The sequence below is a fragment of the Euleptes europaea genome, chromosome 1, assembly GCF_029931775.1.
Source record: "Euleptes europaea isolate rEulEur1 chromosome 1, rEulEur1.hap1, whole genome shotgun sequence".
Lineage (NCBI taxonomy): Eukaryota > Metazoa > Chordata > Lepidosauria > Squamata > Sphaerodactylidae > Euleptes > Euleptes europaea.
Window position 1 is genome coordinate 161,306,642 of NC_079312.1, and position 144,179 is coordinate 161,450,820.

Consider the following 144,179-nt stretch of genomic DNA (forward strand, 5'->3'; position numbering starts at 1 on the left):
GGGAAGCTATGAAAAGGAAGAACGCATAAGTGGCCAGAGATATGTGGGTTGGGCTTTGACGGAGAGGCTGGGTGGGAGGAGAGATTCAAATTAGCCCTAGGGTAAGGGAGTGGAACTGGGTGACATAACCTCCCATTCCTCTTCCCAATTCTGAGGCCACAGGGAGCCTGCAACATGGCAGAAGAAGGTATCCTACTGCAGGGTAGGGAGATCCTCACAGAATCCATCTTCTCATTCAATAAATTTGTTCACATTGGTTAAAAATAATCTATGTATGGTTTTGTGTTGTGCATTGCCAGGTCCCCCCAGCCACTGGTAGGGGATGGAGGGGTTGGGTTGCCAGATCCAGGCTGGGAAACCCCTGGAGATTTGGGGATGGAGCCTGAGGAGGCCAGGGCCCTCAGTGGGGTACAATGCCACAGAGTCTACCCTCCAAAGAATCCATTTTCTCCTGAGGAACTGGTCTCTGTAGTCTGAAGATTAGCTGTAATTCCAGGGGGTCCCGAGGTCCCACCTGGAGGCTGGCATCCCTAGTTGTGTGGTTTTCTATTGGTGATTATGATTCTTTGAGAATTGGAATTGTGTCTGTTCCTTCTGTTCCTTCTGTTGAAATTAAATTTCCAGCCCTGTTACCAGTCTACAGCTTTGCTATCTCCATGGGCACACACCCCACCCCCCCCACTTTGGCATCCCACTTGGCCTCCAATTCATCTCAGGAATTAGTACCTCCTGGCCCAATAGAACTCTTTGTCTCTAAAAGGAGGACTCCCCTCTCCTTGCCCACTGAGACAAAAAAAGCCTCTAACTCCCGTAGATGTTGTTTCTGCCGAAGCCCAGCCTAAATCTCTACTGAAGCTAGGGTTGCCAGCTCCAGGTTGGGAAATACCTGGAGATTTATCACTGGTTGATGGTATACACATCCATACAATGTTAGAAATACATTACAAGACTTCTGTGTGAGCCAATTCCAATGGCGAAATATCCATGATATACAACATAAAGTGACAACAGGCCACACAATATATAAAGTTATTGCTTTATAGCACACATTTTACATGTATTTCTGGATGTGTCTTTATAATATTTGTAATTGTATATATGACCACTGAAGAAGGCCATACAGGCCAAAACGCGTCTGGTTAATTACTGGTCATTAACAATGGTTTTTATCATCAACAATGTTGGAAAGTTAGTAACTATACATATCTATTCTTTTTAATTATTAGGCTTTAAATAAGGCCATATGTTTTTTATTTCTGTGTACACCGTGTAATAAACATTATATCATATGTTGTTATAATTTTAGCTCAACTTTAAGGTTCTTCCTCTTGATTTTGGAGGTGGAGCCTAAGGAGGGCAGGGTTTGGAGAGGGGAGGGAATGCAATGCCATAGAGTCCAATTGTCAAAGCGGCCATTTTCTCCAGGGGAACTGTTCCTGTCACCTGGAGATCAGTTGTAATAGTAGGAGATCTCAAGCTACCACCTGGAGGTTGGTGACCCTAACTGAGGCCCACCTAAAAAATCACCACACTCATTGCTTTACCGCCAGCCACTTGGCTACGCATGCAATTTCCGACTATCCGCGGTTGTCTCGCTCTCCCCCTGCGTTTCCCTGCGTTTTGCCCAAGTTTTAAAATTTGAGATAAAACAGGCCCCTGATAATGCGGGCAAAATGCGGGGAAATGCAGGGGGAGAGTGAGACGACCTCTGACGGTCAGAAATGGCATGCATATTCAAAACAAAGACCCTAAGTTGTCGGAGGGCTGACAGCAAGGGAAACAGCCATGCAAAAAAAGGCCTTGGATGCACTCCATATATGGAAGAGCCCATGCTTGTTCTGGAAGATAGATAAAATTGACCAACAGGGCATTCCTAAGACTTCAGTGGACTTACAAGGGTGTAATTCTGTTTAGGATTACACTGCAACTTGCACCAATGTGCAAATGGACCCTTTCCCTCAAGTAGCATGATTCTGAATGATTTTCTTAAGCTCCGCTGCGAGACTTCCATATACATTGACATAACAATCTGTTGACTGAGATCTTGGGCTGAAGTACAGATCAGGGCAGTCTCTACATCACCCTGTAGCTTGCCTAATGCTTTTACAATCTGTTTGTGATCACTCGCCTGTACTTGTTCCCACACTGATAGGATCTCAGCTTTTGCCTTTTGACCAGCAGCCAATTGTGCAAGAGGGAAGTTACTAGGAGTGCCCAATCATTGCCTTTTGGGCACTGGCAGAACTTAATTTGTTGGCCAAAACTTCATTATCAATGGAGCTGATATACCCCTCCCCAATTCTTATGCCCCCCCACCCCCGTGCCATTTCCAATGATTGTGCCTTTCAGAGGCGGATTGTTTAACCTCCCATAAATTAAACAACTCCTCCAGCTGGGGTGGCTCATCTGCATAGACTGGAAGTGCTTGTGACAAACTAAGCTCCCCGCTCTCAAATCAAGGCTGATTTATTTCAGGAGTCTAACAGAGGGGGTCAGCATTACCTGTTCACTTTGAGTTTATTACATGCCATCAGACAAATAGGTCTTCTGGGGTTTTGTGTCTGTGGCTAGCATGCTAAAACGCATGTGGTTCTTGGGTTGCTGAAGAAAATAAAATCTGCAAAGAGAGGAGACTCTGAGTAGGGAATCTCCAACATAAACTACTTCCCACTATGGAGGCTCTATTCTTCTTCATTCATGGCTGGCATGGCTCCTGGGTTCTCCAAGAAATTTATTTTTTCCCCAAAGCTATTTCCAAGGGAACCCAGAGACTGATGTTGCTGGGAGTGCTTCTCTTGGTATGCATGGAGCAACCCAGACAGCTGTCTCATTTGCTACTAGAACCTTGGAAAGACATGAGAAGTAAAGTGTACCCTTGTGTGATCTTTCATCCCTTGCCTGAACCCCATTGTCAGGGGACATCAGAACTTCTGCTGCCAAGGTGGCAGAATTGATTTTAAAAAATATATATTTACATTTATTAGCTGTCTTTCTACCTTCCAGAACTCAAGGCAGCCTACAATATAAATAGAATTAAAAAAAACATAGAAATACATAAAATACATTAAAACCCCTGAATTAAAATCATGGAACAGCCGTGGTTCAGTGGTAGAGGATCTGCTTGGCATGCAGAAGGTCCCAGGTTCAATCCCTGGCACATCCAGTTAAAGGGACTAGGCAAGTAGGTGATGTGAAAGAAAGGGAAGGGCCTGAGAACCTGGAGATCCGCCGCCAGTCTGAGTAGACAATACTGATCTTGATGGACCAATTGTCTGATTCAGTATAAGACAGCTTCATGTGTGTTCAATAAATAAGGTGGGGAAACTAAACTAATCAAATGCTGTCCTGAATAAAACCGTAATCAGCTGTCTCCATTCGAAAGTGAGGAGGCGCACCTCCCTGGGGAGATTATTTCATGACTGAGGGGCTGCCACCAGAAAGGGACTCTCTCATATGCCCACTAGATTATCTTTTTTTTGGTCAATGGAACCGTCACAAGGGCCTCTGATCTGAATACCCAGGCAGGAACATATGGGAGAAGATGGTTCTTCAAATACCCTGGTCACAAGCTACGAAGGGGTTTGACCTGGCGTGAACACTGAATGTAGCTTCCAAAGATAGGTCAGTGATGAACTACTGAAGATCTTTACCTTGGTGTTGGCTCCCTTGCTATAGCGGGCACCGAATTATACGGTGCCTTGTGTCAATAATTTTAGAAACGATATTTTATGGTTTTAATGTATTTTATTGTTATAGTGCGGTTTTAATGTTACCCACCCTGAACCTGGCCTTGGCCAGGGAGGGTGGATTATAAATCTGCAAAATAAATAAATGAAACAATTTTTATATTGAAACTAAAGGTGGTCCTTTTCTTCTTCTACTGTATTCATGAGCTTTAGTTTAGTTTAGTTTATTAGATATTTAACCCACGCTTTCCCAACCAAGGTCAGGCTCAGGGTGGCTTGCATCAGTTAAAATACAGCATTACAAATAAATAAATAATATTAAAATCGGTAACACGTTTTAACAATTCAACTCAGCCATAAATTTATAGTAATTTGCTGAAAGTCCATCTGGGCCTGGTGCTTTATCTGGTTTTAGTCTTCTAATCGCATCTGAGATTTCTTGTATGGTTACCTTCTGATTTAATAGATTTTGATCATGTTCAGAAAACTTGTTCAAACATGCCATGTGAATATAATTATCTAGACCCGTTTGTAAAGTGTCTCTGTTCTGATATAGCTTGTTTATTGTTTGTTTATTTGCTACGGCCAATGGCCAGCATAAAATTACAAAACAATACAGATATATATACACACACACACACACACACACTGATAACTGAAGTGATAGAAAGTAGAATAAAATATCCTAAAATGGACAAGTTAAAATACATTTGACAGCTTATTAAAATACAAAAAGAGAGAGAGAGAAATACATTATACCATGCTTCACCCATCACTCATCATCTGGTGCATCGCAAAAAGTACAACCCTTTTTATTTTGAGTGTTCCTTTTAGTAATGGCCTTCCAACAAAATTTAGCTACATCGTAAGATATAGCGGGATTTTTATCCTCGAGCAGAAATTGGATGATTGAACTCTCATTGGTTATAGATTGATGTAAAAGCCCAAATTGTTGTAACCAGGGGTTGATTATAGTTCTTCTAAATTCCAGGTAAAATTCACAGTGTATTAAAATGTGTGCCAGGGATTCTTCCTCTCCCACTGTACATAAACATTTTCTCAGCTCTCTAGGTTGATTTAGAAATCTACCTAGGAGAACAGCCAAGGGAAGGGCATCAAATCGTGCTCTGGAGAATGCCCATCTCAGTTGAGGTGATATAATGTTGAATAGATATGGGCCATGGCTTTGCCACCACACAATAATAAATCCCTATACACCCCAGAAAGTTGTGCAATCTCCGATTGGAACTCCATATCACTCAAGCTTTGGTGGACTATAGCTTTTGCTCTGTCCAACCTTAAATTCATTAAATGCACAGGATCGATGCCAATTGAAGAAAGTTTATGGATTATCTGATATAGCTTTTTATAGTAATCCATAAAAACTTCTTGAATGTCTTCCTCTTTATTCATCATCTGGCCATTTTTATGAACTGCCAAAATCCTTCTTTTCTCCGACCCCCTCTTTAGCATATTGGATAACACTCTTCCTGGTTTATTTGACTGTTCAAAATACTTTTGCTTTACAAACTGTAATTTTTTCTGCATTTCTTCTACTTCCAGTCCATTAATTTTGTGCTTTATCTCTTGGAGTTTGGTCAAGATTTGTTTTTCGAGGATTTCTTATGCTCTTCTTCTAGTTGTTGCAATTGTAAGTAGAGTTGCTTCACTTGTTGCTTTTGATCTTTTTAAATTTTAGACGTTATAGCAATCAGTCTTCCTCTCCCATACGCTTTACTAGCATCCCATACTGAGTTCACTTCGACTTCAGAGGTTGAATTCCACATGAAAAAGTCTTTAATTTCTTCTTGGCACTGCTTAATTATGTCTTTTCTCATCAGAATGTTGTCATTCATACGCCAACTTCTAAGTGCCACCGACACCAATTACATCTTTAACATTAGTATCGGTGGCATCGTAGCCAGGTGGAAAGTGCCTTTAATGGACTAATACACAAAGATTCCTAAGGGAATCGTTAAGATTACAGTAAATGGAAAAACTGGCGTTTTATTACTGAGACAGGAACCACTGACTTGGTTATAAGAGATTTTGGGAATTACTCTGTCCTTAACTACTGAATAAACAATTTCTAAAGACTAATAAATCTATTTGGAGCTATAAATCAGATAATGACTTCTGGTTCCCCCCCTTTATGTATTAACTCTGATCCTTACAATACACACTATCCTACCACTCCATGTCTGAAGAAGACTTCAGACCTGGCTGAGTAAAGTAGCAGGATACAAGCCATACACTGGAATAACTGGTGAAATCAATAATAAGCATTCTTAGTATTAAGACCTTTATTATGATCTCAGGAGAAAATTAGTAAATCTAAAATTATTATTTTTTATTTTTATTAATTTTTATTAACATATATAAATACAATCACAATTCACAAACATATAAACAAACAATATAAGACTGTCAAACAGACAAGACAAAAACAATTTAAAAAAAGGAAAGCTATCTTTGCCGCACTTATGGTCGGTGGCTTAGTATTCTTGTAAACAAATAGATAAATATACAAGTATAAAAGGAGTACAATTACGAATTAGAAGGTTAATACGGTTAAGAGTGGGGAAAAATAAAGAAAAAAAAGAGTAGAGGAAGGGTCGTTATAACTTTTATTCATTTCCCATAATCTTTGAAATGGTTTGGATATATGTTGAATTTCTTTCTGGTTTGTATATGAGATGAAGTCATGCCATGTTTCATAAAAATTCAGTATATTGGCCTTTGATAACTCTAAGTTGGTGTGTTAATTTTTCTGCCATGGCTATTTGCCACAGTTCAGAATACCAAAAGCATAACGTTAAGAGTTCTGCTGTTTTCCGATTTCTTGCTATAACCTTTCAAGCAGCCATTAACATGAACTCTATTAATCCTTAAGATTTTGCTCTTTGGTTATGCTCCCTCCATATTGATAGTAAGGCCAATGCATATGTAACACATATGTTTTGATGTGTGATTTTTGAAATTTCTGCAAAGATTTCCCTCCAAAACTGAGATACTAATGGGAATGTTCACCACATATGTATATAATCACCTGGTTGTTTACACTTTCTCCAGCATTCCTGACTGTGAACATTTCTTATTCTTGCTAGACGTATCAGAGTGATATACCATCTTTGTAGTAATTTCAAGGAATTCTCTTTAAGAGACACTGATATGGTTTCCCTAGTTTGTGTCTTCCATAATTTTTCCCATATAATCTGTTCCTTTTTTATCCCTACATCTTTTCCCCAGATTGTTTTTAATCTATTGGATGTATCGGTTTTATTCAAGTGTAGATATATTTTAGAAGCTAACCCTTTAGGTTTGTTCATATGCTCCATTATGGTTTGTTCGAATTCTCCCAATTTCCTAGTCATACTATGTTTTACTGAAAAATTCGAGATTAAATAATATAATTGATGAAATTGCATCCAAGTTGTTGAGCCTCCTAGTTTTTCTTTTAATTCTGCTACCATATAAGGGGTTTTATTGTTATAAAAATCTCTCATTCTATACATCCCTTTTTCTTTCCATATTTGATATTTCTCTGGTTTGTCAATATATGAAAAGTTAGGGTGTAGTCTAAATGGAATTAATGGAGATATTTCTGGGATTAATTTATTTTTCCATTTGTTCCAAATTTTTAACGTGATGTGTAGAAGGGGATTGTCAACCCATTTTATGTCTCTCACATTCCTTCCACCATATATAAGCATTTCAATTGTATCTGTTTCTCTGTTGTTTCCAAGCCAATCCACATTTTTTCTGATGAGCCTCCTAAATATGATATTATGGTTCTCAGTTGACTTGCCTTGTAGTATTTACTTATATTTGGTTCTCCCCATCCCCTTTGGTTCAGACTCTTTTGTCTTAATGTATTCATGAATCGTGGCTTCTTGCCTGGATGTATAAAATTTGTAAATATGTTTTGCCACTTTGCTTATTCCCTTGGTTCAATTCCTATGGGTAGAGTGTGGAAAAGATAGTTCAGTTTAGGGAGTGCTGTCATTTTTATGGCTCTGGTTCTTCCCATGTTCGTCAATTGTGTCTTGGTCCATTTTTTAACATCTTTCTTTATTTGTCGAATCACTGGGTGAAAATTTGTTTGTTGTAACTTACTTAAATTTTTTGTAATAGTTACTCCCAAGTATTTAAATGATTTGGGAAATGTTGAAATACCTGTTTCATTTTGAATTCCATATTGTATTCCGGGTTTGACATTTATATACATTACCCCAGATTTCTTATAATTAATCCGTAACCCTGCTACTACTCCATAGTTATTAATTTCTCTCATTAGCTCCGGTACGGCTTCTTTGGGGTTCACTGTAAGTATTGCTATGTCATCTGCAAGCATGTTGATTTTATGTATTTGGTTGTTTACTTCTAATCCTTTAACCCTTTCATTAATTTTAATAGCCATTGCTAAGGGTTCTAATGAAAGAGCAAAAAGCAAAGGAGATAAGGGGCAACCTTGTTTTGTTCCTCTACTTAGAGGAAAACTTCTAGAGTCAAAATTATTAACTCTAATTCTAGCTTTTGACTTTTGGTAGATCGATTCTATTGCATTCATAAAAGAATGTCCAATATTTACTTTTTTTAGGAGTCCAAGAATAAAGCTCTAAATAAATCTAAAATTATTGAATTGAGGTTGGAGCACCTTTCCTATGAGGAGTCTGGGACCTTTCAGTTTAGAAAAGGGACAACTAAGGGGGAACAAGATAGAGGTTTATAAAATATGCACTGGGTAGAGGGAGTGGACAGAGAGAACTTTTTCACCCTCTCCCAGATTACTAGATCCCGAGGGCATCAAACGAAGTCAATGGACAGTAGATTCAGGACCATAAAAAAGAAATACTTCTTTGCATGAATGATTAAAATGTGGAATTTGCTCCCAGAGGATGAAGTGATGGACATAGGCATTGACAATTTTAAAGGGATTAGACAGATTCTTGGAGTACAGGTCTAGTAGCCATTGTGACTAAAAGGAACCTCCACATTCCGAGGCAGTAAACTCTGAAAGCCAGTGCCAGTAAACTCTGAATACCAGGAGAAGGCCTCTGCCTCTGTACCCTGTTGTTGGGCCTCCAACATAACTAGTTGGTCACTGCGTGAGATAGGAGACTAAGCTAGATGGACAACTGGTCTGATCCAGCAGGCCTCTTCTTATGTTCTGAAATATTATTACAGCAGGTCAACAATGAATTAATTTTTTGTAATGGCATAAATAGGGTTGCCAGCAGGGTTGCCAGGTCCCCCCTCTACTCTGGCAGGAGATTTTGGGGATGGGGATCGCATGAACTCAGCCACAAGCAACGCAATCCCATCACTTCCAGTTTATTTCCAAAAGCACCGCAGCAAAGAACGATTTACCTCTCAAACCCCCATTTGAGTGGTAAACTGTCCCATCATGCTGCAGCTTTCCAGAAGTAAACCAGAAGTGACGGGATTGCGTTGCTCGCAGCAGCGCGTGCACACAATCCTTGCCGTCGGCCAGCAGATGGATTGGCGGGCAATTGCCTGCCATTCAAAACCACCTGGCAACCCTAGTTGGCAGGCAATTAACAGGCCTGCCCACCACCCTCAGCTGGCCGGCAGGGGAAAACAGGCCAGCTGAAGGGGGGCCGACCTCCCCACATGTGTGGTGGCATGCAGCAAAACAATGTCCCTTCAGGGTTTACCCTGGAAGTGTTGGGGATGCTCTAGCACAGGCTTGTCCAAACTGCGGCCCCCAGGCCGCATGTGGCCCAGGACAGCTATGAATGTGGCCCAACACAAAATTGTAAACTTACTTAAAACATTATGTATCAGCTATCGTTAGTGTTAGTGTATTTTATGTGCGGCCCAAGACAATTCTTCTTCTTCCAATGTGGCTCAGAGAAGCCAAAAGATTGGACACCCCTGCTCTAGCATGTCCCTTTAAAAAATTCTATGGAAACCATAGTTTTTGGAGGAATGTGCTAGAGCATCACAATCACTTCCGAGATAAACCAGTAAGTGATAGGGACACTCTAGCACATTTCTCCAAAACTTCTATGATTTCCATAGAGGTTTTTTTAGGGATATGCTAGAGTGTCCCCTTAGCTTCTAGTGGAAACCTGGAGGAGGAGTTTGATTTACTGTGGCCTAGTTGTGGCATGTTAGTTAGTTGGTTGTTGTGTTACAATAAACACAATTCTAATAACCACTACTAACGCCAGCACTGATCCTAAAGGCATAACAGTCAGAGAACTGGCCTATCCAAATCTTTAAGATGTTACAAAACTACACAAATCCAACAGGCTACTATGTCTCAAGAAAAAGATAGCTTGAGAGAGATTTATAGCAACAACACATTTTTGTACCTTTGGGGTTTTTACCCTGGATGGCCCAGGCTAGCCTGATCTCGTCAGATCTCAGAAGCTAAGCAGGGTCAGCCCTGGTTAGTATTTGGATGAGAGATCACCAAGGAATACCAGGGTTGCTGTGCAGAGGAAGGCACTGGCAAACCACCTCTGTTAGTCTCTTGCCATGAAACCACCCCCCAAAAAGGGGTCACCATAAGTCGGCTGCGACTTGACGCACTTTATACACACAGGGTTTTTACCATGAAAGGAGTACATTCAGGAATTATTCTGTGTAAGGTGACATCAAGCTGCAGACAATTTATGGGGACCCCATTGGGTTTTCAAGGCAAGAGACGAACAGAGATGGTTTGCTGTTGTCTGCCTCTGCATGGAGATCCTGAACTTCCCTGGCAGTGTCCCAGGGAGTGGGGAGAGGAATCTGGCCTTGGAAACAGCTGTTGGTTGGGAAGACAGACACTAACCAACAGATGATGGTCAGATAGGCCTGGCCTCTGTCTGAGGAGGCAAAAGAAAACAGTCTCCTCTGTTAACACTGCATAACATTCAGGACCCAAATACATTCATCCATCTCTTTCCCAAACATGCCTACTACATAAGGATACACTTTACTGTCCCCATACAAAAAAGAATGTGCAAGTTTCTCTTTTGAAACTTCTAAAGAACAAGATGTAGTCTGATATTCCAAGAACATGGTGCATGACCCATCATAGGACAATTTTACATGAACTGGGTCAGCAAGGTTTTCTCCTGGGTCAGCACACAAATACTGATTTCTCACAACCATAGATAGAAGATGTGGTTGCATTACATCTGTGTTCCAAGTACATTCCATCATCTGCGGAAGGTCTTTTAATTTTGTTCTAATCTTGGAAGAATTTCCCCCTAGAGATCTTCCCACTATACCCTCCCTCTTGTTGATGAGACCTTTTCCATCTGTTTTGTCCATATTAACTGCAGGATGACAACGTAAAAATGTCGTTTCCCACCGACACCCTGCAGGGTCAATACCTAAAACTCCACGAAAACATGGGCCCCCTCCCACAAATTTGTATGTGGTTTCCCCTGCAGGGAAACTAATGTGGCATATGGCCTCCTCTGCTCTCCAAACGATCGAACATGTGCTTGTAGATATAAAAGAAAGTTCCACCTGTTGCGGAAGGTCATTCCAAGATACTTTACCACGCTTCCCACAGTCAAAAGGGTCAGTCAACTGAAAGGAACTACGCTCGTTGTAGCCCTCCTTGGTCCATTTGCAGACCCATGGGTCTGATATGCATTGTTGTGGGAGAAAGAAAACTTGTGCCTGGTCTTCATTCTGTTCCTTTAGCTGGCAGACTTTCAAATCACTTTGGTCAATGCCTGGAAGGTCTATGGCACTCCTTTTATCTAGTATGGAGAGATGACCCGTAACAGCAAGGTTATGGTAGTCAAAAAGTCCATAATTCAACAGCAGCAGCATTTTCCACGTCAGCAAGAAGTTCCCACTATGAAAGCCATGCACAGAAGAGGGGAAGGGAGAGAGAGAGAGAATGCAGCAATAACCTCTCATTTGTAATTATCATTTAAATCCTACATCTTTCCTCCCCTTTTATTCCTTAGCCCCACAGTATAACAGGCAATGATTTCATCCCCAGTTCTGAACCACTAGGCTCTGGTATTTGGTGGCCTTCACGTTTCTGGTCCTGAGTGTGTCCTGCTACTATACACTGGTTCCTGCCCATCGGTTTCCATATCAAGACTTCCTCCTGGTCTATGTCAATGCACCCAGAGTCTTCCCACTGTGGCCGGCAGCAGCTATAGCAGAAGCCAGTTCCTGTAGAGACTGTGGAGCATTTATGTGGTCTCATCCCCATTCTAATGGCTGGTAGGTTTATCAGGGATCCTTGCATAAGACTGTAAACATTCCTCCATGAGGTTCATACCATCTTCTGCCTCGCACAAACAAAATTTTGCTAGGGAGTTAGCTATTTTGGTTGTTCTTAAACATAGTCCCCCTGTAAGCACTCAGCATATTCCCAACTGTGACAGTTTGTGTGGGATTAGTTTATCATCACGTGGAATAAGATGTATTTCAGGCTGACTTGAGTTTCAATCTCAGAGAGCTCTCAGGGTGCTAGAAAACTCTTCTTCCAACAAAAACATTTTTCCCTGAGAATCCTACTAATTAAAGAATCATAGAGTTGGAAGGGGCCATACAGGCCACCTAGTCCAACCCCCTACTTAATGCAGGATCAGCTAGACCAGCCGCTGCTTAAAGACTGCCAGTGAGGGGGAGCTCACCTAGGTAGCTGATTCCACTGTTGAACAACTTACTGTAAAAAATAATAATCCTAATATCCAGCTGGTACCTTTCCGCCTGTCATTTAAACCTATTATTATTGTGACTCCTATCCTCTGCTGCCAACATCTCCCTGCCCTCCTCTAAGTGACATCCCTTAAAATACTTAAAGAGTCCAATAATGTCCCACCTCAACCTCCTCTTCTCTTATTAAACACTATACAAGGGATAGATTTGGAGGGGAAACTGTAGTCAGGAAAAGCATAGAACCAGAGCTATTTTTATAAGTTTCACTTCAGAGAAGGCATAGGTCTTAGAAGGCTTAGCTGGTACACAATTTCACTTCTTAAGTTCATTATTTCAGTTCAGTTCCCAGAACTTCTTATAGTTATTTCTAGTCTGCTGCCTAGCTAACAGGGAAGCTGGAGACCACGCAATCTCTCTTCCCCAGAGAAACACAGAAGTATGGAGATTTCTCCTCAAATCTCTTATCCAGTTTTCACTATAGATATACCCCGCTGCTGTGGCAGTAATCCCTTAACCACGCCCTGTATTTTGGAATATCTCCTTCCCAGAGCCTACTCCCTTCCATTGACCTAAGAAAGGGCTCTTTTCCTCCCAATCTCTGTCTGTCACTCCACAGGATTTGTTTTACACCAGCTTAGGCAAATCTGAACCCTCAGGTCCTCAGAGTCAAACACAGCTTCTGAACACACAGGTTACCAATAACAGAATTCAATTCCTTTCTTCAGAACTGAGAGAGTTCCCTAGCTCCGCCCACTACCTTTCTCTGAGCTTCTTTCAAAGATTGACTCTTTGTTGGGTTACTTCCGGTAAGGACACTGACCAAAGCGCTGTGTCTCCCCGGGGGCTCCCGGTGGAGAACCAAGAAACGTCTTCAAATGGGGCGCAACCCCCCCCCCCCCGATTCCTAAATAGTGGAACGGGTGCCAGGAATTCTCCTGCTGCCAAGAAGAGCGGTGTTGACTCCTGAAGTCTCCGAGAGTGCTTTCTTAAGACTCCCGGAGATTCAGATGCTGTCCCGCCGGCTGAGGGGATTTACTTCGCCACAGACGTCTCTTCGGATTTAGGCTTCGCTCTCCCTTATCCATCACTATCTATATATCTACATTAAAGGAAGAAAGCCTCACCCTCCGACATCTGAGTAAGTTTCAATGAACCCCTCTGTTTTTTCTTCGATAAAAATACGGCTGAGAGTTAAGAAATAAACAGCAAGGGAATCCAAGCCTCCCACCCCAATGTATGATTAAATTGGACTTTATAAAAACAACCGGTATAAATGGCAGGACGCTTATCAATTCCATCAAGAGATAGACTAAACAACCGAGACTTTGAATTGACATTCTAACCTCAAATGAAATGTTGAGATGACTGAGAGAGAAGGAGGAAGATGAAGAAGTCCCTCCTTTATCTTCAATGGCCCCCGAGTAAAGATTTCTCAGCCACGTCACCCAAGATAGAGGCACCTTGTACTTGGAGAGGGCAGAGAAGACCAGCAAAGAGTCGACATCGTAGGACCAGAAGCGCGTTTCCCTGTGTTGCGGGTAAATTCGTCCTACTTCTCCCGATCATAGAAAGGAAGCGATAGACGGTCCGCGATACTTTCTACTTCCTGCCCAAAATGCCGAGCTAGAGCGTCCTTGCTTTCTATGGTACCTCAAAATTAAAAACTTGTTTTTTGTATTAATTGGGAGGCCAAATCTTAAATAAACAAGGCGAATTAGCTGGGAGGCTGTATTGGAACCAATATATTCAAGGACTAATAGATTTGATCCTGCCTATTGTTCAAGGACAACTGCCAGATTATATGTCTACTCCACATCATCATTCCAGATCACTGCAAAATCCTGCAATACCTAAATTTAAGGACCCTTCTACAGACACAACTATGGAGAAATCAGACAAAAAGATGCAAGATCTTTTAGCTAAACAAACGGACATTTTTACTAAACAAATGGAACAGATGTCTAAACAGCAATAAAAGCAGATGGCTCAGCTGAGATGCTAGCTGAAAAACTGGACACCGTGACAAAAGAAGTGGAGGTGAAGATCCAAGTTACCTCACTGCAATCAGACATGAAGACAATGGATACTTCTGTTAAGAAAATGACTGAAGAACATAAAGAAGTAAAGAGGAAAGTTGAAAGCCATGAAAAACAACTGGAAAAAAATACAAACACAGGAAGAACTTGCTATGATGGACCTGAAAGTCAGAGAATCTAATCTACGCCTGCGTAATTTGCCAGAAGACTGTGGTGAAACAAGAGAATCTCTGGTGAAGACTCTGGCCAACTTATTCCACATAAAAGAACAAGATCTAGAACATGCAAAACAGAATTTACAGGATGCCTTTGCCTTCTAAATTAAAGAGGGCAAAGGTGAGAGATGTTATGATATCCTTTTATGATGTCAGAATGAAAGACATAATCATGCAACAACATTACCGGGATCCAATTGTTTTGGAAGGCAACTCATTAATACTTCTTAAGGATCTACCAAGACATTTGATGACTAAAAGGAATACTTTTAAAGATTTTACATCATTACTGAGGAAAAATGGAATAAGATACAGATACTATTACCGCAAGGACTTACATTCACCTACCAAGAAGTAAAATATACTATCACCACAATGGAAGATGTTGGGAAATTTTTGAGGAAATACAGGAAGGAATTGACAGGCATCACACCAGATCAGAGACAGGATTCAAGCCAAGAAGAAGAAGACGACTCTGCAAAAGGAGCAGTGGGTGGACTATAAAACTTATATTTTAACATCTCATTAATATGGCCAAAGTAATTTCGTGGAATGTAAACAGCTTAAATGAAAAGGTAAAAAGAGGACGGATTTTTAAATTTTTACAAAAACAAAAATATTCTTTGTTTGCAAGAAACTCACATTTCTAGGAAAGATAAAAAGTACCTAGAAAGAAACTCATTGGGACAAACTTTTATTTCCTCAGCTAACACAAAAACTAAAGGTGTAGCCATTTATGCACATGCATCATATGCCCCTGAACTTGTATATAAAGATGAAGAGGGCAGAATACTTATGATCAGAGCAAAAATATTAGGCCAAAAGACACTGGTGGTAGGGATCTATGCACCAAATGAAGGCAAAACACAATTCTATAAACAACTCTATGAAATTTTACTACAACATGCTGAAGAACAAATACTGATAATGGGTGATTTTAATGGAGTTATAGACTGTGCTAGAGATACTTTGAACATGCAAATCGACCTGGTAAACTATTGGCCGGCCAACTAAGAGACTCTGTGCAGAAGAAGATTATCAGTAAAATACAGACTGAAAGAGGATCGGTGTACTCATCAGCAGATATACAGAAAGAATTTGTATCTTTTTATTCTAAACTGTACCAAAAAGATCATATCTCTGAGAAGAAAATAGACAAGTATTTGAAAACAGTAAATGTCACTAAATTATCCGATGAACAACAAAGATCCATGGATGTTCCAATAACAATAATAGAAATAGAGGAGGCAATATCAAGACAGAAAATTGATAAAACACCGGGCCCTGATGGAATCACTGCTTTGTTTTTCAGGCTATTTAAAGATGATTTAAAAAATCCATTTATGATGGTATGCAATACTATATTGGATACGGGACTCTCTCCTGAGATGTGGTCACATGCCTTTATATCATTAATTCATAAAACTGGAAGAGACCCAGAAACAGTAACTAATTATAGACCCATCTCTTTGTTAAATGTGGATTACAAAATTTATGCTTCTATATTATCAAATCGTATTAAAAAATTATTACAACCTTGATACATGAAGATCAAGCTGGTTTTGTTCCTGGAAGACAAATTAAAGACAACCTGAGGGTCTTATTAGATGCAATGGAATACTATGATCATAATAATCAACATAAAGCTGCCTTTATTTTTTGGATGCAGAAAAAGCTTTTGATATGGTTTCATGAGATTATATGAAAAAAGTTCTGCAAAAAATGAACTTTGGTGACAGATTTTGGACTGGAATTACGGTAATGCTATTTACAATACCCAAAAAGCTAAAATATTAGTGAACGAATCAATATCGGATAATTGTGAAATACACAAGGATGTCCGCTTTCTCCATTGCTTTTCATTTTAGTCTTAGAAACTTTGTGTTGTAAGATATGGGACACAGATGTAATTTCTGGCCTGAAAACAAACAAACATGAATTTAAATTGAGAGCTTTTGCAGGCGATCTATTACTTATTTTGAATAACTCGAATCAATCTTTGTTGGATGTATTGAAGCATTATGGAGATCTTTCAGGATTTAAGATTAATCAAGACAAGACTCAGATATTGTTTAAAAACTTTGCAAATGAAGAACAAAAGGACTTTATACAAACTTCAAAATGGGAGAAAACAAATAAAGTAAAGTACTTAGGTACATGGATTACAAACAAAAGTAAGGACCTAATAGCCAATAATTATGTTAAACTGTGGGAAACAGGTTAAAAAGATATGATATCTTGGTCTAACAAAAATATCTCCTTTTTGGGACGTATTTCAGTAGTTCAAATAAATATTTTACCAAGACTGTTGTTTTTATTCCAGAATTTTCCAATAATTACACAGACTAAATATTTTGATTTGTGGAGAAAGGATCTGTTGAACTTTATTTGGCAAGGGAAAAAACCTAGAATTGCCCACAAATACTTGGTTGATTCAACGGAAAGGGGAGGATTTGCTTTACCAAACTCTAAACTATATGCTGAAGCATCAACTTTTGTATGGCTAAAGGACTGGATTCAACTGAAGAATACTCACTTATTGGATTTAGAAGGTTCTGACAATAGATTTGGGTGGCATGGTTATCTGTGGTATGATAAACTTAAAACACATAAGGATTTCAACATCATACTGTTAAATCTTCTTTAATAAAAGTTTGGCTAAGATACAAACATCTTTTAGAAAATAGAACACCATTATGGATCTCATCCCTTCCCAATTTGTAACATACCAGGACCTTTTAACATTGGATAATAAATGTGCCCTAAAGGAACAGGAAGAATTAAAGGAACATTTGACTTGGTTTCAATATCATCAAATAAACTCTGTATATAAAGAGGATCTGAAGATAGGTTTTACTAAAGATAAATCAATTCTACAACGAACGTTAATAACGACCACTTAATCTCAAAGATGTACAAATTACTGTTGACAATGTATACAGAACAAGATCAAATTAAACCTACAATGATCATCTGGGCACAAACATTAGGTCACAATATCCCTTTGAACAGATGGGAAAGACTTTGGTCAAAAGACATGAAATCTATACTTTCACAATCACTACAAGAGAACATATATAAGATGATCTACCGATGGTATTTAACACCAAAAAAATTAGCTAAAATGTATAAAACAATGTCACCATACTGATGGAAATGTAAAGACAAGATTGGCTCTTTTCATCATATATGGTGGTTATGTGAAAAAGCAAAAAACCTTTGGGATATGATCTATAGTGAAATAAGACTGATATTACAACAGAATATTCCTAAAACACCTGAAATGATGTTGTTAAGTATTATACCGGAATCTATTTTAACCCACAGAACATTTTTGATATATGCCACTACAGCTGCAAGATTGGTATATGCAGCAAAATGGAAAATGTCGGAGATACCAGATAAAAGTGACTGGATACATAAAATATTGGAACTGGCAGAAATGGCTAAACTAACTGCATTAGTAAATCATAAGGAAAATACGGAATTTGTGGGAGAATGGGAGGCCTGGACGACATACTGTGTAAATGAATTTAACATGGGAGAAGTTAAAGGATATGAATTGCTATAATTCAGTTAATGATGTAATTTAAGACTTAAGATAGCTGAAAGTTTATTTAAAATTAACCTTTAACATGCTATTATGAATTAGAATATAAATACAAAGGGGAGAATAGGTAATCAAACAGACAGAGGGGGGGAGAGGGGAAGTTTAAAATGTTAGCATTATGTATCAAGATTGGAAATATATTGTTTATATTACAAAGCTATGAAATCAAAATGATTATGTACTTAGAAAACAATAAAAAATATTTTTTTAAAAAGATTGACTCTGTTCATCACACCCCACATTCCTCAGGCTCCACCCCAAAAACCTCCCACCGATGGCAAAGAGGGATCTGGCAACTACCTTCTCATTCAGCAACAAACTAGACCCATGACCATTTTGTATTGTCGCATGTCCAATTTGCCTGTTCATTCCTCCAGCACCTAGTCTTTCCTTAAAACATGGGTCAAAGTACTAGTATCTATTAGCTACTGAAGACATTACCCCCCTTCTCCTGAGATTTGTCTTCATTGTGGGTCTCCTCCAGAGTCATAATACAAAATAGGGGTTTTCTGGGCAACCCCAGAGGAGCTAACCATGATGGCCCTCAGCAGCCCTTATTGTTTGTAATAAGTCCCAAAGATCCTGCTTATCAGTATAAAATATTATAGATATAGTCTGGATGTTCCACAAATCCTGTCACGCTGTAGTCCACTTGTTACGAACTGTTGTCCATTCTCTGCTGGCCACTGAAATGGCAAAGTGTGGGGAAACCCATCAGTTGGAGGCTCCGTTATCACAGAGGCAATGAGAGGGATTTTGCCATGTGGAAGAAGCCTAGTCTGGAAAATTGTATCAGAAGTTTCAGGGCTAGATTAATACAACATCTTCTATTCCATCATCAAATCCTCTAGGATTTACACTACAGCCTTTTCCTGTTATACGTATCAATGATAAATGCTCCTTACCCAAATTCATCAATGATCTGCCTGCTGACAGGAACTAAAGTTGCAACAAAGAGTCCCAAAAATGTTACGTTTCTCATCTCTTCTTCTGTACCAACACACAACTCGCACAACCAGTCTGAACAGTCGCTCTTCAAAATGCGGGTTCCCCACCAGTGTCGGCTTCTGCCCTGAAATAGTGAGACTTCTGACACCTCTACCAAGGGTTGTCAGCTCCAGACTGGGAAATACCTAGAGATTTTGGGGGTGGAGCCTGAGGAGGACGGGGTTTGGGGAAGGGAAGGACTTCAATTGGGTAAAATGCCATAGAGTCCACCTAGCAGCCAGTTTCTCCAGGTGAACTGTCACCTGTATTCCCAGGAGATCTCCAGCCGCCACCTGGAGGCTGGCCACTCTAGCCTCCACCTTGGCTTTGCCCCCTCACCTGCACTAGCCCCCTCCCTCTTTCTCCACCACAGTTCTGTCCATCACGCCCTCATGCCAATGCTTTATTCTCCTTGCAAGGAGAATGTTTCCTGCTGCACACCTCAAAGCATAAAAGGTTCAATATTGCTACCTCATTCCAAGGAACGTAGAGTAGCACACATGGGCTTAGATCCACAAGAGAGTTTTTCCATGGATGGGAGGATTTTTCAGCTCACCACCCCCTCTGGATGCTACCTCAAATGTCCCCAAAATGCTACTCCTGGGGTGAGGGGGGGGGGAAACACAGAATTGGAAGCACTGCAGATCAGGAGGCATTCCTGTCTGCAGTAGGAGCAGGGGGTGCTAGACTACTGTGTTGCCACAGGCAGAAATCCTGTGACCCACAGAAATACTCTGGTGGATCCAAGCCACGACCATCCCCTTTCTGTTCTTATACATGTCAATATCTTACAGCAGCACCATCTTCCAGATAAAAAGAACCCTTTCATGCATCACCCATTCAAAAAAAAAAAAAAACACCCCATAAAAGGACAAGATCTGGCTTTCATGGAGATTCAGTGTAATCTATGCTCCCAAACCTCTGATGATACACTTGGAACATAACTATTGCATTTAGTTCTCCCAAAGGTGTCTATTATTCAATGTATCACATGCAAACAACTTGTCAACGCCTACATATTTGATATTCAAGCAAAACCAACAAGGAAACAGGAGCTAAAACCCGGCCTAAAAGAGGATACTAGTTAAAATGGATACTAATGATGCATACCTATTCTCTCCATTATATTAGGTGCTGAGGAACACAGCATGCCCATTATATTAGGTGCTGAGGAACACAGGCAGGATAATGCTGCTGCAGTCGTCTTGGTTGGGGGCTTCCTAGAGGCACCTGGTTGATGGACCTTGGTCTGATCCAGCAGGGCTTTTCTTAAAATGTAGGATATGCACCAATGATAGGTACAGATGAGACAAGCACGCATCGTCAAACAGCACAGAGACTGCAAGACGAGGAGATGTACCTATTGAATGGGTACAGTTCGAGAGCATTCAGTGGCATGAGTACACATCAGTTTCTGCATGAAAACCTGGGGCATTATTTGTCTCAAGAGAATGAGGCAACAGGAATGTAAAAAGCTGGAATGGACAGTTTGCTTGCCTGGGAATACATGAAGGCTTGGATGCTCAAATCTAGTTGAGGAACTTTGGGTCATAACCAGGCCCTTATCTATCATAGGTATAGGATGGAACAGGGAAGGGAACAGTGGGCTATGACCAGGGCACCAAGACTGCTGAACCGGACACATACTTCCTCAGTGCCGTCATTAGAAGGAATATCTGTGGGTGTAGAGAGCATGTCACCGGGTTTCTGAGCATTTGAGGCTGTCTTCAGTGGTATAATTTAGGCTAAGAATGTATAAAGAGGAGAAGCTCTGAGCGTGTGCTAGTGAGGGACCACAACCCATCCCCATGTACCTGGGAATAAATATTGTATCATAACGGTACAATTCCTTGGTTAATAGTAACTGGCTAATAGTCATTTCTAGCCTAGGTAAAACTGAATGGTATATCAAGGGCATACTTGGTAGGGTTGCCAGGTCCCTCTTCGCTACCAGTGGGAGGTTTTTGGGGCGGAGCCTGAGGAGGGCGGGGTTTGGGGAGCGACTTCAATGCCACAGAGTCCAATTGCCAAAGCGGCCATTTTCTCCAGGTGAACTGATCTCTATCGGCTGGAGATCGGTTGAAATAGCAGGAGATCTCCAGCTAATACCTGGAGGTTGGCAACCCTAATACTTGGATTATGGCAACTTAAAGAACATTTTAAAAACCATGCTGGCTCAGACCAAGGCCTTTCAAGTCCAGAAGTCTGTTCACACAGTGGTCAACCAAATGCCTTTAGGAAGCCCACAAGCAAGACAACTGCAGCAGCATTAGCTTCCCTGTCTTCCACAGTACCTAATATAATAGGAATGCTCCTCTGATACTGGAGAGAACTGGTCTGCATCACGACTAGTATCCATTTTGACTGGTAGCCATGGATAGCCCTATCCTTGATGAACATGTCCACTCCTCTCTTAAAGCCATCCAAGTTGGCAGCCATTGCTACATGCTGGGGCAGGGAGCACTACATGCTGGAGCAGGGAGTTCCACAATTTAACTATTTGTTGGTGAAGAAATACTTCCTCCACTCCTCCACGTGAAGCCTGCTGAGTGACCTTGGGCCAGTCACTGTTCTCTCAGAACTCTCTCAGCCTCACCTACCTCACAAAGGGCCTGGTGTGAGGAGAGGAGAGGATTGTGATTGTGAGCTGATTTGAGACTCCTTAGAGAAAAGCAGGGTATAAAAATCAACTCTTCTTCTTTCTTCTTCTAGCACGTCCCCATGTTGTTGGTGCAAATGTGCACCATGACCACTGGCTCCTTCCCAGCACTATCTACCAAACTATCTAAATGACGGGTTATGTCTGCAACCATTGCAGCAGGCAGGCAAGTCATCATGTGGTCCATCCACCCATCACAAACTCAGCTGTCTACATTGCTAAGGATTGAAGAAGCCCTAGTCCCCTCAGAGGCATATCCACATCCACTTACCTCAGAGAGATGACTTCCTTCAGCAAGGGCTCCATCAACTCCCTGGTTGCTGGGAAACAGCTGAGGAATCTGAATAAGATGCACTTGGTGCATCAAAAAGAATGAGATGAAGGCCATTTTTGCATGGTCAATTTTGATGCTCTCTCAAAGCTCTTTTTTAAAATGTGACTTAAAAAATGGCTATTCACGGGCCCGCCGCAAAAGGAGAAATTTCAACCCCCCCCAACTCGCCTGCTCCTTTGTTCCTGTTTGCATAGCCATTACCATGCGCATAGCTAACATAGCTAACCTGCGGAAAACACCAAAGGTCACATTAAATGGGCCGGGGAGGCCAGGCTATAAATTTGAAAAATAAATAAATAAATAAAAATAAAGGATTCTTCCATGTTTCCTTCATTGCTGTTGTAAACACAGAGACATTCACAGCAGCAATGGAATATATGCATGATCTGTTGAGCAGTGACCTCCCACCCAGCTCCGGCTGCCTTGCAGCATCTCCTCCCTATTCCTTTCTAAGCAATCTGCACAAAAGCTGCTTGTCCCTTTCTCCTTATATCTCTGCAAGGGAATGGGCTAGAGACTAACTTTTCTTTTAAAAAAATTAAAGCTGGGAATTCAGAGGAATTCATGACAATAGACCGCTGTAACATTATTGTGCTGTAGTACATTAGCAATTACTGTTGTATTTTTTCAAGCCCTCAAAAAGCCCTCTTGTGGTGCAGCATGGAAAAACCCAGCTGCGGAAGGCTGACAGAAAGAAATGGTGCAGCTATATCCCATCCTCCTTATAATTCCCAAAATTGGCTTAAATGGGGGAAGGAGGTGCACACTGGACATGAAGGCCAAGGATGGATTTCAGAGGGCACAGCAGGCTGCAGCAGGAAGGAGGGCAGCAAAATCCATGTCCATTAGTGCCTGCACCAGATAGAACCCTTCCTGTGGCATTTTGCCTTGCCGTCCTGCCTTTTTACTTAATGCTGCAGCGAAAGCTGACAAGAGATGCTGGGGGGTGGGGGAGCCAGACAAGGATTGGAACTTTTTACATTTATTGCAGATGCAACTAAAGGTATGTTGAAAGGCCTTTTGCAAGAAGTGTGAATCACTGATGGAATCCTTTCCTCTTAAGTGGGCAACTCAGCATCATATGGGGGCTTGCTCCAAAGTGCAGAGACACGAGGCAGGGGCAGTTCCGCATCACATTTTAAAAAACAAAACAAGCAGATCCAGAAACAAACAAGTGAATTAAATATCAGTTATCGATCAATCGATCAAACTTTATTGGCATATACTCAGAAACATGACATAAGCAATACACAAAATTCACTGTCCATACATTTTCGATTTAAATGTGGTTTAGACTTTAGTCCTTGTATTGACAACTTCCATCAAAAATTCTGCCAACTTTACAGTGACTTCAGGAATAGTATCATTCAACAAAAACCAGCATACAGAGAATTCTTGGCTATATTTCATTTTATCAATCAAGGGTAGAATTGGTTTTTTTACGAGGACCGTCGTGCAGGGGACCATTTATGATTGTATGCTGTAGCATGTCGTGTTGACTCAAGCCACCTACAAATAATCTTTTCTCAAAAGGAATATTTTTAAACCTGCTGTTTAGTAGCACCGAAGGGAGGGCATTCAGCCTGGTGAGCATAAATGCCCTTCGTTGAAGGGGTTCCTCAAGTATATCAAAGTACTGCTGTAATTTCCCATAAATTAAATTAAATATATATTTAATATATTAAATTAAATATATATTAAATAAATTAAACAAAGTCTGCCTAGTAAACATCGAGATGTGACGTCACTCCATGGGTCAGTAATGACCAGGTGCCTGCACTGGGGACCTTTACCTTTTTTAAATAGAGGTTGTACAGGAGTTCAGGGTTACTCTGCTTCCCTGGCAGGGTGAGGATCTGAACTTGGGTCTCACAGATCTTAGTCTGACACTAACCACACCACACCATGCTGACTGTTTTATGCCGACCAAGCTCTGCCAGTTCTCAGGACAGCTGACAGAGGGAAGGGGAGGCAGGAACAGAAGCCCCCTCAAAGCCCCAACTCACTCTCATGCACAACCCCCACCCCCAACTCCTGGTGTTCAGGTGAGCCAGGGGGAAAAAAAACATACAAGGGAGGGTGATTCTCTTGATGGTAGTAGCTTAACTCTTGAAGGACCAACCACAGGAAAAGGGGCTAGGGAAGGGGAAAGGCTTTCAAACACAGCCAGATCCTCTTGGCAAACCTCGGTGCGGGGAGGTTGAGGATCAAATCAGGCATTTCATGAATGGAGTTGCAGAGAGGATTTCAGAAGCAATGGCGGTTTATTGGCCACTGACAGAAGCTGCCATTATTGGAGGCAGCTAGGAAGTATATCATCTGTGTGTCTGCAGTGAGATCCCATTCACATATATTTTTCATATAGAGCTTAGATTAAATGAACTTTTCAGGGAGAAAAATTGAAGGGTTGAAGAAGACTTTCAGGTAATAATGTAATTGCCTTACCTTCACAATAGTGGCTTTAGGCACCTTTCACATGACTATGCTGTTCCAATGTATCTCTGTAGCAGCTGTGGTTACTGCTGAAGTGCAGTGACAATGGAGCCTTCATACAGCATCCCTTACTCAACTGTTTCCTCATTTGTGGCTGTTCCTTTACACATGGTACCACATTTCCCAATGATGCAAGAATGGGTACCACCACTGAAAATGGCAGAGGAAATGTGGGCATCCCTTTTTGAAGTGCAGCATATCTTTCACATGAAAGGCAAAAGTGATTCAGCAGCATGCCAGAAGGAAACATTGGATCAAAGGTGGTTTCAGAAACCAGAGAAAGCACAAGAAAACTGCAAGAGGGAAGCAAGCGGACCACAAAGGCTTGGGAAAGTGATCAAATAACCCACTGTGGTTCTAATCCTAATAGGGAACAATAAGGTTTAGGAAAGCGATCAAATAATCCATTGTGGTTCTAATCCTAATAGGGAACAATAAGCCTGTGTAAAAGGCGACTCGGTTCTCATCTACAAGTCTTGGATGGGATGGAGGACTCTGATGGGGGATACAGTTGAAAGGCCATAAAGCTGTGTACAATGGATTTTATTGAATGTGTGCACAAAAGGCATTAGTCTGGATGTTGTGATACTAAGAGGGTGGGGTGGGTTTCCCTGGCTGGGGGTATAAATCCTCCATTCTTCTCCTCCTCCTCTTTCCTGGCTCTTCTCATTTATAGTTCTCATAGGAAGAGTCCCTGTCATAGAATCATAGAGTTGGAAGGTACCACCAGGGTCATCTAGTCCAACCCCCAGCACAATGCAGGAAACTAACAACTACATCCCCCCACATCCCCAGTGACCCCAACCATCCCCCTGTCCATTTTCTTCTTGCTAGTGGTGGAGTATTTTCAAGCAAATGCTCCCCTCAATGAAGACAAACAGGGACATAACCCTTTCAACTGGGTGTACTGCAGGAGGACTTCATGGGAAGCAGCTGAAGCTTGGATTGACCACCATAGCTGCTTCATTTCCCACAGCTTCTAGCATACTGTAATCCATCTGAGAAGTGGCAGAACAGAGATACAAGAGAAAGAACATGAACAGAGAAAGGAGAGGGAAGGAATGTGAATGATGACAAAAGAGAGAGATGGATGGAGTATGGATGGGGTGAAGGAAGACAGAATTTTAAAAGGGACAAGGAAAGAGTGCGAATCATGAAACAGGACACCAGGGGAGGAAAGCAGGTAGCAGGAAACACATAGTCCAGTGATGGCGAACCTTTTAGAGATCGAGTGCCCAAACTGCAACCCCAAACCAACTTATTTATCGCAAAGTGCCAACACGGCAATTTAACCTGAATACTGAGGTTTTAGTTTAGAAAAAACAACACATACATTATTAACATCTTTTGCCTTAAAAGAAAAACACAATAACAGAGCTTTCAATTATACAAACAACTTTTTATTGAAAGGTAAAAGATTGCATTTGGCATGCTTCTGAACAATTAATGTTTGTTCAAAGCCCCTAAGCTGGGCGACGGGGAGTCCAGGGAAGGGGGGGGCTTTGAACTGCTCCGCCCTGGGAGTCCAGGGAAGGCAGACGCGACGGCTGCTCAACTTACCCACGTGTGCCCACAGAGAGGGCTCAGCGTGCCAAGTCCGGCAAGCGTGCCATAGGTTCGCCAACACGGACATAGGCAGTAGCCATGGTGCCCACAGGAATCATCTTGGGGATCACTGGGTTAGTTTGCTGGTCTAGGACTGGGGAAACTTCGTTTTAAATCCTCACAGAGACATGAAAGGACAGGAAATAACCTAGGTCCACTTTGTATCTCAGTCTAACCCATCTCTCAGGGTTATTGTGAGGATAAAACAGAGCTCCTTACAGACCAGTTGGGATACAAATCTGATTGATAGTAAGTGATGATAGAACAGCTAAGCCCCAGTTCTACAACCCAGTAACAAGACTCCCTAAGTGGTGTTCCACTATACAGATCTCTATGTGACATTGCTCTGCTGTATATACCCTGTCTCTGGTGTGATGCAATCATCCTCTCATCTGGAAGACATGTTCCTTATTTCCCAGGTACATGAGGATGAGTTATATAGTCTCTCAGTAGCACGTGCTCACAGGTCCTGTCCTTCACTTATCCCTCACGTAAACACTACTTTAAGAGAGGAGTGGACATGTTCATGGAGAATAGGGCTATTCATGGCTACTAGTAAAAATGGGTGCTAGTCATGAAGCATACCTATTCTCCACAGTATGAGAGGAGCATGCCTATTATATTAGGTGCTGTGGAACACAGGCAGGACAATGCTGCTGCAGCTGTCTTGTTTGTGGGCTTCCTGGTTGGCCACTGTGTGAACAGACTGCTAGACTTGATGGGCCTTGGTCTGATCCAACATGGCTTATGTTTTTAACATTCTGGCTGGGCAATCTGGTGATCCCATCGCCAAATCAAGCCCTAGTTGCACTTACAGATATTCCTGGCAATGCAGAGTACTTGGCAGTGCTCATAGCTCAGCTTTTTCATCCCCACTTACCTCTTTTCACTGTGAAAATAAAGGTCTGACTTGGATATTGCATTGCATTTAAGATTAGCAATTTGTCTTCATGAAACAGTTAATGTGCACTCATGCCATTTCAAACCCTCTCACTGGACCGTTTTGTAGGTACAGTACCTGTTCTCATAGTCTGTACACCAATTGTCAATGTGTGTATCTGTTACTGGAGCATATCCTCTCTTGGATGGATTAAATGTTTATTTCCTTGTTTTGCTTTAGTATCTAATTTGTCATATCTGCCAAGAAGCTATTTGCTTATGATAAACTGGGGGGAAATACTGCTTTGGGGTAGCTCATTACATAAATGTCTATGTTCCAAATATAGAGGGAGATTGGGGTAGGGTGGGGGTCAGCTACTATATTCCATGGAAATAACTACAATTGTATGATCACTCCTCTGTTTTCACTCCACCTATATTCCAGTAATGCACTGATTGATTTAGCACACATATTTTGGTGGTGGCAATGGCAAAGGTAATCTTCATTCCTCCTTAACTCTGTATGGATAGCAGAAGCTTTTTAACTCAGGGCAGAACATACCAGGTGAAAGGTGGAAAGTTTAGCTTGGAGGTGGACACCTAGAGACTATTTCTTTTTAAAAGTCCCCACTACATGAAGACAACAAAACGTTGTTTAGAATATCAACCTCCCCCGTCCTGATGTCTGTCCGAGTGCTTTGTCTTCCATTAAGAGGGATTCTAGTGTCATGTTGAAGAGGGGACCACAAGAGAACACACCACAGTTGGTGCAAATGATCCATTTCTAGACACATCTTGCCAATATTCTACCGACTAAAAATATACACTTGTAGAGAATATAATATACTACTGTTCATTTTGTTGGAAAGTCCTTAAAAAGTCCAGAATGTGGTGATAGCTGCCAACTTGGAAGGCTTTAAGAGGGGAGTGGACATGTTCATGGAGGAGAGGGGTATTCATGGCTACTAGTTAAAATGGATACTAGTCGTGATGCACACTTATTCTCTCCACTATCAGATGGGAATGCCGAATATATTAGGTGCTGTAAAACACAGGCAGGATGGTGCTGCTGCAGTCGTCTTGCTTGTGGGCTTCCTAGAGGCACCTGGTTGGCCACTGTGTGAACAGACTGCTGGACTTGATGGGCCTTGGTCTGATTCAGCATGGCTTTTATGTTCTTATGTCCCTGTAAAGCATTGTTTTTAATTATCTCTACCCAACATGCAGGATAACCACCTGAAAAGACACAACAGAGAGCACCTTTAGATAAATATGGGCTGTTTTTATTTTTCCTTGTTGATTTTGGTGAACAACATGATGCAGATAGATTCACGACAGACACAATTCCAATTGTCAAAGAATCAATAATCACGAACAGACATTTCACAGACGCAAATGGTGAGGCAGGACTGACAATGTCCGTTACTGTGAAATGGAGTAAAACCATACGTCTTGACAGCCTATCGCTGACCTAATTTGAGCAACATTACTTCAGTGTGTACATGATGAATAGATAAGAGTCGTTCTTCCCGTTTTTATATTTATTTACAATGTGGATGTTTTTTCGAAATTACATCTCTTACAACAAAATAAATATTTTCTTCTGTTATTTCTAAAACGAAAATAATCTATCTCTACATGTAGCAGCTGTAGGAGGAAGAAAATACACTAGAAAAAATGTGCCAGCACCTTTTCGTTATTTTATTCCCTTCCTTCCTCAGTTACAGTTATGAAGCTCCATTTGGATTGAGAATTTCAGAAAAGACTGAAGTGCCTTAAACATTTACACAGGTTCAAAGGTTCTCAGAAACTGGGCCCCTAAAAAGACAGTTCTGGACCCTGGAGTTGACTTTACAGCACCACACACACACACACATACACAAGCAATAGTGGTCCCTCGACCATGGCTAGATAATTGTGGCGTGGTCCTTACTTCTCTTCTACCAAATAGTCTCAATGAGCCCATTAACTCCTCAAATCGTGCCAGCCTCATTCTCAGCCTTTGATGAGCCTGGGCTGACTTCAGCCCACTAGCATTCTTTGAATTGAGAAATGTGAGTAACTTAAGCATTTATTCTATTATCTAAATATAAGGTTGCAAGCTGTGTGCCAGCAACGTCCGGGGACTTTTGGGGGGAGGAGCATGGGGAGGGGGACCGTCACTGAAATGGCAGGATCACTTCCAGCCAATCATCTGGATGTGAAGTCACTGGGTCAGCAATGCTCTAAGAATTCCCCCACAAATTGGGGAAGACATGGCTGTGGAGACAGGAAGTGATGTCACCACATCTACAACATTAAACTCCCTCCCTTCTCCTTTGTTGAAAACAAATTCCAAATAGGAAAAATGTTCTGCTCCTAGACCCCTGAGCTTCCTGTTAGCCCCATTCCCTCCAGATCCACCATGCAACACCTTAATGTTAGTTGAGGAAAAAGAGATTGGACTACCTCTTTCACTTCCTTCACTACCAAGCACTCCATTATTTGGTAATCTGGAAGATTATGTCCTTCACACAATGCATGTCCCTTCCATATCTTAACCATCAATGTTCCTAGACCTACAAATATACTCTGTCTGAATAGGAGGCACACAATTTTAAGCCTCAAGTTCATTTCTCCAGTCATGCTTTGAAATCTGATTTCCTCAATTTGCTTTTGTTCTGACCACAGTCACCTTTATTGACACTTCCTCTGTAATATACATTTCCCAAAAATGCTGTGTGCTACGTCAAGAATAGTTCATTATAAAACCTCAGCTCCACTGAAAGAGTATTAGAAAGAGTCTTGCTAAACCTGAGGTCTGAGATCAATGAGTTCCTTTCATGATCACAATGACCTTGAAACTTCATTCAGATGAACTTTGCTAAACCTGAACTGCTACATAACGTATCTGTCGTCTTGCAAGGAGACTTAGCCGTTTCTACTTTGCTTTTGTACTAAACAACTAAATTTCTTTGTGCCCAGCTGAGCTCCTGTTTGGCAGTTGGTTTCCGCCTTGAAACAGCCAACACAAAAGGAACAGGTAAGCCACAAGTCTCCCTGAGGTGCAGGCCTCATGCCAGAGTTAAAACTAAAGGGGGTTCTTTTGGTTGATCATATTTGTGAACGTGGCTCTCGGTGAGCCACAAAGTGAGTACTACTGTGATAAATGTGTTATAGATTATGATGCACTGTGCTTATTGGTGCTCCATTGGGAGAAAGGTTCCCCATTAACAAACAGCAGACTTTGCTGTGCAAGATTAATCCTCAGAAGGTGCAGATTTACCTTCCTTAGAGGTTTCTCAGGGAAGATTTTGCAGACAGAGGTCTTTTATGCATGGCTGTTTCACTCGCCATCACCCCTTCGACGACTTCCGGTCTTTGTTTGGAGTATGCATGCCGTTTCCGACCGTCAGAGGTCACCTTGCTCTCCCCCTGTGTTTCCCCGCGTTTTCAAATTTGAGATAAAACAGGTTCCTGAAAACAAGGGCAAAATGTGGGGAAACTGAGGGGGAGAGTAGGGTTGCCAGGCCCCTCTTTGCCACCGGCGGGAGGTTTTTGGGGCAGAGCCTGAGGAGGGCGGGGTTTGGGGAGGGGAGGGACTTCAGTGCCATAAAGTCCAATTGCCAAAGCAACCATTTTCTCCAGATGAACTGATCTCTATTGATCTCTATTGGCTGGAGATCAGTTGTCATAGCAGCAGATCTCCAGCTACTACCTGGAGGATGGCAACCCTAGGAGAGAGCGAGGTGACCTCTGACGATCGGAAATGGCATGCATAATCCAAACAAAGACCAAAAATCATTGGAGGTGTGACGCCGAGTGAAACAGCCATGCATAAAAAACCATATAATGAAAATGGCTTTGCAAATGTTTCTTATCCATTTTTCTGTATTGGAGGAAGAGGGGAGATAAAAGACAGTTTGGTTTTCAAATCTGACTTCAGAATTATTTCACCCACTTACTGTGGCATTTACAAATTTGCTGGGCTGTGAAGGCTGCCAAGTTGCACTGTCCGTTTCTTTGCAAGCCTCTGGTTATGAAACTACAAATACAGCCTCTGAATTCTTTTTGCTTTGTGTTGCAGCTTTTGTTGCTTCCAGGATACCCTTATCGCCATACAAGTTTATATAGAAGCCTGCATTCTGACAGTGCTTGTATTTCCTTGTGAGGTAGCAGCGTGTCTCACAACCCCTCGGGTTTCTTATGCCAGGTTGTAGCCTAAGCTCATGTGAACAATGTTGTAATGATGTGAAAGTATACTTTAAAAAAATCACTGTTCCTGGGAAACTTTTAATTTTCTCTGTTCTGAAAGGCAGACAAGAACAGAAACCATAGCTTAACAGATCTTGCCCCCTCCCCCAATCTTTTTAAGATGGCATAATAATGCAACCCATTCTGAGCCCTCAGGGATTGTGGAGTTGAGTCCAATGATGAAATGTCCCTTTGATCTTCTGCCAATCTCAAAGTTTACTGATGGTTGTGAAGGAAGGATGGAACTCACATTGTTCAACATCCCATCCTATACGTGGCTTGGTATAGGCTTTGTCAGTATTTCAAACCATATCCAGTGGCCTCAAAGTGATTTGAAATGTACCGAGAGGCATCTAAGGCTGCTGGCATCGCAGTCCAAAACAGTTGAGGTCTTGGACTAACTGTGACGACATGAGGTAATTTCAACAGAAATCCCTTGATGAATTTGGTCTACACTTCACACCCTCTGTTTCAAGGAAGAGATTTACAAATGTCCTATTTTTAGATTTTTCTATTCATTAGGACATCTTGGATGAAGCATGTAGCAGATTCCATATTTCTCGTGGAGGTATTGTAACAATTTTGATGCCTTCATGAGTCAGTGAGTGAATTAGTCAGTCCCCCTCCCCGTGCCTGTGTGCCTATGTAACTATATCTATCTATACGAGGCATGCTGTTCCATTTCACATCAGTTTCAGAATGAGAATAACAGTTTCAGAACGAGAATAACCAAAGCGGGCAAGATAGGGAATGTCTGGCCAATAATACTGTAACTCTTCTTTCACTGGTTTCAACAGAATCATTCCATGGTGAGGATGCTGCATGCTTTAAAATATTACAATTCAAAGCCCATCTAGTCTAAGCCCACTGAAATAAAATTAGTCTGGAATAACTCTGCATGGGGTTGCGCTGGCAGGTATGTACACATAGGGCTGGGGGGAGAAGTATGGATGAGCCAATGAAAGAGGAGACTTGATGAGCTTAAATGTGTATTTCTTTCTTGGATCGCAGTCAGTTGTTAATGCCAAAGGAAATGGTAAACAAGCAGATAAGACAAACAGGACCTGTGAGAACTCAAGGGGAAGGGGAAAGCTCATCCTTCCCCTGCTGGCCCCAGCTCAATCTCCTCTTGCTCTGCACCCACACCCCAGCCTCCTGCACATGTGCTACCCCTGGCCAAAAATGTTTTCTGCATAAGGCCTTTTTTCAATATCTGCATTATTAGGTGGGGGGCAGGGGGTTAACTCACTATGTATATATATTTTAACATTTTCAGATTTTCCTGAATCATCTCCCCTGTCTTTGTATGGCCCCCATTGTACAGATTATTTTAAAATCACACAGTGAGCCCATCTTGGGAATTTGATATATGATTGTGTAAGAACAGGTCTTAAGAACTGAAGTGGTTTCCTGAGTACAAACGTGAACTAATGGACCACCTTATGAGTAAAACTAAAAAAAAAAAAAGAACAGCAGGTTCTATTCCTGTGCTCATTCCTAAAACAGTTTCTAAACCAATCTGACATATCTTTTCCTACAAGATGCTTTAAAAAGATTAACTGTTCCCAAGGCACCAAACATTATATCACATTGTCAGACCGACGCTGTCCACTACTGTCCTCAACAAGACATTGGCTGCAGGCACCCTGTTTTAGGATGATACCAAGTATGGCATCAGGCAGCCATTGGACCTATTACCCTTCTCTCTCCGACTAGTTCATTTCCATGGCCAATGCTTTTGTTTTTGCTGGATTTAACTTGTTGCTGAACATATACTGACAACACAATGCACAAATGTTTGATCCAGGTTTGTATTGTGCTGGGAATCATTTTACATGTTTTGATTAATTAAAGTCTTGTCTTCAGAACAGCTGCAAACCCAGAAATAAATAAATTAATTAATTAAAATTAAGAAGCTAAACAGAATTTAAACAACTTTTCTAAAAAAATTAAAATGTACATTCAGAAAGGACTGCCATCTAAGAGGGGCTTTTTCCCAGCCCTGCTTGAAAACATTTATATTATATATTTATCAATTTAATTGCTCCTGTGATACGCAGTCAAAACCATTAACTGAACCCGTAGCAAGTCAATATGGAGATTACAAAAACAACAACCCTAAACTAATTCTTCTTGCTGTTGTTATACATTCAAGGTTATATTGATAAGAAACTGATAACTTGAAAAATAAAGTACGCAGCGGTAGCAGTCCCTCTACAACTAAGAAACTGCAACACAGCAAACGTATACACGCACACGCACACACACACATACGGAGGCTTTAACACTGAACTTTCAATGACTGCGTGTGCGTCTTGATTTGCTGGTCTGAAGATATTTAGAATGCCCACTGAAGCACACAATCAAAAAAAACTTTTGAATGGCTTTAATATGAACCCCAGTTACTTGTATGAAGAAAGCGCCCGGGGCAGTTTTTTAGCTTGTGCCTTTCTCCATTCCAAAAGTATCTTTCTCCCTTGTCCGCACATTCTGCTCTTCCCTGAGACATCTCTTCATCTGCTGCTGCTCCTCCTTGCCCAAAGCCAAGAGGCTTGAATAAGCAAAGCTGTGGACCAAGAAAACAGTGGTGCATTAGTTCTGAAAGAGCTCCATGGTGCAGAGTGGTAAGATGCAGTCATACGGTCAAAGCTCTGCTCATGACCTGAGTTCAATCCCGAAGGAAGTCGGGTTCAGGTAGCCGGCTCAAGGTCAACTCAGCCTTCCATCCTTCCGAGGTTGGTAAAATGAGTATCCAGCTTGCTGGGGGTAAAGTGTAGACAATTGGGGAAGGCAATGGCAAACTACCCCGTGAACACTGTCTGCCTAGTAAACGTCGTGATGTGACGTCACCTCATGGGTCAGTAATAACCTGGTGCTTGCACAGGGGACTACCTTTACTTTTTTAATTAGTTCTGAAGGCATGAATAAAAATCCCTTGCCCCACCATTACTGATCTCCCACTACTCCTTAGAATGTTATGGGGCGGGGGGGGGGGAGCTGTGAACCATTCCCAGCGAGTTAAGGTCCATGTTCCCATAAATGGTGGGAATTCAAGAAAGAAACAGATCTGGCCCTACCTTCCCGTTACAGCCCCAAACCCCTCCTGTGACTTCCATTAAGTGGTTGTGGATGATCTGGGGACCCTCCCAAACAGTACGCCATGCAACCCAGGGGACTGCTGGAAGAAATGGGAACCTGACAAAATGGCTCCACCTCACTCTTGGATGGGTGGGAAAAGCTCTGTGAATGGAGCAAAACTTGCACCAGAATAAAAGTGGGTGGAGATTCCACATAACTCTAGGCCAAAGCTTCTTAAACTGTGGGTCGCGACCCCATATGGGGCTACGTAACTGAATGTGGGGGTCGTGAAAAATTTGGCAACAGTAAATGGTAAAATTATATGTATAACAAAGAATCGTTTTAAAATAAATTTCTTTATGATTTATTATCAGTAAATGTTTGATTTGTATACCTATTTTATATACCAATATACCCGGGGTCGCGTAAAATATTCTTGGGCGAAAAGGGGTCGCAAGTGGAAAAAAGTTTAAGAAGTCCAGCTCTAGACTGTTCCCCTCTGGGATACTTCACTGAAGAGTTAAAACAGAAATCTCATTAAGAATGTGGCTCACAGCAGCAAAAATAATGTTAGCGCAACACTGGAAATAAAACCTGTTACCTAATGAAGAGATTTATTATGCTTATGTACAAAACTGCTGAATACGTAGCTATGTGTGAAATGAAACAATCTGATTAAGGCAGATTTCTTAAGAACTAGCATCCTTTTGTATTAGATGAGGAGCATGCTGGATGAGAATGTAAAGGGAAAAAATCTTGCAATATTATAGAACGTACATAACGTAATGTAAGCCAGCGTGGTGTGGTGGTTAAGAGCGGCAGACTCTAATCTGGAGAACCGGGTTCGATCCCCCACTCCTCCACATGAAGCCTGCTGGGTGTCCTTGGCCTAGTCACAGTTCTCTCAGAACTCTCTCAGCCCACATGGAGGCAGGCAATGGCAAACCACCTCCCAACGACTCTTGCCTTGAAAACCCTACAGGGTCACCATGAGTCAGCTGTGACTTGACGGCACTTTCCACCACCACCACCACATAACGAAATTGGTCTGCTTTAGGTACTAATGAGATCATTATATTCTTATTGTGTATGTGTATTTGTATAAAGAATAAAAGGGGATGATTTTGTCCAACTCCCCATTCTTGCTGCAGCTTTCCCATGCTATATGGTATGCCACTCTGGAAGGTCCCACAAACCTTAGCAATGGTTTTTCAAGGGGGCAAAGCACTGCTGGGCACAGAGAAGGCAGGAAAGACCCATACTGTCAACTCCCGGGATGTGGGGAAGCTCAGCTCCATTGCAACATTTGAAGAAGAAGAGTTGGTTTTTATATGCCGACTTTCTCTTCCACTTAAGGAAGAATCAAACTGGCTTACAGTCACCTTCCCTTCTCCTCCCCACAACAGACACTCTGGGAGGTAGGTGGGGCTGAGAGAGCCGTGACTAGACCAAGGTCACCCAGCTGGCTTCGTGTGTAGGAGTGGGGAAACAAATCTAGTTCACCAGATTGTCCTCTGCCACTCATGTGGAGGAGTGGGGTATCACACCCGGTTCTCCAGATCAGAGTCCACCACTCCAAACTACTGCTGTTAACCACTACACCATGCTTGCATGTCAGAGGTTGCCAAACAGTTACATAATCAATGTATCAGCTGAGAAATAATACATCATGTAGACCATAATCATGCAGAAGGAAGCTCTGTGTTAGCAAGGACTTCGCTGTGAAAGCATGGCTGCTGGGAACAAACCCAGATCTTCAAGTGCTCACAAGACTAGGTCTGTTACCTGACACCATCCGCCACCAGTTAGCCTACACATGGGATTTAGAAATGGTGGCCACAGATGCATCCACTTCATGTCAACAGAGCAGTCTTAGAATCATCGGTAGCTTTGTGCAGTCTTGCGGACTAGGAATGTCTCAGGACGCCTGTGTAATCCAGAAGTGATGCACAACCTTCCCATCAACCTTTTCAACCAGCATCTAAAATAACCAAATCTAATGGGTTGATTAGGGGATTCAGGGTAGGGGATTGCGTGTGGAAGTGCAAATCCGGGGCTCTCCTACTGAGAATTGCCATACCTCTTCTCTTTGGATTTAGAGTGTTTCTGTATTCATGGAGATAGTCTTCCACACAGTTGTTTTAGACATCTCATCTGAAATGTTAATTTCCGCAGGATCTGCCCTGAAATAAACATTTTAGTTCAAAATTCAGTACAGTGAACGTTTCAAAAGGACTGCAATGTGTTATGCATTGAGATACCCCAATGATGTCTTTTTAAATTATTTCTGATAATTAACAATGTCTTAAGCATTTGCTGGAGTTTTTAATTAAATACCAATCTTAATTGATGAAATACCAGTTAACCTCAAAAGATACCACACTGCATGGATACATGGAATAATTCCACATAGACAGCTCTGAACTCCCTTCAAAGAAGGCTAGGATGCAGTTGTGAAAGAGAGTTTCAGAGGGCAGCCGTGTTGGTCTGCGGTAGAACAGTTAGATTCGAGTCCAGCAGCACCTTAGAGACCAATGAGATTTTGGGGGTGTATGATTTCAAAAGCTCTCTGGTATCCAACAAAAGGAGCTTCAGCTCTCAAAATCTTACACTACAAAAATCTTGTTGGTCTCTAAGGTGCTACTGACTCAAATCTAGTCGTGAAAGAGAGAAAGAAGAATGCATCCTGGCTCAGCATTTTTGGCGTTGCGTCTTCAAAAGCATGATGCTGGGGCAGGCTGGAGGGATTACACTGCCACACCCAGGGTGTACAAGTGGGCACAAATGCCTGCAATCAAGGCAGAAAAAGTAGAAACCGAATTTTCAGAAACGCCTGAATTTTCAGCATGGTCATAAAGCCACCCAAGTTTCCACAGTGGTCCTCACAACAGATCAGGAAATTCTAGGATAGCACTGGTAAAATCTCACCGTGAGTGAGCATAAAGGGAAGCAGTGGCTTGGTAATGTAAAACCATGGTTTATTTAACTATGATCAGTTCGTGAAACCAGGATTCAGCTTGCCAATGATCACTCAGATCCTGGTCTGGGAAACCCACAGTCTTCCAGTGAACAAACCTATTGTGTATTTTGGCCCTTAAGTCTTAATTATACTTTCACATAATGTGTGAATGCAAACAGCCTGGCTTGTTCCCCGACCCCACCCTCCACAGCTACAGAACGAAGGTGTTGAAACCAGCATCTGTTGAGGCAAACTAGATTTAGGCCAGAATGTCTGCCTTCTCCCATCATGTGAAACTACAGTTAAGACTAAAGCCCAAAATACATGAAATGTTTGTTCACCAGAAGTCTCTTGGTTTCCCGAGCCCAACCAATTTCCCTTCAGTCACACATCAGTTGCAAGGACATCAATTTAAAGATCAGAGAGGGTTTTTTCAGCTGAAGCTTAAACTTGGGGTGGAGGAGCAGTTCCTGCCTTCCCCCCATCCCATTTTCAGATACTGACCACCCTCCCAGAGTTATTTCCATAAATGTGGAGCATCACATGCTCAGAATACTCCATATGCTGCTCCAAATTTTTGTAAATAATTCGGGGGGGGGGGGCTTAACAGGGCCGGTTGGAGAGGCAGTTCTGCAGCCCTCTCTGCATGCCACAGGCGTGGCAGCTGCCCTCCTGCCCCCGCCCAGTTACAGCCCGGGGGGGACACATTTCAGTACCTAAAAACAGCCTGGAGGGACGTAGGAGCTCCTCCCTCCAGCAACACTTCCTCTGATCTTTAAAATAACTCATGCAGCTAACGTGTGATTGAAGGGAAAACAAGTTGGATTTAGGAAATCCACAGTCTTCTAGTGAACAATTATACTGTGTATTTTGTCCATAGCTATGGACAATAGTTAAATATGGATAAACTAACTTCAAACTATGGTTTCAAGTTCTGGTTTGATACACCTTAACTAACGACAGTTAATGCCATGGCCTCAAACAACTAACCATAGTTGGTTGAACTGCTATGTCTGAACTTAAGACATGAAACTTGCTGCTCTATCATCCATCAAAAATTTACACCAGTCCTTGATTACCTGCATGTCTACGTTGTTGGAGGCACCGCTGTTAGTTTCTTACCTGTTGTTATTTCTTGATGATATATTGCGTGTCATTGCTTCAGTTCCTGGCACCGCCAGATAACTTGTATTCACTACCGGTATTTCAATCACTGTTTGTTGACCGTTTTCCATCATCTGCTCTGACTCCTGTTTGACACGTAACAGGAAATTCTCACAGACACTTGTTGAAATAAGGTGAAAGTCATATACCATACTCCTATTCTCTGCATGCATTCAGCAAAAGTTAGCCCCATTAAGTTCCCATGACTTCAGTGAAATGTGACTCAGTTGGACATCTTTTCGCACAAAGCTCATTGAAACTTGGCCATGGCTAACCTCTGCAAGACTGTGCTCCTTATGTTCATTAAAAGTTACAGTCTTCAGTAGGTTTCCTGTTCACCAAGAAATGAGTAAAGAAATATAGCCTGAACTGTGTTAAGTATCTAATTATCATCTAGATCCCTGAAATTCTATTATTATTGCAATTATTTTGTCTCATTTAGCATCAACTTGGTCCCCACCCAAAGGAGGCCACAGTCTATATAACAGAAAGTCAGGATGGTGTAGTGGTTAGAGTATCATACTAGGATATGGGAGACCCAGGTTTGAATCTCCACTCTGCTAGGGAAGCTTACTGGGTAACCTTGAACCAGTAAATCTCTCTCAGTCTAACCTACCTCACAGGGATGTTGTGAGATAAAATGGAGGATAGGAGAACAACATAAGCTGCTTTGGGTCCCCCAATGGGGAACGAGACTAAGTATAAATGAAATAAACAAACAAACAAATAGTAAGACAAGATGGAGAAAAATCAGAGACTGGTAAATTAGTAAAAAGAAGCCTCAGAAAGATTTACGTGGCAGTATCACTATAAGGAAGTCACCCCTTTGACAGTCTACTTGTAGAAGATGGTCCAGTATAGTTCAAAGCAGCCACCTTATGAAGAAGAAATGCCATCTTTGCAGAAAGACTGAACAGAAGCTAATTTCCTGAGACCAGTATGACAAGGACATGACATCAGGACAAGGACATGACGCCACAAAATGGTTCCAGTGTGATGCAGGAAACCATAATATGCAAGGACAGTCTCTCATAATATGTCCATAACACCCTCTCCAGAAGTTACCCCAGCTTAGGAAAGCTAGCTTTATTTGTTAGCTGCTGTCCTGAGAGGAAAATCCATGGTGTGAGGGTAGGCCTCCTCCTACACACATCACACATTTAAGTGTTACATTAGCAAGCTTTTGTGTTCATCCATCTGATGTGAAGATACTTCAGCAGACATGAGCATCTCCAGGCTGGTTCTCACAGCCCTCTCCAACTGCTTTTGCTGGTGTGTAGCACACGATGTCTAGATGTCTCCATCAGCAGGTCTGATTGCTAATATCTTTGTGAACTGTTCTCTCAATAGATCTAGATCTTAGTTGACCAACGTGCCGCTGTACTCATATGCATTTAATTGTTCTGCTCATTCTCACCCCTTATCTGGGCAATTAGAAGCAAAGACTTGAATGAGGAGTCTTGGGTTGATGAATACACAACAAGAGAATTTTAGGATTGGCACTTAAGTCTGCTAAGATATCTTCAAGTTCCAACAAACTGAAATATAAATGTACATATAAATATATATTTACCTCATCAGCTTTTTCTTTGTTTTTGGCATCCTCCAGTTTTTTCTTCTTGCTCTCTGGCATGAGATCGTCAAGCCAGCTTAGTTCCCTCTTTGAAAAACAGAAATCCATGACCTGCCGGACGAAGACCAATGCCAAAACCTTGTGTGTACAGGAGAGGGGGGAGAATAAGAAGAAAAAGAAAAGCTCACATCATGAGAGCATTGACCAGCAGAGACTGACACTGAAGGGTTTGAGTATTTCTTTCAAAGAAATAAAAAAGCAGAATCAATACTGCAACAGTGAGTCACACCGGTTCCTAAGGAGCTTCAGCCCCCCCCCCCTTCAGGAATGGGCTCGAATACTGAAATCCTACTGGAATCTCTAGGGAAAGGGCAGAAGGCTCAGCAGCAGCACTGGAGGTTGGGAAAACAGAGTTTCACTTACCTGTAACTGTTGTTCATCAGGTGGTCTTCTATGCAGGCACACATTGGGGACTGCACAGGCGCAGGCCAGCTACGGATAAGATTTGTCAGCTTCTAGCAAAAACGAAAGTGAGAGTGCTCCCCCTCCCCTCGGGGCATGTAGCCTTCCCACCCAACGGTCACATGACCCAGGGGGAGGGAGCACTCTCCCCTCCAGTTCTCCAACCTGCCACCACGGAACCACCCACGTGTATTGCGGAGAGGTCCCACAGCGGGGAAGGAGGGAGGGATGTGTGCCTGCATAGAAGACCACCAGATGAACAACAGTTACAGGTAAGTGAAACTCTGTTTTCATCTGCGTGGCTTCTGTGCAGTCCCACATTGGGAGAGTAGCAAGCTCGGTTGCCCGGATGGTGGGTGTGGGACAGTCACCGAAACAATGACTACAAGACTGCACGTCCCACTGCCACCTCTCTAGATGAATCCACGTTGACCGCATAGTGCTTCATGAAAGTAGAGGGGGTCGACGATGTCGCCGCTTGACAGATGTCTCGGACAGCCACATAAGGGTGTTGCTATTCCGCCATGAGCGCTGAGAGGCCGTTGGCGCCGAGAAGTTCGTTGAGAGGCCGTGGGCGCCAAGATTCCGTAGCCTCTGAAAGGCAGAGGGTGCCGAGAGGGTCGCCGAGAGGCCGTGGGTGCCGAGAGGCAGTAGGCTCTGAGGGGCCGTGAGCGCTGAGAGGGTCTCCGAGAGACTGTGGACGCTGAGAGGCCATGAGCGCTGAGAAGCCGTTGGCGCCGAGAAGTTCGTCGAGAGGCCGTGGGCGCCGAGAAGGTCGTGGGTGCCGAGAGGCCGTAGGCTCCGAGAGGCCATGGGCGTCGAGAGGCCGCGGGCTCTGAGAGGCCATAGGCAACGAGAGGCCGTAGGCGCCGCTTGTCCAGAGTCAGAATAGCAACACCCTTATGTGGCTGCAAAAGGAATTGAGTGCAGAGCTGTTGCTCATCCTGGGACCCGCTCTGAACAGGAGCAGAGGGGCTACCAGGGCATCCTGGGACCAGGGCATCCTGGGACCCACTCTGAACAGGCAGAGGAGTTAACCAGGGAATCATGAGACGTATCCTCAAGTTCCGTAGATGTCGTCGCTCGGCGCCAAGAGACATCGACAACGATGGGAGATGCCGAGGTGAGTTAGATGCCGATCGGTACCGAGATGGTGCCGGTGCGGGTTGGCGACGAGGCAACTCCGCGTTCCGAGTGACGGGGGGGGGGGGGGAAAGAAAACTTGTCCGGTTTAATGAGGGTTTTCACCGATTAGAGGTCCAAAGGGAGGATTTGTCTCACCCAGACGTACCTCAGATGTCTTGCCGAGTTTCCGAACGGGGAATTTTCCTCAAGGTGGAGGTAACCTCGCCAAGGACTCCATGTAAAAATGATCAGTCTGAGTCTTCAATGCCCTCTGAGTGATCTAGCACAGCTCTTACATGAGGAAGGCAGTTTCTCTGTGACAATCGGACTTAATTATTTCTTGAAGAGAGGAGCCTTCATAGACTCCATAATGAAGAGAAGCTAAAAATAAGTTCTCCGTGGCGGCAGAAAGAGAACCGGAGGGGAGAGTGCTCCCTCCCCCGGGTCATGTGACCGTTGGGCGGGAAGGCTACATGCCCCGAGGGGAGGGGGAGCTCTCTCACTTTCGTTTTTGCTAGAAGCTGACAAATCTTATCCGTGGCTGGCCTGCACCTGCGCAGTCCCCAATGTGGGACTGCATAGAAGCCACACAGATGAAAAGATGGATTCAGACAACCTGGAGCTACCTGATAAGTGCTTAAAACCCTTATCAAATGGTCTGATTTGGAACTGCTTGGGGAATGAGGTAGTCTGAATCAACATGATAGAACAGAGGTAGCCCATTCCTGAAGGGGGCGGTGGATCCGCGGTGGCCAGGAGCAGCACAGCCATGCTGACTCCTTAGAGGCTTCCCAGTTGCCACAGAGGGGGAAAAAACACTTTTACAAATAAAATTAAGGAAAAAAGGGGGAAATGCCGCACAGCGAACAGCAAGACTGCACCACCAAAAAAGGAGGCGCAGCCCCACTGCCACTCAAGGGAGCGTTCCCGGGGCAAAACCGTTTAGGCAGCTCTACCCCTGGGAACACCCCAGGAACACTCCACGCTGGTGCAGTCTTTCCCTTCTACGAAAGCCCTGTCGGTGTGGCTGCGCTTGCAGGGGGGGGAGGCAGCGCAGAGACACCTGCGTTTTTGCGCCGGCATAGGTATCACCTTATTCTGTGGTTTACTATTTTTTTTCTTAAAGGCCAGACATTCTTTAAAAGGAATTGGGGAAAGTCTGGATATAACCTTCCTCCTCTGGGCACCAGCAGTGCTACTTTCAATTACTATTACCTTCTGCCTGATAGACCATTCTGAGGACTGCTGAAGGAAAGGTGTAACAGATTTGGTAGGCTTTTAAAACTCTTTTCCTCTTGTTTATGAAACACAGCCACCTGTAACCAGCTAGGCAATGCACCTGTTTAGAAGCAAGTGTGCACTCACCTATCCCAGGATGGATAAGGAGCTGCATGTGTACATGGGTGCTGTACTAGGGAAGCATACATACCGTCCTAGTTTGCAGATTGATAACAGTGTCAATCAGTTGATCACCAGGGAGAGTGGGAAAACCGTGTTGCTTACCTGTAACTGTTGTTCATCGAGTGGTCCTCCTTGCAGTCCTACATGGGATCCGCGAATGCGCAGGTCAGCTGTGTGGCTGGCCTGCACATGCGCAGATCCCATGTGGGACTGCAAGGAGGCCATGAAGATGAAAACAGTGTTGCTTACCTGTAACTATTGTTCATTGAGTGGTCCTCCTTGCAGGCACAGATGGGATCTGCGCATGTACAGATCCCATGTGTGCCTGCAAGGAGGCCATGAAGGTGACTATATATTCCCCACCCCACTCCTGCACAGTCTTCCCCACACACAGCTGACTGGCACTGCCTATTAGCTGACTGATGCTACCCTCACACTGGAGCAAGGTCCATGTTCATTTCTCAGGTAAAGTTGCCGCTGTCATTCAGCCCCACCCCCCACCCCCAAATAAATTATGAACTTTTGGAGAACAACTCTGGTCTGATTATATAACTGCCACCAATATAAAACGTTTAGCATGTCTGGCCTTCAGGTTGGGTTTGGTTTTTTTTTTACCATCATAGGAAAGATGATGGCTGCAGGAGATGCCTTGATAACCCAGAGCAGGATGAGGCAAGTCAGCTGTATTACGGTGAAGAGATGCACTTTTCGCAAGGGGACGTGCCGCAGGTAGATGAAGTCCGGCTGGTGTTTAGGAGGCATGCCAAACAGCTTCAGGCGATCGAAGAACTGGGAACAGTATATGACACAAGACAGCGCGCATTTGAAATAAGGCACTAATTACTGAGGACAACGCCATAAATAAATAGCCTCTGCAAATCCCTATAATTTAGCTACAAGCACTTCCACGCATGATACAAAGGTAATTGGCAGGGTTGGTTTTGGGAGGTTTTTTTTGGTGGGGGCATTTCCCCTGGTTATAGCTTGATATCAATATTGATGTTGGCTAGAATGTGTGTGTGTGTGTGTGTGTGTTTTAATGGGTCTCTTCCATGTCCTGTCCAACATAACAACAGTCAGGACCTTTCCACACTTTACAACAGGGGGCTGCAGCCAATCCTGGCGCTTTGACAAGTGTGTCTGTACAATACACATATCTAAAGGTGGGTTCTACACGCATTTCATTTTCAGGCAAACACTTAAAAACTTAGGTGTACGCCTACAAAACACTGGGTTGGATACAGCACAGTGTTTCCTTGGACAGAAAGACTTCTGCCCGTGGAGTGTGATTTTCGTGGCTCTCCCCTCCCATAGCACACACACACCCCCAATGCTCCTGAAATCCTGCTCCTGGGGAGCAATGAATCCAAAATTACTGAAAACCTTCTAAAGGCTTAGCTCTTATACAGATGATTTATTTTCAAAGACTTAGAAGAGTTCTTGTTATCCTCTTCTTATACAGGATACACACGGCACTATCATCAGTAGCAAATTAGGGTTTTATTGTAGCACCACCATAGGTAGCTATTAAATTGTGAAACTCCATCCCAGAAATGCAACCTGCAGTACAGTGCTGGAAGCACATACATTATTGCACATTGAGATACACCACCAGCATGTGCTATTTTAAGATAATCCTGATTGTATGTTGAGTTCAGTAAAATGTGAATGCCCATCCACTTTACCACGCAAGCAAAAATTAAGGGAGCAATCCCATCTCTGATAACAATTCCCTGCCATTTTAAGAACTTTCTTTCCTTTCCAGACCACTTTGTGTGAAATATGCATACTTTCCCAACAGTTCGCTGCAATGTCAAGTATTAAAAAACCTCTCCTGTAAAAGCCAGTTCCACAATACTCTATCCCACACTCTCAAAATTCAATTATACTCTAGTATTACCAGCAAACAGAACCCATTATGTGGCTATGTGTGTGTGTGTGTAAAGTACCTTCAAGTAGCTTATGGCTTATGGCGACCCCTTTTGGGGTTTTCATGGCAAGAGACTAACAGAGGTGGTTTGCCAGTGCTTTCCTCTGCACAGCAACCCTGTATTCCTTGGTGGTTTCCCATCCAAATACTAACCAGGGCTGACCCTGCTTAGCTTCTGAGATCTGACAAGATCAGGCTAGCCTGGGCCAACCAGGTCAGGGTATTATGTGGCTATACAGGAATAAAAAGCCTTTATGAATGGGTTCACCAAGTGCAAGGAACAAGTGCTTCCTGCTTCGTGGGTGGTGTCCATACGGGGACAGGCTTGTGTGGTTTCTGTGTTGCTGGGGTGGCTGCCGATACAACACACTGGCAGTGGTGCTTCCATGTGGCAGTTTCCTGTAGTTTCTCTGCTCCAGTATGCTGGCACTAGCCATTCTCCGTTCCTGTGCCAATAGTCCTTTTTCATTTTTTTAAATGGCAACTGATTATCATTATATTGGCATACCTTTAAAATATGGGCCAGTATTTCTGAATTGTCAGCTTTCATTTTTAAAGTCTCTAGTCTCTTCTGTTGCAGAGATATGCCTTTCCCCTTATATCTCTGTAATAAAAAGAGCTAGAGGCTTACTTTTAAAAAAATTAGAAAAAAAAAGCTGGGGATGCAGGGAACCGGTTATGGTGTCAGGGGAAATTGCTGCCATGTGGGCATGAAAAACATGTGGAAATGGCTATGGTATCCCCAAGAACCCATTGTCTTCTTCCATATAAATGAATGGGTGCCTTTCACTCCTCTGGGGAAAAGTTAAGCAAGCAATCAGGACACTGTGCTATGATGAAGGCATAGCCTCAATCACGGGGACACGTTAGTGGTGGGGTAATGTGCCTCTCTGCCCCTTTGAGAGATCCTTGGAATTTACAATGTCTCTCTCTACAGACTTGTTGCTTATTGCAATAATGGCCCTTTTTGCTTGTTACAAAATTAAAAAGTGTGACGGAAAAGGAAAGGATGGATGGAAAAGGGAGATGAGGCAAGGAAGACTGAGATAGTTAGAACGAAAACTGGAGGCGAGAGGTGAAGGAAAAGAACCTCCCATGATGGAACCTTTCTAAGGAATTGCATCCCAGAGCTTGACATTCTTTGATCTAGGTCTCTCTTGCCCTGCTACAAGTTTACACTCCCTGCCCCGAAGCCTATAAAAATGCATACCTGAATTCCTCTCAGGGAAGAAACACCCATGTACAGGAACACTCCATACAGGACAGGCATGGGTATGAACTGGAAAGAAACAAAACACATTTCAAGAGATATAAAGCGTATACTTTATATGCAGCGACAAGACCTATCAGTAACATTGTTTTAAAATGTTGTTCTTCTTGGTGGCAGGTTTCTGTGCTACACACTTTGTTTGCATTGGCAGTATTTGCCTTAATGGTCTGTGCTGCAGGACAAAGATTCGATTTTGCCCATTTGTAAGGACAGACCGGTACCCTGTGCATTGTAACACAAAACAAACTATGAACAAAAGCCTTGAGAAAGTATGATCACACAAAAGATGGGAGTCACGGCTGCAAGAATCACACAAAGACTGCTGCACATGGCTAGCTCCAGTATTATTATCACACAAAGAATTGCGGGCAAGTATTCAGGAAAGGGCTCCGGATGTCTTCCTCATTCTAGGGAGGAGGCATGGGTTCAGTGCCAGTCCATTCTGTAAAGTGGGTGCCATTGGGGAGAAATCACTACGGCCAAGATATGGTCTGAAGGTCCATTGTACACCACCATCACCAAATAACTTTGTATGCTCTAAAGCTTCCAAAAAAGGACTTTTAAGCTGCCTTCATAGCCTTGTACTTTTGTATCTTGCACAGGAATTTAAAGATGTTACAGGTTTATTAAATCAAAGGAGCTGCTGTTTAGAGAATAACTGGGATTGTGCGTGCGCATTAGGGGAAATCGTGCCCCTGCAATTGTCTCAGTACTGCAACGTTTCATGCTTCTTGTGCAAGACTCTGAATCTGCAATCGCAGTGAATTGACCTGGAGAAGGCTGCATAAACCCAGAAGCTGAGGATTGTAATTGGCTGTGAGCAAGCCTAAACAGCGCAATGGGTGAAAGAGGGAACTGTGAATCAAGAAGTCCACTTGTTTACCATCTCACCAAGTGACCTTCTGGAAACCACCATCTCCCCCAGCCCACCTGTAATAAAAGGATAATAAGAATACTGATCTGTGCACATACAGCTCCAAAGTTAATATTTTTCCTCCAGGTTTGTTTTGACTCAGGAAAACAGTGTGGGGAGGGAAGGCATGAGCTCTGAGAAAATGTGTGTAAAGAACTTTGAACGCTTTATAAAATGATAAAGAACAGGGAACCCATGAGAACGCAAGGAGCCATCTCATTTTCCCCCTGTATCCCCACGCACACTATTTCCTCGTTCTTTTCCATTAGCAGACCCCAGAGCCTCTACCCTTTCCTTGCTTCCCTTTTCCACTGACCTTCTCCCACTTTTGGTTGACCAAAAAGAAGGCTTGGAAGGATAAGCGATATGGTTGTAGTTGCGTAGCTACAGCCAAAATGGCCACAGATATCAAAGAATGTAGTCTCGTGTGGTCTCAGGGCCAAACTAGATGTGACGGCATCCACCGTATGCCACCGCCATTTTAAAGCAATTTAAAAATGCTATAAAGGCCAGGTATCAAAAGTTACAAAACACTATTATAAAGGATTGGAGGGGATGCCTCTCTTATTTAAAAGGGCCATTACTCTTCCTCCGCCATTACATGACAGTATATTTTGCAAATACAGCCCATTAGGGCGCTTCTGCAACAGAATCTGGTTAATTTCTGTAGCCAAGTCTAGTCCCTATTAACATTGCTCTACCTAATGACAAACTTGTCCCACATACAAAGCAGTTAGGGTCCTCACATACCCATGAATGCTCATTAATTCAGTCTACTCGTCCAGTAGGATAGTTTCGGGAGCTTATCAGGATTCTGCTTGGTCACAGTGGCTTTGATTCGTTTCAATTATTGCTGCCAAAGAATGTGACTCGGAGGAGGCCAACGCCCACTCCCATGAGTGTATGACCCGTGCACTTTATGACCAGCCACAACTAGCACAAGGGGGTTACCCAACAGGATCTAGGGAGTAACAAATGCTTTTCTGAGGGGAGGAGAAGATGGTTATGAAACTCCTCTTGAAGAGGCCCTTATCATTGTGGTGCAGTAGTAAGACTAGGATCTGGGAGATCCAGGTTCAAATCCCTATTCTGAAGCTTGCGGGTTGACCTTGGGCCAGTCACACACTCTCAAGTCTAACCTACCACACAGGGTTGTTGCGAGGATAAAATAGAGGAGAGGAGACTGGGTTAAGCCACTTTGGGTTCCCAATGGAGAGAAAGGAGGGGGGTAAATGGAATAAATAAATGAATACCCTCTTTTGGAGCAAAGTGTTGTCACCAGGCAACTCCAGCCTTTATTGGATGAGACAGATAATCTGGAATTATCTCAATCCAGTTTGTGGAACTGAATCTGCCTTGGTTACTACAATATTTCTGGGTTCACAGATGAAGACTACCAGAATGATGAATGGCTTGAAATAACTTTAATGTAAAGAGCAACTAAAAAATCATGTTCAGAAGTCTCTAAGCTTCGTCATAGAACAAAGGTTATGTGATTTTAGGGCAAGTGAACCCATTAGCAGTTCCTTAATACTGTTAAATAGAAGGGGATGGCTCTAAATTATAAATTCTATCACTGTAGTTGCCTTGATGGACAACCTTTGCTAGAAGAGACACAGGGAGTGGGACCTTGCTGATTCTCCAGTACCGGTCAGCAGCTTTGGATAGCATCTACATCAGGGGTGGGGAACGTCAGGCCCGGGGGCCGTTTAAGGCCTGCGGAGTCATTTGGTCTGGCCCTTCGTGGGTCCTGGCAGATCTCTGGCTCAGAAGGATCTAAGGCGCGATCCACCCCCTCCCACGGACAGGAATAGCCTGTATTCAAGGCAGATGTGAGTTTGTTTTGCCAAGAAAAAGAACCCTTTTTCCCCCTTGCAGAAGAGTCATTAGCTGTGGAGCTGCTAGGACCACCCAAGAAACTGTGTTAACCCTTTCCCACCTGGGCCGTGGAGAAACGTATTGGTTGGCTAATTTTTAAGTTGATAATTTTGTATGGCCCACAAATGATGTTATAAGTATCCAAATGGCCCTTGGCAGAAAAAAGGTTCCCCACCCCTGATCTACATGGTATCCTCCTGACCCAGTTGGCTGAGATTAATATTGAGGGCACTGTGCTCCAGCAGTTCCAGTCCTATCCATCTGATCAGTATCAAAAGGTGTTGCCTGCAGACAACCATTCTGCCCTGTAGCCCTTGTGCTGTGGAGTCCCACAGGGTTCCACCCTATCTCCCGTACTGTATATTGACACCAACATGAAACTGAGGGGCAAGGGTGTTTGGACACAAAGTGTCATCAGCGTGTTGATGATATCCAACTCCATTTCACCTTCTCAACTCAATCAGATGAGTCAGTGGATGTCCTGAATAAATATCCGGAGGCGGTAATGGGCTGGATGTTGGCCAGTGAACTGAAGCCCAATCCAGCTAAGATGGAAGTGCTGTTGGTCAATAACAAAGCTAACCAGAGACTGAGGAGTTGGCCTGGTCTGCTACTCTATATTGTTGACTCTCTCATAATTTATTGCTGCTACCATTCTACTTCTTTAATACCAATATCATTTTTAATGCTTTATTGCTGGGTTGCTCAATGGTTTGCTGCAATTCTTTGATTTAGTGTAGACGTAAGTCCCCTCAGGACCAAATCCGTCTCACAGCACAGAATATACACATGTTGAATGAATAAAAATACACTGCCCCCCCAATGCATTTACCTGTAATACACCGGTGATAAAAACAGAGATACCCATCAGCACAAAGATCATGAGGCCAGTGACTCTTTGCTCCCGTATGCCCAGGAATTTAGGCTGTTCTCCAGGCGCTGCTGCACTGGATTCCAGCTTGAGGCTGTTCACGTGACTGATAGAGAGGACAGTGGCGGCGACAAACCAAGGCAGCCCCATAATTGAGCACACCCCAAGCATGACGCCCACCATGAGAAGGTCCAGGTGATAGCCGCATCCTTTCTGTGGAAACACAACTGATTAACAGAGAGCAGTCATGGTTGGAAATCTGTATCTTCCCAAAGCCATGGAACACTAACAGATTCTGGAGAGGAGATTGTGGGCATGCTCCAGGCGCATCTTTGTTCTATCTCCCTAGCACACTGATTTCTCTTCAGATTATGTTTGTACCAGGATCCTTTTCGTTGTTTTTGCCTTTTCTCTCACTTGATTTTGGCTTTCCTGCACTGTCAGCTTTGTGCTGACACTGGCATTCAGAAGTTGACTGCCTCTGAATGTGGAGTTTCCCTTTAGTCACCATGCCTAGTAGTCACTGATGAACCTCCATGAATCTGTCCAACCCCTTTTAAAACCATCTATGTTAGTAGTCATCACTATGTTCACTGGCGGTGAATTCCACTATTCACACTGAGTAAAGATTTCTTTTATTTGTCACAAATCTGTAGCCCATCAACTTCATTTGATGCCCCCAAATTCAAGTACTTGTTGAAAGAGAGCAGGGAAAAGCCTGCCTTAAAGTCAGAAATAGGATGGCACAAATTAGATAGGGCAGTTTGAGCAAGCTTTGGCTTATCTGTTTCAACTTGTCAAGAAGTTGAGGTCCCTCAATTTCTTGGATTGCAGGATTTCTTTTGGTTCAGGCCTAGAAGCCTATGAATTCTGTGTTATTGGGATTTTAGACCAGCAAAATAAGTTTCCTTTTGAAAACTGCTTCTGTAGAGGGAGTAAGGTAAGCCCCAGCTGGTGCTCGTTAAAGCCTTCTCTCCCCTTTCTGGAATGCAAGGCCGTGCATTGTCATAGTAACTAATCGGTCAGCCATCATGACGATGTTCAGGTGCCGGGGGTTCTGCAGACTTCATCACCTGAACACCTCTTAAGAAGTCAGCATTTCTGACCAAGCGATTAATTACCAGCTAATTGCTTTCGTTTTCTCAATTGGCTTCTATGAGCTCATCCCTTTGAGAAAACGGATATAAGGACAAACCAGCCCTAAGCAAACTATGCATGCTTTGGGGTACAGCAGGAGAGCTGTGCTGGCGGCATCACAACCCATTTGATTTTGGCCCTTGAGGGGGAAACTCTGGTCAAGCTGACCTGCTTGGAGAAAACTTTGGACAACCTTTTGAAACTTTTGAATGCTGGAAGCATCTTTGGAACTTGGTAACTATAAAACCTGATGCAAGAAACCTTTGCCAATCCTTTTGAATCAAAAAGGCTTTTGAATGTATTAGTTAGCTACGCTAAATAGTTTATTATTTTCTTGCTTAAAACTTCATGACTTTTTCTTTCCTGTAAACCCGCATAACTCTGATAAATAAAATTGTTAGCCTTTAAATGGATTGTGTCTTTTGATTTTGGGATTCCAAGCCTAAATTCTAAGTGACTTGTGTGAGTGAAAAAATCACCTACCAGAAACCTTAGACAGTTTTGGGAAGTGTGAACAGTCCTAGCTAGGTCTCACCCTGGCAGGAAAAGTGTTACACTGAATTTGGAGCTTGGCTGGAGGTACCCTGGACTCCTTGCCTGGAGGCTCACCCTTTGGACCCCAGGGTTGGTGGCAGCTATCCATTAAACTTGGGGTGAAAGCCTGGAGTTTAATGTTTTGACCCTTTTGGGAAACTTTTGACTAAACCAAAGCAGCTCCAGCTGGTGGAGGCTGGTTGGAGCTCTTTGACACAACTCATTGTTTCAATCACATGCTTTAATTATGTGTTTTAATGACTTTAACAGATGATTAATTTGTAATGTATTTAATGCTGTTATCCACCTCAGATCTTCACAGTGTTGAAAGAAAGATGGGATATGCAAACACCCTAGGTAAGTAAAGGTGTATATATATTTAAAGGCTCAGCAGGTATATACATCTCAACCTATGTTTATCTATAAAAAGGTAAATGAACAAACACTGTGTTCAATCAGAGCCTATTAATTTAGGCTAGTGACGGTCATGGTGAACGGCATACTTGATTGTACTTCTCATCTTGCAGTCATGGAAATAATAGCACGGGAGCCCCCACAAGGCTTACAGTTCGTTACCTTCAGTTTATGTTCCTTTCTGTTCACAATAACGGCAGTGATTTGCTGGTCCATAAATATCAGTATGGTACAGAGCAAAGCAGGGATGATAGCCGCCAACACCGTCCACCAGGGGTTGGGACCTATTGGGCTAACACTCCACCCACGGTCATCTCTTGTTGGCTGCAGACAAATACAAAGATATGTTCGGTGTCAAATGCAATTCATCTTGACCCCCTCAGAAAATTGCCTTTAATTTCTCCCATCCTGAATTTAAATATATCCACCTGTACTTTTTTTGCCATCGAGTTATAGCTGATTTAGTTGACCCCGTAGGGCTTTCAAGGCAAGAGATGTTCAGAGGTGGTTTGCCATTGCCTGTCTCCACCTCACTACCCTGGTATTCCTTGGGAGGTCTCCCATCCAGATACTAGCCAGGGTCAGGGCCGAGAGTTTGTGACTGGCCCAAGGTCACCCAGCAAGCTTCCATAGCACGAGCCAGGATTTGAACCTGGGTTTCCCAGGTCTGTCCGACACCTTAACCCCTACACCACACCAGCTCTGTCCCATCTGTACTAGTCATCTAAAATTTCTTGCATGACCAGAACAATTCATTGTGTTTAAGTGCAGGTTGGATCAGGCATACAGGTTGCAGCATTTACGAGAGGTCTCGCACTCATGCCAGGACAGTGACATAACCAAAACCCATTTTCCCTGTGCGATAACAGCAAACAAGTGTCTCTGAAGGATGAAGCCATGGGAAAGGACAAGACAACAACAATGCCCTTATCTTATAATTCATGGAGCAGTAACCCAGGAACCGTCCAGTAATAAGGTTCCTTTAGGGCAGCATTCATCAAACCATGTTCCCAGCAGCCTGGGATTTCTCAAGAACCTTATCAGAGGTTCTGCAATGCAAAGAATGATAATGGTGGGCAGGCTGCCTGAAAGGCTGTTAGTTTGCCATTAGTAGTCTTTTCCTGGTGATGCCTAGCTGAAAGGGAGTTTCAGCAGCCCACAAGAAAGGAAAAGTGTACTCTGAAATACTGAGTAACAGTTATCACCTGTCAAGTCTGAGAAGCACCACTTTAGGGTATCTTGAACAGAGGAGTGTCTTTTTGGCCAAGTACAGAAGGCCACATGCCCAAGTACAGAAGGGGGCTTTGGTCTTCACAAAGCAAATAGTGTACAAGGAAGAAAGCATGAACCTGGTTCTGTAAATCCACCCATGGGCTATTTCCCAAGGTGAAGAGATATTACCTCATGCCAGCAGCTTTCAGTCATTCACCTAATCATATGATAAGTGTTACCACTATAAGGATGTGAGTAGTCTTGGTTAATTTTAAGGTGTTCCCTTTGTGCAACAAGTCACCACCTACAGTTGCAGTTAAAGCTTCCTCTGTTTCCATGATGAGTGGTTTTCCTTTTGCCACCCAACACCCAGATACCTGCTTTCTGCCTTCCTTCTTCACTCTCCTGATTGCCTCCAGCCATGGATTCCTATCGCCTCCAGTATTCTGCTTTGCTCATCCCGTGTCTCCCATGCTCAGTACTGACCGTGGGTGAGGAAACGGGTAACTGACTCATAGCTCCTCTTTCATTTGTATTTGTGTGTGTGTGTGTAAAGTGCTGTCAAGACCAAGCCAACTTATGGCCACCCAGTAGGGTTTTCAAGGCAAGAGACATTCAGAGGGGGTTTGCCACTGCTTTCCCCTGCATAGTAACCCTAGTATTCCTTGGAGGTTTCCCATCCTAGTACTAACCAGGGTTGGCCCTGCTTAGCTTCTGAGAACTGACGAGATTAGGCTAGCCTGGGCCATCCAGGTCAGGGCTCATTTATGTGTGTAAAGTGCCATAAAGCCGCAGACAACTTATGGCGACCCCTTATGCGGTTTTCAAGGCAAGAGACTAACAGAGGTGGTTTTCCATTGCCTTCCTCTGCATAAAAGGTAAAGGTAAAGGTCCCCTGTGCAAACACCGGGTCATTCCTGACTCATGGGGTGATGTCACATCCCAACCTTTACTAGGCAGACTTTGTTTACGGGGTGGTTTGCCAGTGCCTTCCCCAGTCATCTTCCCTTTACCCCCAGCAAGCTGGGTACTCATTTTACCGACCTTGGAAGGATGGAAGGCTGAGTCAACCTTGAGCCGGCTACCTGAAACCAACTTCTGTTGGGATCGAACTCAGGTTGTGAGCAGAGCTTGGACTGCAGTACTGCAGCTTACCGCTCTGCGCCACGGGGCTCTTTCCTCTGCACAGCAACCCTGGTATTCCTTTCCAAATTCTAACGAGGGCTGACCCTGCTGAGTTTCTGAGATTCAATGAGATTGGGCTAGCCTGGGCCATCAAGGTCAGGGCCATTTATGTGTATGTGCCATTAAACATTCAACTAACCCTCATACTAGGAAAATAACCTTTCTTCTGCAGGAACAGAGTTGGATGTTGTGTTGTGGGGCTGCAGAAAGAAGGGGGAATCGGCAGAAACCCAACACACAACCACTTGTACGAGTGCTTCCTCTTTTTTGCAGAAGAGCTCTTGCAAGAAGGCATGACGTGTAACTTATTCTAATTCTCCTTCAAGATGCAGCCCCTGGGGCTGCATTCCACTCCCCATTCCACTCTGGAAGAAGCTGCATTGCCAGCTGGAAGAAGTTGAGCTGCCAGCACCTCTGGAACTCACCTTGCACCCAGGTGGTAGCAAAGAGACAGGTCCCAGCAGTGCTACCTGTGCCTCTGGAACTCACCTTGCACCCAAGCAGTGACAAGGCAGGCCTGGGCAGCAATGCACCTCCCAGAGCTCTCCTGTCACTGCATGGGGAAAAAACAAACCGAAGAGCACTCTTGGAGCCTGCCTTGCACTGGCAGTAGTGGTGGTGGTGGTGGTGGAAAGTGCTGTCAAGTTGCAGCTGACTGATGGGGACCCCTGGTGGGGTCTTCAAGATAAGAAACAAACAAAGGTGGTTTGCTATTGCCTGCCTCTGCATAGTGACTCTGGCCTCCCTTGGTGGTCTCCCATCCAGTACTACTCCAATACTAACCAAAGATGACCCAGGCTAGCCTGGGCCGTCTAGGCAGCGGTGCTCTCATTATAATACGGTGTCCCAAGTGGCCACTTGAGTGGCTTGAGCATTTAACTGGTTCTGCCTGATCCTCTGGAGAGCTGGGAGGGGGTTACTGCAAGCTGCAAGAGAAGGCGGAAAGATCCATTCTGTGAACTCCATCCATCCATCCAGGGTTAGTAGGATCCACACCTACATTTTCCATGCCCCCAAGCTAGGTGATTCTATTAATATATATCAAATACATTGTTAAAAGGAAAAGAGGAACCTACCCTGAAGACACTGGGGACTTTTAATTTTGGTGATGGGACACCAATTAAAAAGTCAATCAACACCATAGTCAAGATGGTAATGAATACAGCAAAATCACCTATCGTGGATCGTACCTAGAGCAAAAGACCAAGAGGGGGATCAGCGGGTGCACATCGGTTATCAGAACACACAGAGGGGTCCATGCTAGTTACCAGAGTAGCAAATTATGCTGATGGGTGGATAATGGGAAGGAAAGGAAAGGAAAGGAAAGGAAAGGAAAGGAAAGGAAAGGAAAGGAAAGGAAAGGAAAGGAAAGGAAAGGAAAGGAAAGGAAAGGAAAAAGAGCAAATTATGCTGATGGATGGACAACAGGAATAGAGAGGGGGAGGAAAAGGAGAAAAGTTGGTTTTTCTGAGAAAACTGTGATTAGCCTAAGGTCACCCAGCTGGCTTCATGTGTAGGAGTGGGGATACCAACCCGGTTCACCAGATTAGAGTCTGCCACTCATGTGGAAGAGTGTGGGATCAAATTCTCCAGATTAGAGTCCATCTCCTAACTACTAAACCACGTTGGCTAGAAAGCCATCAATCTTCACCCGCCCACCTCAAAATGAAGGATTTTAAATTTTATTTTATTTGCAAAATAAACAAATTAACCTGCATCAACCAGACAATAACATGGCATTAGCCAAGGATAGGTACAAAAGAAGCGCACTGTACATTTGGTGGATCTGGAGCAGGTAATGTAAGCATATGGGCCAAGCCGCACTGCTACGTACAGAAACCTAGTGATCAAGAAAAGTAGTCAGTCCATCTAACTCAGGGTGGGACGGGACAGGAGACTGCTTTGCATTCTGACCCCAACTGTGCTCATTATGAAGAACACCCAAACCACTACCCAGGTGTCATTATTAAGCAGATTAGACAACGCGCTCTAGTTCAGCATAAAAACTTGTGGCATAGGCTTGCTGACATTTCACGTACTCTTGTTGGGAAGTACCGACGGGTTTTAAATGTCTTCAGTGTCCCCGACATGATAAAGGTGGTAAAAAACAGGATGTAGCACCAGAAAAGAACATCGGGAGTAAAAGGGCCATCCTTTCCACAAGCAGGTCCTGTAAATTCTCCGTGCATACTGCGACATTTCTGCTCAAAACAGATATAAATCAAAACACTGTAACGTCTACACTGTAACAAGACCAGTTATATCAAGGCTGATTAAATTCAGTGACAATAATTAACCTCAGTAAGTATTCAAATACATTTAGGGCAAATTACTTTTGGTGCACAAGGAAACCTTGCAAGAATGAACAAAAGCAAACAGAAACTAAGGCTGAATACTAAGGTCATTTATGCATGGGAGTTTTACCTGAGGTTCATTGCTCGCTGGACCCACATTTTCTTGTTGGGAATCTATGCACCAGCAGTCTCCAAGCTCAAATCAAATCCCCGCCCCTTTAATATTGCTTTGTAATTGGCTTACTTGTAGTGCTTACTGTGAGAGAAACCACCCCCCCAAACCCAATTGCCACATAAAAAAGCATTTTAAGAACAACAGCATAATAACCAGAGCAATCTGAAAGGAAGGGAGGGGAGAAATCCAAGCCTCAGTTTTAAAAAGATTTTCTTCTGCTCAGAAAGAGCTCCGAGGAAGCAGGAAGTATTTCAATCCCCACTGCTGGACACACTGCTTTGTAATTGGCTGTGAGAGAAACCAAGCTTGCGTGCCCCGCACTTTGCCTTGTGCACGGGGATTTCACCTGGGCTTTGCTCACGAAAGATGGAAGAGTTAGGTTAACAGAGGAATGGGAAGCCACGGGACTTGTGAGGGCTGGCAGCGAGGTCATCTCTAATGGACGGAAAGCTCATGCATAACTCCAAGGAACAACTGAGACAGACCGGAGCAAACATGAGTGAAAGTACCCATGCATAAACGACTTAAGAACACTTTCCTGGGAGTAAGCCCCACTGGATTAAATGGGTCTTACTTTTGAGAAGCTTAGTATTACTCTCTGACAGTGCCACAATTAATTTCATCCTGAGCATACCAAGAACAGATCTTACAGGTGGTGCCTGTCGATCCAGCTCTAGAGATTTAGTCTTCTCAGTGACAAAAAGAAGCATTTGGGTTAGACTAAGGTTGCCACCCGGCTTGAAGAACGCCATTGTCCCTTTCATAACAGCTTAATACAGTTGAATCTTTTCATGGCATGGAGACAGATCACATCACCTGGTAAATAAGCTTTTATTAAAAGGGCAGGACATGTCTCTCTCTCCAGGGAGTTGGCAACCCTAGCTTGGATCCAACCAGCTCTTGCACACCCGACTTCTCTCCTCACATGGCTTTTGTCCCACATGACCACCTCTTTCCTTTGTCACCAGCTGATTGGATCCAACCCATTACATTTCCAATTTGAATTTGTCAGTCTGGTCTCTCCCACCTGTTCCAAGACTGTATTTTACACCGAATATCTGTCACTTTCCCAGTTCTTGTAACCTCAGACTGAAATTCCCAACTGTTTAGCAACCCTACTTCTCCCATGTCTTGACTTCAGTGTATAGAATGTTGTGTCTCTGCCTTCAGCAGGACAGTGAATTTGAAGGCCTTGGCCTGAAGTTACAGAGGAGGCAGCCGGGCCTGCTCCGTTTCCAAGCTCTTCAAAGAATCAGGCAGTCTATGAAGTGGCACCCCACAAACCATCAAGTAGAGCACAGCTGTGGTGGTTCTCAGAAAAACTCATTCTGGTGGCCAGTGGGAACACAAGAACGTAAGAAGAGCCCTGCCGGATCAAACGAGTGTTCCACCTAGTCCACTGGCCAACCAGTTCCTCTGGAGATGCAACAACAAGGGACAGATGCCTTCTCCTCATGTTGCCTCCTGGCACTGGTATTCAGAGGTATACTGCCTCTGAATGTGGAGGTTCCCTTTAGTCACCATGGCTAGTAGCCACTGATGGACCTATCCTCCATCAATCTGTCTAATCCCCTTTTACAGCTATCTATGCTTGTGGCCATCACTACACCCTTTGGCAGCGAATTCCACATTTTAATCACTTGTATAAAGAAGCATTTCCTCTTGTTCCTTTTGTTTGGGAAGGCTTCCAGGAGGCTGTCTATAGTAAACAACACGATGCATGATGTCTACCCATTTCGGTTATGTTGTTTATCACCCATTTTCCTCATAGGGGATCAGGGCAACAAACACAGTTTTCCCCTCATCCATTTTTTCCTTACAACAAAACTGTGAGGTAGCTGAAGTTGTGTGTGTGAGAAAGAGCCCAAAATCACCCAGAAAGCTTCATGTTTGACATGAGACAGGTGTCCAACCCAACTTGTAGTTTGCTTTCCCTCCTACACTTTCAAACCTGAGGAAGGGGTAAACAGGCTTCCCCATCGGCCGTTTCCACTGGCAAAAATGAGACAGAAGGGAAGCCTGAAGCCCGTCCTCCCCCGCTCCCCTCGCAGTGTCCCAGCCGAACAGAACAAAATGCTCTGAAGATGAGTTCCCTCCAATCATACGTGCGACTACAAGGTCAGGTCGGGCACTTGTGACTCAACCTATGTCACACATATCATGTGTTTTGGCCCTCACTGAGAATTTGAACCAGTTTCTCCCCTGTCTTACCCTGGCAGGTGGATCACTGTACCACACTGACCTCCTTATGTCATCATTGTGTGTTCTGGATAACCCAATTCACCGTGTGTTAAAAAGCAGTGTTTGAAACACCAGGAGAGAGATCCGTGAGATCTGCAGGAGGAAAGCTGAACCACTTCCTAGTAATCGTTTGGAGTGTCAGTTGTGAACAGGAGTGACTGGTGCAACATGCCAGCCTTCCTTCGGCAGTGATCCTCCCCAGCAAAGATGGAGTGGCTTTCCTTGTGTCAGATACAAAATCCCAAACTTTTTTTTTTTGTTTTTCTTACAGTTTTGCTATTAATTCTTCTACAACAGATCTGTCACATCCCATAGAACAGGGGCGGGGAACATACGGCCCGCGGGCCGTATAAGGCCCGCGAAATCATTTGGTCTGGCCCTTTTTGGGTCCTGGCAGATCTCCAGCCCAGAAGGATCTAACACTGGTGATCCGCCCCCTCCCGCAGACAGGAATAGCCTCTATTCAAGGCAGATGTGAGTTTGTTTTGCCGAGAAAAGGAACCTTTCTTCTCCCTTGCAGAAGAGTCGTTAGCTATGGAGCTGCTAGGACTACCCAAGAAACTGTGTTAACCCTTGCCCACCCGGGCCGAGGAGAAACGTATTCCCTCTGTACTACAACAGGGCTGGGGCAGAAGTGGCGACAATGGAGGGGTTAAAGGGGGCAGGGCCAGAATGCGCGGGGATGAGTTCTTAGCCAGTGTGTCCTCATTTCATCCCTGCAGGTGGAGGTAGCAGGAGCCGGCTGTAGAATCCGGCCCTGACCATGCAGAGCAGGAGCAACTCCGGCGTGCAGCTGGATGGCTACGCCTGGCTGGTGCAACAGACCATCCTTTGCCACCAGGTGGGCGAGTGAGCCACCGGTTGGATGCCTACCTGCTTGCCCACGCCAGGGGGGTCATCTGGGGCAGCTGCCTGCTTGGGGCTTGGTCGGTACCCCCTCTCCTTTTTAGTTCTTTCCCCTCTAAGTCCTGCAAAAGGGCGGGAAAGTGCCAGGTCGGAACGTTACTGGACTGGGCTCCTTCGCCTGCAAGCCCCGAGCAGCTTGTTGCTCACTCCATCTTGTGTTTGCTGCCCTGCCTGAATCTCTTGGGCCCAGCTGGGGACAGCAGAGCTCAAAAGCGAGTTGCTCTACATGGCAGACAGTCGGAGCTGTCTCCGGTCGTGCCTCTTGGCTAAATGTTTCACCAAATATAGCAGGCTAATTTTTAAGTTAATAATTTTGTAAGGGCCACGAATGATGTTATAAATATCCAAATGGCCCTTGGCAGAAAAAAGGTTCCCCTCCCTTGCCATAGACCTTTAAGGGCAGTCTTTTTTTTTTTTTAAGTGCTAAAATGGTGTTGGAAATTGGTACCCAGTTAATGGAGAATGCTGGGACACAGCCCTCATCTCCTACAAAGGGTGTGTGTGTGGGGGGGAAAGCAGTGCAAAGACTTACAGAGACTGTGAGATTAGCCCATGGAACTTCAGAAGGATTGATGTTGCTGGTATTCCAGTAGCCCAGGGTGGAATTGCTGGGGTTCCCAGGGGCTGTGCATCTGCAGCTAATAGGCACAGGGGAAAAATAAAGATTAATAAGCAGACTGGAAACATCTCAAAAAGTACAGCTTTGTTATAGCAGTAATATGGCACCCTTTAGAAGGTCTGACATACTGTATATATGGTTTTATGTCTGATTTTGTAGTGTTTACTGTGTTTTTGTATTGTATTTCCTATATATATATATATATATACAGCTTTGTTTACATCACAGTGTAAAAACACATGAACACACAAAGCTGCCTTATACTGAATCAGATCCTTGGTCCATCAAGGTCAATATTATCTACTCTGATTGGCAGCAGCACTCCAGGGTCTCAGGCAGAGGTCTTTCACATCATCTACTTCACAGACTCATAGAATCATAGAGTTGGAAGGGACCACCAGGGTCATCTAGTCCAACCCCCTGCCCAATGCAGGAATTTCACACCTCCCTCCCCCACACACACCCAGTGACCCCTACTCCATGCCCAGAAGATGGCCAAGATGCCCTCCCTCTCATAAACTGCCTCTCATGAACTGCCTAAGGTCATAGAATCAGCATTGCTGACAGATGGCCATCTAGTCTCTGCTTAAAAACCTCCAGGGAAGACGCACTTACCACCTCCTAAGGAAGCCTGTTCCACTGAGGAACCACTCTGTTAGAAATTTCTTCCTAATGTCTAGATGGAAACTCTTTTGATTTACTTTCAACCTGTTGGTTCTGATCTGACCTTCTGGGGCAACAGAAAACTACACGACACCCTCCTCTATATGACAGCCCTTCCAAGTGTTTGAAGATGGTTATCATGTCCCATCTCAGTCTTCTCTTCTTTCCTAGTCCCTTTAATGGGAGATGCTGGGGATTGAACCTAGGACCTTCTGCATGGCAAGCAGATGCTCTACCACTGAGCAACAGCCCCTCCCCAAGCTTATATTTGTGTACTGTATTGGGTTGGGATGGGGAAAACACACCATGTCTGTAGTAAGCATCCCTGATTACAAGCACGCTTACTTTGGAATGTACACGTGTGGACGCTGAATGGCTGCAGATATACAAACCCATTGAATAAATGTATTTGTGTGCAACCTGCACTCTTGCAGAAATCAGTGAATGAATCCAAACAAAATTGAATGCATCAACAGGAGTGTGCACTTTTTAAAGGGGAAACAAAACAGTAACTCACTAATACAAGCTTAGTTGGTCGAGGTCACTGTACATATGAATTGGGTAGGTGTACCCCAAGCTGAGCAATTTTTCTAGAGACTCGTAGATGAAAATGATACAGATCAAGGAGGCAAAAGCTTCTTCTGTAAAGCGAGTGATGTAGCAGACGAGGGAGCTGGCGTCCGTCGCCACTAGGAGGATGCACAGGAAAGCCGTCCACAAGCCGATGCAGGATCGCAGGGAGAGATAAGAAAGCCCGTAGTCTCTGCAAGGGAGGCCACGGTTAAAAATAAATTAAAAGGCGCATACAGAGAGGGAAATGAGTTCTTGAATGGAGAACAGTAAAATCATAGATTTAAAAAGCCATCTATTTCCACCACCTGCATATTGATTGGACAGTACCTTCACGCCACAAAGACTGACCTAATATGTAGGCAAAGGAAATCCAGGAAACATTTTAAAGTAGATTCTGGCTACCTGGGTTCATGAAGTAATCCATCTGTAACCCATCTGACCACAGGGAAGCTTTATATCTTTGATAGGTATTGCTCCTGCAAGATGAAATTACTATTTTCAAGAGCAAGGTTCAAGTCCAGTAGCATCTTGAAGACCAACAAGATTTCCAGGGCTTTAAGCTTTTGAGACTCAAAGCTCCCTTCATCTGACAAAGGGAGCTTTGACTCTCGAAGACTCATACTCCAGAAATTTTATTGCTCGTTAAGGTGCCACTAGACTTGTAGGTCATTTACCTGAGGTTCGTTGCTCGCTGGACCCACACTTTCCTGTTGGGAGTCTATGTACCAGGAGTCTCCAAGCTCAAATCAAGTCCCTGCTCTGTTAAATGCTGCTTTGTAATTGGCTTACTGTGAGAGAAAAGCCCTCCCCCCTGAAAATCAATAGCAGCATAAAAAAGCATTTTAAGAAAAAAACAAAAAAAGGAGCAAGCTGGGGGTGGGGGAGAAATCCAAGCCTCATTTTTAAAAGCCTTTTTTCTGCTCAGAAAGAGCTCCGAGGAAGCATTTGAATCCCCACCTCTTTACACTCTGCTTTGTAATCGGCTGTGAGGGGAAGCAAGCTTCCGTGTCTTGCACTTTGTCTTATGCATGAGGATTTCACCCGGGCTGAGTTCAGGGGAGAGGGAAGACTCAGGTTAACAGAGGAATGGGAAGTCCCAGAATTTGTGAGGGCTGGCAGCAAGGTCATCTCCAATGGAGGGAAAACTCATGCATAACTCCAAGCAACAAATGAGACAGAATGGAGGCTAACATGAGTGAAAGTACCCTTGCATAAATGACCGTAGTTTACTCTTCTGCTGCAGACCAACACAGCTACACACCTGACACTATTTCAAAGTGAGCCCACAGGCACCGAACATTTGATACAGACATCATTTGATAATTGCGCTCATTACAAGAATAACACATTGTCAGAATTCACCCATTCCTCCCACCATTGCTAGTGCTATGCAATTCCACAAAGGAATCATAGCTACTGTCGAAGGCTTTCACGGTCAGAGTTCATTGGTTCTTGTAGGTTATCCGGGCTGTGTAACCGTGGTCTTGGAATTTTCTTTCCTAGACCACGGTTACACAGCCCGGATATCCTACAAGAACCAATCATAGCTACGTCACTCCCTGTCAAAGACAGGGGTTTCCAACCCACCATGTCCTTGCAAGGATGATTTGACTCCCGTCCCCAAACCAAGGATCTTGGAATATATCTCCTTCTGATAGTTTGATCGAGTCTTAGTTCGGACCCGTACACACGCAGTAGATCACTCCAATAAATGCAACAGGCTTTATTAAAAAGATTAAAGAATGGGTTCAGGCTTAAGCATAAGACAAGAATAAGCAGGTGCAAAACAATAACAAAACTAGCTTCCTAACATACACTTACAGATGTGAAGGCAGGCAGATTACCCCCATTCCATTTATTTACTAGCTCCTTTGACCAAAGGTCTTGAGCTTAACGCAGGCAATTACAACATCTTCAAGTCAGCACAAATAAAAAAACAGTGGGTAGGAGATGCAGCAAGGTGGTCCCTGCACTGGTCTTGATGGTATCAGTGGGCTATGCATGGAAAACTTGTGCCAGACTAGGGTTGCCAACCTCCAGGTGGTGGCTGGAGATCTTCCGCTATTACAACTGATCTCCAGTTGACAGAGATCAGTTTCCCTGGAGAAAATGGCCGCTTTGGCAATTGGACTCTATGGCATTGAAGTCCCTCCCATCTTCAAACCCTGCCCTCTTCAGGCTCCACCTCCAAAATCTCCAGTTATTTCCCAACCTGGAGCTGGCAACCCTATGCCAGATGGTTATAGGCTAACCTTATAGGAAACTGGACCACTGACCTCCCCGACCAGTACAGGTCAATCAAGAACATGATCCAAAAGATGATTCTTGGAGAGGAGCAAGAATCCCTCTTCCCATTGCTGAGAGCAGTTAAGGCAGAATGCTTTGAAAGTCAAAGGTGCAATCTCAAACTTTTCATCTTTGCTTGGGAACAGTGGAAGAGTGGTAAGTGTTTGTTATGGAACTCTCCCCATGTTACTCTTTAACATATCAGGAAACAGGCTTGGATGACATATCAGGAAACAGGCTGTTGCTTTACATTTATAACATGGTCAAATGCTGATGTTTAAACTGTCAGGTTGATTGATACAGAGATGACCATTTCTCTTGACGCTCCCCTAAATGCAAGAAATGGATCGAAGCCTGTTTTGTAATGCTCTGCTCTGTCCATATGTACACCTGCAGTCACCACAGTCTTTGTGGCTTTTGTAGAAACCCACATACAGTGAAAGGGTCCCATACCACTCTACTTCGCTTTAAGTTAAACAAAGAAAAAAACCTGAATATGTTGAAGAAAAATAATACTATCCAGATAACCACCTACAGAAAAGTTGAAGAAAAAACAAAAACAATTAAAAATAAAATAGAATATAGTACACAACTGGGAAGAGTTGAGACTACTGAAATCAAATGGCCTTAAACATTCTTAACTCAGTGTTGGATTCTAGCTACAGTAAGAAACAAGGTTGATTTTTTTTAATCTCCCAGGTTAGATGGCCATCTGTCAGCAATTCTGATTCTATGACCTTAAGCAGATGATGAGAGGGAGGGCATCTTGGCCATCTTCTGGTCATGGAGTAGGGGTCAATGGGGGTGTGTGGGGGAGGAGGTAGTTGTGAATTTCCTGCATTGTGCAGGGGGTTGGACTAGATGATTATGGTGGTCCCTTCCAACTCTATGATTTCATTTTGCCAAATTGCCATTGTATTTATTTAGGCCCTTAGGGAGTGCACCACCTTACTTGCAGAACTTGAACAAGATTTTCTCGAAGACCAGTACCGGCCCGGTACTCCCCAAGATAGTGAGTGGCTGGCCGGCAAAGAGGGAATACACCACGCCCGTCATGGAGGCACCAAACAAGGATTCTATTGCACTCTGCAGATACAAACACAGACATGAGAATAAAAGAAGTGCTTCATTAAATCAGCCAAATGGTCCATGAAGCTCATTAGCCTAACCATAGCTAGTTCCACATTCTACAGAGGCAGCTAAGCTTAGAACTCTCTCGGGAGGGGCTGCTGCATCTGGAATAGCCCCCACGTGAAAGCTACTTTAAATTCTGTAACTCATGCCATGATCCAGTCACATGGATCAACAGGTTTTCTTCATGAAACCATGAACCTCTTTAAATTTCGGGCAGGGGACAGCCTTAACTTTCAATTTTTAAAGTGCCAAAGAACTTCCTCAAACTGCATTTTTATTCTGCATTCTATATTTTTTATCACCCCTAAGTTCCATATTCACAATTGCTTATGTCTAATTTTGTTATAGAGAGGGGAATTTCTTTTTACAACATTCACTTTTTTTTACTAATTCTTTTTTTTCTCATTTAAAAGAGGGCTTTTTTCTTTCATTTCTCCCTGAAGCGAAACCAAAGCACTGTTTTGTAACTACAGTCCTTACAGTTGTTTTATGTTAGTGCTCACAGGGTGGTGCTCTAACAAGGAAGGTTTGGAAAGACACTGCCTGGCTCTGGGCATCTTCAGAGTGAAATTCTGACTTTTTGCAGATCCTCCCTGCCCCTCATCTCTTCAAATTTCTCTTTGATCAAAACGCTGCCGATTTGAAACTGGCTTCAATTTCCTAAAGACAGGGAAAGGGCAGCTGGTTCAATTTCATGGAGAAACTGGGTAAAGAGGAGTTCAGATAATTTCTCTTAAGCATGCTGCTTATGTCCTCTTAGACAGCACTGTGAAAAATGTACACAAATTTGTATCGGAGATGTATTCCCTATCCCAAATCAAACGCCGTCGGCCACCAAGCAAATGCATGTTTACAACAGCAGAAATTTTGAACCCAATTTTGGACCCAGTTCAAGCTGTGATAAACCAAGCTGTGATAAAATCTAAAGGTAAACACTGATCACTGTTAATTGCTAATATTTTTTGGCGTTTGGCATTATTTTTCTGCCCCAAACACAATCTGTGGTAAGGTAAATGTTCTCTGGCAAAAGTTAATTGTTTGTGCCAACCTGACAAAGATATAATACTTGAGATCAATGCTTCCCTGGATCAGTTTTCCTTTGCAAATTACTCACAAGACTTTTTTATCCCAATGTGTTATATGCTGGCTGGGTGTAAAAAGCACATCAGGAATGACATCAATAGATCTCTGAGGTTGTTTTATGCCCCATGTTTTTTGTTTGATTACAGAAAGAAAACTAAGTGGTAAATATCTGTACTTCGGGGGCATTATTTACTTATGCGCAAGTGACAATGTCCAAAAAGGTCAAAGTTGCACAGCTAGTCCTCGATACACTCTGCCAAAAAAGAGCAACCCGGGTAGTACATTTCTCAGATTATTATAAAGAAGGATATCAGCAATTATGATGATGAAATTAGGGATGTATTTGGGATTCTACTAATAAGCTACCTATGATCACAACAGAGCAATTTTTAAAAAATGCGGTCCATTCATTAAGCCCACTAATCATGAGGGTGGTTGAAATGTGTTAAGGGATAATTAAACCCTGTTATAGTGAACTCAAATAAACACCCTCCAGGCGGCAGAGAGTTTGTCCTCTATATGAGTAAGTAGCTGAAGGCCCATGTACCCAAGGAAATATAAAATTACAAAGCTCCAAAAATCAGGATGCCGGCCACACAAGCTGAGCTAAAGAGCCATTCATCTCAAGTAGCACACATATCTCAAATGTAAAAGAGCGACGGTGAAATCACACACCCACTGCTCTCTGTAATGCCACTCTTTCCCTGAAGTCTGACTGGACAATAACTCACAGTACATGAAAGGAGGGAGAAATCATCCTTACTATTTGCCCCTCTGTGGCTTCTCCAAGCAAACCCCCAAAGGTGACCACAGGAGACATGCAGGCACAGTACAGGAAGAGGAAGGAAGCTAAACACTGCAAACTTATAGCATCTCTGAAGTCACTCCAGTACCAAGGAGCTTTCCGCTTCACATCCAGGATCAAACCGCCAAACAGCCTGCAAACAAAAAAAGACAAGAGGATTATCACTAGAAGGTAGACAGTCTTATTGATTCCCACAAAGGAGTTAACAGAAGAGACAGGAAGGTACACAATAAGTTCTGTTTTTCTTTTTTAGAGAGATGAAAGTGGTATTGCTGCTGCTTGTATGATTCCAATGTCACCTCTGGTCACTGGTTTTTGTTTTTGTTTTTTGAATGTTTTGGAGTGTTCCAAACCCGCAAAACATGTTTGGCAAGAAAGGACAGGAGGGTGAGTCTGTGAACTAGAGGAAACCAATGGCTCCATCATAACAACTTCAGTTCACTTACAAATTATGTCTCCAGCCCAGACATATGCTTTTGCCGCACTGGTCCCTTGCAACTAGTTAAGTAATGGCCAGTTTACACAACTACCCTGACCGTGGTAAGCAGGATCACTATGATTAGAAGGCACAATTTTAAACACCCACTGGTCAATCTGACTCATTCCCACTGGGAAAGTTCACTGCTGCCACATAAATGTGCTGCTTCTGAACTTTTGCAGTGAGCTGTTTGGATGCTGAAAGCAAATAGAAAAAAATAATTTCAATTTGGCACTGAATGCCACTATATATGTATACATATTTAAAAACCCTCAATACCTATACCAAATCACTAAAGCTTCTTTAACCCTAACTCAGAGTCATTATATATGGAGCCAGCAAGAGATTTAGTATAATGGAGAGAACCAGTCTGGTGTAGTGGGTTCAGATCTCCACTCTGCCATGCAGTGCACAGGGTGGCCTTGAGCCAGTCACTTATCTTACAGCCTGCCCTACCTCACAGGGTTGTCATGAGGATAAAACAGAGGACAGGAGAACAATGTACACTGCTCTGAGGTTGCCAGAAAAAGAGTGGGATAAAAATGTAACAGAGCGGGAGACTGCTACCAGGAGCTTTCCGCCACTTCCCAAAGGTCATTCACATGAACCTGGCGGCACATTTTGCTCGACAGGATCCATGTGAAATACTACCAGAAAACAGGATAGTTGTATCTGGGTTGTGCACTGATTTTTTATTAATTTTTTTTGCATTTTTGTGGTTGGGTTTATTAAACCTGATTTTTTTTGCAAAATCTGGAAAACCCAGATTTTTAAAAAATGTTTGGGTTAATAAACCTAAACCAAAAAATTTTTTGGCACAGATAGGAACACTCCCCTGCCTTCCTATTAGAGAAGCTTGGAGACCTGTGAAGGCAAGCTATTCTAACAGAAAGGTGGGGGCCTTCCTTTTGCTGCTGGCAGCAGTGCAAAGAATGCTCCCCCACCTTCCTATGGGACTCCCAGGAAGGCAGGGAGGGGGAGTTTCATTAAGATCCATGCTGCCAAGGCTGGACTTCATTGTTTTTTTGCAGGTTTTGGACTTCATTTTTAGGTGAAAAAGTGGGGCTAACTGGAAGAGTTGCCTTTTTAGTAGAAGACTATTTGAGGCACACAGAACTTACCTTCCTGTTCTCTGGAGTTCTGGCCCACTGTGATCTTCTGGTTCAACGAGGCATGCATTTCCATTGGGGACCCCTGGTGTTCCAGGCATCTTTCTCTTTTCCTGTTAAAATGGAAACATTATGTAGAAAGAATTTTATTAATTTTGGTTGCTTCTATGCCAGGAATCAAGAAATTGTTAAATCCATAGCTACAGATAACTGGGATAAGGAAACAATATCATGCTCATTCAGACAGTGCTAATTTATCATAGCATGGCAAAATAAGGAAAGATTCCACATGTGCTGCAGTTCCACCTACAAGGGCATGTGAAATTAACATGGACCTGTCATCTGGCCAATGCACAGAAGCAAAGTCTCAACTGTTTCACAGTAACAACTACATTTTTTAGGCACCCTTTTTTCTGAAGGCCTTCCACTGGCATTCATGGCTCTCCTTCCTGTATTTAACCCTCATAGCAGTAGGTTAGACTGAGTCCACATGGGGATTTTCCCCATGGATGGAGCATGCACTCCTGCATTTGGGGAGAGCTTCCACACAACTCTGAGCACAACTAATGGGATTCCCCATGGTTTTCTGTAGGCTTGTGCACATCAATAAACCCGAACTGAAAATAAACCCGAAATTAGCCATTTCAGTAAATTTACAGTTCAGGTTTACCGAATGCATAAGCCTGGGGAGAAAGCTAAAGCTGAATAGGCAATTCCAGAATTATTTGGCTTTTTCAGGACCGGGGGGCATTTTTTGAGGTAGAGCCCCCAAATTCACATCGTAGCTTGAAGGGACTCTTCTTGCACAAACCTCAAAGTTTGGTGAAGATTGGGTCATGGGGTCCGATTTTATGGGGTTCCGAAGGGGTTGCCCCCCCTCCTCCATAGAGAAACATTGCAAACTTTGCAAGTAGATTTCAGTTTCTGGCAGGCGAGTGCAGCAGCACCCCAAAACCTGTGCTTGGTATCACAGGCCTGCACATACAGTTGTAGCATCCAATTTTTTCCCCACGGTGGTTGAGTTTGTGGAGACCTAGGCTGAGATGTTACAAATTTGAATGAACAGTGTCCAGGGGCCGTCATGTTCTCTGCACTCCCACAAGAGCTGTGGGGAACTGCCTTTTAAAGAACCACAGTGACCTGATTCTGCTTGGGACCTTGGACTAGGGGGCAGAGGGACTCTTGCCTTTCTCCCACCCCATTTTCCCAAGCATGTGGCCAATAAGGCCCCCTTCCAGGGCCATTTTGTAACATCTAGCTTGCGTTGCAGTCATGAGGGCTTTAAAATGTACTATCATCTTTTTTATGCTGTAATGCTATCCATAATTTTAGGCATCTGCCTCTTGTGTGCAAGTTTTGCTGTTTAGAAAATGCAGTCCTTCTGTGCTACCATGCTGGAGAGGAAACCCATGATTTACCTGGGAAGGGAGATTTTTGGGTGGTTCGATTCTAATTGATGGATCCCATTCTCCAGGTGGTAGCACTGTCACCTGGTCTAGAAATTCATCAATCCCAGCTAAAATGTCAGTACGGTCCTTCGCTTTGTAAGCAACATCATGAAAAATCTATAGATGGGGGAGCAAGAGAAAAACCTCAGTTTTTTCTTCAACCTTGGAACAGCAAAATAAGTTAACAAAAAAAATTAATTTGAAATCCACACTTATGAAATTGGTTGTTATATTTTCCACTGGGTACATGGTAATTTCCTAGAAAGTAAACCTATACCATGTGTCAAAGAGCACAGTATTGCATGTGCATCAGCTCAAAGAATCCAAAGTCTACTGGCACCTTAAAGACTAACGACATTTATTTCAATTTTGAACTTCCGTGAGTCGGTGCTCACTTGTTCAAATATGTATGAAAATTAAACTTAAAATCCTTCTTAAGAGGCAGGTTACAAGGGGGAAGGAGGAGTTAAGGAAGAGGGTAAATATATGACTCAGAACATTCAGTGGCTTGGATCCTGCCAAAAATATCTGCTGATGGAAGGATATCTGTTCAGGGAGTGTGATTTTCTCGCTTCCCCCTTCCTTCTGCCACTCCCAATGCCCCCTAAACCACTTCCCTTGGGGGAGACAAGCTCTCAGGAACAGCATGAAGGGAGATTTCATCACAAGGGAATAACTAGGAATAGTCACCAAATGGTGGTCATTTTCCTATTAAAGTGATCATGCCCTATCCCGTGGAATGACTTACAGTGCAATCCTAGGCAGAGTTACACTATTCTAAGACCATAGGCTCCTGTATGTGTTAAGTGCTGTCAAGTCGCTTCCAACTCATGGTGATCCTATGAATCAATGACCTCCAAAATGTCCTATCATTAACAGCCTTGCTCAGGTCTTTGCAGACTGAGGGATGCAGCTTCCTTCATAGAGTCAATCCATCTCATGTCGAAACTTCCTCTTTTCCTGCTGCCTTCAACTTTTCCTAGCATTATTGTCTTTTCCAGTGAGTCTTGTCTTAGGGAAGAACTAAGATGGATGGCTGGAAAACGGCAGGTCTGTGGCATGTTTTCCTCTCCCCTTCTCTCGTAGCATCTTGGTATTGTTATCCTGTGTTGTGTCATCACCCCATGATCCATTTCGTGGCCAGTGATGTGAAGTGGGGGTGGAGAATGATAAAATAAATGGTTTTCAGCAGCCGCTCCGTGTTGAGCATAGCTTATAGTTCAGGTCCTACTTTAAGGAAGCTTCCATGCCACACTTTGGAAACCTGGGGTCAGAAATGAAGTAGGTAACAGAACAGATTGCCTTTTCTTACAAGAGAAGGAAAAGGCACCACGCAGCTTTTCTAAGACTGCATCCACTGTTGCATGAGCATTGCTGTAGGAATGAGGGGACCATAAATGATCACAAAAGATCACTAAAAACCTTCCTAGCTTAAGATCATGTTGGGCCATAAAGCTGAATTTATTTATTTGAAGTAATTTATATCCTGCCTTCTCCCTACCACCACCACTCAAAGAAGCAAAGAAGTGTTTTATATTTTACTGTACCTCATCTGTCATGAGGGTCGCCATTGACCTTCCAATCTCATGGTACTGTTGTGCTTTTCCTACTGGTCCCAGCAAGATGAACAGAAATCTAGCCAAAAACACAGAGGAGAGAGATGGGGGGAAGAAGGAAGGCATACAAAACCTTTATTGTGTAACAGACCAGGCATTGTGTTTGTAAACGTTAAGTAAGGTAAAGGTAAAGTTCCCCTGTGCAAGCACAGGGTCATTTCTGACCCATGGGGTGATGTCACATCCTGACGTTTCCTAGGCACTTTGTTTACGGGGTGGTTTGCCAGTACCTTCCCCAGTCACCTTCCCTTTACCCCCAGCAAGCTGGGTATTCATTTTACCAACCTCGGAAGGATGGAAGGCTGTGTCGACCTTGAGCTGGCTACCTGAAACCAACTTCCGTCGGGATCGAACTCAGGTGGTGAGCAGAGCTTGGACTGCAGATCTGCAGCTTATCACTCTGCGCCACGGGGCTCTTGTAAACGTTAGATAGCTTAAAAAAAAAACTCACCCCCACAAAATGTATCAGCTTCACATCGATATTGCATTGGGTATAAACAATACATAGGTTTGTACTTGGCATGTTAGAACACCTGTTGACAGGGGTTTGGGGACCATGGCTCAATCAGGGCTCCTATGTATGTGTACACATGTGTTTAAAGACACATGTAACCTGTATACAGCATCTATAATTCTAAGTTTGCTGCTGGCAATGTTGCCTACATAAGCCATAGAAACACCCAGAGTCTCCACTCGCATGTAGAAGTGCCTGGCAGAAATAGTGTGCCTTTGTATAGGCTATTGAATGGTTAAAGTACATTCAGTGCAAAGACAGTGGTTTGAATCCACTGAACAGTTCTATCTGGGCAGTGGCACTTCCCCACCTCCTACCTGCAGCCCAAAAAGCCCCCTAAAATCCTGCTACCATGAGCGGGAAGTCACAGGGGGAATCGGAAAAAATTGCCTCCCTCTTCCATTCAAAGGCATTCCTTTGCTGCATCCAAAACTACTGGCAGTTTCTGCTAAAAGAAAAGAGCTTGGACAACTTGGTATCTTGCTCAGGAGAATGAGATTTTTCTCGAACCCACAGTTATAAGCTTATGGTCCTCATCTCAGTCTTCCTGCCATCCTACCATTCTTCTTCATTCCCCACCAAACTTTCCCAGATAACAAAATTACTGGTCACAACACCCCAAGTTCTGCAAAAATAACAACAAAATCCTAAATTACGCATAAAATCTCTGAATAACAGATCTGTTTTCCAACTGTTATTTAATTCCCACTTCCCCCAATTGTCATGAATGCAATCTCTTACCGGGTAGGGATTGGAACCTCTGTCATTCCTGACAGAAGAACCGCTGGTGTTAAACGCACGAAGGCAATGAGGGGCCGCGTAAGACAATCCAGCTCTCCCACAAGAACATTGGAGGCTTCCGCTCCGATGGGGATCTTCTTCATGAAATGAAGCTCTGCCTAATTCCAAAGAAAAGGGCTTCATTTCTAGGGCTGAGTTGAAAATGTACATGCGTGTTTGTGTGTAAGCACATGAGTATATGCACCAATTTCCTTAACATTCCTTTTCCAGCTACATTTACCCTCTGTTTTTTAAAGATCTTTTTAGGGAAAGGGATTCTATGTTTGGCAATTTTGGTGTGGGGGGGGGGGGGAGAATGCATAGCGTAAAGGTAAAGTGAGCCATCAAGTCACAACCGACTTATGGCAACCCCCTCATGTTTTCAAGGCAAGAGATGAGCAGAGGTGGTTTGCCATTGCCTTCCTCTGCATAGCAACCCCGGTCTTCCTTGCTGGTCTCCCATCAAAGTACTAACCACAACCAATCTTGCTTAGCTTCTGAGCTCTGAGATCAGGTCAGTGAGGGGTATCTAGGGAGCTAATGCACAGAGTACCCCCCCTCAAGTCTTTATGCAAATCACCCCTGTAGTCTGCCTGGCATTTACCCAGTGACAACTGAACTCCACTGGGATCCTTTACATTTCTGGATTTCATCTTTTTGGAAACAAAGACAGAACATTCTGAGGATAGGTCAACTGGAACAAGCAATATCCTCAGATTGTTCTGTCTTTGTTTCCAAAAAGATGAAATCCAGAAATGTAAAGGATCCCAATGGAGTTGTCATTGGGTAAATGCCAGGCAGACTGCAGAATAGCACACAGTGCGTGTGTAAAGTGCCCTCAAGTCACAGCTTACTTATGGCAACCCAGTAGGGTTTTCAAGGCAAGACACTAACAGAGGTGTCTGCCTTCCTTCGTTGCCTTCCTCTGCATAATGACTCTGGTATTCCTTGGTGGTCTCCCATTCAAACAGAATAGATTAGAAATTGTATTTATACTCTGCCCTCCCCCAGCGAAACCAGGCTCATGGCAGCTAACATCATATATAAATATGCATAACACCTGCTTAGCTTCTGAGATCTGACGAGATCAGGCTAGCCTGGGCCATCCAGGTCAGGGCATAATGCACACTAAGCATTCATGAATATCTGAAGTACTTTTGTGTGTCATATCCCAGCCGGGTCCAGGGGACACCAATGACTCCTCTGATGAAGAGTCAGCCGGCAGCCCTGGCTTCTATTCACAGCCAGCGGCTGAGGTTGTATAGGAAGAAGCAGCCACTGAGGGACCAGACCCAAACTCAGAGCCAGGAACCAGCGTGGCAACCCCTCGGCCCTCCAGCTCTGAGCCGACTGCGGGAGGCCAGCCACCTGTCTGCTCACCCCCCTCGTCACCAGAGCCTCAGAAACAACAGAGGAGGCAAACATGTAGGGCCTTACAGGATAGGAGGTGAAGTGGCCGCCTAGCAGCTCAGCACCGACCCAGCACTGACAGCGGGGATGTTTGCAGGAGCAGGTCTGAGGTGGCTGGCAGGTGCACAGTGTTACAGGCTGCCTGAGTGGCGTCCTGTTTATAAGCAGCTGGAAAGAGCGTAGCTGTGTGGAAGCAACATGTCTGTCTGCTTCTGACCTTGCTTTTTTTAAAAAAAAAAAATTATTTTTACATGAATAAAAAAGAATACAAACAATCAATTTGGAATACAGAATAGTAAAATAAAAAAGTTGAATTATGCTAGTTGAATTAGAAAAGAAATAAATCCATATGTAGTACTTTTAATACCCACCACCCACCAGTAGTGTACCCCCCCCCCATTTCCCTCCACCGTGCGGAACGTCCGGTGAAGTGTCTTATCAGGTTAATATTACAACAGTTACTACTAAGCTATTTCTACAGCCCGTTCACAAAATTAGTAAGATTCGTCTATGCCAGTTTATCCCAATATGCGAAGGCCTTTATCCAAGATTGTTTAAATTCTTCCATATCTTTCCCATGTAGGGAATCTGTTAGTTTGGCCATTCGCACATAAAACCATAGTTTCTCTCTCCAGTCTTTTATTGCAGGTCTATTTACCAGCTTCCAGGATCTTGCTATTATAATTCTAGCCGTGGCAAAACTATATTGGCATATGATTCTATTACTTCTACTAATTTTCTCCCTTACAATCCCCAATAAACAAAAAGCCGGATCAAGTTTTACCTTATTATTAATCAAATTATTGGTTTCTTTAATTACCTTTCTCCAAAAATTTTTGATCTTTTTACAAAACCACCAAGAGGACATAAATGTTCCACTTTCAATTCCACACTTCCAACATAGGTCTGTAATTCCTATTCTCATTTTATTTGCCATTACTGGTGTAATATACCATCTGTAAAACATTTTGTACATGTTCTCCCTTATTTCATTACAAATTGTAAATTTAAATTATCTTTCAATAGGATTTCCCATACCTCTTAAGTTAATATTATAACCTAAATCTCTCATCCATTTTATCATCACTAGTTTAATCCTCTCTTGCTTCTGACCTTGCTGAGCCTGTGGAGAACTGGCTGTCCTGTCTGGACCTCGGCTGGAACCTTTGGACTTGGTTTTTGGAGTACCTTTGGGCTTGCCCCCTGTGAGGTTTGAAACTGTGTGGTGTGGGTGTGCTGGGGGACCACGACACGAAGGCCTGATTTGGTGACCCCCAAGCTGCTCGAATCAAAGTTAGTGGTATCTCTGGCTTCTTATATTTGTGGTCGCTTTATGCCTGCGCTTCATTCTGTCGCAACTTCTGTGTATACTGTTAACCATCTTCAGTGCACTGAAGGACAACAAATGGCAAATAAACTGAATGAATGGACTACCTTGCTGAGGTCTGTTGGAGTAGTATCATGGCTTGGTCCATTTCTCACTTCTAGATTAGTGGAAGGAGGCTGGAGATTCAGCGTGTTCAGTCCTAGCAGGAAAAACATGAAATAATTTTAGATGAAAAAGACACATTAATGGCTACTTACTTTCAGCATAGAGATTCTTCTTCACCAAGTGCAGGTTTATGTGTGTGAACTTATGTTTGCTTCTTCAGGTGTTTTCCCACAGAGGTTTCCCCGCAGTTTGAGTGCCCACCTGCAGCGTTTCCCCCCCTCCCCAAGCATCCTCGTGTCCTCTTTTTCCATTGGTTGCCTTTCCATGGTTTCTTCATCATCGACAAAGCATGGAGAAATGATAAGCAAAACACAGAAAGAGAACAAATGGAAAGCAAGGATGTGATGAATCTCAAAGGGGAAAAAAGCACTGCAGTTCAGCTCCCCAACCACAGGTAAACCTCTGTGTGGGGAAAAAACCAATTTCTTAGCACAAAAATACATGAACACATGAACACATGAAGCTGCCTTCTACTGAATCAGACCCTTGGTCCATCAAAGTCAGTATTGCCTACTCAGACCGGCAGCGGCTCTCCAAGGTCTCAGGCAGAGGTCTTTCACATCACCAACTTGCCTGGTCTCTTTAACTGGAGATGCCGGGGATTGAACCTGGGACCTCCTGCATGCAAAGCAGATGCTCTACCACTGAGCCACAGCCCCTCCATGGAATACTTACACTGATCCATGTCCAGGTGGATGGCTTTGGTACATGAGAACAAGAGCTGCAGGGGCAGAAAAGGGATGTGGCAAACTCTGAGGCCACCGTCACACAAAAGTAGTTCATATTCATGAATGCTTACTGTGCATTATTCCCTGACCCGGATAACCCAGGCTAGCCTGATCTTGTCAGATCTCAGAAGCTAAGCAGGGTATTTATGCGTATTTATATATGATGTTAGCCACCCTGAGCCTGGTTTCGCCAGGGGTGGGCAGAGTATAAATAAAATTTCTATTCTATTCCATTCTATTCTATTTGAATGAGAGACCACCAAGGAATACCAGAGTCATTATGCAGAGGAAGGCAATGGCAAACCACCTCTGTTAGTGTCTTGCCTTGAAAACCTTACTGGGTTGCCATAAGTCAGCTGTGACTTGAGGGTACTTTACACATGCACTGTGTGCTATTCTTCCTGTGAGGACAAAAAAAAAGGACCAGGAGCTTTGTATGCATGTCACTGTGGGTATAGGACAATGCACACAGAGGGAGAGGGGGTCTGAAGCATAGTTCCCCCATTCAACAGACTGCCCTTCCTTCCCTCAAATACATGTTCACTCCAAAGCAGACATGGAACCTGCATGTATCCAAACAGCATATGTGTAAAACTCCATCCCCCAAGATTAAGGAATGTTTGAAAAGCAGAATTCCTGATTGCCAGGATGCAGCCTATGCAATTTGTACCTCCAGTAGTATTGAGCCATATGAAGTGACTGTACACAGATTAATGGGGGGACGGGCTTGCAGTGCCTGTTGCTTGGTTGGCAGTAGTGGCAGGACCAGAGTGCTCGGTCCTGCTCCTCCTCTACACATCCTGACCCTGTATCCACACAGGCTATGGGTCATGCTACCATGCTAGCACTCCTTCCGTAAGAGAAGCACGCATGTTTGTAGGGTGAACTAATAGTGTGAATGTTACCAGAGCTATGCCCTCTCCTTCCCAAGTTGTCCATCATAGGGTAAAAGTAAAGGTAGTCCCCTGTGCAAGCACCAGGTCATTACTGACCCATGAGGTGATGTCACATCGCCAAGTTTACTAGGCAGACTATGTTTACAGGGTGGATTGCTATTGCCTTCCCCAGTCGTCTACACTTTACTTTCAGCAAACTAGTTACTCATTTTACTGACCTCGGAAGGATGGAAGGCTGAGTCAACCTTGAGCCAGCTACCTGAAACCAACTAACAGCCCAAACCTGAGGGATGGGGCTGCGCTGGTGGCTGGAGGCAGCGCAGTGGCGCTGCCTCCAAAGGATTCAGTCCTCACCACCACTGAAACCGAGAAGCTGCCCTTACTTGCAAGCCCTGTGAAACCGCTCCAGTGTTCCACGGGGCTTTGCCACATAAAAAGGTGGCGTAAATGCAAGTAAGGGCAAAGGGAGCGTTCCCGGCCTGAAGGGGGGTTAGGAATCTGTCTAAAGGCAGCTCCACCCCCAGAAGCCCCCTAGGACAACAGCGCACCTGGGATAACGGAGATGCATTATCAGAACGCTGGCGGGAGGCCGAACCAGCATTTCGGGGCTGAACTGCTGTGGCAGCACTGGAAGGCCAGTGTCCGTGCCCCGATGCAAGTGGCCCGGGCGCCGGCACAAGCGGCGCAGATGCTGGCGTGGGCCCTTCCACACCTCCTAAGACTTTTCGCCCTCCCAGGTCTGGACTGGGCCCTTAGTGTTCTATAAGTGGCGCTAATTGGTACAATTGGATTTTAATGGCTCTTTTAATAACTGTTGATAAGTGTTAATAATTTTTATTGATTGTTGTTATGTATTGGCTTCTTTAATAATCATTAACTGCTCTGAGCCCGGCCCTGGCTGGGAAATAGAGCGGGGTATAAACTGAATAAAATAAATTACTTGGTTAAAAGGATCAGGCAGTAGGTGACGTGTAGCTTCATGTGTACTCTTTGAAATCTGGATCCAGACCTATGCTTTGCCCACTGGATCATGCTATTTCTGACCACATCAAGAGCTTCCCTGATTTATTTTCCTGGATGTCTAATTCATATAGCAGCAAAGGGAAGTTCCAGCAACTTCCTCTCTACTCTCAGAAGAAGCCAAGTGCCACTGACACTGAGAGGGCTGGAAAAGTGTTTTGTCACTCCTAATTTCAGTTGCTACAGGCATGCAGAAGCCTCTGAATATATAGTAGATGGTTCATGAGCTACTGGGGGGGGGCGGTCTCAGCTAGAGTGTCAGGAGCCCAAGAATCCTCACCTGTCTTATCCATTGAGTGAGGATCTGACTTTTTCTGGCCAGCCTCAGCAAAAGAGCGGACAATTGGGAGCAGGTTGTTTTTCTTCTTCTCATTCTGATGATGGTGCTTTTTCAGAAGAGCTTCCCGGACCTTCTTACGGGTGACTTCATCAAGGTCACTGGAAGGTTCGTGTTGATCCAAAACCATGTCTGAAAATGGAGAAATCTTACATTACACAAATTAAACATCATCCCTGGCTGCAGTTTTTAAATGTTGAAATGGCCTGCTAACTCTTCCCCCCACCTTTCTAGGTAATGAACAGGTCTTTGGATATAGGGCTTGACTAGCCACTCGGTTAACTAAGCTAAAGAGTAGGACAGCCAAATTAGCAATCCCTCCTGTAGTGGAGTACTCCAGGTTTCCTATGTTATTGTTCATACTGGGCTTCTTTTTAAGCCCTTCTTCCAGATAGCTGTTGATTTGTGGTAGCTTCCAATCATCTAAGTTATATAAAACCAAGCAATGCCTAGAAATGTACAGACCACAGCTGGCACTTGATTAGAGAAATTGTACTGAATTAATCATAGGCATTTTTGCGAATTGTTTAATAATGAATTTTAAAGTAAACAATAATGAATGAATACAAAAACCAGTAAGGAAAACAACAATAACACTGTTTAATTAATAGCTTAACTAATTGTTTAATTAATAGTTAATAACTGTTTATGGTCTGCTTCTGGTCAGTTTTATGGATATGGTTCTGGCTTGTTTTTAAATGACTTGTTTTATCTTTATATGAAAATTTTACAATTTCCCCCCCTGATAAATTGCTCTTCATAGGACTTTGGAGAGGCAGCCTAAAATTGTCCTAAAATAGATAAAGTTTTTAAAATCTGATCAATTAACCTTACATAAATCTTCACATGCAAAAAAAATAAAATTCTTTAGGACAGAAAATATACTTGCTTTACTTTTAGATGATACACAGGTGTCTGAAAAGAGGTATCCCTGCCTGTGAGATAAAAGATGAAAGTACACCTCTCCTAAAATGGTGCTGGCCATCCACTTTTTTAAAAAGTGCTTGTATTAAAAATACTACATTCGCCCCCTCAGAAAAAAAACCTTCTTCTCAGTTCATTGTATGAGGGGGCATCTTTTAGTCAATAAAAAGGTTTTAAATCGATCTCAGCTATAAGCCAATTAAACATTTCAGCCCTAGTATACACCAGCAGCACTGGACATCAGTATACAAGTATATTCCGTATTACCTGAGGTGAATCAACAAATACCCACTCGATGTATGCAATGGGGAGGATGCTTTCTCCTCCCTTGTCCTTAACCAGGTTTATAGGTACCAGGCAAGCCCATGCAGATGTGGGTGCTTTGGAAGAGTTGTTCCTTTACTTTTTCTGTTCTGCCCCAGAACTAATACAGACAAGCAACCTTTAGTTGTTTACTTACTTCATTTATACCCACACACACACTTTTCTCTTCAACAGGGACCCAAATTCCCTTACAACATTCTCTTCTCTATCTTATCCTCACAACAATCCTCTGAGGTAGGTTTAGCTGAGAGTATATGACTAGCCCAAGGTCACCAAGTGAGCTTCCATGGCAGAGTGGGAATTCGAACCTGATTCTCCCAGGTCCTAGACTGACACTCTAACACCACATTTTTGTGTCCTCCTTTATAAAGCAGCTTAAATGTTCATATATCCTAACCCAGCTCCCTGCTTCTCAAGAAACACTTCAATCGTAAACCAATGCTTGCTAAAATAATGGGACTTCATGGCTCAGATCTTCACAGCCACCATGGCAACATTCTGGTATCTACATATATAGTGGGGCTTCCTCTTAAATCTTAAGGCTATAAAGAAAAAGAACTGCCTTGTATTCATCCAACCACAGTTCCATAGACCCAGCACCTATCAATCCTGGCTAGCAGTAGCTCTCCATGGTCCTAGACAGAGATTTTTCTTAGCTCTGTTTGAGAACCTCGGAGGTCAAACAACATGGGTTTTTGAATATCAAGAAAGGAACATCTGGTTTCTTTAATCCTTAAAACACCCACAGGTGGGCCTTATATGGACTGCAGCCACAGCACTAGGGAAGGGTTCCCCCCCCCCAGCCCTTTAATTCTTCCCACTATGATATTTCCAAATTGAAAGTACCTGTCTCCCAGCTGCTTTAAGCCTTACTAGACAAATCACACAAGTTTTTCTGTATTGCCAGTCTTTTTTAAATCTACCATGGCCATTTTTATCAGTGTTATGGTACAGATGAAAAGTTAAATCCTCCCCTTTTCCAGAGACATAGCCCTGGTCTATGTCACTTTTCCCATGGCTCCCCTTCCAACCATGAAACATCTACGGAGATAACAGGACAACTTAAATTTTCTATTAGAATTAAAGTTCCCTGCTACTTAGCTGCTTAACCTCTTAAGAACTAGCTATTTGAGAGTTCCCTGACCTGGATGGCCCAGGCTAGCCTGGTCTTGTCAGATCTCGGAAGCTAAGCAGGGTCGGCCCTGGTTAGTACTTGGCTGGGAGAACAACAAGGAATACCAGGGTTACTATGCAGGGGAAGGCAATGGCAAACCAGCTCTTTTAGTCTCTTGCCTTGAAAACTCTTCAGGGTCACCATATGTCAGCTGAGACTTGGTGGTACTTTACACATACACACATGAGAGTTCCAAATGAGTGGAGCAACTCCCATCTTTACCTACCCAGTCGTGCAATGAACTAAATATCCATGTGCCCTCTCTGAATGTCCAGGAGGGTGATAAGATACAGGTTTGGCGCACAGCCAGATTCTACAGAGGAATATACCTCCACATTGTCATTGCTTAAGCTGGGACTGACTGATTATCCATTTTCGCCATCTAGCAAGCAGACGGCTCTCCCCCCTCCACCCCACAAAATGCTATAGTGAAAAAACCCAGAGAAGCAATTACTGGATCATGGTTTACCTCATATCAACCTAAACATAAGGGGCTGCTTTTAATTCAGCAGGTGTTTTTAGAAATAAAGGGCCAGAGGCAACAGTGGCATGGTGTGAGCCATAGAAACCAACGCGGAGCAAGTTTGCTTTGCAGAAAGACAGAATGTAAAGAATCCCTTTGTTTATTCTGGGAAAGCAGGCATTGGCCTCACCAAAATGATTAAATAATGTGTCTGCAACCTCATTCTAGATAATGCAGTTTGCTTCCACGCCCTTGAGTCAGTTTTATTTCTATGCACATCTAATCAAATTTATAAGCAATCTGCAACATAATGTCTCAATGAAAAGTCTTGGGTAATTGACTGGTATTGGCAAAACTTGCAGGAAAGAAATGTGCTAAGAATGGGACTGACCATCAGATACCCAAAGGCTTGAATGGCATCTTGCCAATCAAGAACCCATTTCTCCAAGCTGCTTTCCTGGAAGGAAGGAAAGGTGAGGGTGGGGGGGCAAGCTCCATTATCTGTTCTATAGAAATGCATTACATTGGTTATCAGGCATAAGAAATTACTTGCCTGTGAAAAGTAACAGCACAAAGACAGCCCATTCCAATTAGATTTCCTGCTTGCTCAATTAGCCTTTAATCAAGGCAACTTGCAGTTTCTGCTGATAAAATGAGGGGGATTTAACAACTCAGGACTGGATTTTGCATTGATCCGCTAATAAATGTCTCTGGCCAATGCTGCAATGGACAGAGGTGGTGGTTCCCAAAGAGAGGGACGGAGTCCACTGGCACCTTGTTAAAACCCATTCATGGGTAGGGCTTAACATGGGTAGGGCTTGCAGGGATGCCAACTGTAAGATGCCAGCTTTTCTGTTACCAACAAAAAAAAGGTAAGTTCTTACCATAAAAGTGATTTTATGGTTTTGTAAATTGTAAATTGTAAATTAGCTATATTTATGAAAAATATAAGCCAGGCAACCCCCCTCCCCACATGACTTTGGGGGGGAAGGAAACATACCACTTCTTACGTCCATGATAAAAAGAATGATAAATCACAATCGGCAGTATGGGAGAAGGGGGTGCAATTTTAATGCAGCATCTTAGCAATTCTAATTAATTATTGTATCCGTGATAGTCAAGTGGCTCAGGAACTACACGTGGCTCTTGGATGAGCCGCATGTAGCTCTTCTGAGCTCCATTTCCCAGTGTGACACCCACCCCAGGTTCCAGCAAAGAGGATAATTGCTTGATATGGCTTGTTGTTGGCAGCCAGTTCACACAATCACCAACGGAAGATTGGAAAGGTGGATTGGTAAGGAGTTTCATAACAGGGATGGAAGTAGAGGGCCCATCCTCTCCAACAATTTCCCCTTTTCCTTCTCAGCAGCTTCTGCATTCTCATTCCAACACCCGTTTGGCTACCAGGAGGAGAAAGAGCTGACTGCAGAAATGGACAGTAAAACTGCTATCACAGTAGCCATATGGGAAAAGAGCACGTTGGTTACAGCAGGACAGTGGTGGTTTAACTTGCCTTGCTTCTTAGCCAGCTTGGTCTTCTCTTGACACCTTGGCAATCTCACTCGCTCATCTGCATTACCATGCCTCATGCTAAGGAGAGAGCAAGCCCTCACTCCAGATACACAAAGGCTGGCTGAGATTCAACAGTGGTGGGGAGAAGAAAAAACCTACACATGCAGAGGTATGCTAATAATTTAAAAGGCTGTAGCTGTATATTTAATAATCATAGTTATAGCGTATCTTATTGAATGTGTACATTTGGTGGGGTGGTGCAGAGGTCATGAGGTAGTCACATGACTCTTTTGGATGGTGGCAATTGTGAACGTGGCTCTCTGCAAGCCAAAGGCTCAGTGGTGGTGGTGGAAAGTGCCATCAAGTTGCGGTAGACTTATGGCAACTTTGTATGGTTTTCAAGCCAAGAGACGAACAGAGGTAGTTTGCCATTGCCTGCCTCTGAATAGCAACCCTGGACTTCCTTGGTTGTCTCCCATCCAAGGACTAACCAGGGCTGACTCTGCTTAGCTTCTGAAATCTGATGAGATCAGGCTAGCCTGGGTCATCCAGGACTGGATGCAAACTGAGTACTGCTGTACTAAATTAACTGATTATGACCCATGTAATTAATTGACTATGGCGGCAATCCTGGGGACACATTCCTGGGAGTAAGTGCCATTGAATAACATGGAACTTACTTCCAAGTAAAGCAGTTTAGGATTGCTCCCTATGATTCCATTAATCATCTGAAAGCCCTGCATATAACTCAAAGAATAAAATGTGCTAAATAAGCAATGTATCAAGTGTATCAATTTTTCAAAAACAACAACAATGAATGTAAGAAATAATACCTAATTAAAATCAAAGGGTTATTCAGTTGAAAACAAACTGGTGCACTGGTTATTTCCAGCAATTCATATGTATTATCTACAGAAAATATATCAAGTGCAAATTGAGAAACTTAATTTTAAATTAATTAATCAATTAATCAGTTATAAAGCAAGGTGAGTAATCCTAACATATAAAGATCACATGTTCCTTGTTACAAAATTTAATCCAAACTATTGTGTTGTTCTTTCCCAGGACTGGCCCTCCATGGCAAAAATAAAGGACAGCAAATTACCAATTATTTAATTAATTAGTGCACTTTCACCCTTCATTGCTGAGCAAAGACTGTAGAAAATCGAAGTAGTCTTTGCACCAAAATATCTTGTCTCTACCATTCATTTCCTTTTTCCCTCTTTTCTTTTTAAATTATCCCAAGCCAGCACCTGCAATTTCTTCTATGCTGTTCGCACACATGTCCAGAAGAACAATCCCGTTGATGATGCAGCTCCTCAGCTCAAAGAGACTGTGTAAAGAGAGAGTAGCCACATATGGTTTGCTCCAACGCTCCCCTCCATCTTCTACATCTTCCTCAAACTTCAGCCACCTACAGGGGATGCACAGTGACATAAAAACAAATTAACGGGAGCAGAACATCTCCTGAGAAGTATGACTCTGAATCCATACTTTTCCTGAATGCCTGCAAAGGCTCTGCTACATTAGGAATCACAAGTGTTTCACTTATTTTTTAACAAGAGAAATGGAGACAAATTTTATGCAAAATGTTAACAAACTGTATTGCCATTTAGATAGGGCAAAAAACAACAATCCATATGTGATTATTCCTCATGAGTCCCAGTATATCTCGTTCACTTATGGTTCTGCATATTGAGTGACCACTGATAAAATGACCCCATGAACTAGCTCTGCATACAAAATCTGCCAGCCACTTTGCCCTAAAAAGGAGACACTAACCTTATTATAACGTATCATAACAGAGCCAGAATGGGGTAGTGGTTAGAGCAGGGGTGGGGAACCTTTTTCCTGCCAAGGGCCATTTGCACATTTATGACATCATTCAGGGGCCATACCAGGTGTCGATCTCCCGGTGGGGGGGGAAGAGGCTAGGGTTGTCAGGTCTCCAGCCACCACCTGGAGGTTGGCAACCCAGGGAAGGCCACACAGAGAAGGCCTGCAGGGTGCCCCCACTCCCCCCTCCCAGGCGGAAGGGCAGCCAGCAGTGGGCCCGAGCAAACGAGGTGCCAGGGGGGTGCAGCCCACAGTCGATCGGCAAGGGAGGAAGGAAAAGAGAGAAAGAGGAAAAGGGAGGGAAGGAGAAATGGAGAGAAAGGGAGAAAGAAAAGGACAGAGGGAGACAAAGAAAAGGACGGAGGGAGACAAAGAAAGAGGGAGAAAGAGTGACAGAAAAAGAGGGAAAAAAGAGAGAAAAGCCTTCCCGTGCGACCAGGCCCCAGCCTCCCCTGCCCACACACACACACACACCCGGCGGCGCACAGAGCCCCACGCAACCGAGCCCCAGTCTCCATGCCCTCTCCTCCCCAGAGTCCACAAAAGGGCCCCCCTGAAGCCCAATTGGCTCCTGCATGCATGCTTTGCTGCCAAAGGGCACCGCAGCGCTGCTGTAAGCCGTGGTGCCAGGAACACCCTCTGGGAGGGCCACCTTGCGCCCCGCCTCTGCAGCAGGGCCCCGGAGCTCCCGAGGGCCACAAAAAAATGTCCTCGGGGGCTGCATACAGCCCCCGGGCCTGAGGTTCCCCACCCCTGGGTTAGAGTGTCCAACTATATTTCGGAGAGCCAGGTTCAAGTTCCTACTGTGCCCTGAAAGCTTGCTGGGTGACCTGGGGCCAGTCAAATGCTCCCAGCCTAACACACCTCACAGGGTTGTTGTGATGATAAAATGGAGAAAGGAAGAATGTTTCAATCCACTTTGGGTCCCCGCTATAGAGTAAAGGGGTAAAAATGAAATAAATAAATACTGTAATTAATATAGAGGTGTTTTAAAAAAGCAGTCACAGCAAATGCTTTAAAAATACACTCCACAGCAAATGCTCTTAAAATACACTCGTTTGTCTGTAAATCTGAAATGACAGTCCTAATAAGCAAATCATGGCCAAAATGACCTACTTGATGAACACAACAGAAAAAATGTCTCATGATCAGCACAAAGAAAAGTGGAAACTCTTCTATAGTTATCTTGAGGCTACTTGAAACCACAGTAAAAGCCTAATGTTACATAACTATTAGTTAGTTTTTTGAAGTACAGTGGTAAACTGAATGGTCATAAGAAACACATGATGGCGTTTATTATTATAATGAACCTATATTTGTACTTGTATATTCGTTAAGATGTTCGCCAATTCAAGAGATACAATAATCTTTAGGTAGCCTGCTTGGTTAATTTTTCGTATGAGCAAGAATGTATTTTTCCCCTATGTTTTGTCAATACCCTGCCTTTCCCTACCTTTTTTACCTTCTGTATCCTTAATTTAAAAAAAAAACTAATAAGCAAGGAAAAGTTATTTCACCTAATCAGAAAAATCCTTGCTCTGGCTTGATACTTATGTACAGCCTCTGTTACCTGACAAATATTTGCATGTTGAGGCACAAATGGCTACGGCTGAACTGAAAGCAATAGGTTATGCGACAAGCAGCCCTTAAAGGGATGCTTTACTGCAGATGAATACAGTACTACCGAGTCCCTGCCCCAGCCTCTCTTTCCTTGCACTCTCCCCAGTCATTGACAAAGGACAAATTCCTGTCTGTCAATGGCATGATGAGAGCGCAGGTCCAGAGATGGCTGAAGCAGGGGACTCTGCATTCAAGCTTGTACTCGTTGCTCTTTGCCAAAGCAATCTGCCGTGAGCAGCTAAGCTACAGTTAAATGTTCGTGGGCAATGCTGAAAGAGAAGCCGGGCACAAGAGTGAGGAAGGAGATCAGGCAAAGCATCGACAGGAAACAAGTCAAGATAACCGGTTGCTCCAGAAAGACATTCATATTGATTGGGAAGCTATAGGCAAGGAGAACTGGTCCCGATCTCACAGTGGAGCTGGATGAAGGTCTGATACCAGGTGGGAAAAAAGGCATTCTACAATTGACCTTGGAGAGGGCTCCATAGCTCTGAGGGATATGCAGCTATCGTCCATCTGCTGTGAATATACACTCCTATGCATCTCATGGAGGACACTTATGGAAGCTTATGCCAGAATCATTAGTCTTTGTCTTTAAGGTTAGGAACCAAAAAGGTTGAGCAAGCACAAACTAACAAAATAATAGTTTCTTTACTGTGTACACAAATTCATAAAAAGGTTAAAATCCACAGCCTCGTAGAGGTATTAAAACCATCAGGTACATACAATACAGTTTGATGACACACATTAAATCACTGTGACCAGACGCATTTGGCCCTAAGGTCTTCCTCAGTGGTCTCAGAAAATGGATACACACATTATTCGATTTGTGTTTTACACCCCCATGTATACTTGCAACTTGCTCTGAGTGACGGACAGGAGGGTGTCCTACCCCTGAAGGGAGGAACAGCCACTCAGAGCAGCCCCTAGGAGAACTGTTCCAACCTTTCAGACAGGGGATGGTTGTTGGAGGAAAGCACTGAAGGAGTTGATTGAGTTCTGCCTTGGGTAGAGAGCAGTCACCGCTCAGGTCTGGCTCAGGGAAAAGAGCAGACAGTGTGAGGGGTAGCTTTGTGTGGCAAAGTGTTTGAGCTCTGTTTCTAGGACAGGATAGAGTACCCCATTCATTAGGCCTGTCTCTGGTGATGAGCAGTGTGTGTGTGTATGTGTTAAGTGCCGTCAAGTCGCTTCCGACTCATGGCAACCCTATGAATCAATGTCCTCCAAAATGTCCTATCTTTGTCAGCCTTGCTCAGGTCTTGCAAATTGAAGGCTGTGGCTTCCTTTATTGAGTCCATCCATCTCTTGTTGGGTCTTCCTCTTTTCCTGCTGCCCTCAACTTTTCCTAGCATGACTGTCTTTTCCAGTGACTCTTGTCGTCTCATGACGTGACCAAAATACGATAGCCTCAGTTTAGTCATTTTAGCTTCTAGGGTCAGTTCAGGCTTGATTTGATCTATAACCCACTGATTTGTTTTTTTTGGCAGTCCTTGCAGACCTTGTACTTTTGAGCAGACCTTGTACTTTTTAGTCTGACTCTTGGGAAAGGGCAGGCTGGTATGGGTGGAATCCTGAGTGTGTATGAGAAGATCCCACCTAGTGGCTAATCATTAATTGCCTGTTTGTGTCTGAAAGGCCGTTTATGCTTGGTAATTAGCAGCGTGTTCCAGGCTGAAGTGCCCCACATATATATTTTTTAGTTTACCACGCTGAACCGTCATTCAGGAAGTGACTGCGAAGCCGGTACATACCTGCTTCGCATTTCTTAAAAGCCCCTTTAACGCGACCTTTTGTATTTGTTCCGCCCCTTCACCAAAGCATTTACTGAAGGAACCATGAAAAATCACAAACGCAGCTTAGCTATGCAAACGACCATTGCCAATGGCTATGCAAATGAAGGGGCGAAGGAGCAGGCGAGTGGGGGGTGGAATTTCTCCTTCTGCATCGGGACCGTGCATAGGCATTTTAAAGGTCCCATTTTTAAAAAGAGCTTTGAGCAAGCATCAAAATTGACTCTGCATAAATGGCCACAGTGTTAATAAAAATCCAAACTACTCTCTAAAGCTATAACTGATCAAATTCTAAGTGCCTCAGCCAGGAAGAGTCCCTAGACTATGACCTCTTTAAAGAAAGAGTGAGACAGAGATTTGGATTAACTGCAGAGCATAGCACAAAATAATTTACGGAACTTTGGAAAAAGCCAGATGAAAACTATTGGGTGATTCCTAATTTTGTTAGCCTTGGTTGTAAACATCTACTCTGTATGGTCAGTTTCTGTTTTACCTGTTTTATCTGGCATTCTAGCCGCAAATAAAATGTATTTATTTATTATTATTATTTAGTTGGCCTGTCGTTTAGACAGACGGTTAGAACGCTGGTTGGAGGGCAGTCAAGCCAAAACTAGAGATCAGGTAGTCAATTTAACAGCCCTGGAACAGTTTGACAGGGTCATACCCATCGAATATAGATGGATTGTGAGGGACAAAAAGCCAGAGAACACAGCAAGAGTGGCTGAAATTATGGATTCCCTGGAGGAGGATTTGGCGGAACATATTTTACCTCAGGGAATCAAAAGAACCAAGCTTGGCTCTCTCGGGGGGGCGGATTTTACCTCAGAAAACCAACCCTGCAAAGCAGACTCCTTAGACTAGGAGAGAACTGAGGTGTTTTAATTGTAGAGAAATAGAGCATTTAAGATACAATTGTCCCAAATTAATAAAGAAAACTAATTCGGGGCCGGTGAGGCAACTAAATGTAGTTACACAAGTAGAGGCAGTTAAAAACGCTCAGAGACAGAATCAGTAAACCCCCCCTGAACTTGAAACCTAGGGTTGCCAACTCTGGGTTGGGAAATACCTGGAGATTTTGGGGGAGAAGCCTGAGGGTGGGGTTTGGGGAGGGGAAGGCCTTCAATGCTACAGAGTCCAATTGCCAAAGCGGCCGTTTTCTCCAGGGGAACTGATCTCTATCGGCTGGCGATCCGTTGTAATAGCGGGAGATCTCCAGCCACCACCTGGAGGTTTCAAAAATCACAGATGTAGGCTAATGATTCACTTATATCAATATTTATAAATATAATTTCCTCAGATTGCACTATTGCTTCATAGCGCCTTTTCAATCAACAAAATTAAATGTACAGTTTTATATATACAAGGCAAAATTCATAAAAAATCAAATTCAACAGAAATTAGCAATTGACTTGTGGTGTCTTTCTTTCATGAATTATGCATATATTGTCCATAATTACAAATGAGTATATGGAACCAGTTGAAGTGAATAATACCAAAGTCTTTGGCTCGAGAGATTTGGGGGCTCAAGTTACCCTAATAAAGCCAGAGCTAGTGAATCCTGGCCCTGACCTGGATGGCCCAGGCTAGCCTGATCTCGTCAGATCTCAGAAGCTAAGCAGGGTCAGCCCTGGTTGGGATTTGGATGGGAGACCACCAAGGAAGTCCAGGGTGGCTGTGCAGAGGAAGGCACTGGCAAACCACCTCTGTTAGTCTCTTGCCATGAAAACCCCCAAAAAGGGGTCACCATAAGTCGGCTGTGTAAAGCGCCATAAGGGCACTTTACACACACAGTGAATCCTGAACTGTATTTACCTGAGAAGGAAATGGCTATAAGAGGATTAGGAGGGACTCATTTTAACGTGCCCTTGGCTAACGTACATATAACATACAAGGACTGGTCAGAAGACTGGGAGATGGGGGTGTGGGGAGAAATCCCATAGCCACTTCTGATTGGCAATGATTTGGCTAGACATGTCAAACAGGTCAATGACTAGAAGCCAAAGTGAAATACTGAATAACAAGTCATCAGCTGGGCCTGCGGTTACGGAGAAGTCCTCTGAGGAGGGAAACGGCAACTCAGAAGCTAATGAGCAGCCATTGCCTAGGGAACCCGACTGGATGGTGATGGAGAACAGCAAGAGGTTCCTAACTTCTTGTTTTGGTTGGGTTTGGTTCCCCTCTTCCTTGTTTGAGTTTGTCTTTAAGGTGCCAGCAGATTAATTTTGTTGCAACAGGCTAACACAGCTACTTCTGTGGCAAATCTGTTTCCAAAGCAGCAGGTGTCCCAGTTTAAGGCCCCTGCCAGGCTTCACACTACAGGCTTTACTAGAGTCCCATGATCACATGACATATTTAATTGCATTTAAAAGCAGCCAAAGTGTGTGTGGGGAACTAATAACCAAAAAAAGTGGCTATTCGTTCTAGTACAGGGGGGAAATCAGGTTGCCCGTCTTGTTTCCCTACTGAGGCTAATAGCAGCCAGAAGGTATTTCTATCCAAGAAACAGTGCAGAAGGAAAGAATTAACAGACATACCCTAGTTGCTGCCCCAGTGCTACAATCCAAATCCAAACCATCCTCCCCCACAGCAGATTTTAAATGATATTAAAGATGTTTGGAGATCTGGTCACAGATCTCTTCTGTCTTGTTTGGTTAAGCAGTGTGTGTGGAATAGATCTCACAGACGGTTGCCATGGAAGGCTTTTCCCAGATCACTCCTAGCATAAGTTTTGACCAAACTTACAAATTTATCCCAAGCCTCTGCTAAACAATACGCTACACAGGGCTATTACATCCTATCATGAATCCCAACCTGTCATTGAGGCAACCATCTGCTTTTCATGAGCTGATTCTTTAAGATTCCTTGTATTTATTTTATTTAGATATCTATGCCCTACTTCCCCGCCTCCCCCCAAGTGGAGACTAACAATGACTTACAACATCATTCTTCCATCCTCCATTTTATCCTCACAACCACCACATTGTAAGGGAGGTTGGGAATTGGCCTAAGGTCACCCAGCAGGTTTTCATGGCATGGTCAGCTTCTGAACCCAAGTCTCCAGGACCCTAGTCCAGGACTCTAACCATTACACCATGATGGCTAATTTGCACAATGCGCTGCCAGTCTTAATTTACACCACTTGGGAAGGATTAAAGCAACCTGTTCGGCATAATCAGAGTTTCATGGAATCCTGATCTGAGCAGATTACTACACTGATTTCTACCAGTGTCACAAACAAAAGGTGTCAGGAGGAGATGCCAGTCATCAGCTCGTTGCAATGTCTTTATTTTTGCTCTGCACAAGCCACAAATGTGGCAGGATACCAATGCTGCATTCAGCATTAGTGGCTGCCAACAATGTCCTACCAGTAAATCAGTTAGATTTGAGTCCAGAAGCGCCTTAGAGCAGGGGTGTCAAACATAAGGCCCGAGGGCCAGATCAGGCCCCTGGAGAGCTCTTGTCTGGCCCATGAGCCAGATGAGATAGCCACACACAGCCCAGACACCCGCCTTAGAGTTTCAAGGCAAAAGCTTTCGAGAGTCAGACAGCTTGTTATCCTACCAGTAGATGGCATCCTTCAACAACAAGAAAAGGCAACAGCTGCCATAACCTAAACTGTGACGATGGTATTTATGAATATACGTTGGCTTAATCAGGCAGAATTCGGATGCCTATCTTTTTCTCCGTCTAAGGTTAACAGCGGCACTGCTGGTGGTGGGGAATTTGAAAGGTGAACCTATATGGGGCCGGAAGGATTAGCCCCCCACCCTTCCTACATCACTTGGTTCCAAATTAGGGCTCCAGACAGATAAAATTAAGCTCTAAAAGATGCTGAGAAGATCCAGTCATGAATCTCCCACAGTTCCATCTGTTTTGACCGTAATTCTATGCTAGGCTGTTTGACCAAGCAGGTTCTACATGGTCTCCATATGGCTCTGCATGTCTCAGGGTCAAAACTCCACATCTGTTGGTAGAGCTGCAATAGGATTTCTTGACAAACAGTCCAGGAGAGAGGGGTAAACCCTTTCCCATGCACTGTTTCCCCATGCCTTTGTTCCTGAATTGCTATTGTGTGTATTAAGTGTCATCTGTTGTGAAGGATGTCTAATGCTGTCAAGTCGCTTGCAACTCATGGCAACCCTATTAATCAATGTCCTCCAAAACGTCTTGCAAACTGACGGCCATGGCTTCGTTTATAGAGCCAATCCATCTCATGCTGGGTCTCCCTCTTTTACTGCTGCCTTCAACTGCTATTAGCCTGCAGTAAAGGAAGGCAGTAAAATTGAGGTGCCTGTTCTTTTTCCCTACCAGTTCAAACAGCAGCACGAGGGTCAGTGATATATACTGAGACAACAGCACGGGGGGGGGGGGGGGGAAGCATTAAGAACCAACACTGCAGTCATTGCTACCTTGCTGCTTTTACCTTGCAGTCTCCTTCCATTCTGCATCATCACCCTCTCTAATACAGATTTCATCCAATTCTGTGAACAAATCATGGGGAACATGCTCTTCATCCTCTTCCATCCCGAGGATAAACTGAACTCGCTGAGATGGGGTATCTAACAAAAAGCAGAACAAAGCGTTTTAAAAAGCAGAGAGTGAGGCTACAAGTCCTGGCCACATGATGGATCGCCTTTTGTATGTCCTACCGCAGCAGGAGAAGCCGTGTTTATTTATTTATTTATTTATTTATTTATTTTATATGCCACCCTTTCCCAGCCTAAGGCCGGGCTCAGAGCAGTTCACATCATTAAAAGATCAACAAGTAAATATCAATAATACATTAGTAGATAAGTTAAATTAAAACTATAAATTCCTAAATCTAAAATCCAACTGGTGCTTGATTCATAGCACCCAGGGCAGCAGCCAGCCCGGGTGGGGTGGGGGGGTCAGGATCCCCAAATTAAAACCCAGGTTAAAGAAGGAGAAGGAGAGGGGAAAGGGGAGGCCAGTGGAAACCGCTGCTGTCCTTAACCATAGGCCTGGCAGAACAACTTGGTCTTACAGGCCCTGCAAAACTGCATAAGGTCCCACAGGGCACTGATCTCACTAGGCAGAGAGTTCCACCAGGTCAGAGCCAAGGACAAGAATGTCCTGGCCCTGGTCGAGGACAGCCAGACGCTTTTTGGGCCAGGGACTATCAAAAGGTTGTTGTTTGATGAGTGTAAAGCTCTTGGGGGGGGGGGGCACGTACCAGAAGAGACAGTCCAGCAGATATGATGGTCCCAGACCATATAGGGCCTTATGTTTTTAGATACAGAACAAACCGGAAGAAGAAACCCCTCTCCAGAGAAACCCAAGGATAACACATTGAGACCACAGATAATGAAGGCTTGCCAAGACAGCAACTTTCCTGCAGTCTTGTACTACTTAATGCCAAAACCAGAAGTGTAAGGAGAGAAATGCCATAGTGGCAATAACAACAAAATGTGTGCCACTATTTGCAAGTGAGCAACAGGAGCAAGAAAGAGGAACAAAGTGCTGCCACCACCCTATTCGCTCACTAGCTGCCTCCCTGCCCCAGAGAAAGACTGAGCAAGAGGTGACTTCTGCTTCATGTCACAGAATGGAACAGGAGCAGCAGCATCTGGCATCTCCAGTTGTGGGTCCTCAGGGTGGACTTTAGCAGGTACCCAGAGAAGTCACCCTCCAACACTTGCAGTGCTGCTTTCCCACAGCCAACTCAATGGCTTTTATCCCACCAGTCTGCTCAACAAAGTTTGAACCCAACTTTCCTCAAACATCTCCCAGCCGATATCTTGGGTGAGGAATGACCAACTCTGTCACACCTGTTTAAAATGCATCAGGTGGCCATGCTGAGAAAGTCTCTCAGTGAGAGTCTCTAGAGAATTACATGGTTATTCTTAAGATGGTATAAGGCAGCAGGATACACCCATCAGAGTAACATGCACCGCACACGTACCGTGAGACTCATTTTCTTCTTCAGGGCTCCCCTTCGTCCGAGCTCGTACCCTGTGTTTCTTGCCATGAGTTCTATGATGTCTGTGGCCCTGCCTCCCCAAAGGCATCCGTACCCCAACATACAGTGTCCTGTGCCCTGAAATGAAGCAGACATATTTAGCTTTGCTGGTACCAGTTGTGTGGTGGCAGCCACTGGGCCAGGCCCACTTACAGGGTAGGGAAACCTCAAGGACTTGTGGGGGGGGGGGCTCACTTCCCCTGCATCCCCTTCCCCACACTATTTCCTCTTTCCCTCCTCCCGGCAACCCCCATATCCTCTCCCCTTTCCCTGCTTCAGTCTCTCCTCAGCCATTTATGGTCCTACCTTTTATCTTCCTCCCATCTTCACCTATGTTTATTATTTATTTACTTCATTTACATCTCACCTTACTTCACTGTGAGGACCACAGCAGCTTACATTATTCTCCTCTCGTCCTTTATATCCTCCCAACAACCCTGTGAGGTAGGTTATGCTGCAAGGATGTGACTGGCCCAAAATCACCCTATGAGCTTCCACAGCAAGATGAGGGTTCAAACATGGTTCTCTCAGACCCTACTCTGATGCTGTAACTGCTACACCACACGGGCTTTCATAGGGAGGCTGCTGTTGAACATTAGCAAGCAGCCAGGCATAGTTGAGTTATGCTTATCAGTTGGTATCAGGTCACTCAGAGGTTGCTTCCAGGCCTAGGGTGGGACCTGGAGTTCTCCCACAATTGCAACCAAACCCCAGACAACAAAGATGTCCTCCCCCCGGAGAAAATGGCTGCTTTGGAGGGTAGACTCTATGGCATTCTACCCTGATGAGGCCCCTTCGCTCCCAAAACCCCACCCTTCTCAGACTCCACCCCAAAATCTCCAGGAATTTCCCAACTTGGAGTGGGCAACTCTAACTAGGCCTGGCCCCAATGAGTCTTCCTTCAAAGGCCAAAACAGCTCTGGAAAGGACCCAGCCTTCTCTCCCTACTAGGATTGCCAGGTGCCCACTGGTGGCGGGCAAACCCCCGGCAATTGCCCCCTCTGCCCGCCGACCACCTGAGTGTCAGCAGGCAAACGTGCATGTGCATACCGCGCACGGCACTTTCGGTTTAGAGCCAGAAATTCCGCCTCGCAAGAGGCCTTTACCTCTTAGTTTGAGTGGTAAAGGACCGCTTTACCACTCAAACTAAGAGGTAAAGGCCCTTTGCGAGGCGGCACTTCCGGTTCTAAACCGGAAGTGCCACATGCACACGTGCTTAAATGCAAAAGCCTCCTGCTGGAGGAAGAGAGGGACCTGGCAACCCTACTCCCTACCTTTTTCTCATAGAACCCAAGCATAGATCAGGCATAGAATGCTATGGTTTCCTAGTAACAACCGCTGAGGGAATCTGTTGCTTAAAGCTACAGGAGCTCCTTTTATCATTTTATCTTTTTTGTTTTGTTTTTTAGATTTCACATTTTTCTGCAAACCTGGGGCAGTTTTCAGGTTTGTAGAAAGTTCTGTCTGGTTCGTTCACAGCTCAAATCAATGGACTTAAGTATACTTAGATTTGGCCAACTTCGCTATTAGTATATAGGTGATACTTAGGCCACCTATTTTCCTGACTTCCAAAAGGGGATTTTGACCCTGAAAAAAAGAAGTTAGTCTCACATGTACCTATTTAATGTAAAATTAATAAACAACTAAGGAGGAGGGAATCAAGAGACTTTTCACAGAAAAGGGAGATATAGTTGTTCTTCAGGAAACCCACACAGATTTTTTTCTTTAAAAAATGGTACATTCCTAATAAATAACAAGATTAGGTCAAGTTTTATTTAGTGCATGAGAATCAAAAACAAAAACAAAACACCCCACCCTAAAGAGAATGCTATAAAGGTTAAACAGTCATGGTATAAACATTTTGAAATATGATCCTTGGCATTTTTTTACAATGAAAAAGAGAGAAAGGCAATATGTTATTTACAATTTATAAGTGTTATAAAACTTAGATGAACAAAGCAAGTATTATTGGTTGTTTTATCTGATGGTCATGTTTTTATTATACTACAGAATTTTGCTTTTATACATTATGATTAATATTTATTTACTTAGATGTTTATGTTCAACTTTCCCCCCTCCCATGGGGAGACTACTTTGTAAGGTAGGTGAGACTGAGAGAGAATGACTGGTCCAAGATCACCCAGCAATCTTCCATAGTAAAGTGGAGATTCAAAATTCACCACAGTGGCTTTGAGATAATGTGTTGGAAATACCTGATAAACTCTGCTTCTGTGCATCTAATGAATTTTCAGTGGCTTTTCACTCATTTCACTAGTACATTTCCTTTCACCGTACCACTTCTTAATCCTTTTTGAAGTGGATGTGCTGACATATTCAAGCTAGAAGGCTTTTATATATTAAATTATTGAGAAGGAAATCTGTTGCTCTAAAAGGTTCTCCTGTCTCTCTCCCTTTTCCAAATTCTTCCTTGGTTGGACAAAAAAAACATAGTTTCCTGGGTTGCAGGCTGTTTCTTAAACTGTCTCTTCTTACAGTCTTATTTCTAAGAATATCACAGTTCCATAGAGTTATCCCTTATTTTTGGTGTTCTGTAGAATACAGGTCTCAAAGTTATTTTAATTCTAACTGTACAATCTAGTATTTATGCACCCTGGCAATTCTCAGCTTTCTAAATCTGGAAACCCTGTCTACCTTCAAGAGAAAATGTTCTTTAATGTAAAAAATCGTATTTTTGAAATTCATATTCAAAAAGGGAAAAAAAGTCTTCCTGAACTGTACAAAATTTAAGTCTGGTAGCACCTCAAAGACCAACAAAATTTCCCCAGAGTATAAGCTTTTGTGATTCAAAGTTCACTTTGTCAGATACAAACAGAATGCAGGTCCATCAGCCCTAATATCCATGTCAGGAAGTAGGAGGGCTGTTACAAAGAAGGGCTAGTTGGAGTCAGGATGCAGAGATACAATGCAAAATGTAATCAGCTTGATTACAGTTAGGAGATATGCATAGAGATGGGAAATGCAGAAAATTACAATCTGTAATGAGCTAAGAACTATGTGTCCCTATTCAGCCCTGGGGGTCCATTTTCCTGACCTTGTTAAAGAATAATAACTTGACAATCTTGCATTGTAATCTCCCTTTGAAGCTTCTCTGTATCACCACTCTTAGATCAGCAATAGAGTGCCTTGGACTTAGAATGCTAAGTAGGTTGCAGGGACCATATCACTCCAGTCTTGTTTCAACTATACTAGCTCTCTATTTGCTTCCAGGCCCAAATCAAAGTGCTGGTATTGACCTTTAAAGCCAGCACGGTGTAGTGGTTAAGAGTGGTGGTTTGGAGCAGTGGACTTTGATCTGGAGAACCAGGCTTGATTCCCCACTCCTCCACATGAGCGGCGGACACTAATCTGGTAAACGGGGTTGGTTTCTCCACTCTTACGCATAAAGCCAGCTGGATGACCTTGGGCTAGTCACAGCTCTCTTAGAGTTCTCTCAGCCCCACCTACCTCACAGGGTGACTGTTGTGGGGAAAGGAAGGGAAGGTGATTGTAAGCCGGTTTGATTCTTCCTTAAGTGGTAGAGAAAGCATATAATGACCAACTCTTCTTCTTTATGGCCTGGGGCCAGCAAGTCCGAAAGGACTACCTGCTCCCATACAAACCTATCCAACAACTCTGGTCATCTTTGGAGGCCCTGTTTGGGTGGCCCTGCCACCTGAGACTAGATGAGTGGCACCCTGAGAAAGGGCTTCTCACCAAAACTTTGGAACTCGCACCCCAAGGAGATTCATCTGTCTTCATCTATCGTTGTCTTCCACCAGTAGGTGAAGACTTTAGGGGGGGTTGTGTTCCCTCATTAACTCTTATAAGCTCTCCTGCCTGTTTGTGTGCCTCTGTGTTTATGTGCTTTTATGTTTTATTTTAAATGAATTTGCATTTTAAATGCTGTTTTAATTTTTGAAATGTTCTCTACCTTGAGGCCCTGACCTGAATGGCCCAGGCTAGCCTGATCTCGTCAGATCTGAGAAGCTAAGCAGGGTCAGCCCTAGTTAGTATTTGAATGGGAGACAACCAAGGAATACCAGGGTGGCTGTGCAGAGGAAAGCACTGGCAAACCACCTCTGTTAGTCTCTTGCCATGAAAACCCCAAAAGGGGTCGCCATAAGTCGGCTGAGACTTGACGGCACTTTACACACACACACTCTACCTTGAGGACCGAGTTGGGTTGAAAGGCAGCCTAGAAATGTTTTAAACAAATAAATAAAAGATTATCAAGTCAATAACCTGAGCTGGTATGGGTGGTGTTGTTTGCATATGGGGACAAAGTTGGCATCTTGTCTTTATTGCAGGCCCTGATCCCAGAGACCATGCACATTTTAGGCCATGCATTATTGTAAGTGAGAAATTGTGTAAGGGTAGGTGGTTGTCTGAGGGCAAGAAAAGGACTGCCTCCCAAAGCCTGTGAGAGAGGAATATCCAGAACAGGTTGTAGCTCATATATGATACACTGAACTGTGAACTGAGCTGTGAACTGTAAGTGACCACCAGTGGTGTTCTGTTGTTGTCTCATTGAGGTCTATCTTGTAGCAGATTATCCCTAGGTACCATTCTGGCTTTGCCAATCAGTTTCCTAACTGTATCAGCTGAGTATTGTAATTCCAAAAATGGCTGTTTGTAGGTCCCTCAGGTAAGAATCTCTGTCAGAAGGACTAGAACAAATGCACCACTGGCATCGAGCTTTGCTGTAGAAAATGCATTTAGGATGGTAACTGGAGGCATGTTAATATGTTTGACAATCAGTAGGTTTCTGGTATAAGATGGAGCTAATGAATCAATTGTGTATTTGTCAGGGATTCAGCCCCGACACTGAAAACAGGTTCCAGTTTCACATGTTTGGGGTCTTCATCCTGTGGCCTTTATTTCTACAAAATTAGGATTGTGACATTTTGCTGCTCTGCTCTTTATTACTAATTTAAGTACATTAGGTCAGACTGGATCAAAAAAAAAAAGTAAAGAGAACAAAGCAGAGGAAGAAGCTACAAAGAATTTTTTTCACCTTTGCACTGAGATGGGCTTCCTCTTGAGGATGACTTTCTCTTGGTACAAAAGGAATTATTTATAGAAACGGACACCCTGCTTGCTTTGCGTGGGATTTGATAAAGACTAGAAGCACACGAGAGACTTCACTGATCTCAGAATCCAACTGGGAAGATTATTGCTATAAGCCACCCTGAGGATCAGTATTGGGTCAGAGTGCAAGTCAAAAAATTATACATCAATCAATCAATAAATCTACCTTTTTACGGATAGTCTTCCAGTGTTGAAGCAGCAAATACTCAGTAAATTTAAATTTTGGCTTTTTGACTTTCAAGGCCTCCCCCAATACTGTGACTGAAACCAAGGTTACTTCATTGTAGACTTAATGTTCTCTCTCTCTTTCTCCTAAGAAAGCTAGCATGCTGTGGTAGTCAGATTAAAATGTGGGGGGACCCAGGTTCAAATCCCCATTATGGAAACTCGCTAGGTGACCTTGGGCCAGTCACACACTCTCAAACTAAAATAACTCACAGGCCTATTGTGAGGATATAATGGAGAAGAAGAAAAGTATGGAAGCCACTTTGGGTCCTCAGCAGCAAGAAAGTCTATTGAAAGAATTCTTGACTGTTATGAGCTGTTAACGCCCTATATTCTATGGAGAAAACTCAACCCAGAACAAGTTTTCAGTTCTTATCCACTGCCCATTGGAAAAAGAAAGAAGTGAACTGAGCTGCATCTGATTTTTTTAAAAACGCAGGTTTTCCATTATCTACCTTTTGTGTTGAACAAGTATTACAGGGTGAAGGCACAGATATCCTGGCAGCACCAGCTATATCTGTTGAACTTCCTTTAAAAAGCTATCTCTTGGCAGAACCAGAATAATTTATTGTTAGCTTTCCAAGCACAATATCAGAATTCTCTGCTTCTGCAAAATGACCACTTACAAGACTCGCTTTCTACTCATAACGAGCAGTTTAATATCAGAACAGTGAATTCTCAGGTTACTGCAAGAATAAAATGGGATACCCCTTAAAGAACTAAAAATCATGTCAATTTTATCTGATCTGTGATTGTTTTGGTGCAGAGGAGAGTGACGAGGATGATCAGGGGCCTGGATACCAAGCCCTATAAGGAAAGGCTGAGGGACTTGGGAATGTTTACTCTGGAAAAGAGGAGGTTGCGGGGAGGACATGATTGCTCTCTTTAAGTATTTGAAGAGCTGTCACTTAGAGGAGGGCAGGGAGCTGTTCCTGTTTGCAGCAGAGGACAGGACAATGATGGGTATAAATTACAGGTGGAAAGGTACTGGCTGGACATTACAGGAATTTTTTTTTTATAGTAGGAGTAGTTCAGCAGTGGAGGCTGCCTAGGGAGGTGGTGAGCTCCCCCTCTCTGACAGTCTTCAAGCAACAGCTGTACAATCACTTGTCAGGGATGCTCTAGGCTGATCCTGCATTGAGCAGGGGGTTGGACTAGATGGCCTGTATGGACCCTTCCAACTGTGTGATTCTGTGGTTCATCTTCAAGGCTTCTGTGCAGGCGGCAGGCCAGCCACAGATAAGGTTTCCAAAGCTTTCTAGGAGCGCCCCTCCTCCCTCTGGCAGTTCACCACCAAAACAGTCACTTGACCAGGAGGGGCGCTACTCCCTCAGTTCTCTTTTTTCCACCTCAAAGAGAGGTTCATCATCATGTCTACAATGCAGGCCAGCTGCAATAACTTCTCCAAGCTTTTCTTGAAACTCCAGATCTATTGGAGTGCTACCCACCCCATTCCATGCCCCACCCAGGCATCACGTGATGGGGCGAGGCAAGTGCTCCTCCCTCAGTTCTGTTCTTGCCGCCCTGGGAAGAGGACATGGACTTCAGAGGAGGCTATCTATTCCCAGAACAGTAGTTAGATCACTACATTGGTGGACGTTAGACACCAACTTGTTCTGGGGCTCAGCCTTGGAAACCTTCTCTCACGACTTAATGCTGTACACAGATACATCACTGTACGGCTGGGAAGCACACTTAGGATCTCAGTTTATTTCAGGAGTTTGGTCTGTAGGAGAAGCAACTATGCACATTAATCAATTGGAAATACAAGCAATCCATTACCCTCTTATTTCTTTTGCAGACACGGTAGCGGGAAAACGAGTGTTAGTGGGTACGGACAACATGACCACTAAATATTACGTCAACAATTAAGGGGGAAATGGATCCGTGAAATTATGCACAGAAGCAACACATTTGTGGTGATGGGCTATTGCTTACGAGGTCACGCTGTCAGCCATTCATATAGCAGGCAAAAACAATGTAGTGGCGGATGCCCTGAGCAGGGACAGCATAGTGGACCATGAATGGTCCTTAAACAACCATTACCTCAGACCAATTTTTCAGGATTGGGGATATCCAGGGATAGATCTTTTCATAACGGCAGAAAACACCAAATGCCCCCACTTCTGCTCCAGAGCAGCGAAGGGCACGGGGTCTATTGGAGATGCCTTCCAACTACAATGGGAGGGCCAGATGTGCTACATGTTTTCCCCCATTCCCGTTACAGAGGATAATAGTCAATCTAAGACAGGAGAGGGCTCACTGTATATTGGAGGCACCTTTTTGGCCCAGAAGGGCCTAGTTCAGCATGCTGTGGGAGTTAGCCCAGGGGAGGTACAGGTTGCTACCACCAAGGAGAGATCTATTAGAATTAGGTCCCCTCAGAAGCCCCAATGTCCAGCCCCTCCACCTTGCAGAATGGTTGATCCGCGCATAAAGGAGTGGCCACAAGAGGTCCTAGAGGGTATGACAGCAGCTAGAAAACTAGCCACATGATGCTTCTATGTGAGCAAATGGAAACGGTTTGAACAGTGGGTTGAAGCACAATCAGTCAACCTAGAGAGCTGCTCCCTACCAGACATTTTTAGATACCTGATTGAGTTACAACAACATGGCCATTCTACTAACTCTATTAAGGTTCACTTAGCAGCAAGTTCTGCCTTCCATTTTCCAGTAGGTTCTGACATAGTATTTGCTGACTCGCATGCCAAGAGGTTTCTCAATGGGTTATATAATTTATACCCACAGGTAAAACGACCTGTTCCCCTGTGGAGTCTGTCACTGGTATCAGTGCAGCTGATGAGATGACCATTTAAACCCATAGCTACCATACTTGTGACCTCGCTTTATTGTCTTATAAAGAAGCCTTTTAGTTTCAATTACCTCAGCGAGGAGAGTGGGGGAACTAGCAGCACTATGCACAGATACACCATTTACAAAGTTTCATGAGGACAAAGTAGTCCTGCATCCCAGTTTAGAATTCACATATCACACTTCCACATGTCGAAGGACATTGTTTTGCCAATCGTTTTTTCAAATCCGCAATCACAAGTGGACCAGACATTGCATACGCTGAACATTAGACGAACATTGCTATTTTATTTGGACCAAACAAGTTATTTTAGAAAGGACAGGAGTCTCTTCGTATGCTTCAATGATGAAAAGAAAGGCAAGGCTGCTTCCGCACAATCCATCTCCCATTGGGTTACAACAGCTATTAGAACGATGTATGAGGCAGCAAGGCAGGATTGCCCACTGACACTTCATGCTCATTCCACCAGAGCACAGAGTTCCTCGGCAACATTCCTGGCCAAAGTCGATCAAACGGACATCTGTAGAGATGTAACGTGGTCAGTGCCATCAATGTTTGTGAAGCACTACTCAGTGGATGTTGACTCCAGACGCGAAGCAGCTGTGGGGAGAGCGGTATTGCAGTCGATCTTTCGATGAGTGGGCCACGCCCGCTGCCAAGGCCAGTGAGATTGTTACTCTCCCTAGCAGGACTGCACCGTAGACACGATGATAAAGTGTTGCACTTATCTGTGACTGTTGTTCATCAAGTGTCTTCAGTGCAGGCAGGCACGCATCCCTCCCTCCTTCCTTGTGGTGGGCCTTGTATAGAAGCGGAGATACGGATAATCTTCCCACAGTGGCGATTGGAGATCTGAAGGAGGAGCACTTGCCCCACCCCATCACATGACCGCCTGGGTGGGAAAAGGGGAGCCTACCCAAGGTAGGGAGAGGGTAGGACAGTGCTCCAATAGCTCTGGAGCTTCAAGAAAAGCTTAGAAAAGTTCCCGCAGCTGACCTGTGCTTGAGCAGTCCCACTGGAGACACCGAACAGCTACAGGTAAATGCAACACTGTTATCTCCATTGCTGTTCATTGCATTCTTGAGGCGGAGACTTCTTTCTCTCATCGTCATTCTAGTGAAGAATAAACTACATTTAAAGAAGATGCATTTCTGGACTTCTACCTTGTCATTATGGCTTGAAAAGAGCCTCCTCAGGATTGTGCCAACTGCGGCTTTAAAATGGTGCTGATAAACACCCGTTCTCTGTGCTTCTCTTCCTGAGGGATCACACAGCTGCTTACTCTTTCTGTCACCAATTTACCCTGAAGGCATGATCTGATAGAGCTGGAGAAGAGCTCTTTTGCAAAGGCTTTGGCAGCACACCAGCCTGAATGAAGGCACCTTCCCCCTCTGTGGCGAGGAGTGATCTAATGGAGCCTCAGATTCTCTGGCTTTTTCAAAGGATTTGGCTTCTGGCCAGCCTGGATGAAGGCACATTCCCCCTACCATGGCTGCATCAGCTCTGCGGGGAGAGACCTGGAGATGTTGCATGACAGAGCCTCCGATTCAGAATGGCTCTTTTCTAAGGCTTTGGCTGCAGCCTGCCTGTCTGAAAGAATCCCTCCCACTCCCTAGCCTCACTCAGATCTGAGAGCGGGGGGGGGGGGTGTCCTGGCAGTGACTGCCTGACTGAAGGAGTCCCTCCCTCCCCTGCCTGGAGTTGTGGCCTGATGAGAGCCTTTTTTAAAGGCTTAGCAAAGCTTGAGTGAAGGAACCTTTTCCTGGCTGCCCTCAGTTTCAAGGTGAAATCTTTGGAGGCCTGGGTTAGCAGAACCCATAATTCTTAATGGCTTTGTGAAAGGTGTTATTTATCAGGAGGGCCTTGTGCTGTTTAGTTGGGGTTGCTCGGACCTCTTCATCCCCTGTAGTTTTTGGAGAGTTGCTGAAGTAGGTGGAGTTTCCTGTTCTTGGGTTCTGAGACAACAAGCAGGCTTAAGGTCTGCTGAGCTTCATTTTACCATTCAATACAGTAGCCTCAGTCCACCATTTTGCTGCAGTCCCTCAGCACTGATACTTAATCCTAAGGGGCTTTCAGTACAGGTACTGTTTCAAGCAGAGGCGAAGCTTGCTATTGCCTTCTCCATGGGGAGCTTAGAACTGATCACCAGCAATGCTTTTTGGAGTCAAGTCTGAACAGTTTGCCTCTCCGCTCAGTTCCATGGCAGCCTTCATAACCATCAATGATGGTTTGGTGCTCCTCAGCTGCTACTGCTTTCAATATCCATGATAAACCTGCACCTCTAAGCTCAATCCTTTTGAAGGCATTTTTCCCTGTCGGTTTCACGTATGCCCACACTCCCTTCTTCCTACCAGGGAATGGCACTGACTCTCCCCAGGGTTCTCAATCTCACTGCTGCTACTGGGAGAGAGCTCTTATTTCAACTGGGTTCTGACTGCCTCTGGAGTCACTGTTAAGTGACACCATTTGTGGTGAAAGCCAGTGTGATTTACTGATTAGAGCATTGGACTAGGATCTGGGAGACCCAGGTTCAAATGCCATTCTGTCTGAAAACTTGCTTGTGACCATGGGCCCATCACTTTCTCTCAACCTGATCTGCCTTGCAGGGTTCTGGGGATGATGGAATGGAAAAGTGTAAAATGTTGTAAGTCACTTTGAGTCCCTGTTGGAGAGTAATATGTGGTACAAATAATCTCCATACCTTTCTTTTCAAGGGAAATGTTATGTTTGTACTCAAAACAGGTGCCCCGTGGGACAAAGTCTTTGACACGCAATTATTGGCTTTTGTTAGTGCCTCTACTATAATCCTTTAGCAAACAGATGCTTGATTCCACTGGTCATCTCTATTGTTGTTGATGGCCTGCAGATTAAATAGCACTTCATCTCTAATTCAGCCACTGCGGAGTGTGAATGCTGTGGTCTGTTCATCTGGGAGGGAAGCGGAATTTATCTGCTGAACTTTCCCTTTACAGTGTGAATCAACAGGTCAATATGGCCCTTTTACTGTTCCCTTTGAAGGGAGCTTGACACATGTCTCACAGAGCATGCTGGTGGTGTACGTGACAGATCTTTTCCTTTAATCTGGGTCAGCCTTTTTACACTGTCCTAGTCCATGCTGGGAATTTGTACAGAAAAGACAAGAAAAGAAAGGGAACTAGTTATGATAGCTTCACAGAGAGCCTATGAATTCTTTAGTCCAGTTGGACAACACTCTACCGGGAGTAACAGGCTTGCTGTCAGATCCTTAAGAGTCACCTATTCTTCCCTACCTCAAATAATGTGGTGTCTCAGGATGGTGCACACATTTTTTTACCCTGTGAAGGATGCCTGATACTTTGGCATTTCCTACTGAAAAGGTCTCTGGTAATTGGTCATAAATTCTTTAAATCCATTCATCAATCCTATATGGTGATATGCTCTACAAGAGAAAGCATATTCTGTGGTCGGCTGCATTGTCCACCACGCATAGGTTTTCTACAGTTCTTTGCACACCTATGGCACTTTGTGGGTTTGGACCCAAGAGCTTCCCCACCTCTCCTCTGAGGGGAGGTCGCCTGCCTTCCCATTAACTAGATTATTAAATTCAGTACTACCCCTGGGACAGAAAAAGGTACTATTTTGAATTATTCTTATGTGCTAAGGAGGGCACCTGAAAAGGCCTACTTCTGTTCCAGGTCATCCATGTATGTAAGGTACTATCAAGTCACAGCCAACTGATGGGAACCCACTAGGGTTTTCAAGAATTTACAGAGCTTTTTTGCCATTGCTTTGGTGGTCTCCCATCGAAGTACTAACCAGGACCGACCCTGCTTGGCTTGAGATCTGGCGAGATCAGGCTAGCCTGGGCCATTCAGGTCAGGGCCCAGGTCATCTAACTATGTGTATTATAGTCTTTAAAATTTGCTTGGTTGTCTTATTCATAGACCTCTCTACCCTTCCTGCAGAGAGTCCCTCTGCCATTGAGGGTGGAAACTGCCAGTGGCAGAAATCCAACCTTCTCCTTTGTTTGGGATTATGCCTTCACTATTTTACAAAATGCATGGCGATTACAGTGGTCCATGTGAGACCGCTATATTGTTTTCCCTGCCCTGTTGATCATTGATCCTTGCTAGATCAACCCTTTTTATTCTGCTAATTAAGTTCCCTTTGCCTGTCTGAGTCTTTAGTCAGTGCTTATTTTTCTACACACCACAACAGAATTTGGTTTTGGTATATATTTCACCCTTCAGGGATGTCCAGATTTGTTTTCTCCTGCTGTCCAAGATGGAGCTAATGTGCATCGTTCTGGTAACTGCATTTTCTCAGGGCACTTCTGTGTGCATGTGTCTCACAGGGGCACCTGCTTTCTGCAAATTAGTTGGCTATAACACTAATTTCACCAGAGCACTAGATGTACCTTACTTTTGTCTTTTATTTCAAACATTTTATTGCAAACATTCCACATAATTGTGGAATGCACTGTAATTATGTTTTCTACTACTAACGGGGCCAACTCTCAGATACTTTGACTGGAGGCCCTGGCTATTTGGCCTTGCTCCACAATGAGACATTCTATGCACTATCTTTTTTTTCATTCTTTTCCTGTTAGGGACCCCCATCACAGTGGAATGCCCTTCTAATCCCTCAGCAGGGTAACCTGTTTTGATGTTTTCCCTGGCCGTTTCACTGCACAGATTGCTCTGTAAGCTGCTGAGGGTTCACTTATGGTGCATACTGTTCATCCTTTGTTTTGGCCACATCAAGCCGGCTTTACTTCTTTCATTATTATTTCATTATTATGGTCAGATTGGCTTACTCCCATAGTTGACATGTAGTTTTGATCAGCTCCTTCCCTGCATTGTAGCTGTAGCCTCAGATTTTCTGACTAGCACGCACCACTCCTTCAGTACCAAATCTTGTTCCTCTAGATGGGAAAGAGGTTCAAATGAGGCTGTAAACAGGCTTTAGACGCTGCTTCTTGTACTGTTGATAATGTTTTGGCCCCAGTTTGGGAAGAAACTCTGTAAATTTCCCCCTTCCTTATTGAATTTCTAAGGTCATGGCAAACAGAGGTATAACTCCTTGATTTTTTTTTTGCACTTCTCTGGTATTTATAGGGGGGCTTTTTAGTATGCGACACTTCCACCTGTAGAATAAGGACATTGCTGGTTCTCACCTATAACCTCTTTATTCATGAAGTTTCATAAGGTTAGGGTGTCTGATCTCCTGGCTGGGATTCCCTACCAGGGATAGTCTCTCAGTCCTCATGTCTCACAATGTTATCCTTACACTTGTTACTGATGCCAAACCTCTGTGCGCTCCTTACATTTCTTGAAGTGACTTTCTTGGGTTTTGATCTGCTAGGGACCCAAAACTACTCTGCATTGGACTCTCAGGCTCCAAGAGCACAACCCGTCCTTGTGGGTCGGTAGAAGCTATCACACTCTGTCTTGAGTACATGGCTGTTCAATGCTGCTTTACACACCCCGGCTGTCTCCAACAGAGTGCTGATTTTTCTTTGCCACGTTCCTGCATATATTTCGGCTGGGGCACTTGCAGAGAGCTCCCTGCTCTTTTATAAGACAGTTCTGGGTGAATGTCAATATGGGATACTGAACAACTTTTGGGAACGCAGTCATATATAGTCTCTTCCATTGAGAGCTTCACACCCACCTCCTTAACTTAATGAGCTTGCTAATCTCCCAATGCACAGAAGCCATGAAGATGAAAACAGATTTGTACTTACCTGTAACTGTTGTTCATCAAGTGGTCTTCTGTGCAGGCACATATCCCTCCCTCCTGCCCCACTGTGAACTCGGTGGAACCTTAGTTTCTTGGGGTCTCTGGCAGCGGCATGGAGAGAACTGAGGGAGTAGCACCCCTCCTCCTGGTCAGGTAACTGTTTTGGCAGTTAACTACCAGAGGGAGTTTCTGTGGCTGGCCTGCACATGCGCAGTCCCAATATGTGCCTGCACAGAAGACCACTCGATGAACAACAATTACAGGTAAGTTCAACTCTGTTTTCTTGTGGATTTTTTGTTTGTGCTTGAACAGACATTGTATGACAAAACAGACAGAAAGGTATGAAGTTATACATAAAGTTCTCCCAACTTCCTATGACTTCTTAGGAAGGTTTGAAGATTTTGGATTGAAGAGTCTCTGATCAGATATCACAAACAAACCTGGGTTTGCTTACGATAAGGACAAACCTGATTTATTTTCAGGCTTGCCCCCTCTCCCTCTCTCCTCCCTGCACACACTATGTCAAGATCAAAGAATTCGCAATCTTGGCTAAAATGACTAACCTAGCAAATAATGATCAACATCATGAGATGTTTTATGAAAAATAGAAACTTTATTACCAATATGTAAAGGTTTAACTGCACGAGTAGCTATAGAAAAGCAGACAGTAGATGGATATCACTGATATTAAATTTTTTGAAATATCAACCAATCACAGTTATTAGCTGGGAAAGTTGTCTTGACATGTAAACCATGTAAATCATGTATCATGAAATGTAATCAACTTTTGCTTTATATATGTGAATTGTTAAACTTTTCGAATGTTCCCTTTCTCTGTACTTTCCCTCTCCCTCTATGTAAAAATAAATAAAACTTTTTAAAAAAAGATCAAAGAATTCCTGCTTTAGGAAGCCTTTCCTCTAACTCCAGTATGTTATGATATCCCAATATGAAGGCTGAACAAATTAAAGTTTCCTTCCCAGTAACTGGTATTCCTAATAAGCATTAAATCATAGTTTAGAATTCTCATTTGTAAGGAAGAAACTAATTCCAGTTTGTTGAAGCATCCTCATTCAAACATCACTAAATAATGGAGGTAGATTAAAACCTTCCTAAATGAAAAAGTCTCCAGTCATGATGCAACATATAGAAGAGGGAGGAATTATATGAGCTCAGCAACAGTCCATGTTTACCCTTGTCACAAATAAAGGCTTAAACTGAAGCCAAACTATGGTTTGTTCATGACATCTGAGAGTGGTTTGGTTCTCTTCCCACTTCTCTGTTTTGGCCTCCTCTTTTAACAATCCCCTCCCTACTTTCTTGCAGAACAACATGAGGGAAGATTAAAAGTTTGATGTAGATCAGCCTTTAGGTGCATGGATATGATCTGAAATATTTTGCTCTGCAGTATTTTATGATCATGATGTACTTTAGGGTTTTATTGCTTAACTGAACTTTGTACTGGTTTCTAGCGTGGGTCATACCTGGGTAGGGTTTTTCCCCTATTCTAGAAAGGTTGTGAGATTTAAAGCACTATAAATTTTTAAATTCTGTTTATGATCAGCGCAAAGGTCCATCTGTGCTTTGTCTCTATGCTACAAAGAAGCCCTCACAGAGCTCAGCTCATCTGCACTGCTTCTGGATGAGGAAAATTTGCATAAAGGCTTGGAACAATTTGTGCTAAGGAACAATTTTATTTGGAAGGATATCTGCAAGCCAAAGAAGAAGAAGGTGTACTGGTTGCATAAATATTTGCTAGTCCTAACAGGTGGTACTTAAACTGTCACACAACATAACTTGATTGACTTATTAACATCCCGAATCCACAGTTTTGTGTCTCAGCATCAACAACAGCACCCAAATGATGCTAGCGTCACTCATAAAGTTCCAGCACTCTCACAACTGGATCTTTAGATACTGTTTGAGAATCATTAACCCAAGTCAACTATCATTTTGCTAAAGGAGAAAAATCAATATTACAGAGTTTTATTTATTTTTTTACTTCATTCATACCCCTACTTTTCTCTCCCATGGTAACCCAAAGCGGCTTACAACATTGTCAGCGTCTTCATTTTCCCCTCACAACCACAATCCTGTAATTTAGATTAGGCTAAGAGTGTGTGACCGGCACGAAGTCCACCCAGCATGCTTCCATAGCGTGATGTGGGTTCAAATTTGAGTCTCCCACAGCCTAGAAGTATAGTGTCCAGATCACGCGAAGTGATGGTATCGCTTTACTCTGCTCTGGTTAGACCTCAACTAGAGTACTGTGTTCAGTTTTGGGCACCACAATTTAAGAAAGATGTAGACAAGCTGGAACCTGTCCAGAGAAGGGCAACAAAGATGGTGAGGGGTCTGGAGACCAAGTCCTATGAGGAAAGGTTGAAGGAGCTGGGTGTTTAGCCTGAAGAGAAGACTGAGAGGGGATATGATAACCTTGTTCAAGTACTTGAAGGGCTATCATATAAAGGAGGGTGCCGAGTTGTTTTCTGTTGCTCAAGACGGTCGGACCAGAACCAACGGGTTGAAATTAAATCAAAAGTTTCCGTCTAGACATTAGGAAGAATTTTCTAACAGTTAGAGCGGTTCCCCAGTGGAACAAGCTTCCTCGGGAGGTGGTAAGCTCTCCTTCCCTGGAGGTTTTTAAGACGAGGTTAGATGGCCATCTGTCAGCAATGCTGATTCTGTGACCTTAGGCAGATGATGAGAGGGAGGGCATCTTGGCCATCTTCTGGTCACTAGGGGTGTGGAGGGGGGAGGTAGTTGTGTATTTCCTGCATTGTGCAGGGGGTTGGACTTGATGGCCCTGGTGGTCCCTTCCAACTCTATGATTCTATGATTCTAGTCCAGAACTCTAATCACTATCATGCTGTAATAGTCCTTCAGGTTCAGGGTTTTCTGACTTCTGAGATTCCAGGGTCACAGGAATTTTGCACAGTATCTAATCTCAGTCCCAGTGTTTAAGGCCATTTGTGCAGGGCTGTTTTCCTTGTGGTCACCCCGGTGACTGCTCCAGTGCTTCGTTTTGATTATGCATACCCTTCCGGCCATCAGAGATTGCCTCGCTCTCCCCACGTTTCTGCGCATTTTGCCCATGTTTTCCAGATGCTGTTTTAGCAAGAATCCAGAAAACGCAGGCAAAATGCACAGAAATGCACAGGGAGAGCGAAGCAACCTCTGACAGTCGGGAAAGGCATGCATAATCAAAGCGAAGCATCGGTGGGGTGACCGCGGGGAAACAGCCCTGCATACATGGCCTAAATCAGCTTCTATGCTTCTATAAGAGTCAAGCTCATAATTCTCATGATTTTGAAAGTCTGTTTAAAAGCAGAGTATGCAATACCTGTGAAAATCACCACAATCCAAGGCAACGGCCTCTATTAGCAGCATGGTTCCCTATCTCTTCTTCCTGGAAGGCATTCAAGTTCCATGATCCATACGTTCTTTCTGTCCCAGTTAGGGCATATACAGAAAGTAGCATCCTATACCCTCAATTTAGTGCATTATACACTTGCAAAAGCAATGCTAAGCATTCTTTCACCCTATAGCTGGATCCTCTAGCTATTCCTTAATTTCTCTTGTTATGCCACCAAGCAATAGGAAAGATGACACCATGCATGTACATTGTTCACTATCACAACCATTGCTCTTGAGATGAGGACTTCTTGAAGCTCTTTCCCCCTCCTGCACCACAAGGGTGACTGAGGTTTATATTAGGTGGGGGCAATACATTTTGAACAGTTTCCCCCCCCCCAAATTTGCCACCTGTACTATCCTGAGGAATGGTTTTCAGTTTCCCTTATAAACAGAAGTGTGGGAAGTAGGACAAAGCAGGTGTCTTTTCTCCTGGGATGAAATGTTGATGAAGGTCATAAAGTAGTAGTGTTGCTGAAGCCACATTGGGTCTCATCAGCATCAGACTGGAAGGCCAGATGGGATCTGTACATATGTTCCACGGAGGAAATAAAGAACAAAAATGCATTGTGTAGAAAAAATATGCTGTAAAATCCATGCTCATTCCATATACACCTCCGTGTGCATTGTGTAAGAGTGGAAATAGACAAGGGCACTGTTGCCATCCAGTATGGGTTGTAGTGACAGCAAATCTACTTCCTACTTCCACAAATCCCCATAACTTTAGCCACACCTTTCCTTCTTCTACCCCAACCACTTAATAAGATCCAAACATATACAAATGGTCAAACATACTAATTTGCTGAGCTTGAAATAACGTTTCAGGAACCATCATGCAAAGTGTGTCGACTTCCAAATTTTGAATGCAAAATTTGAGTTTTCTGGGCATTTTTACATTGCACAGAAATGAGAGAAAGAGATGTAGTGGTTAAAGTGTCAGACTAGGCTCTAGGAAATCCAGGTTTGAATCCCCACTCGTGCCCATGGAAGCTCACTGGGTAACATTGGGCCAGTCACACACTCTCAGCCTAACCTACCTCACAGGTTTGTTGTGAGGATAAAATGGAGGAGAATGATGTAAGCCACTTTGGGTCCCCACGGGGGTGAAAGGTGGGTTATAAGTAAATAAATAAACATGAGCAGTCCTAGTTAAATAATGCCCACAATACTCTTCATGCCATCTGGGACCATCTCAAAGTTTATGTCTGTTCTCAAGTATTTAATGATGATGAATGGCCTGCCAGGCAAACACAAACCGAGAAAGAAACCAACAGCAAGAAACAGTCTCACCTTCCAGCTCTTCTGGTTCATAATGAGTATTGACAACATTGCTGGTGCCTCCTTGATCCACAACTGCTTCATCTTCAGGTCTCTGTTAAAAAATAAAGAAGGTACATTAGACGGATATGTTCTCCCACCATTTATTTGCACCTAGAACCAGATTAAACATGAGGAATCTATGCAGAATTATGTTTTGAGGCCTCACACACCACAGCCCCCAAAATATGCTCTCTCGTCTATTGAACTTACACGTACAAAAAGCAGATATTAACATACCTAACATGTTTCTTTACACACAATTGCATCCGGTTTCCATCCTGGCCTACCTCTGCTATCTTTAAAATCAGTGCTCTATAGATTTTAGTTTTCTAAAATCTACAGCACCAGGATGTAATTTAAGAATCTCTGCCCTGGAAATATGGGGTTGTGTCAGCTCTTGGTCCATTGAACCAGAAACCACAGCAGAGACAGTCAGATCCAAAGAAGATGGCTTTACTGGTCAAATAGGTATTACAGAGCATGAAGGGGAAAATGACAGCAATGAGCTCGCTGCCTAACACTCAGCAGTATAAAGGCAAGGATATTTGCAAGTGATTACAGAACACAAACATAGTTGCTGTTCCCAGGACTGCTCCCAGAGCTTCAAACGGGCTTTGGTATGTAGGAATGTCCTTGAGCGCAGTCAGCGATAGAAACGAAAGCAAAACAAAGTAACTGAGATACAAAGTAACTGAGATACAGGCCTGACATTCTGCCCCCCTTAAGGCCCCCTCCCTCCGTGCAAGGGGGATGGCTTGTCCGGGTAGGTGGTGTGAAAGGCGTTTACCAAGCGGGGGGCGGAGACATCTTGCGCACGCACCCATTCGTCATAGGCAGGGGGGAAGTGTTTCCAGCGAATTAGGTATTGCAGAGATCCATGGTGTATACGTGAATCCAGGATTTTGGACACCTCGAAATGTTCCTCCCCTCCCACCATCACTGGTTGTTCGGGAGGCGGATCCGGATGCCAGTCCGAGGAGGCGACATGGGGTTTCAGGAGACTGACATGGAAGACGGGGTGGATACGCCTCAAGGTTTTGGGGAGAGTCAATTCCACAGCGTCAGGGTTAATGATCCGGGCAATAGGAAATGGGCCAATGTACTTGGCACTGAGTTTGTGACAAGGACGAGTGGAGCGCAGATTTCTGGTGGAAAGATATACGGAGTCTCCAACTTGAAAGTCCTTACTGGGGGAGCGATGCTTATCAGCTTGCGCTTTATACTTGCGTTTGGCTCGGTCCAGGTTGCTAATCAGCCAGGGCCAAGTAGTACGGAGGGCATACGCCCATGAGGCCACATCAGGATCCCCCTCCCCCTCAGACCCTTCCACAGGGGCAATAGGACCGAAGTCCTGGCCATACACAGCATAGAAAGGGCTGAAGCCAGTAGATTGATGCACAGCATTATTGTAAGCATATTCTGCAAAAGGCAACTTTTCTACCCAGTCATCTTGGTGATAATTAACGTAACAACGCAAATAGCATTCCAGTACAGCATTGACACGTTCAGTTTGCCCATCCGTTTGAGGATGGTAAGCACTAGACAACCCTTGCTCCACCCCCACTAACTTGAGAAAGGCTTTCCAAAATTTGGAAACAAAACTACTTCCGCGGTCGCAGATTATCTTGCGCGGAAACGAATGTAGCCGGAAGACATGTGACAGGAAGAGGCGGGCCAACTTGGGGGCGGAGGGAATACCCGCTAAGGGAACCAAATGTACCTGTTTGGAAAATAAGTCAGTAACAACCCATAGTACAGTTTTGCCCCCGCTAAGGGGGAGATCCGTCATGAAATCCATGGCAATCACTTCCCAGGGTTTACTGGGGATTTCCAGCGGCTGCAGTAGTCCTGGGGGCTTGCCTTGAGAACGTTTGACTGTGGCACAGATAGGGCAGCTGCGAACGAAGGAGTCCACATCAGAACGCATTCCCCACCAAAACTGTCTGCGCAACAGATGAAGAGTTTTCAGGAACCCAAAGTGTCCCGCTGTTTTAGCTCCATGAGCTAACTGTAGAACTTCTCTTCGAAGTATTTTAGGCACGTATAGTTTTGAGTCTTTGTACCAACAACCACCTTGTTCGAGTACACCTTGGGGCAAGGTTTGGGCAGTGCGTTCGGCTAGGCACTGAGCCCAAAGGGAGTCCAGGAAGGTATTGGAGATGATCACCCCCTCTCCGTTCGTGGGAGAGGGTGAAGCAGGAGCTGGTGGAGAGGCTGGCTGCTGTGGAGCGCTAGATACAGGTGGCGCAAGGGGGACAGGCGAGGGAGCCTGTTGGTTGGGGCTGGATACCTTGTCAGCTACGGTATGGTTTCCCTGCTAAAGCCGGGTTTGGGCCCGGGTTTGCACGAACAGGAGGGGTAGGGCTTCCCTTTGCGCCGGGGTAAACAACGAGTCTGTCGGTCGATCACGTTTTATTGGGTATTGAGGCAACCGGGATAGGGCATCTGCAAGCACGTTCTGTTTCCCGGGCACATGTTTGAGAACAAAACGGAATTGAGCAAAGAAGTCCGCCCAACGCTGTTGTTTTGCGGACAATTTATGGGTCCCCGTGAGGGCAGCTAGATTTTTGTGATCGGTCCAAACTTCAAAGGGGATCCCAGACCCCTCCAGAAATTGCCTCCACAGCATCAGGGCATGGTGGACGGCTGATGCTTCCTTTTCCCAAATGGGCCAGTTTAGTTGGGAATGTGCAAACTTCTTGGAGAAGTAGGCACAGGGGTGCAGGAGACCGTCCGGTCCTCTCTGGAGTAGCCCCCCCCATGGCTACGTCAGACGCATCGACCTGCACAATAAACATTTGGTTCGGATCTGGGTGCTGCAGGACCGGTTCAGAAGTGAAAAGCCGTTTGAGGGCTACAAAGGCAGATTGGCATTGATCAGTCCACAGTATTTTGGCCGAGGGCAACGTTGCAGAAACCCCTTTACCCTTCGTTTTCAGGAGGTCAGTGATTGGCAGCGCCACTTGAGCAAAATTGGGAATGAAACCGCGGTAGAAGTTAGCAAAGCCCAGAAATTGCTGTACTTGTTTGCGGGTAGAGGGCGGAGTCCAGTCAAGTACCGATTGGACTTTAGCGGGGTCCATGCTAAGGCCACGATGAGAGATTATGTACCCCAAAAATGTTATCTGCTTTTGGTGAAATTCGCATTTAGACAGTTTCGCATAGAGCTGGTGGTTACTCAGTCGTTGCAAAACCTCTCTGACCAGAACAACATGTTCCTCCATGGTTTTCGAATAAATAAGAATATCATCCAAATAAACTACCACGCCGCGGTACAGCAAATCATGGAGGATTTCGTTAATGAGTTGCATGAAGACCCCCGGGGCCCCTTTCAATCCGAAAGGCATCACAAGAAATTCATACATTCCAAAACAGCTAGAGAAGGCGGTGAGGGGTTCGTCTCCCTCGCGGATACGGACGCGATAATAAGCTTCCACTAAGTCCAATTTGGAGAAAATGCGACCCTCCTGTAATTGCCCCATAATATCTGAGATCAACGGTATGGGGTAGGCGTTGGCTTGAGTAACTGCATTAAGCTTTCGGAAGTCAATACATAAACGCAGGTCGCCCTCCTTTTTCCGGACAAAGAACGCTGGGGCTGAGTTGGGAGCGTTCGATGGCCGAATGAACCCTCGAGCGAGGTTTTTATCCAAAAAGTCACGTAATACAGCGCGTTCGGGGTAAATTTTGCTTTTAGTCAGTTTGCAATCTTTCACCACCTCAATTGCACAGTCAGTGGTACGGTGGGGGGGCAAGGCATCACATTCTTTAACATCAAAAACATCTGCAAAGTCTCTGTATGCGTCGGGCAAAGGCGGTGGAGATGCGGCATCGGAGATTAAAGCCGGAGCGGGTGGAGGCGTCACCGCGACTCCCTGCCGGTGTTGTTCGCACTTGGGATTGGCAAAGGAAATAGTGTCCGTTTCCCAGTCTATGTAAGGGCTATGACCCTTAAGCCAATTAATCCCTAGGACGACTTCGAATCGGATGGGGGCTATGGTAAAGTCTATTTGTTCCCAATGAGAACCAATACCCATCGCTACTCCCCGTGTGCGATGATCGACTGGTCCCCCCTTAAAAGGGCTCCCATCCATCTGGGCAAATTGGACGGGAGCTGGTAAAGCCTCGGACTTGACTTTGAGGGCTGCAAACGTGGCCTCACTGATTAAAGTGCGGCCGCAGCCAGAGTCAATAAGTGCCTTGACAGGCAGTTGGGCACCCCCTTTATAGTGTTGCAACACTGCATCCACATACACTGTATTTTCTACTTCTTTCACCTTCGTCGGTTTCGTAGGTTTTGCAGGAGAAACTGCGGGGGTCTGCGGGGACGTTCCATTCACCGCAGACTGTGACCGGTTATTAGACAGGTCAAGAGGCGAGTCCAGGTTTAGCGCTGGGGTATCCTGGAGATGATCCCCGTCCGAAGATGGAGAATTGTCCCCCACTGGGGCACTTGTAATCCGAGACCCGGAGGGGTCTGTAGAAGTAGGAAGATCAGGAAAGTCTCTGAACTGAAGTGCAGAGGGTGTGAACCGACCCGGCGTTGTACTGCGGGCGGCCGCGGTGCCTCCGCGTTGAGGTCTTCCCCGGTTTTGTGACAGGTCAGGAAGCGAGTCCAGGGTTAACGCTGGGGTATCCCAGGGAAGATCCCTGTCCGAAGATGGAGAATTGTCCCCCACTGGGGCACTTGTAATCCAGGACCCAGAGGGGTCTGCGGAAGTAGGAAGTGCAGAGGGTGTGGGCCGTCCCGGTGCTGTACTGCGGGTGGCCGCGGTGCCTCTGCGTTGAGGTCGTCCCCGAGCTCAGGGCGATGCGTTCCCCCACTGGGAATTGTCCCCCACTGGGGCACTTGTAATCCGGAACCCGGAGGGGTCTGCAGAAGTAGGAAGTGCAGAGGGTGTGGGCCGTCCCGGTGCTGTACTGCGGGTGGCCGCGGTGCCTCTGCGTTGAGGTCGTCCCCGAGCTCGGGGCAATGCATTCAGTCGAGGGAGTCCCAGGCGTTGAGGACATGCTGAAACAAAGTGGTTCATCGCGCCGCAAACGAGGCAAGTTCCCCTTTGGAATCGGGATTCGCGATCTTGAGGGGGCCGTGCTGATCTCTGCGGGCAGGAAACGGAAGCTTCGGGGGGAGGCTTCTGGCTTCCCCTCACCTTGGGTCGCTGACAAGGTAGTATCTCTGCCGAGCCGGCAAAAGAGATCTTCAGTTTGGGTGGTCTCCATGGAACTGGAGGTAGTACGGGTGCTGGTGTAGATCCAAGGAACGGGGCCCCTGGACTTCCTGGCGGTGGCAGGACGGGAGCTCTGGGGTCTCCTGGCGCCACAGGCACTGCTGGAGTTACTGGCAACATGGGCACTCCGCCCAGAGGTGCCGCAGGTTGCTGCGGTTGAGCCTGATCAGGAGACCCTGGTTGTGGAGCTGGGGCCGAGCCATCCGGTTCGGCTTGTATCTGCTGCAAGCAGTCGTTGTCGTGAAGCAAAAAGTGCATTTGATCCTGCAAGTGGGCCTCCCGGTCTATGTGTTCCCGATTGTGCTGTCGGAGCAAAAACATATCCTTGCCCGCATCACCTAAGCGACGGGGCTGGCTGATTCGGAGGTTTGCAGTCCAGAGAGTTTCCTCATAGTGCAAGTCCTCTTTGGTCCCCTTACGATCCGCCAAAACTTGATCCGCTTCAAGTTTGGTGGTCAGGGCCGTGGTAACTAGTGGCAGAGCTTCCTGCTCCCATGCCGGAATAGGTCCGGCTTGATCCGGAAGATCCAGTCGCGGCTGGACCTGAACCGCTAAGGTCGCTGTGCTGACACCAAAGACTGGGGTTGACAGCTTAGCAATCCCGGCCATTGAAGCGGTGGTCGAGGTCATTCCGTGGAAGAGCGCAACCACCCGTTTTGCCAGTGCTTTTGGGCCGGCTCCGCACACCTGGGCCAGTCGAGCATCCTCTACTAGACAATCTGACACTAGGAGGTCGTGGCGGGCGCTGGCTTCCACGCTGCGCCCGTACAAGTCCAGTCAGGCGGCTACGTTCCACTTCTGCCCGATGAACGTTGTCTAGGGCGTCCTCAAAGGAAGGTGTCAAGGATGAGACCCTTCCAGGGCTCCGGCTCCGGGGAACAGATCCACCGGGACCGGGGCGAACCACACGGGGCTCACTCGGAGAGCTGTCTTAGCTCCCATCCGAGTGGCAGGCGAACCACACGGGGCTCCAGCCACGGTAAACTCACTCGGAGAGCTCTGTCTTAGCTCCCATCCGAGTGGCAGGCGAACCCTCCTGGGCTCCAGCCTGACTGATGAAAAGGGTGATGGTGATTGCTGTCATAATGTCAGCTCTTGGTCCATTGAACCAGAAACCACAGCAGAGACAGTCAGATCCAAAGAAGATGGCTTTACTGGTCAAATAGGTATTACAGAGCATGAAGGGAAAAATGACAGCAATGAGCTTGCTGCCTAACACTCAGCAGTATAAAGGCAAGGATATTTGCAAGTGATTACAGAACACAAACATAGTTGCTGTTCCCAGGACTGCTCCCAGAGCTTCAAACGGGCTTTGGTATGTAGGAATGTCATTGAGCGCAGTCAGCGATAGAAACGAAAGCAAAACAAAGTAACTGAGATACAAAGTAACTGAGATACAGGCCTGACAGGTTGGATTAGGGTTGCCAGCTCCGGGTTGGGAAATACCTGGATATTTTGGGGGTGGAGCCTGAGGAGGGTGGGGTTTGGGGAGGGGAGGGACCCAAATGCCATAGAGTCCAATTGCCAAAGCGGCCATTTTCTCCAGGTGTGTGTAAGGTTGTATACAGGTGTTAATGAATTTAGTATAACGTTTTCTACTAAGAGCCTGTGCTGTTTCTTTTTTGGTTTAACCAGACATTTATACAGCACTATTGTTTGTTGTTGTTCGCCTAATACCTGGAGGTTGGCAACCCTAGGTTGGATCAATCCAGCTACTTGGCTCAATCTTGCCCAAATCTCCTCCCAGTTATATCCCCCCATCCTATACTGCTCCATTTTTCACCAGTAGCAAACCTGGTCAGATCCAACCCATTGTTTCAAATAGTAATGCAATGATCTCTTTTCTATTGCAATTATTATGTTGGAGGGGGGTTGCATTAATGATGAATTAGTAGGAAAATCAGTTTCACCATCACAATGGACTGGCAGGGTGGGGGAGAATTCACACTGTGCATTTCCTATAGGCTTGGGCAAGTCTGACCTTGCTGAGCAGCGTCAACTCGGTTCACTCTCTTGGCTTGAAAAGTTGCCTTCACAGTTACAATGCCTAGACGTGTTTCTGGCTGAAATGAGCACACGCCGTTATTTGCTCTAGAGTTCCCTGGAAGTCAATACGATTTAATTGCATCCTTCGTTTGAACAGAAGGCTGAGATTCTGAAAAACCGAATGACTTGGCAACTGATCGCCTTTTCCACTCTACATGCCGTGATTAAAACAACAACAACATTGAGACTCTCTCAGGCCCATGAGTCATGGCAATCACACTGATTGCCATGCACAAAAGAGTTATAGGTGACTAAATAGAAACATTGAACGCAAAGACCCTGTGACCAAGAGAACCTTTAGCTAACCATCTTAGGCCTCTTAAGATTCCACTCTGAAAAAATTTCACAGATCACTAACAAAAAAACAACAACCCGTAGGACTACCATAAGGTTTCTGGGTTCCTAAACAGAACCCAGAAGAATGAGTAGTTAAAACTGTTAGAATCTGTAACTCACTTAATTAATCTGCTACCATTCAGATTGATGGATCTTGGTTTTGGCTTATTGAAAATAAAGGTTAGTCACACACAAAAACACCACAGAGTCGTTTTCTTAATCAAATCAATTCTTTACTAACTAATCTCAAGGGTAGGGTAGGGTACATGGGTTAAACAATAAACTTCCTACATAGCTAAGTTCCCTAGACTTGCTAGACTCCTCTAGCAGTTACTACGCTTACTCACGAGTAGCCATTCTCACAGGGAGAATGTGCTCTTCCATCCTTTAGGGTTGGTAACTAAAAGGTAACTGGTCAGCGGTTTCTCTTCCAAACAAAAGATATACCAAGGCAGTAAAATGTAGATTACTTTGCCTACGTGACCATATGACATGAATGCAATGGCGATCTGCTCTTCCTGACCATTTGGCTAATTAACCCTTGACTGTCTGACATGTAACGAATCTCGCTATCTAAGACCCAACATTACAGATCACTAACAAAAAAACAACAACCCGTAGGACTACCGTAAGGTTTCTGGGTTCCTAAATAGAACCCAGAAGAATGAGTAGTTAAAACAGTTTTAATCTAAGGAGCAACTCCAATAGCTTCATGCAAGCACTCTCATCAAACTGAACAGCCTACTTGAATATGTGACCATAGGGAAGGTCTTAAAATTAACACACAAGACTAATATCAGGGAACATCTTGAAAATATAAGTTCTATCACAACACCTCCCCTTTTAAAAAATAATTAACAATATAACAACTGTTGGTATGGAAACAAATCAAACATTTACAATTCTATTTAACATTTCTCAATAAGTCTTTCTGGCGGCTTTATTGTTCTTGTCGAATGCCTCAATGGTGGTTCAGCTGCTCTATCTAATACAACTGTTTGTTGATGGTCATGTGCCTGGGGTTCATCTGTAGCATCTGTCAGTTGACTGCCAATGGAATGGCTGCCTTCCAGTGTCGTGGAGAGTGGGTGGAGCTACCACCCTCTGACATTTCTGAAGAACACCAGGAGAATGGTCTGATGTCACAGCTATTACGATGCAATAAGTTACCAATGGCAGTTTGGATCACGTAAGATCTAGGATATGGTTGCTCCACCACTGCCCCTCTTTGGTCCCATGTGCAAGCTGAAACATTTCTAATGCAAACCTGACCTCCTGATTTAAGTTTGGGAAGGTCACGAGCTCTCTTGTCAAAGAAGAACTTCTGTTTTAGCTTCCGAATGCCTTTCCTTTTCCACAAACTGTTATTAGTAGGTTGCAGTAAATTATCAGCTATGGGTAAATTACTCCTTAAGCACCTTCCTATTAAAAGCTGAGCAGGGGACCAACCAGTTTCTAAAGGCGTACTTCTGTAAGTCAAATGTGCTTTATGTAAGTCACCACCACCACCACCACCAAAAGCTTTCTTCATCAAGTTTTTGATGTAAGTCACCACCACCACCACCACCAAAAGCTTTCTTCATCAAGTTTTTGACAGTCTGAACAGACCTTTATACAAGTCTATTTGGCTAAGGAAAGTTTGGGCTAGATATGGTGTGTGAAAATCCCAGTATTCGGCAAACTGCCTAAATTCTGCATAGAAAACCTGTGGGGCGTTATTACTGAAAAGCTCTTCGGAAATGCCATGCCATGCAAATATTTCCTGCAGGCATGCAATCACCACTTTACTGGTGGTACTTGACAGCATGCACACTTCTGGGTAAAGTGAATAATAGTCGGTGACTACTGCCATGTGAATAAATCAGTACCCACCTTCTGGTATGCCCAGTTGGGAACTGGATGTGGATGCAGTGAATGATTGTTGGTGTGGCTTGTACTTGAGGCAGACTGAACAACCTTCTACCATATTGGCTATGTCCTGATGAATCCTGGGCCAATACAACATTTCTCGAGTTTGTTGTTTACACTTCTCAATGCCTAAATGGCCCTCATGGGTTTTCTGCAGTATTTCTTTGTGGAGGCTAGCAAGTATCACAACTTTGCTCCCCTTAAAGATCACTCCATCAACCACTGTGATTTCATGTCTACAGTTCCAATAATCATGGATAGTCAGGTCACAGGTACCTTGAGTTTTAGGCCACTGGCCAGAGTCGGCTTGAATGACAGTCTAAAGATGAATCTAACAATCGCCTCTTTTATGCACTACAATGCTTTGGTAGACACTTGAAAGGAAGTAAGAATCATGTCCACCTATGCTCAATAGTTCTTTCCTTGCCACCCACTGGAGGAATGGCCATTGAAAGCGCATCAGCAGCGAACCAAAGTTTACCTGGTATATAAGTCATGGCCAAGTCATTTTTCCGTACTTCGATCATCATTCATTGGATTCGCAATGTACAATCATTCAGAGATTTGCTGAATAAAGCTATGAGAGGCTTATTTGTCTGTAAATGTATTGATTAAATATTTCACAAGCAAATAGAATACTAAGGAGTTCCTTCTCAAATTGTGAGTATCGAACCTCGCCATCAGTAAGAGACCTGGATGCATATGGCACAGGTTGCCAGCACTCATCACGTTTTTGTAAGAGGACTGTGCCCCAAACCCATCTGAGATGCATCTGCTGAAATTTTGATAGGCTTCTGTGGGTTGTAGAACTTCAACTCTGGTTGTTGAATCAGGTGATTCTTTAAAACTGTCCAGGATTCCTCTTGTGCTGCATCCCAGCACCACTAATTTTTCTGTTCCAAAAGTCTCCGAAGAGGTGTTGCCATTGTAGACAGATGAAGGATGAATTTACCCAGGTAATTCACCATTCCCAAGAACTGCTGAACGTCCTTCTTGGACTGTGGATGTGGCATCATGTCTATAGCCAGCACCTTCTTTTTATCTGGTTTTACTCCCTCAGCAGAAATAACATCTCCTACAAATGTAAGTTCTGTGACCCCTAAAATACTTTTCTCTCTATTCAGCTTTAGGTTTCCTGCCCTGGTAGAATGCAGAACCTCCTGAAGTCATTGATCATGCTCTACTTTAGTTGAACCCGAGACAATGATGTCATCAATAGAGGTGTCCCCCTCTATGATGTGCTCATAAATCCTATGTATGGCCTTTAAACCTCTGGGGCAGAAGCAATACTGAAGGGGAGGCAGAGAAATCTATAGCAACCAAAAGGTGGGTTGAACATACAGAGTTTTGAACTCTCTTCAGTTAATTTTAACTGCCAAAATCCTGATACATCTAGCTTGCTAAAAAAATTGTGCATTTGTAAACTGAGCCATTAAGAACATAAGAAAAGCCCTGCTGGATCAGACCAAGGCCCAGCAAGTCCAGCAGTCTGTTCACATAGTGGCCAACCAGGTGCCTCTCGGAAGCCCACAAACAAGACGACTGCAGCAGCACCATCCTGCCTGTGTTCCACAGCACCTATTGTAATAGGCATGCTCCTCTGATCCTGGAGATAATAGGTATGCATCATAACTAGTATTCATTTTAACTAGAAGCCATGAATACCCCTCTCCTCCATGAACATGTCTACTCCCCTCTTAAAGCCTTCCAAGTTGGCAGCCATCACCACATTTTGGGACAGGGAGTTCCACAATTTAACTATGCGTTGTGTGAAAAAATACTTCCTTTTATCAGTTTTGAATCTCTCACCCTCCAGCTTCAGCAGATTACCCTGCGTTCTAGTATTATGGGAGAGGGAGAAAAGCTTCTTCCTGTCCACTCTCTCCAAACCATGCATAATTTTATAGACCTCTATCATGTTTCCCCTTAACTGCCTTCTTTCCAAACTAAACAGCCCCAAGCGTTTATCCCCTCCTTAGTTGGCAATTTAAAATACTCCCTTTTGATTGCTTTATTGAGGTCTCTTGGGGCTAAGCATATGCACAACTGCCCATTATGTAAATTATGTTTCTCCACAAGTACTAAGGAGCTCAGTTTACCCAATCCATTGAGGAACTGGCATGATTACTTCTAATCCCACCATTCTTTGTAGTTCAGACTTAAGTTTGTCTCTAAGAGCAAATGGGTGGATGACATGGGGCACTGCCTTGTTGATCTGAATGGAGTGTACACCAGACAAACCACAACCACCTAGGCTTACAAACAAATCCTTACACTGTTCTATGAGTGTTCCATAGCCCTGGTCAGTCTGTAATGCAAATATATGCTGTATAAGGTTTAATTTTTCACAGTTTTTCAACCCTAATATCGGCAAACCTTCTTTGGTACAATAATAAAAAACAGCTTATACACAGAGCAGTTGTGTTTGACATGTAAAATGCAGCTGGAATATTAGTTCTGGAATAACCAGCAACTTTGATTTTTGTAGTTCCCAATTTTGGCAGAATTGATAACTATGTATAATTGTGTTCCCATAAGACATTAACTTGAGCACCAGTGTCTAATTTAAATGGAATAAGTCACATTCTCATGCAGTGACAAAACTCAGTCCTTATTGCTACTCCTTCTTGCATCTACTATGCAACACAAAATTCATACTCCAGAGTGTCATCAACTGAGCATACTTCATTTGTCCGGGAACCAATGCTATTCCTTTCTATGGTTTCTAGAGGGAACAGCGGTTAAGGAAGATCTCTCCTAGGTAAAAGGTTGCTAGTCCCCAAACACAGTGTATTACTTTCCCCTCCCTCTCAGCTTTCCATTGGTATATTTCCTGTCCAAACTAAGCAAAGCAGTTCAGCAGTAGAACAGCAACAGTCAGACTCACAGAGAAGTGAGGCATTATTACAGGGAAATGAACAGTACTTTGTGCCCAAAGGACTTGCAAACCAAATTTAGAGTGAGGGGAGAGCACATTGGAAATTCAAAACATGTATAAATTCCCATTTTCAAATCCTAAAGAAAATGAAGACTATCAAAGCTTAACTGTGAGAACTGAGATGCATATACAACCATCTTCCTCAGCCCTTTTTGGTTTCCTGTCATGGACGCTGGTTAGGAAAAGGGATTATTTCTCTGTGATCAAAGACATGGGAACTGGATTCACTGCAGATTTGAGGCACGAACTGCAGCCTGATAAAGCCCCTCCTGGTATAGCCCAGTAACTCCCCCCCCACCTCCACCCTTCATGCCTCGTTTCATCTATTAAATTCTTAATAGTCCTTCAAAGAGAAGAGAGGACTCTTCAATAATAGCAACCACTGTCAACCATTGCCATTTCTTCCTTCTTCACTCCACTGTGCAAATTAATTTTTCACAGTTCTGCTGAAAGCAAAAAAATTTCCAAGGAAAGCCAGAAGATTTCCCTCCACCACCACCACTAATAATAACCTCCAGCCAAATTACATGATCCAAAAACCCACGTAAAAAGGAGATGCAGCCAACAATCCATCTATACCCAAGTTCAGACAGGGTTTCCAACAGAACAGGGTGAAATGGGAGGATCCTCTGGCAATGACTAGCTTTGCTGAGCCTGTTTAACACTCTATGTGTCAGCATGACTCTGCTTAGGATGGCACTGTTGGAATATTAATAGAAATAATGAACACATGAAACTGCCTTCTACTGAGCCAGACCAGGGTCTATCAGGGTTTGTACTGTCTATTCTGATTTTGGCGGTCTTAGGTGAAGATCTTTGACATCACCTCCTGCCTGATGCTTTTAACTGGAGATGCCAAGGATTTCACCTGGGACCTTCTGCACGCCAATCAGATGCTCTACCACTGAGCCATGGCCCCTCCTCCAATAAATCAGGCTCCTACATTGTGGTGGTGGTGGAAAGTACCATCAAATCACAGCTGACTTATGGCGACCCCACAGGGTTTTCTAGGCAAGAGACGTTCGTTCAAAGTTGGTTTGCCATTGCCTGCCTCCACATGGGCTGAGAGAGTTCTGAGAGCTGTTACTGGCCCAGGGTCACTCAGTAGGCTTCATGTGGACATGTGGGGAATTAAACCCAGTTCTCCAGATTAGAGTCTGCCACTCTTAACCACTACACCACACTGGCTCTCAATAAGGCTACAGTCCTGTCCATTTTTATTTTTTTGCTGTCAAGTCACAGTTGACCTATGGTGATCCTGTAAGGTTTTCAAGGTGAGAGATTTTAGGAGGTGGTTTGCCATTGCCTGCCATCACGTCAGGACCCTGGTATTCCTTTGAAGTCTCCCATCTGAATACTAGCCAAGGTCAGGGGTGAGAGTATGTGATTGGCCCAAGGTCACCCAGCAATGTGGGGATTTGAACCTGGGTTTCCCAGGTCCTAGTCCGACACCTTAACCACTACACCCTTTATACAAAGATGGCTCCAATGGAATTAGCAGGGAAATGTCATCTGGATCGACCCCAGTTCCTGTTATTCAAGTCTATGCTACTTGTGCACATGCAGCTATAAGGGGCCACCTCTAGCCTGAAATGGTACAGTCCACTGCAAACAACATGCTACTGTATGTGTAAATCTGGCCTCAGACCTAGTCATACAGCAGAACAATGTGAGTATAAGAGTGGAACTACTTGTTACAAAGAAAACACAAGGCTTCTAAACCACTATTTTCCTTGCAAGGCCAATGCAAAGGACACTCACGGGAGAAAAACTGCCCCATTCCCCACCCACTAATTCTTCTTATGTAGGGATGGTGCAAATTTCACCATAAACATGCTCAACCTTTGAACATCAGCATAAACAGCTAGATGAATACAAACAGACTGGAAAACATCCAGGAAATGGCTACTATTAATAATATTTTTACTAGAAACTCATAACCTATGCTCAGACACACATGAAAATACCTTGTGGAGTGACAAATGCAGGTCAATAGCCCAAGTAAACCATATGTACTAATATGTACATATGTAAACTAATATGTACTAATATTCTATGACACACATAGTTAGATACATTCCAATGGCAATATGAACTAGTAGAACAATCAAACATTGGTGATGTAGAAGTCAGAGTCCATATAGTAGAGAAACAAGTTCAAAAGAAGACAGCAACATCACTGTAGTCAAGTGAAGAGGTAGGTATAATTCCAATGTAAACGTAGAGAAAAGGAACGGGATGTCTAGATCTTTCCATCATTTCATGTAAGAATTTTATCAGCCTTTTCTTTAAACTATGTTGCAACGATAGGGAGACATGTAGTTAGGATCTTCCCAACAGGTATATCATATACCTGTTGGGAAGATAGTATCTACATCTCTCCCTATCATGTCTATCTACATGTGACTGACTTAATTGTTTTAAAAAATGTATGCTGAGTGGAGCAATCATGCAGAAAGGACACTTGAATCTTGAAAAACCTTTAATGGCATAAGTAATATTACAATTGTTACAAAGGTACATAAAATATGCAGTCATTAAGATAAAAACATAGGCCAGTAAATTCCAAAAGTAGAAATTACAAACTTTGGGCTTTTTGAACTTTCATCACCTCCACTAGAAAATTGGCAACATCTAAGGTAACCTCCGGATCGGAATCATTTAATAAAAATTGACGTTTTGCTTGGGTAGATAGGTGATATTTGGAAAGAAGCCAATTTTTTAACCATTTCCCACGGGGTGTTTCATATAAGGGGCAGACCAACAGAATATGATCAATTGAGTCCAGGGAATAGGTATCACAGGGACAAGTCCTATCCTGGATTGGTATTTGTTGATACCTTCCATATAACATCCTTGAAGGAAAGGCATTAACCCTAGCAAGAGAGAAGGCTCTGCGGAGGGGTGGGATGTCCAGCATATGAAAATAATGGGGAATATTGTTGGTTAAATTCTTGAGGCCCAACATTGCTGGAGAGCAGACCAAGGGTTGAGTGGGGAGTAACGTCTGACGCTCCATATCCAAGAAACGCTGTTTAACAATTTTAAAAATGTGGGCCTCACTAGTTAAAGCCAGGTCTTCCACAGAGATTCCAGATGATCTTATTTTAGACAGAATTAAACAATCCCAGGAGGTATTATGAAGTTCTTTTAGCAGCAGAGACATCAGAGAACCACGCTCTGTTCTAAAAAACAGTTTAAGCCAATAACGAATGGTTAGCAGCCATGCCTTGGTTTCACACAAGCTTTGACCAAGTTCAGAGATAATAGCATAATAAGAGACACAGCGAGGCAGACCAAGCATTTTTCTAAAAAAGTTAGCTTGAATGGATTCTAAGTCCCGATTGAACGCATTTGCCCAGATAGGTACACCGTACAGGATCTGGGGTAAGATTTTGGAGTTGAATACCTTAACTGCGGCGGGGACATACTGGTTACCCTTATAAAGAAAGAAGGACATCAGTTGGTTTGAAGAAATTCTCCCAAGTTTGGTAATCCTGGATCTATGAACAGCCCATTTAAGGTTATAATTAAAAGTAATGCCGAGATATTTAAAACTCTTCACCTGTTGGATTTTGGCCTGACCAATACGCCAGCTGGTGGGCGACCATTTTTTTGAAAAAACCACGACATTGGTCTTAGAGTAATTAACTTTAAGAAGATTTAGATGACAGTACTCCTCAAACGCACTTAAGTAGCGTTTGAGTCCGATTTTAGAGTAGGATAAAATAGCGGTGTCATCGGCATATAAAAGAATAGGAACGGCTTTGCCTCCCAATTTAGGAGGGTGTCCATTAATAGGCTCTAAAGAACAAGGCAGGTCTGACAGAAACAGATTAAAAAGAAGGGGAGCAAGTATACAACCTTGTTTCACACCCTTATTAAATGGGATCTTATCAGTAAGGCCACCATTTGAAGAATATTTTACTTGGCATGTTGTGGATGAGTGAAGTTTTTTTAAAAGGAATAAAAGGCGAGGGTCAATTCCTATACTAGACAGCTTAGACCAGAGTTTATCTCTGATAATGGAGTCGAAGGCAGATTTTAGGTCAATAAAAGCGACAAAGAGTTTCTTGCAACCCATTTTCATGTACTTTTCTGCAATTGTGGCCAGAACCAGGCAGTGGTCCAAGGTTGATTTGTTTTTGGAGAAGCCAATTTGCTCTGGGCCTATTATTGCGTTTTCCTTTACCCAGCTAAGGAGTCGCTGTTCTAGATGTTTCGCGTACAGTTTACCCAAGACTGGAAGAAGACTGATGGGACGAAAGTTATCAGGCAGAGTTGGATCACCCTTTTTAAAAATAGGAATTATTATTGAATTTAGCCAGGAGTTTGGCAATATGCCGTACAGGTCAATAGATGTGAATAGTTTGGCAAGGAGTGGAGCCCACCAATCAGGAGATGCCTTAAACAATTCGGCCGGGAGACCATCAGGACCTGGGGCTTTGCCTGGCTTCAGATTACCTATTAATTCAAGAATTTCCTCGACATCTACAGCTGGCCATCTAGGGTAAGTTAAAGGCATAGATTCATCAGAACTAAACACATGGTTAGTGTGAGAATTGAAAAACTTGGAAAAATGTTCTACCCAAACATGGGGAGGGATACTGACATCGGGAAGAGAGTTGTAGGAAGCTGGGGTTGCAATAGCCTTCCAGAAGGTTTTACTGTTTCTAGACTTAAGAGATGAAAGCAAATGTGACCATCTATGTTGAAAGAAGAATTTCTTCTTTTTAGTAACTAGGTTTAAGTACAACCTTTTGTATGTAAAGCAATCTTCGTAGCTGACACAGGGATTCTTCATACTAGCTTTCCTAAACAGGGTTCTTAGGGATCTTTTATGTGCTAGGCATTCTTTGTCGAACCATGATGCAGACTTGATAGAATTAGTCTGAAGTGGTTCGGCCAATGCAAAGCAGTGCTTTTCAATTTGGGAGAAAGCTGATAATATCTCCGTATGCGAGTCAGAGTTCAAGATTGATGATTTCTGGGCCAGACTAACAAGATTTCCAGGGTATAAAGTTCCAAAGGTCAGAGTTCATACCATGGAACTATAGTGGTAGGGGTCTAAAAATATTGGTTGCCAGAAGACAAAGGGGGCCCACCCACAACTATAAGGCCATCATTTAGCTTTTAAAGAAATAGATAAAATTTTCAAAAAATACGTAAGTAGAAAAAAGGTACAATTAATTTTTTTGCGAAATAAATGTATATTTTTAGTAATTACACTGTATATATGTTAGTGGCAGTATACAGTAGATACTAAATGTAAATACAGATTGTTATAACTGAATTCTTAAATTATTTTTTTAATTTTAAATAAATCTATTATATTTCAAGCTACTAAAAGGTCATTAATTTTTTAAACATATTGACTAATGTTTAAGGGGGCCCACTTCATCAGAGGACCACAGGGCCCACTTGCCATCAGGCAAGCTGACCCCCTGGCCACTCCGCCACTGCCCTGGTAATACTGTAGGCCTTTAAGGTGCTTCTGCATTTGAAACTTGCTCGTCTACTGCACACTAACACAGCTACCCACCTGAAACTAACTTCATAGAAGAGTCAGAATGGCCAGTATCTCACTAATGTGTAATGGAGGCAAACAATACAATACAATACAATACAATACAATACAATACAATATAATACAGAACATGACAATTTCTGACCACTGAGCAGTGACCATAGAACTGTAAGCTTACAGATTTCCCAGCCAGACGAGGATTTGGGATTTTTGCTGCCATGTTCACTTGCTCAATGCGTTGCTCATTATTGCACAGACTGCAATGAACAGTCCCCATGGTGACATCAAAATCATAAAAATAATCGCCCTATCATACATGCCTAGTAACCAGCGCAGAATAACCAAACCAAAGTGTTGACACCATTGATCTTCCACTATAAATAAGCATTAAGTACACAACCTGCGTCACTAAGGGTTTGTATACTTTTGAATATTTTTCTGATGCCGCAACAAAAGACCAGGCTTTCAGAGTCTGACTGGACTGAAAAGGAAAGTTGAAAATAGATTTGTTATACTGCATTGGTTTCTGGGAGAAAAGCCATGGGGATGAGATGGTAAAGAGGCAGGAGTATCTTCTAGGGGATTAGGGGTTTATGCTGTTGCCCAGTCAGGAAGCGGGCTGTAGATCTTTAGCTTTTATGTGACATTTAGGCATACCAACTTAACAGGGGAAAAACAACAAGCACCTGACCTGCTCAATTTAATAGCAGTTTGGTGTGCAGAAATCAGCAAAGGAAGCTTTTACACAGTACAGGGATAAACATCATCTGCAGATCAACCAAATGTAGAAGACATGGGTGCAATTTTTTTAAAAAGTTGGAGACTAGTTCAGTTGCACGTTAATACCGAATCCAGCTATTCACCCTCAAGTGGCTGGCAGTAACCTTTACTAGAAATTTACATCTGTAGTTCTTTCAGCGTTACCCAGAATTAGCATGGCATTTTCACAGGGCATGAGTAAGCATTTCCACCATTGGTCCCATTTGCTCCTCACAACAGTAAGTAAAGTGCTAAAATGATGCTTAAATTGTTTTAGCCAATGCTCTGGGTAGCTATGGTTACTTAAATTCCCAGGTGTTTTTGTTTGTTTGTTTAAATCAATACAAAATGTCAGCACAGACACTAATGATTTAACTATTCCTGGGCTTCTAATGATGACTCATCCACTCTAGCAAGATGTTCAATGAAAGAACACACCAAGGCTATCTATTCCCCCCTTCCAGGTTTACTGACAATGGGGTGGGGGCGTCAACTTGGATGTGCAAAACTGTGCTGGTTGTGGGCTGCCAAGGCTTCCTGTTACCAAGGCCAGACCCCAAATCCAGGTTCTATAAAGCTACCATTTTAATGCACCAGCGTGGTGTAGTGGTTAAGAGCGGTGATTTGGAGAGGTGCACTCTGATCTGGAGAACCGGGTTCGATTCCCCACTCCTCCACATGAGCGGCGGAGGCTAATCTGGTGAACTGGATTGGTTTCCCCACTCCTACACACGAAGCCAGCTGAGTGACCTTGGGCTAGTCACAGCTTTCGCAGCCCCACCTACCTCACAGGGTGACTGTTGTGGGGAGGGGGAAGGAAGTTGATTGTAATCTGGTTTGAGTCTCCCTTAAGTGGTAGAGAAAGTCGGCATATAAAAACCCAACTCTTCTTCTTCTTCTTCAAACATTTCTGGAAAGACCTAATTATGGGTCTGTGGTGTTTTGTTGTGTAAATATTTTGTATGTGTTTTATTTCTGTGTTTTAATGGTTTCATATGTATGTAGAATAAGAAAGAAGGGAGGCTGGATGGGTGATTGAAGGGTATTATGACTGGACGGTAGCTATACCCTAGGGACGAAGTTGACTGGCTTGGAGGGAGAGTTTCTTGAGTGTGGGAAGAGAGTTGAGTGGGTGAGGAGGTACTGTGGAGAGAGAAATCTGTGTTCTTTGTGGAAGTTATTAGCCAAAGTGCGAGTTAAGAAACTGAGCTTTGTGGAAGTTATTAGCCTAAGTGACGTGAGGAAAATAAGCCTTTGTGGCTAGGGCTATTCAAGGAATGTTAAAGAAAGAAGTAGAACTGTACCTATCTGAAACCATTACGCTTATGAACTATACTGAAACTGTTATGCAGTTCTACTTCTTAGTAAACTCTATTTACGTTCAAGTGAAAACAGCAGTTTTATTGAGAGTAAAAAATCCACTTTTACCTCAGAGCCACGCACTGACCATTCTGTCATTCAATCAAACACAGGTTGAGTATCACTTATCCAAAATGCTTGGATTCAGATTTTTACATATTTTGGAATACCTGTATAAAAAAACATGGCGAGTATTTCTTTCGCTCTCCCTTTTCCCGGCCAGATAGGCCTGCCTGTCAGGCCACCATTCTCAGTCTCTCTCCTCCCTCTCGGCTGGCACCTGCTTCAGCAGAGCTCTCCTCGGCCTCCGTAGGGGTACTGTTGTCTTGAGGGGGGGAAAGGACAGGAATCGGGTGATTGAAGAGGGAGTGGGACGCACGTACGTGCCCCGCCCTGTGAGCCTTCTCTGCTTCTCATAAACGGGAAAAAGATGGAGAGAACGTGACCGGGCGCGTGCCTTGTGGAAAGCAAGAGGACGGAGTCCATTCTCTGGATTGTAGCAGCCCGCGTCCATGTGGCTAACTGAAAAGTGTGAGCGAGACAAGCGCACTCCCTTCCTCCCTCTGATGGTTGGTCTGCATCTGTCAAGACGTCTCGCGCTGGTCGTTAACCTTCTCGGCGCATGCACCCCAATTTGGGAGCTGCTGCCCCGTTGCTTCTGGCCGTGCCCTCCTCCTCCTTTTTCATATCATGCCCAGCTGAGCTCTTCTCGGCCCCCTCCTCGGTAAGTCTTCTTGGGCCCGGGAGAGCTCTCCATCAGGGTGGGACCAGGGGCAGACCGGCTCAAAAAAGTTATGGATTTTGGATCATTCTGGATTTGGGATCATTCTGGATTTCAGATTTCTGGATAAGGGATACTCAACCTGTACAACTAAGCCATCATGTTCTTTGGGTCCAACTCAAAATTCTAAGGCAAGAGCCTTTGGTGGCAGCGAAAATAAGTAGGAGACGCTTAGGAAGGCAAGGAGGCAGCATAACACACATCACCTCAGAACATAACAGCCTTTACAGGAGTTACATATAAGGGGTCTCAGAAAAGAGCAAAACATTACAGAGCCTTCTAGCATCTTGCCTAGTTAGTCCCTAAAGAGCACTTGCTGGCAGCATAAGGAGAAGTATTTAACATTCAAATTCTCACATCAAAATTAGGCAATATGACTAAGCAAAGAGGTGCAACTTTGAAGCCAGTAAATGGAAATTAGATTTTGGTGAGGGGTAATTAGCACAAAAATTAAACTAGATTGGGTGCAGCAATATCTATTCTGAAATAAGCAAATGCAGGCTCTGAATCCAGTGTGAAGAACTGGCATTATGTGTTTACAGCCTCAAACAATCTTGATTGCATGTTCATTTATTTTGATAAAATTAATCAGTTTTGCTGCAGATTTCCGACTTAAGGATTTTTTAAAGGCAACTGTCAAAACAACAAAATAAAACAAAAAAAGCAAAGAATGTACGTTTGACAGCAATTACCGTATTTGTAACATCTCTAGGTATCGTGGCTTTTAAAGTATAGTAACAATAACTGATAGTCAACGGGTACTGAATCCTACTATACTGTAAAAGAATTCTCTTCTGCCATTTTGGTCTTGATCAGATATCAAACCCATAGAAAGGCCAATATTTATGTCTGCACTATCATTAAACAATAGCTCAATAACACATTGTTCTGAAGATTTACCCTTACTTCCAAAATCCTTTTGGGAATAAGGGGTAAATCTTCAGAACAATGCGCTATTGAGCTATTGCAGTCATACAAAACCCACATAAATCAGTAGCTTCTTGCCAGTGAAGCAGTTTCAAAAAAACACAAACCTTGCCTTGTCTTTTCAACAAACACATTATGAATGCACAGATACATGAACTGTGCCAAATTTGCCTTGCTACATACAGATTCTCTGTTATGACAACAGCATGAATTTACGAAGCATCTCACTCTTCATTACTGAAGTTATTTGCTTGATACCATTTTTTTAAATGATAAATTTGTAAAACACTGGACTGCCCTTTTCACCACATGGGTTCTTAGAACTGTTTCGCTGCTCTCTCACAGTTCTTCATTTGCCTTGGAAATGTTCCCAACAACCTTACTTTTCTTGAGCCACTATCCTTTGTTTGAGTTTCTTTCTTCCTCACTCCTGTGGAGCAGCCAGTATATTTTAAATATTTAAGGCAACAACAAAAGCCTTTACACACTGTATTATTTCCAATACTTTTTTTAAAAAAAGAACAGTTGGCCTTTCCAGAAACAACTTGGCATGCCTGTTACCTGTAAGGTCCCAAATGATCCCATGGTTGTCTTCGGCAGGAGTGTAGGACTAGAAATGAGGAGCCTTTCTTCCAGATCTCGGGCTAAGTTCTCTTCCGATGTAAGTCAGTATAAACAAACGGCATTTGGAATCTGTTCCATGCACCCATTCTGGCTACCCCAACAGAAACCAACGATAGACGTCAGTCGTTCTTAAACATATCTTTTAGAAAAATTAAAAAGGGGGTAGGGTTGGGATGCCACTACAGCTAAATACAATCCCTCACTAATACCTGCCAAGAGCTTTATGACCTCCATTACTATGGCAGCATTACTATGACAGCAGAAAGGGAATGATGTCACTGGGACCTGGATTAGGGTTGCCAGCTCAGGGTTGGGAAATACCTGGAGATTTTGGGGGTGGAGCCTGTGGAGGGCAGGGTTTGGCGAGGGGAGGGACGTCTGTGGTGTATAATGCCATAGAGTCCACCTTCCAAAGTGGCCATTTTCTCCAGGTAAACTAACTGACAGTCACCTGGAGATTAGTTGTAATAGCAGAAGATCTCCAGCCACCACCTCAAGGCTGGCAACTCTAACCTGGATCCACACAAAGGTTTCAAATAGACTAGAAAAGGTACCCATCATTCTATCAGCAACTTTCTTGTTGCTGCAAGATTCGAGTCCAATAGAAACCAACAAGAGTTTTGGGGTATAAGGTTTCAAGAGTCCCTTCGTCCCTATCTGACGAAGGGAGCTTGGACTCTCAAAAGCTTATACCCTGAAAATTTTGTTGGTCTCTAAGGTGCTACCAGACATGAATCTAGCTGTTCTACTGCAGATCAAAAAAGATACCATCTAAAGCTTTCTTGTTGCTGGAATTTGCTAGCTCCATTATTCAATCAAATGGAGCTTTTTAAAAACAATAATGGAATTATGAGAAATTGGAGAGAAGTTAGGCTAGAGTTAGAAGTTAGTTTTTTGTTTTGTTTTGTTTTTTTGTGGTGACGACAACCAGGGTTACTCCTGTATTTGTTTATATACTACAACATTTTTGTCTTAATTTTAATAAAATTACAAGAAGTTGTATGCCCCTTATCTAACCGCAATTACTTCCCCAACATTAAGATGGGCCTTTTCTAGGGCCTGATTTGATGCTTTTCCATCGGCTGTACTTTCAGGAAGGTTTCTTCATTGCTCAAGAGAGACACGCAAATGCTCTTGTTCCATGGATACGGTGGAGACGCTAGCACATATTTTGCTCCATTGTGAACATTATGATGATGCCAGAAATTGTTTAATTGCTCCCCTCCTATCTCGATTTGTACACTCTTACACCTATGAGGCCTCCTTGGTAGAATATCTACTGGAAGACAGGGTGACTTATATTCTGCAGCAAAATTCTGCTCTTATGTTTGCTGGAAACGGAAGGCATTTATGAAGAACAAAGGCTTTATGAGCAAACCTTCAGATTAATTAGTACGGATTAGATGCTGTAAGCAGGCCCTATATAATTTTATCATAGGATGTATATTTTATCATTTATGCTGGCCTTTGGCTGTAATAAAATAAATGAAATGACAAGAAGTTGTGCAGAGGTTAGGCTTAGGCTGTGTAGTGGCAACAATCAGAAAATATGGTCATTAAAATACAAAACTTCAAATGCTGAAAAATGAATCTGGCTCCTAAATTTTTGAGCGGGCCCTAGAAACAAGAAATTCTGTCAACAGTTGGCCTCAAGTCACCATACCTCTCTGGAAGTCCTTGGTTCCAGGATCACCTGGGGCCAGGCGAGAGGGTGGCAATTCTGTGCCAGGCAGGGGGCTTGGTGGGCTGCTGCCTGGCAGCCAATCAGTTCTCTCCCCCCGAGCAAAGGGGAAGGGGATGGCGGTTACGACCATTGGAAAAGGTAGGGGGGAATAGAACTGACTAGGGAGGGGAGATTTAGGGGAGAAACATGGTAGTAAGGAAAGCCAGTTCTGGGGCGGTCAGGGTGGTCTCTCCCTAGGGTGGCGGAGGATTTTATCAAATGGCTCACGCCCAGGTATATCCAATTACTGCCATCCCCAGTTATTCCAGAGGGACCACTGGAATAGGAACAACATCAGTCCGCATTGGGGTCGGCAGATGTTCCGGATCCTGCCCCTGATGCTGCGCCAATCCTTACAGCTGTTTATAGAGTTAAGAAATTAAGTTGTGGCCAGTTAACACCACAATTGTCTTCTTCTTCTGTTAAATAAAAATTTGTATTGTTTTATTGGACTTTGGTTACGGTTATTTTAAGGCTGGCCAATCCTCTCAGATAGCCTTGCACCAGCAAGATGAGACGGCTTTATGCCTTGCTTCCTGGACCATTACTTCTCACATACTGCTGTATCAAACAACTAAGTAGTACACTTTAAGTTCCAAAATAGGGTTATTGTATATCTTTAATAGGCACAACAACCGCTACATTACTCAGTAAAAGGCCTAAGCCAAATCTGCTGCCTTCTACTTCCTGTTTCATCTTACCACGCTGCATCTCCCAGCAGTGCTTCTACCTTCTTGTTTATAACTGGGGCCTTTTTTGTGTGTGACGGTACTCACCAGTACTGAGTACTGGCACCTTTTGGGGGAAGGGTAGGGTTGCCAATCTCCAGGTACTAGCTGGAGATCGCCTGCTATTACAACTGATCTCCAGCCGATAGAGATCAGCTCACCTGGAGAAAATGGCCGGTTTGGCAATTGGACTATATGGCACTATAAGTCCCTTCCCTCCCCAAACCCCGCCCTCCTCAGGCTCCGCCTCAAAAACCTCCCGCCGATGGCAAAGAGGGACCTGGCAACCCTGGGGAAGGGCTCTCCTAAGTGCTGGTGCTTGTGCACCAGCCTGCCCCAAGCAGCCAAAGAGAAAGCAGACCCCTTGGGAACAGCCTAGTGGAGATCTGCAGAGGGAGAGAAGGATTGGTGGAAATCGGCACAACCTTATAGGCGAGAACTGACACTTCTTTTTTTATACAAAAGAACTGTTTATGACTACTACTATATCTAAGAACAACACACATGCCACATTTCTGGAAGGCATAAGCCTCATTAGTCCCTTCCTTCACTCCAATACCCCGCCCCCCGTGCAACCTTTATATGGGCATCAAAGCATCTATCTTAGATTTACAGTGCACTCCTAAACAGAGTTACGTCCTTCTGAACCCATTAAACTTTAGTGGGCTCAGAAGGGTATAACTGTTTAGTCTCTTATGCATTATCAATCTCTTTCTCTGCTCTCATTTGCTCTTAGCTTACTTCCCAAGTCTTCCTTGGCCTCTTCATACACCTCAGCATTGCCAGTCTTGCTATGTTACTGTTCTCTCAAAACTATTACACAAGCCTGGGTTACATTCGCGTAACAGACTTTAGTCTGTCGGTCTGATCACAAACTCATCTAACGCATCAGAGCCTCCTCAACCTGGCCCTCTTGCCTAGTGGATTGTGGACAAATATTACTGTTTTTCCCCACTGCCCTACCTTCAAGCAGACCATCCCTGCAAAGGCCTCCTGAGTAGGGTTGCCAGCTCCAGGTTGGGAAATACCTGGAGATTTTGGGGGTGGATCCTGAAGAGGGTGGGGTTTGGAGAGGGGAAGGACTTCAATTCCATACAGTCCAATTGCCAAAGCGGCCATTTTCTCCAGAGGAACTGATCTCTGTCACCCGGAGATCAGCTGTAATAGCAGGAGATCTCCAGCCACCACCTGGAGGTTGGCAACACTACTCCTGAGAGGGGCCCTAACCTCCTTCAGCCCTTCATACTACATTGCTGTACTTTGTTCATGCTCTTTTGTTTGCTACAGCAAAGCACAGAACAAGTGGCATACAAGCACATAACATGAACTGATTTGAGGTTGCTGGGAGAGAAGGCCAGCATTTGCAAAGAATTAATCCTGTTACTTTTATTACATAGAGGGTGTCAGAAAACTTGTTTCACTTATACAATAACCATCAAGAAAGGCTGCTTTCCCTTTTGTAAATGAAAAACACTCTGGTTTCTGTAACATCTAGTTCAATTAACTGACAATTTACATGAGTTTGTAACAGATTTGTTAACTTATAAGCCTCCACACTCAAGGCAATTAGAACAGGAAGAAAACAACGTTCCTAAAACAACCGTGTTCCCAGAAACAAGCTGCCCTCACTATTTTGATTATGATGTTGTTGTTGTTGTTTTCTGGTACAGCAATTTTAAGATTTATTATTCATTGTTATCCACCTTGAGAATTAGAAGAGGTGGCCTATACATTCAAAACAAGCCAGTACATAATAGGGAAGTTTAAAAAAAAAACACCTTTAAAAAGAGAAACAGTAATGGAAATGGAGAAACATTAAAGTATACGAAATGGCTCCCACACACAGACAAATATCAGCACACTCATTCCAGAAACCTGGGACAATAGAGGTAAAGGCCTTGCAATACAGAGTCACAGGTTGAACTGAATTACAGTATATGTCTGTCAGCATGGCCAACACTGCAATTTGACATGACATTGCCTAGGGACCAAAATGGCAGTACCTCCTCTGTGGACTGCTCTTTCCTTTGAGGCTCGTTTTTGTGGTGTACTTTTTAGTTTTTAAATTGTTTAAGCAGTTTATGGAGTTTTTAATACTGGGCTTTAATGAACAAATTTTATGACATGTGTGAATGAAGAGGCTCAAAGCCCTTCCCTGTTCCTTCTGACTGGACCCATTCCAAGTCTCCACTTCCCAAGAGAGCCAATTATAAATTCAAAAATCACCAACTACCACCAATGACTCTTAGGAGTATCTCCTGCTGTATGAAGTCAGCTGAATGAAGTCATATGTGTAAGATCATGTAGCTGTATTATCATTTAAGGAGCACTGTGGTGCAGAGTGGTAAGCTGCAGTACTGCAGTCCAAGCTCTGCTCACAACCTGAGTTCGATCCCAACTGAACTCAGTTTCTGGTAGCCGGCTCAAGGTTGACTCAGCCTTCCATCCTTCTGAGGTTGGTAAAATGAGTGCCCAGCTTGCTGGGGATAAGGGAAGGCACTGGCAAACTATCCCGTAAACAAAGTCTTCCTAGTAAACGTCAGGATGTGACATCACCCCATGGGTCAGGAATGACCCGGTGCTTGCACAGGGGACCTTTACTTTTTACTTATTATCATTTAGAGACCCAACCTAGCGGGTGAATCTCCTGCTACATTTCTACATGCAAGCATGGAAGTGCTCCATCACAACTTTGCATTTTTGATCTATCATGCTACAGGGATGGAGAGCTTCTCTGCGCCCCCCACCCCACCCATACCACACTTCAGATAGCTAGACTGAATAGACATGGTAAGTTTCCAGAGATCAGACTTTAAACGTTCAAAATACAAGAAAGTTTAATATATGAACAAAAGAATACACATGTTCCTTTCAGGCTTTCAAAGCTCAGCAAGTAAGACTGCTGGGTATCCTGCTATGGCAGGAGACCACCCACTGGCACATGTAATTGTTCGCTGCGGCTCCAAGCAACAGTAGGAGAAATGCTTTTAAAACCACAATGCTATTGCATGTATCACACAATGTCATTTCTGGGATAAACCCAGAGATGACATTGGGTGGCCCTAAGAATCTAGGAGTGCAGCTATTTTTACAGCTCCCTAACATCACTTCCAGGTTTTTCCAGGAAGTGACATTGCAAGCACACACGATGCTGACTGCCCTCCCCCAATAAACCTATCCCTGAAGCTCCCACAACCATGGCAACCTTATTAGCAAGGGAACAAAGAAAAGGTGAAAATACGCAGACATTTTCCCCTTCTCTAAATAGTTCCAAAATGATGACTGATTTAGAATAGGCAAGCTTTAATTAAAGCAAGCTGAGAGTTCATCATTACCTTATCTCCAGATTGGGACTCCATTGGCCCCAATCTCGTGGACAAGATGGAGTGCCTTGGTGAAGGCTTAGTCCATCATGGTTTGTGCACATCTGAAGAACTGCCCCAAAGGGAAGAAAAGCATTCTCCCCCAGGCCCAGAGCTTTTATAACCTCTCCCCCCACCCCTACTCCTTGGGATGACCTTCCTGTCACAACAGAAGAGTTTTCCATCTATCACTTACGACTTCCCAGCTTTATGACTCTTGGTGTGATTTACTAGCAATGGGTGATGAAGTAAGCCATTAGCCTAACTAAGAGCTTGAGTACTCTGTGCAGGGAGCTTGAGGGCTACTATCTCTAGCCCCCCTCCCTCCTCTCAGCTATCATTTTGTAGCAGGGCTCCTGTCCATGGACAGAAAGCAGTCACAATAATTGAAACATTGGGATAAATTATTGGGTGGAGGGTGTTTCTCCACAGTGCATGACATTTTTAATTATGTTTTACTTAATAATAATAAATGTATTGAAGTCATAGACCAGAAAATATCAAGGTACAAATTCTGTGCTACAAATCTAAAGGCCAAAAACCTTATATTTTCAAAATTTACTAGCAAAATAGATAAAATTCTATGTAAAACAGTATAAAATAGTATAAAACATAGATCTGTAGTTAATATGATTCTTTATCATTACAAGTAACCCTTGTTTCGAGCTTTGACCACATAAGTACAAAATTTGGCCACTTGCTTCGAAATAATGGGATCTCCATCAATTAATAGCTTTTCCAACCATATCCGCTCTAAGCATCCCAGGAGGTTAGCTAGTAAAGGAGTGTGCGTTTTTCCCATATTTTCTGGCTTCGTGGTTAGCCAGCATCCAGAAAACGCGGGCAAAACACACGGAAATGCACGGGGAGAGCGAGGTGATCTCTGATCGTCAGAAAATGCAAGCATAATCAAAGCAAAGCCCCGAAGTAGTCGTTGGGGTGACCACAAGCAAACAGCCTTGGGTTACCAATAATATGGAGGAAAAAACTGTCCTGTCCCTTTAATGTGAGGAAATGGGCAGCTGCTACTGAAGTGCCCATGAAATCCCCCCCTCTTGCAAGACGCATATGTAGATAAACAAGCACACAAGATAAACACTCTGCACATTCTCTAAGTACCTCAAAGAAGCATACAAACTCAAGGAGGTAAATAACATCCCATAAGCCACTATTAAAAGGTCTTGACTTTTTCCCCTCCAGTTTGTTAGCAACTCTAGTAAACCTTATGGTAAAGTGGGGATTTGAATTGGGGTTTTCCAAATCCTAGCCTAAAACCCTCCCTAACCACTATACTGTGCTGATTCTCATATAAATTAACCAGCTAAATCTCATGATATCAAAACCGTGTCTTCCACTCTTTGGGAACCCATTAGCCATTGCAGTAATGGCATTCTAGAACTATGCATTCTAGAACTATGCACATCGGCAAGAGTTAGGTAGATTGCACTTTATACTCCTTTATTCATTGCTGTGATGCCCATATTCCCCAAGTAATATATTATTTGCAAATTCCCACTTGGCTGGTTGGGGTTTTATTTTCTTTCCTGAATGAGCTCTATGTTGAAAATTCTCTCTTGTAACAGACCAGCTTTCCCAACAGTGATACCAGTTAACAAGCAACCTTTACATGAAATGTGATGCTTGGTGTAATATGATATCCAAGAGGAAAATTAGGCTCACTGATTAATCCATTACAATGAGGTAGTGATCTTAACTCTGCAGCCTTATGACTTTTTAATTTTTTTCACAAAAGCTAACAGCTGAAGAAACAGAACACTTGTGCATCTGGGCACGTTTCTGACATACATATTCAAAACAAGCAACCTACCTGGAACACATCACTTTAGAATGGAGGTGGAAGATCATGTTTGAATATTCCCCCATATTAAAAGAAGCTCTTCCTGCACATAAAAAAACAGTTCAACCGTGTGATCTCCTGCCTGCATTCTGGAGTAATAAAGCTGTAGGGAGACTGTGCTATGTGATGTTGTGGAACTATGATTTGGTTCTAAATCAGTGTGTTTATTCTAGACCATTGATCTTCAACAGGTGGGCGAGGACTCAGAACTGTGTCACAGCTCAAGGTTAGGTAGGTCTCTCCAGGTACACTACCAGCATTTTCGTTTGCCTTTATTATTGTTGTTGCCAAGAGAAGCAGAAAAAGAATGAGATAATGAGGTGAAGAGATAGAGGTGGGGGAAAGAAGAGCACAAATCAACAAAAATCAAATACGTGACCCATGCTGCAAGCTGGAGTTAAAAATGAGTCCTGGCCAGTGACAAGTTACTCCTCTGTTTCAATCACAATTTGTAAATAGTTTGCAAGCAGTACTTTGCAAACAATCAAACAAGTTCAACTCCTATCAATTACTTGAGTTGTTCTAAATTGTACTGCAAATATTTTGTGCATTTTCACATGGCTTTCCATCAGCTGCCCATCTTTGTCTGCCCAATCCAACAGCAAAATAATTAACTTAAAGGGGGTGTTTTCCTTGGTTGTCTCTATCCTGATGGACTGAGGAGAGAGCTTGTCTCTTTAGGCCTATCCATTTTTTGTCTGCCAGACTCCAAAAACCAAGCTTAGAATCACAGAGTTGGAAGGGACCACCAGGGTCATCAACTCCATCCCCCT

At 43.8% G+C, this 144,179-nt stretch overlaps 1 protein-coding gene across 1 annotated transcript; it reads right to left on the reverse strand.

The window, feature by feature from the left end:
- Window positions 1-33,544: 33,544 nt before the first annotated feature.
- SLC4A8 (solute carrier family 4 member 8) lies at window positions 33,545-113,354 on the reverse strand. The gene is made up of 24 exons (XM_056867003.1): window positions 113,273-113,354; window positions 94,666-94,800; window positions 93,166-93,301; window positions 84,750-84,910; window positions 79,043-79,231; window positions 76,061-76,152; window positions 73,178-73,335; window positions 71,854-71,941; window positions 70,277-70,423; window positions 68,871-68,971; window positions 67,230-67,404; window positions 65,202-65,335; window positions 61,908-62,153; window positions 60,641-60,746; window positions 56,532-56,693; window positions 55,569-55,682; window positions 52,258-52,419; window positions 49,972-50,223; window positions 46,289-46,357; window positions 43,764-43,937; window positions 40,161-40,298; window positions 38,546-38,673; window positions 36,545-36,647; window positions 33,545-33,952 (listed from the first exon to the last, which is right to left on the reverse strand). Exons 2-23 carry the CDS (start codon window positions 94,769-94,771, stop codon window positions 36,560-36,562), a joined length of 3,126 nt encoding a protein of 1,041 aa, XP_056722981.1. The 5' UTR covers window positions 94,772-94,800; window positions 113,273-113,354; the 3' UTR covers window positions 33,545-33,952; window positions 36,545-36,559.
- Between the last annotated feature and the right edge of the window lie 30,825 nt (window positions 113,355-144,179).

Coding starts and splice junctions, on each gene's coding strand:
- SLC4A8 (XM_056867003.1), bottom strand. CDS start 94,771: ATGCCTTTGGGGAGGCAGGGCCACAGACATCATAGAACTCATGGCAAG. Junction 79,232..84,749: donor CAGCATAGAAGAAATTGCAG/GTGCTGGCTTGG, acceptor CTCCATTTTCAG/ACATGGTTTTGGATCAACAC. Junction 56,694..60,640: donor GGGCTAATCTCACAGTCTCT/GTAAGTCTTTGC, acceptor TGTTTTGAGCAG/AAATGTCGCAGTATGCACGG.